At 47.4% G+C, this 142,767-nt stretch overlaps 2 protein-coding genes and 1 non-coding gene across 15 annotated transcripts; 2 read left to right on the top strand and 1 right to left on the bottom strand.

Moving 5' to 3' along the window:
- The first annotated feature begins 26,408 nt into the window (after positions 1–26,408).
- On the top strand, positions 26,409–26,480 carry TRNAA-AGC (transfer RNA alanine (anticodon AGC)). Its single transcript has one exon. It is a non-coding gene; the product is annotated as a tRNA-Ala (tRNA).
- Positions 26,481–47,309: 20,829 nt separating this feature from the next.
- EFR3A (EFR3 homolog A) lies at positions 47,310–112,278 on the top strand. Its single transcript, XM_077351475.1, has 24 exons — positions 47,310–47,485; positions 58,354–58,444; positions 65,617–65,693; positions 69,052–69,179; positions 71,195–71,345; positions 76,639–76,760; positions 81,305–81,454; positions 84,149–84,283; positions 85,480–85,558; positions 86,210–86,345; positions 89,920–90,084; positions 91,380–91,494; positions 93,717–93,768; positions 94,253–94,425; positions 95,281–95,356; positions 96,125–96,286; positions 97,797–97,928; positions 100,353–100,420; positions 101,529–101,656; positions 104,797–104,885; positions 106,686–106,734; positions 107,576–107,679; positions 108,210–108,259; positions 109,132–112,278. Exons 2-24 carry the CDS (start codon positions 58,432–58,434, stop codon positions 109,235–109,237), a joined length of 2,460 nt encoding a protein of 819 aa, XP_077207590.1. The 5' UTR covers positions 47,310–47,485; positions 58,354–58,431; the 3' UTR covers positions 109,238–112,278.
- Positions 112,279–115,833: 3,555 nt separating this feature from the next.
- Positions 115,834–141,245, bottom strand: OC90 (otoconin 90). 13 transcript variants are annotated; one of them, XM_077351476.1, is made up of 24 exons: positions 141,165–141,245; positions 139,644–139,709; positions 136,952–137,014; positions 135,629–135,688; positions 134,819–134,993; positions 133,288–133,400; positions 131,424–131,552; positions 130,684–130,725; positions 129,631–129,687; positions 128,852–128,902; positions 128,694–128,741; positions 127,422–127,475; positions 126,894–126,943; positions 126,337–126,391; positions 125,905–125,958; positions 125,595–125,648; positions 123,958–124,047; positions 123,785–123,835; positions 122,372–122,419; positions 121,322–121,444; positions 120,138–120,242; positions 119,004–119,178; positions 117,884–117,990; positions 115,834–116,342 (listed from the first exon to the last, which is right to left on the bottom strand). In XM_077351476.1, exons 2-24 carry the CDS (start codon positions 139,687–139,689, stop codon positions 116,041–116,043), a joined length of 2,052 nt encoding a protein of 683 aa, XP_077207591.1. In that variant the 5' UTR covers positions 139,690–139,709; positions 141,165–141,245; the 3' UTR covers positions 115,834–116,040. The 13 variants fall into 13 exon arrangements, with proteins under 13 accessions (XP_077207591.1, XP_077207594.1, XP_077207595.1 ...); XM_077351479.1 differs by having other exon boundaries at positions 125,905–125,955; XM_077351480.1 differs by having other exon boundaries at positions 127,422–127,472.
- Between the last annotated feature and the right edge of the window lie 1,522 nt (positions 141,246–142,767).

Here is a 142,767-nt window from a genome sequence, read left to right as displayed (position 1 = left end):
CTCCTTCCTCTATATGGCAGCCTTTTAAATACTTTAAGATCGTTATCAGATCCCCTCTCAGTCATCTCCCCTCCAGGCTAAACAGACCAAGCTCTCTAACCTTTCCTCATACGTCTTGGTCTCCAAGCCCCTCACCACCTTTGTTGCCCTCCTCTGGACATGCTCCAGTTTGTCTACATCCCTCTTCAGCATTGCCTGCGTTTTGCATGGAGTGACAGGCACAGATTTCCAAGAGGTAAAGTTGAGAGAGCCCTGATATTCCTGCTCAGGGAGCCCAAGGTCACCCAGCTGGCTGCATGTGGGGGAGTGCAGAATCGAACCTGGCTTGCCAGATTAGCAGTCCGCACTCCTAACCACTACACCAAACTGGCTTAACATTCCAAGCTCTCTCATAATAAGTCAGGACGGCAGTTTATCAAAGCCAGGATTGTGTCCTCTGGCAGGAGTTATCCAGAGTCTCGGACAAAGGTTTGTCACATCGCTCAGTGCCAGATTCTTTCATGCAGAGATGATACAGATTGAACCTGGGATCTTCAGCCTACCACCGAGCTGCACGTTCTCCCCAGAGTAATGTCCAAAGTAGGGAGCCATTGGGCTGGATGAGTCTCGTTCAGTCCCTGCACGGTGAAAAAACTTACTGGGAGCTTTGTCCTCAGTAGGTCTACTCAGAATCCAACTCAGGTCAAGTCAATAGGACTCAGCCGCAGGGAAATGATTTTAGGATTTTGAGCCAATTACCGTTTCTCAGCCTAATCTACCTGATTCTAAGGATCAAAGGAAGGAAAGGTGGGAGAGGTGTGGTACCCCAGCCTCCTTGTAAAAAGGGTGAGATTAAAAGGTGGTGGATCCTGTGAAAAACCATACAACATGCTGTATTATGCAAGATATGTCATGCGTACAATTTAGCAGAGTGAACTGAACATAATAGTTTGACTATTCTCTCTCTGTCTCTGTCTCTCTCTGTCTCCCTGTCTCTCTGTCTCTCTCTTTCTCCCCCACCCCTGTTCTATTTTGACAGAAAGTTGTTTGTCTTCTAAATGAAACTGCCTTATTCTTTTATGCAGCCTAGTGCTGCACACCTATTTGCGCATTGAAACTCTGCCAGCAGGGGCTCCTGGGAATTGTAGTCCATGAACATCTGGAGAACCACAGGTTGACTACCCCTGCCCTACCGGTTACCAAGATGCACCTGGCCAGCCTCCCCCCCCCCTCCCAAATCCCAGAGCTGGCAACCTGAAGAGCAGGAGAGTTATCTTAAAATAACCCATCTCTTACTAGGGGCATGTAGCTGAAAGGTGAGTGTTTGCTTTTCTGCCCTGAAAAGAAGCTTTCTCTGATCTTGAGTCTGAGCGTCTGCCTGCCTCCCCGCGGGCACTTCCCTTCTGAATGCCTCACCTTTCCAAATTCCCTTTCACCCCATCAGAGACCTGTCTCGCAACCGACAGCTGCCCTCTTGTCATGCTGTCACCTGGGCTGCCAGCCTCCACGGTCTCCTTTCCCTGCCTGCTTCTTCCACATCATTAACTGTGTACATTTCCGGCGCTCCGGAGCATGATCGGTTTCATTAACGACTCTTTCTCTCCCACCAACCCCACCGCCCCGCCTCGATGTGGCAATGTTAAAACGCAAGCTCTGCTAGGTACACTGAGCAGGAAAAACAGGAAGGAAGGAAGAACAGATGGCATCTGTAATGATGGTGATTATTCTCCCTGGGATGTGGCCCTGCGTGAAGCAGGGTGCGTGGTGGAGCAGGCTGGGTACAGAGAAGGTGCTCTGCCATGCTGGGACAGATCAATAGTCCACCTAGCCCAGCATCCTGTCTCACACAGTGGCCAACTGGTTCCTCTGGAGAGCCAACAACAGGCCAGAGAGGCCAAGGCCTTCATCAGAATATCAAAAGAGCCCTGCTGGATCAAGTCAGCATTCCCTCTAGTCCAGCACCCTTGTCTTTTTAAGAGAAGAAGAGCTGTTTTTTATTACCCTGTTTATAACACCGAAGGGAGCCCTAAACTCCTTTGTCTTCCTCTCCCCACAACAAATACCCTGTGAAGTAAAGAGCTGTGACAGAACTGCACAGTGAGGACAGTTCCAACAAGACTGTGAGTAGCCCAAGGTCACCCAGCTGGCTGCACGTGGAGGAGGCGTGGGGAATCCAACCTTCCACTCTTAACCACTGCACCGTGCTGGCTCTTAAGTCCGTGTCCGGGTCCTTGATGCCGCTAGTTGAGATTCACACAAGCACAAGGGATGTGTTTTTGTCTGCGTAATTTTTTTCTGCCAGCGCTGAATTCAACATGTCTTGGCAGAAAGTCTCAATTCCTGATCTCCTCGGACAGCGATGACCCCAGGTGTCCTTCCGCACAGGGGAATTGTCAAAGCCCATCAGAACAGATCCTTTGCTCCCCTTGTAAGAATGGAACGCTCGACAGGAACGGGCCGGAGAGAACCCCGTTCTACGCCCCCGTGAGGATGGGAGATTTCCTTTCCGGCCTTATCACTTACACCGAACATCCCTGCCACTCACATTTCTTTCCCTTGGCATCCTGCCCTGTCTGTGAGCCTGCACATCTCGTGTCAAATGTGGAATTCCCCAATAGAAATAATCCATTAGTAATCCCACAGGCCCTTTCACAAATCAAGGGCCGTCTCCTTTGATTTGTTCACGGGGCAAAGGGGGTCCAAAATAATTCTCATCATCCGCAATCAAAAAGCAGCAATTGAGATGGGACGTCCGTTCTTTGTTTCTGGACTTTAGGCTGACAAGCCCCAAAGTCACCACATCTGCCGAGTATCAACGAGGACGGCCATGAGTCACAGACTCACCCATGCCCACAACTGACAGGTCTCTTTGCAGACACCGAGCTAATGGAGAGGGTTTAAGGCAAGATGAATGAACAAATCCAGCATGGAGGAGGAGGAAGAAGAAGGAGAAGGAAAGTTGGTTCTTATATGCCACTTTTCTCTTCCTGAAGTAGTTGCAAAGTGGCTTACAATTGCCTCCCTTTTCCTCTCCCCACAACAGACACCCTGTGAGGGAGGTGAGGTTGAGAATGCCCTGAGATTACTGAAGAAGAGTTGGTTCTTATATGCCGCTTTTCTCTACTCGAAGGAGTCTCAAAGTGGCTTACCATCACTTTCCCTTCTCCCCACAACAGCCACCTTGGGAGGTGGGTCAGACTGAGAGAGCCCTGATATTATGCTCGACCAAAACAGGAAAAGAAGAACTGGTTCTTATATGGCGCTTTTCTCTACACTAAGGAGTCTCAAAGCGGCTTCCAGTCGCCTTTCCTTTCCTCTCCCCACAACAGACACAGAGAGGCCACAGGACTCGAATCCAGCTCCTCCTGATCCCTACAGATACCCTCTGAAACTGTCCCTGCAAGAGAAGCTGGACCACTGTGTGTAGAGACAGTCTCTCTCTCCACCAGAGTAAGTGTGATGTCAAAAATCCACCCTGGAGTCTGAATCTTGGGAGGAAAGACCACACAAGTTCCAGAACGGAAGTAAGCCCCATGCGGGTGGGTGATGAGTCACGATGTGGCGGAAAAGAGCAACAGCCAATAGAGATGTCTAAAATTAACCTGTATAGATTTGGTGTTTCTACAAGGCAGGCGATTGCTTTTCACAGCCGTAATTTCAGCCCCAATGAGTAGCCGTGCTCTCCATCGACGCCGTTACCCTTTGTAGAAGGCCAAGCAGAATAAATCCATAAGAATTAAAGCCAGATTGACAGTGAGAAGCTATTTTCGTTCGAGTAATTGAATTTGAGTGGATTGATCCCAGTGACATCTGGGGGGACAAAACCAGCTTAAATACAAATCCCCTTGCCATAAATCGCTTGTAGATCAGGCGGCTGGAAACCAGGGGATTCAGATATATCCGTTAAACAAAAAATATGAGATAGATACACCCTATACCGATTACGGTTTGGATTCTGCCACCCGAATCGAAAAGCAGAAATGTCTTTTAAAATGCACGGGAGTTATTTTTTGCAAAGGCGTTTGTTTTGTTGCACCATTCGTCCGTGCCGAACCAGACGACACCCACCGTGCAAAATAAACTCGCTCGTTTTCTAGAGGGAATTGGAGGAGAAGAGCGGATGCAATCAGCTCCCAAGGAATGATCAGATCCACAGAGACGGCAAGTAAACCGGTCCTTTCGTCTGGACATCCGCTTGATATGTTCGCTCTCCGGCGCTTTAAAAATTTACTTGTTGATTTCATTTGTTCATTTATTTCATTCACTCCAAGGAGGCAACCAGGGCCAAGATCATTTCAGTCCTCGCTCCGGCCTGGCAGAATGCCCTACCTGGGGAAATCAGGGCCCTGCGTGACCTAGGACAGCTCCGCAGGGCCTGCAAAATGGAGCTGTTCTGCCAGGCCTACAGCTGAAGCCGGAAATGATATTAAAACACCGGCATCCCTGCTTCAAATATCAGTCAAATTACCATCGAACAACAACTGTTAATGTATGTACCCCCTCCCTTCTCACGAGAGGGAGAAGGAGGCAGAGGAGAGGGACGAGAATGATCCGGGGCCTGGGGGCCAAGACCTAGGAGGAAAGGCTAAGGGGCTTGGGAACGTTCAGCCTGGAGAAGAGGAGGTAGAGAGGGGGTGGGTGGGATGGCTGTCTAGAACCAAACATTTGAGACCGAGCAAACTCACACTGAAGACATCACTCTCTGGCTGCAGGATGAAGTTTTAAGCAAAAGTCTTTATTTGGGAAGCCAGCATCCAGCGTCTGCACTTTGCACATGCTCACAGACAGAATCTTTGACAGAGACAACAGAGAATGGGGTGGCTGGCTTATATGCCTGGGCCGTGGGAAAGGGGCAATAAAGCTGCCTGGGGTGAGAACCAGGCATTCACACAGGAAAGTGGGATCAGAGGGTTTTTTGATATGGGAAGAGGCAAAAGCATTTCCAGCATGTGTTGTTTTGCCTAGCCAGGTAGGGAGATCAGCCTTGAAGGGAGATAGTGAGGAGCCTTGAAGTGGGATGAGCCTTTGAAATGCATAGCTGAGGGAGGGGTGATGCTCCTGAGCCCGACCGGGATGTCAGGGTAGAGTGGGAGTTCTGGGAGCAATGGGAAAACTGCAAACATGGAGAAAGGGGTGGGTGGGGCAGGAAACAGGGGTTTCGTGACACTTTCTCTGCTTAAATATTTGAAAGGTTGTCACTTGGAGGAGGGCAGGGAAAGGTTCTTGTTGGCAGCAAAGAATATGGCCCACAGTCATGGCTTTAATCTATGTTTTGAACGGTACCAGCTAGAAATCAGGGGGAAGCCATTCACAGCCTGGGCAATTCAGCAGTGGAATGGGCTGCCTACAGAGGTAGTGAGATCCTGCTCACTGGTGGTTTTCAAGCATCAACTGGACAGATATTTATCAAGGATGCTTTAGGCGGATCCTGCATTGACCAGGGGGTTGGACTAGATGGCCTGGATGGCCCCTCCCCACCCTATGAGTCTATGTCAACATGAGAAGTTAAAAGGTGCAGAACTGCGTAATAGTATGCAACTGATTGCAAACCCCATGCAGTAGTATAGATCACCATCCACAAGCATTGATGCAAGTAGCTTTTTGAAGTGTTTTCTACAGGGCTGCCTTGTTGTCTGCATAGAGAAGTCCCATAGAAAGATTCAGTTTTGTGTTTCAGAAAGCCAGGAGAACGGGATCCATCCTGACCTCTTCAGACATGATGGAATATACAAGACCCACAGAGTGCAAGATTGAGCGGAATATAGAGTAGGGGTGTCCAAACTGTGGCTCTCCAGATGTCCATGGACTACAATGCCCATGAGCCCCTGTCATCATGCTTGCAGTGGCTCATGGGAATTGTAGTGCATGGACATCTGGAGACCTACCGTTTGGCCACCCCTGAAGAGGGTCCTGAAGGGGACATTGGACAAGTGAATTTAGCATGCCTGGAACAAGAACTTCCTGATGATTTTCAAATTATCTCCTTCAGCATCCTGATTGGCCCAACAACAGCAAACTGCTCCTTTGAGTACTCATTTTCCCTGCTTGCCTCCAGAATAATAGAACAGAAGAATGACTGCAGAGAACATCTAGACAGTTAGGTCTGTTTCTTTCTCTTTCTATACGTCGTCGTTTCTCTTCCAAATAAAAAACATTTTGTCTTTTTAAGCGGCCTGGTGCTCGGCTCTCTCTGCATATCCGTACTCTGCCAACACATAGAGGAAGAGATACGAAGGCCAGAGGCCGTAAAGGGTGTGGTGCGTGATAGCCAGTACTTTAAGTGGAGCCCGCTTCTTGTGTTCATAATGCCAATCCGCCCCTGCTCGTTGTTCAATTTGGGGAGATGTTCATTAATTCACGCTCAATAAAAAGCACGGCTAAATAAGTATCCAAACTAATTGCCTGGTTTGTTTTTTAATCAGCTCCAATCAAATTGTATTCCACTTGTGTTGGAATTTTCCGTCCCTTTGTTGTTCGCAGAAGAGATTTAATAGAGGCATAAGAAAACAAGCCCAGATTCCTCGCCTCTCTACGTCGTCAATAATTCAGAAGCCAAATGTGTGTGTGTGTACGTGTGTGTGTGAGTGTGTGTGTGTGTGCATGCGCTTCTCCCTCTGACAAGAGGGGGAGATGGCAGCTCAGCCAGATTCCTCCACTGCTCCTAAAAGCCGGCCTGCCGAGTCGGCTATTTATATCCTCCCGATCACAGCAAAATAATGCAGTGAAACTTGTCCCTCTCCTTCCGACACCGTAAAAAACGGATGAGATGGGAGCCCGGTAAATTACTCAGAGTTGTAATTCAGTCCCGGGGATTCTAATGAGCTCGTCAATCAATCAGGGCTTGCAGGGCCCCGTCTGTGACATCATCTCTCCCCTTCCTATTGAATTATGTCAACTCTCACCTCGCAAATTAGCCTTCCTCTGAATAGACTTCTTTGTTAAGGATGCGGCTGGCCTTTGCGGGACAAGGGCTTCTTTTCCCTGCAGTTCTGGTCCATAGGAATAACGGTGAGCCGTCAAGGCACAACCAACTCAGGCCGACCCCCAGGATCATGGGGTTTTCAAGGAAGGAGATGGGCAGAGGTGATGTAATATAGCCCTCCTCTGCGTAGCAACCCTGGGCTAACTTGGTGGTCTCCCATCCAAGTGCGAAGCAGGGCTGATCCTGCTTAGCTTCCAAAATCTGTTAAGATTGGGTTAGCCGGGGCCGTCCAGATTATGGCTGATAAAAATAGAGATGGCCTTCCTCTGTGTAGCAACCCTCAACTTCCTTGTTCATCTCCCGCCCAAGGACTAAGCATGGCTGACTCTGCTTAGCAGCCAAGCTCTGACAAGACGAAGTTTGTTTGGGGTTCAATTGGGGTTTAAACACACACACACACACACCCCTTATAATAAAGGTCCAGTCAATATTTATGATCCACGCTGTGGGAGGTTGAAGGCTGACCTGCCTGTCTTTTCAGCTGATCTCCCTCCACTTCCAGGTTTGATCCAGCCTCCCTGCAGATTGTCTTAGCCTTTTCATGGAGATCTACGTGTCAGAACACATGCAGGCTCTTCTTTTGTGATCTAGTACCCAGGAAAGCAAGGGAAGCCTGTATAGCAGATATGCACATTTGAATGTCCACAAAGAGGCCTTCGTTCCCAGGGGCCTGCCCAAAGAGCTCCCAGGAGCCTGCCCAGGATAGAGAGAGAGCCAGATTCCAGTTACCCCCTCTGCTTCTTTCCAAACAAGCACAGATAGAGGCGCATCTTAGAGGCACATCAAAACAACGTAGCATCCAAAGAGACGCTCAGGTTGCTGGCATCCAAGCTGCAAAGAGAATTTTGAAGACTCCACCTGTGAATCTCCTCTCTGTTCCGGAATGTCCGATTGTTTTCTTTAATTCTCACATCCTTGGAGGGGTCGGGAAGAACCTCCCAAACAGGCCTTCCGTGCCCATGAAATTGCATCCGCGCCGCAGCAGAACAATAAAACAAATTACTTTCTTTGTGGACGAGGGATGATTAATTAAAGTCGTCTGAGTGAGTTTAATTCCTCTTGAGCCCGGGCTTCTAAATTTAGAGCGTGTAATTTTGGAAGTGCCACTTTTGAAGATTCAGAAGTAGTTTTTGCGGAAGGGTTTTTCTTTTTTTAGGGGGGTTACACTGCGAGGCAAGAAGATTTGCGTTTTAATTTTACTTTTCGCAATGAGCCCTGCCCAGAGATGCAAAACCCGTTTGGAGCAAGCAAAGGGATGGAATACGGGACAGCTGGGTGCGGGGTGGTCCGACTGCGATCCACGAACAAACTGCCAGAAGGCTAACAGCAATGCATGGTGAAATTATCTCGAAATCCAAATGTGTCACCCACCATGTGCTATAAATATCCCAGCAGTTTGAGAAACGAGGACATCAAAGCCTGTTTATTACTCACCAACTGTGAGAACGTACTAGTTATGAACCATGAAGGGACTTCTGATGTCTCCTGATGGCCAGTTGGAACACAGAATCCTACTGGGTTCAAGGGGGGGCAGGTGACAGTGGATGAGCGATAGTGTTGTGAGTGTCCTGCATAGTGCAGGGGGTTGGACTAGATGACCCAGGAGGCCCCTTCCAACTCTAGGATTCTTTGATTCCATAATTCAAAAGAAGTTCCTGACAGAGCAGAGTGGAACAGGCTTCCTCGGGAGGTGGTGGGTTCTCCATCTTTGGAGATTTTTAAACAGAGGCTAGATAGCCATCTGACGGAGAGGCTGATTCCGTGAAGGTTCAAGGGGGTGGCAGGGGACAGTGGATGAGCGAGAGGGATGTGAGTGTCCTGCATAGTGCAGGGGGTTGGACTCGATGACCCAGGAGGTCCCTTCCAACTCTAGAATTCTATGGGGGAGCCAATCCGCTCATTGGAACAGGTGCTTTTCATCAACTCACTTGTTACAAGGCACGAGACCAGGACACGGTGAGAAAGAGAACATAATCGCAGAAGGAGAGCCATCCTTAGGAAGGGATACAGAACACCAACAGCAAAGCAATGGAGGAAACCATAAAAAGAAGGGGGTGGGGAGGAAAGGTTGGATTTTTGAGGTCCATCCAGACCATGTGATGCCATCTGCCTTACAGAGGAAGAACATTAGTGAGATGGCAAACGTTTGTTTGCAGTGCAAATTTTCCAAGCGCTTTGTGAGCCCTCCCTCCCCCCCCCTTGCAACTGCAGAAAAATTAGATTTGACAAATGTTGCAAAGCACCATAAAAAGCTTCCAGAGCTTCCTGGGCTTGAAAACAGTTCCCAGGAGTCACAAAAAACACTTAAGAAGAAGGTGTTCCTAGCAACCTTCTAGCATCCCTAATAGTTAGGTTTGCCAACCTCCAGGTGAGGTCTGGAGCTCTGCTGTAATTACACCCGTGGACTGCAGACATCACAGAGCCATTCCCTTCCAAGTACTGACCCTGCTTAGCTGCAAATTTCTATTCACCCCAGCAAGTGACTTTCAAGGCAAGTGAGATGTAGAGGAAGGTTGTCATGGCCTTCTTCTGCAGAGCCTTCCTTGGTGGTCTCCCTTCCAAGCACTGACCCTGCTTAGCTGCAAACTTCTATTCACCCCAGCAAGGGGCTTCCAAGGCAAGTGAGATGTAGAGGAAGGTTGTCATGGCCTTCTTCTGCAGAGCCTTCCTTGGTGGTCTCCCTTCCAAGTACTGACCTGCTTAGCTGCAAACTTCTATTCACCCCAGCAAGGGGCTTTCAAGGCAAGTGAGATGTAGAGGAAGATTGTCATGGCCTTCTTCTGCAGAGCCTTCCTTGGTGGTCTCCCTTCCAAGTACTGACCCTGCTTAGCTGCAAACTTCTATTCACCCCAGCAAGGGACCTTCAAGGCAAGTGAGATGTAGAGGAAGGTTGTCATGGCCTTCTTCTGCAGAGCCTTCCTTGGTGGTCTCCCTTCCAAGTACTGACCCTGCTTAGCTGCAAACTTCTATTCACCCCAGCAAGGGACTTTCAAGGCAAGTGAGATGTAAAGGAAGGTTGTCATGGCCTTCTTCTACAGAGCCTTCCTTGGTGGTCTCCCTTCCAAGTACTGACCCTGCTTAGCTGCAAACTTCTATTCACCCCAGCAAGGGACTTTCAAGGCAAGTGAGATGTAGAGGAAGGTTGTCATGGCCTTCTTCTACAGAGCCTTCCTTGGTGGTCTCCCTTCCAAGTACTGACCCTGCTTAGCTGCAAACTTCTATTCACCCCAGCAAGGGGCTTTCAAGGCAAGTGAGATGTAGAGGAAGGTTGCCATGGCCTTCTTCTGCAGAGCCTTCCTTGGTGGTCTCCCTTCCAAGTACTGACCCTGCTTAGCTGCAAACTTCTATTCACCCCAGCAAGGGGCTTTCAAGGCAAGTGAGATGTAGAGGAAGATTGTCATGGCCTTCTTCTTCAGAGCCTTCCTTGGTGGTCTCCCTTCCAAGCACTGACCCTGCTTAGCCTCCCGGATCTCAAGAGAGCCAGCTGTGCCATGCCACCTTCAAGCCAGGAGGTGTCCAGAGGTGGTTTGCCATTCCCTGCCTCTGTGTCACAACCTTTTTATCCCTTGGAAATCTCCCACCCGAATACTAGCCAGAACTGACCTTGCTTAGGTTCCAAGATCTGGGAGAAGACTGGGCTTGCCCAGCCTCTCCAGGTCAGAGCTTCCCATAAACACAGGACGCTTCAAAAGAAAAGCACCTGCTTCCGTTGATAGATGAGTTATGACATTGCTCTGAGCATCAGCTAACCTGGGCAGCCCCTGGTCACTTAACCCTGCGTCATCTCTGCTGACTTTCCGGTGCACGCCTTAGGAAAAGCCAAGCGGCCTTTCTCTATCTCCTGACTTCAGATGCAGCTGCAGAGTGAAATGAAGCCTTTGGGGACTTGTCCGTAATGATGTGCGAATCTTCAGCATGACACATCTGCTCTGTACGGTCTTTTGGTATTCTCCACATTTCAGAACAAACAGACACACACACACTTGTATTCTAACATCTATTCACACCGTTCTAGGGCAGAGGGTTAGATCCGACTGGGGGAGATCACACTGACTTCAAAGGAGTTCCTTAAAGGGCACCTTGGCACAAAGGTGGGGAGACAGAAGCTGTTTTTTTTCAGTTCTAGGGGATGATTCATTCCCCCTCCCTTGTTTTCATCTTGCAAACAAGTTGGACTTCCACCTTTTCCCATCTGATCCACTGCACTCATGATTTGTGTTTTGTTGTTCCTGTAGCTCCTGAAGTCAAGGACTGCCAAGATCCTGTTCTCACGTTTCTTGTTCTCATGATCTTGCCAAGTTTAGCCTGGAGAGGAGGCGACTGAGAGAAGATCTGCTAACTATCTTCAAGTATTTAAAAGGCTGCCATGTAGAGGATGGAGCAGAGTTGTTCTCTCTTGCCCCAGAGGGATGGATCAGAACCGATAGGATGAAATGAATTATAAAAGAAATTCTATCTAAACATGTGGAAGAAGTTCCTGACGGTTAGAGCGGTTTTCTCAGTGGAACAGGCTTCCGCAGGAGGTGGTGGGTTCTCTATCTTTGGAGGTTTCTAAACAGAGGCTGGATCGCCATCTGACGGAGAGGCTGATTCTGTGAAGGCTCAAGGGGGTGGCAGGTGACAGTGGATGAGCGATTGGGATGTGAGTGTCCTGCATAGTGCAGGGGGTTGGACTAAATGACTCAGGAGGTACCTTCAACTCAACAGAGGCCTGACAAGGACTTGCCTATATTGATGAATAAATTGATTATGTAAAGAAGGAAGTTAAGACCAATGCTGGATCTGACCAGTGGACCATCTAGTCCAGCATCCTGTCTCACACAACAGTGGCTCCGGAAGACCAAAACAGAAGCAAGGCACTAGTGTTCACTGGACGCCTGCCTATGAGGGTTTAATTTCCCTTTAGTGACCATGGCTAGCAGCCATTGATGAATGTTCCCTCCAATAACGGCCTTTTGCACAGGTCTTGCAAACGGAGGGTTGTGTCTCCCTCCATGGAGTCAATCTGTCTCAAGTTGGGTCTACCTCTTTTCCTGATACCTTCAGATTTTCCCAGCAATAATGTCTTTTAAAAAGGTAAAGGTATCCCCTGTGCAAGCACCGAGTCATGTCTGACCCTTGGGGTGACGCCCTCCAGCGTTTTCATGGCAGACTCAATACGGTGTGGTTTGCCAGTGCCTTCCCCAGTCATTACCGTTTACCCCCTAGCAAGCAAGCTGGGTACTCGTTTCACCAACCTTGGAAGGATGGAAGGCTGAGTCAACCTTGAGCCAGCTGCTGGTATCGAACTCCCAGCCTCATGGGCAGAGCTTTCAGGCTGCATGTCTGCTGCCTTATGCTCATGGGCAAAGCTTTCAGACTGCTGCCTTACCACTCTGCGCCACAAGAGGCTCTAATAATGTCTTTACCAGAGAGTTTCGTCTTGTCATCATATGGACAAACTATGATCGTCTCAATGTAGTCATTTTAGCATCTAAGGACCGTTCAGGCTTGATTTGATTTAGAACCCACTGATTTGACTTTTCAGTGGTCCATGGGACCCATAGCACTCTTGTCCAATACCATATTTCAGATGTCTCAACCTTCATCCTTGGAGATAGATCAAGATGGGTAGCCATGTTAGTCTTTGTATAGCAGGAGGGGAAATAGCAAGGGTCCAGGAGCACCTTTAAAAAAATCTGCTCAGGTGTGTGTCCATCTGTCCTCAGAACTGGATGGATTTTGATTCTATACAGCTAAGTGTGGAACCCCCATAGAAATAGAGTGAAATGGGTAGCCATGTTTCTTTGTCTGTAGCAGTAGAAGAGAGCAAGAGTCCAGGAGCACTTTAACGATTAAAAAGGCAGGGAAGGAGCTTTCATGAGTCACCTCTCAGTTCTTCAGACACAGGGAGAATCTGTGTCCATCTGTCTTTACTACTGGATGGATTTCCATTCTGTACAGTTAAGTGTGGTGCCTCCATGGAAACAGACCAAGATGAGTAGCTGTATTAGATTATCTGTAGCAGCAGAAAAGGGCCAGGATCCAGAAGCACCTTGAAGACTATCAAAATTTGGGGCAGGGAAGGAGCTTTTGTGAGTCATTGCTTCCTTTTTGAGAAGAGTGATACATTCTCCAGCATGATCGATTCTCGTTGTATTGCCTGTCAATATTGCTGGGTGCCTCTAATATTACAGATGAGTAGAATTGCCAACTCAGGTTTGTGAAATGCTTGGAGATTTAGGAGGTAGAACCTGCAGGTGTTGCAGTTTGGGGAGGGAATAGTCCTACCTGGGATACAGCCCACCCTTTCACATGGTCATTTCCTCCATGGGAACTGATCTCTATCATTTGGAGATTGGTGGTAAATCCAGGAGACCTCCAGGCTCCACCTGGAGGCTGGCAACCTGAGGGGGGAGAGAGAACAAGTTCTTCCTAGCCACTTTCTGAACCCCATGACTCAGCCGCTCACATTTCTCCCCCCCCCCTGGCCAGGAAGCATGAGTCAGCAAATTTCTTCCCCAGTATATCCTTGAATGAGAAGTTTCTCTTCCAAGTGGATTCGACTCAACCCATTAATCATTTATCTGTAAGCGATGGACCATGACTATTGCTGAAAATTGGGGCGAGGGGGGCTTGCTTCTGACTGCGATACGCAGTGGCTCGACGAATCTGGCTGCAGCGTGGAAAAAAAAGTTTTCGAAAATATAAAAGAAAGGTTGATTCAGTCCAAACAACAGATAGATTTGTGCTGAATGGAATGTTACGCAACCCCAATTGGGCGACGGGGTGAAATGTCTATGCCCAGCGAGGTGGAAAATCCAAGAGAACCATTGCTCCTCGAAATAAATGAACGTACCACTGCCTACAGCAGACATCGTCAGCCGAAACCTGGTAATTCAAAGTCACTTAACGTGAATATCTGGATCAATCAGTGTGAGATTCTGCTCTCCGTGGAACAGCAAAGATCTGAGAAGCAGCAAAGATCTGATTAACTCTTGATTCTCAGGATTAGCAGTGGAAAAATCCATCCTTGCACGGCTCTTTTCAGGAGCCAGTGTAGGATGCTGGTTAAAGCTGGGCTACTTTGAGAAGTGGAAATGGCCCAGGAGTAAGCCAGGATGAGTGCTTCTTAAGAGCTAGCACAACAGGAGATACTCACTTCAGACATGACTGGTGGAAGTGACAATAGAGACTTGGGTCACCCATGGTGGCATTGCAGAACTGGTGAGATGACACCAGTCATCTCTTTACAGGACTTTCAAGCCCTATGAAGATAGGTTGAGAGACTTGGGAATGTTCAGCCTGGAGAAAAGGAGGCTGAGAGGGGACATGATAGCCCTCTTTAAGTATTTGAAAGGTTGTCACTTGGGATGCTGTTTCCGTTGGCTGCAGAGGAAAGGATGTTCAGTAATGGGTCTAAACTACAAGTACAACGTTATAGGCTAGATATCAGGGGGGAAAATGTCACAGTCAGAGTAGTTCAGCAGCAGAATAGGCTGCCTAAGGAGGTGGTGAGCTCCCCCTCACTGGCAGTCTTCAAGCAAAGGCTGGATACACACTTTTCTTGGATGCTTTAGGATGCTTTGGGCTGATCCTGCATATTGCACGGGGTTGGACTAGATGGCCTGTATGGCCCCTTCCAACTCTATGGTTCTATGATCCTGCATATTGCACGGGGTTCGACTAGATGGCCTATATGGCCCCTTCCAACTCTATGGTTCTATGATTCTATAGTCAGCAGAATGCAGCACTGTGGACAGCTCCTGTCCTCTGCTGATGCTGTCCGTGGTTCTGAAATAGAGGTGGTGATTTCAGTCTCCATCACAGAAGAGAGAACCCAATTCTCCTCAAAGTCACACACACTGCCCACAATGCCTTTTTGCCACTCTAGTGCTGCTAATTTCTCTTCCCTGCCTTTAGTGTTGAGAGCCAGCTTAGTTGTAGTGGTTAGGAACGCGGACTTCTAATCTGGTGAGCCGTGTTTCATTCCGCGCTCCCCCACATGCAGCCAGCTGGGTGACCTTGGGCTCACCATGGCACTGATGAAGCTGTTCTGACCGAGCAGGAATATCAAGGCTCTCTCAGCCTCACCCACCTCACAGGGTGTCTGTTGTGGGGAGAGGAAAGGCGATTGGAAGCTGGTTTGAGACTCCTTCTGGTAGAGAAAAGCGGCATATAAGAACCAACTTTTCTTCTTCTTCAGTAATAGCAGGGCTCTCTCAGCCTCATCTCCCTCACAGGGTGTCTGTTGTGGGGAGAGGAAAGGGAAGGCAACTGTAAGCCGCTTTGAGACTCCTTCTGGTACAGAAAAGCAGCAAAAAGGAACCAAATCTTCTTCTTCAGTAATATCAAGGCTTTCTCAGCTTAGAGGAATGGTCATTGGCAGACAGAAAGCCGGCCACACCACTGGCCACACTGCACTGCTCTGCAAAGAGGTACCAGCCCCAGGGACTGGCAGGGGCCAATGGAAGCCATTTGAATCCTTCTGTGTTCAACAGTTTATCTCTGAGCTGCACTCCTCTCCTATTCCCGACCATTTTAAGTAGCATGCCAAAACTGCTATGCAAACCCAAGGTCACCCAGCTGGCTGAATGTGGAGGAGCAGGGAATCAAACCCAGCAGATTAGAAGCCCGCACTCCTAACGACTAAACCAAGGAAAGGGTTCAGCAGCCAGGCTCAAGGGAGAACACTGGTTGAATATTGGAATGCACTGAATGCTTTTGACAGCAGGATCATTCATCTGTATTGCATGTCATGTGACAGCTCTGGATAACGTCTGCAAAAGACAAAAAGCAGATCTCTCATTTAAGGATACTTCAATAGTTCTTCGGACAGAAACCTTTAAACTAAAAGGCTCAGGCATGTGAAAGACTTCTGCCTGAAACTTTGAAGAGATGCTGCCAAATGGAGTAGAATTATAGAATCATTGAGTTGGAAGTGTCTGTAGAGGCCATCTAGCCCAACCCCCTCTTCCATGCAAAATCAGCCTAGCGCACGGGTGGCCATACTCTGCCTCTCCAGATGAAATGTAGACTACAATTACCACGAACCCCTGCTGCCATTGTAGTTGATGGACATCTGAAGAGCCAGTTTGGCTACCCCTAGCCTCGAGCATCCATGTTGTCTCTGTCCAGCTGCTGCTTGAAGATTGCCAGTGAAGGGGAGCTCCCCACTTCCCTAGGCAGCTGCTGAACTACTCTGACTGTAAAAAATCCAAAATCCTCATATCCAGCTGATACCTTTCAGCCTGTAGTCCTGTCGCAGCCCCACGCCGACAGCAGGATTACGGCGATATCCAGTGGTGACGGTTCCCCTTCTCACTGCTGCAGATAGATTGACCTGCTATACTTCCCAGATCGGCTTAGCGTGGTATTTTGCAGGAGATATTGAGAGGTGCGATTCGCAGCCAAGCATGACCGAAGGCCGAGCCCATGCCCTGGTCCATCTGAGCATCCTACCTGGGAACACCTGGGGAGACTAATTTGGCTGGTGCCGATAAGGCAGACCTGGGGGGGAAGGAATGCACGGAACAGCCCAGCAGGGATAGTAACAGGCGTGAGCAGTTGTAGATTGGAGCAGGGCGGGGGGAAATATATTTTTCAAGTTCAGAGAGCAATGCGGACAGGATTGGAGGGAGTCAGCCCAGAGACTGTTGGGGAGTTTTTGTTTTTTTGTTTTTTTTGTTTTTTAACAAAATAGAAAGGAAACAAAATAAGGGGTGATTTGCTCATCTCTCTTCACAGCTGGTATGCTTCAAAAGGAAAATAAAGGGGAAAGTTTCTGACCAAAAATGCTATGGACAGCCAACATTCTCTTCTCTGCAGGAAAGATCATTTCTCCAAAGGTTGAACAGAGAAATTTTGATTGCAAAATATTGATCCATCTAGGTTTGGGTGGAGGAAAAAGAAATGGGCCGTGTTTATTATCCTGATAAACATTTAACTGGAGGCTTCGGCACTAAAAAAAAAAACAATGGCTGAAACTGAAAATGGATTAGACCAGGGATCCATCTGGTCATCATATATCTTACAGTGGCCAAAACTTGCATCCACTTAGCAGCTGACCCCATCTTCCCATGGATTAGAACTAGGGATGTGAAAAATACACCAGTACTTTTCAGATTCAGACTGAATCCATTCTCTTCAATCCGAATCACTCGAATCATTAGTTCAGATTTGAAGATTCGAATCTGGCCAAATCGATTTGGGACCAGTATAGCCTAGGGTGCCATCAAAGTAAATGGGAAATCTTGCCTTTTTGTCTATTCCGTGGTCTGGGAGAGTGGGGGTTTCAGGTAGAGGTACCAAATTTGCAGCATAGCTGCAGAGCCTTTCCTCAAAAAACCACCCAGTTTTAAAAAGATTCGACATTGTTTCCAATGGTGAGGGGGAAAAAGAGATTTGGATAAGGCTGATTCCAGCCATTTAAAGTGCAGGGAAAGGTGATTCAGCTTAGATATGTTCCCCAAAATTTCCCAACTCAGTATTTGGGTATTATTTTGGCTTATCCAAATCGAATCACCCTTCCCTAGTTAGAAGTTGAGCCTCTTTGACCTTGCTTGCCTTCTGTGTTCATCTTTTATGGGACCTCAATTCTTCACTATCTTTCACCTGAGCTTGGAGATGTAGCAAGTTAACCTTTTTAAAAGGTTATTCTGTTAACAATAGCTTACATCCACCCACATGAATGTGTCGTGTCAGATGGGCTTCTGTTTTTGTAAGTAAAATTTCTGTCTCGTGTTACCACTGGAGTCAGATCATCTTTGTCATTTGTTTGAACATCTTTTTTGCCACTTAACTGGGAAACATGGAGGATCAGAGATACTGTATAAAGCTTCTGTACTTCCAAGTCATTTTTAAAGCCTAATAGAAGGTAGGGCTATGGCAGCTGCCCTGAGCTTGAAGGAGGAAGGATGAAATGAGAAATGCCCTTGATTGATGATGCCCTTGATTGGTGCACCTTGGCAGCACAGTGACCACCTCCACTAGGTTTCCTGGCCTTCACTGGCTTCTGGGGAAGATATCTCTTTCCCAAAATCAAACAACCAGCCCTGGATTTCTTTCACCTCATTGGAGCAGGAGCTGCTTTGGAAAATTCCAGGAGGGAGGCATCACCTTGACTCTACAGGAAGTGCCTACTCAGAAATAACTGCCTTCATCATATGGAGGAGAAGGAGGAGGAGGAGGAGGAGGAGGAGGAGGAGGAGGAGGAGGAGAAGGAGAAGGAGAAGGAGAAGGAGAAGGAGAAGGAGAAGGAGAAGGAGAAGGAGAAGGAGAAGGAGAAGGAGAAGGAGAAGGAGAAGGAGAAGGAGAAGGAGAAGGAGAAGGAGAAGGAGAAGGAGAAGAGCTGGATTTCAAATGTCGCTTTTCACTACCTGACGGAGTCTCATAGTGGCTTCCAATTGCCCTCCCTCCCTCTTCCCACAACAGACACTCTGTGAGGTAGGAGGGGCTGAGAGAGTTATGTGAGAACTGCTCGTTGAGAACAATTCTAAGAGAACTGCAACTAGTCCGAGGCTGCATGTGGAGGAGCAGGGAATCGAACCCAACCGCTTAGAGGCCACTGCTCTCTTAACCACTACACCATGCTGGCTCTCAAGGGCAAATGTGATCATTTGTATATGTTTGCCTCAATATGCACAACATGCCCGACTAGCATTGCCCAGGGTTTGGTGTTTCTTGGTGCGGCATTACCAAGGATTACCGAGAACTCCACATGTTGCTTTTGCACTATTGCAGAGCCTGGGCAAAAACCCAGGGACCCATGCACATTCTCCTTTGAAATTAGACCCCTAAATGACAGATGAAGAATATACATTTTTTAAAAAAATACGGAAAGACCAGAAAGACAATTGGTCTTTTCATTCTCTGGAGATGCAACCAGCTGCCAGAATAGGGGGTGCGTTTCTGCTTGCCAAAGCAGACCGAGAAGATGTTAGTTAACCTCCTCTCTGAATTTCAGCACAAAAGAGCCCTCCGCGGTGCGGTAATCTGAGAATGCCGTTGGCGTCGGACTGCCGACTGCTGAGCTGTTCAGAGGCACAGCTGGCACCAAGAGATGTTTCTGCCACAGCGACTTGCGGGCCATGTCTGTTCTCACCAGGCACTGTCTCCAAGCACCAGAGCTCCCAGTGGAGGTCATCTGGCCGGGTGAGATCTGAAGCGGAAGTACACCGAAAGGTGAACCACCAATGCCTGGAGACATCCTGCAAATGTGACTGAAGTCCAGACTACAGAGGAGGAGAAGGAGGAAGAGGAAGAAAAAGAGGGGAAGGAGGAAGAGGATAATGATAACGATGAAGAGGCAGAGAAAGAGGGATGTAGACCAACTGGAGCGTGTCCAGAGGAGGGCAACAAAGATGGTGACGGGTTTGGAGACCAAGACGTATGAAGAAAGGTTGGGGGAGCTTGGCATGTTTATCCTGGAGAGGGGACAGCTGAGAGGGGATCTGATAGCCATCTTCCAGTATTTAAAAGGCTGCCAAGTAAAGGATGGAGCAGAGATGTTCTCTCTTGACCCAGAGGGACAGACCAGAACCAATGGGATGAAATTAATTCAAAAGAAATTCCATCTAAACATCCGGAAGAAGTTCCTGACAGAGTGGTTTCTCAGTGGAACAGGCTTCCTCAGGAGGTGGTGGTTTCTCCATCTTTGGAAATTTGTAAACAAATGCTGGATAGCCATCTGACGGAGAGGCTTATTCTGTGAAGGTTCAAGGGGGTGGCAGGTTACACTTTCAGCAATAGGTTTGTGGATGTCCTGCATAGTGCAGGGGGTTGGACTAGATGATCCAGGAGGTACCTTCCAATTCTATGATTCTAGGATTCTCTAAGATGACACTCACTTTGGGAGGTGGCCTGTATGGGAATCTAATTTGGAGACCTGGGTATGATTCTCCTCCACATGTAACCAGCTTGGTAACCTTGGGCTAGTGCCATTTTCTTAGAGCTGTTTTTTTGGAGCTCTCTCATCCCCACCTCCCTCAGAGGATGTCTGTCAGGAGGAGAGAAAGGGAAGGTAACTGTAAGCCATTTTGGGAGCCCTGCAGGTAGTGAGAAGCAGGGTATAAAAACCCATTTCTCCTTCTTTGTTGAGGCAACCCATCTCATATTGAGTCTCTCTCTTTTCCTCCTGCCTCCAATGTTTCCTAGCATGATTGTCTTCCCTAGTGCCCCAAATCACCCCCATTGTTTGACACATTTCACCCAGGAATCTGAACAAAGGCATCATGAATCATCGATGCCCGGAGAGCCATTTAGCCAGCTCAGGGAGAAGGTGAGCGTATCTGTCAGCAGCATTCACATGTGCCAAAGTGCTAAGAAACATTTCTTTCGCAGCCTGCTGTTTATAGTTCGTGGTTCACACTTTGGCTTCCAAAAGCCCACGGCATCTCTAGCTGCATTTGTTAAAAGCTGCTTATAAATTAGACTCATCCCTTGGGGGAAGGAGATGTTTTAAGCATGTGGGCAACTATTCCTGTGACTGTGCTCTAATACAGAAATGCAACACACAGGGTGTTTATTGTGGGAAGAGGAAAGGGAAAGTGAATGGAATCCGCACTGAGACTCCTTTGGGTAGAGAAAAGAGGCATAGAAGAACTCTTCTTTTTCTTCAATAATCTCAGGGCTCTCTCAGTATCACCCACCTCACAGGGTGTCTGTTGTGGGGAGAGGAAAGGGAAGGTGATTGTAAGCCTCTTTGAGACTCCTTTGGATAGAAAAAAAGTGGAATATAAGAACCAAACCTCCTCCTCCTCCTCCTCCTTCATGTGAGGTTGTTGCAACTAACAGGATCTTCATCTTCTTTAAAGGGTATGTGGAATGCAGCTGCTCTTCTCCAGATGAGGCCGATGAACCCAGTATGCCTTCCAAGCCCCCTCCCCACTTTACTTGAATAAGTAAAGTGGAGAGGGGGCTTGGAAGGCATACTCGGTCAGACCCCCTCTCAAAGTGAAGACTGGGTGGAAGAACAATTGCCCATCTATCAGACTTCAGCACCAAGGACAGCTCCTAGGCCCAACTCCTTTGGCGGACGTTCTGATGCAAAGTTAGTAGTTATGATGAACAACCAGCAGATGTTTTAATAAAACTCTCATTACTTGCAGTGAATGATTACAGAGTCCAACTTGCAAATGAGCTGGCCTAATCTCTTTTTATTATCACGGCCATGGATCCTCATTTCTAACACCTGCCTGTAATTTACCCGCAATTCTCGTTGTTGTTGGGTTCCGTCAAGCCGTTTCCGACTCACGGTGACTTTGTGAGCAAAGGCCCATCATCAAACGCAGTCTGCAGTCATTTCTTTAAGGTTTTGAAAGGTCCGTCCACTTCTGTCTTTGAGCCTATCCATTCATTTCGACCTTTGTCTACCTCCTCTTCTGCTAAAAGCCGCCCCGAGTCTGCTTGTGGAGACAGGCAGCCTCTTATGAAACTTAATGAGATAGCCCTCTATAAGTATTTGAAAGGTTGTCACTTGGAGGAGGGCAGGATGCTGTTTCCGTTGGCTGCAGAGGAGAGGACACGCAGTAATGGGTTTAAGCTTCAAGTACAACGATATAGGCTAGATTTCAGGAAAAAAATTTTCACAGTCAAGAGTAGTTCAGCAGTGGAATAGGCTGCCTAAGGAGGTGGGGAGCTCCCCCTCACTGGCAGTCTTCAAGCAAAGGTTGGATACACACTTTTCTTGGATGCTTTAGGATGCTCAGGGCTGATCCTGCATTGAGCAGGGGGTTGGACTAGATGGCCTGTATGGCCCCTTCCAACTCTATGATTCTATCTGTAATCTCAAACTTTCTTTTCAATATCATCTGCACACAACTTGCATTTCTTTGTTGAAGTGCTTTTGAAGGGCTTAAGTGGCTAAGCTAGGCGAATTGCTACCAATGAGCAACAGGGCTACAATCAGTTTGTTAGAAAACTGGCAGAGTAAAAGGTAAAGGTAAAGGTATCCCCTGTGCAAGCACCGAGTCATGTCTGACCCTTGGGGTGACGCCCTCCAGCGTTTTCATGGCAGATTCAATACGGGGTGGCTTGCCAGTGCCTTCCCCAGTCATTTCCGCTTACCCCCCAGCAAGCTGGGTACTCATTTTACCGACCTTGGAAGGATGGAAGGCTGAGTCAACCTTGAGCCGGCTGCTGGGATTGAACTCCCAGCCTCATGGGCAAAGCTTTCAGATGGCTGCCTTACCACTCTGTGCCACAAGAGGCTCTTCGGTAGAGTAAAGGGGGAGAGCTTAATTATCCACATGGAATGTCTCAAGGTTAAAACCACTTCTGTTTTCACACTCAGAGAAGTCTCTGTAACATCATTAACTGGATCACTGAGAGTGGAATAATGTTAATACAGGTGCTGCCAACGTGAGCACAGAGATCAGAATCAGAAGTAAAGTTTATTAAAAGAAATAAATCCCAAATTTGAGGTAAGTGAGCAGCAAGTGGTTAGCAGAGTAGCAAGCAGTTGTCCTAAAATACGGCAGTAGATCCATATGGGTAGCCGTGTTTGTAGTGGTAGAAAAGAGCCAGAGTCCTTCTCAAAGATGAGCAAAATGTTTGGCAGGGAAGGAGCTTTTGAGAATCACTGCTCACTTCTTCAGGCAGAAAAGAGCCAGAATCCAGGAGCACCTTCAAGACTAACAAGATTTGTGCCAAGGAGAGAGCTTTTGTGAATCACTCCTCATTTCAACAAGATGGATAGCAGCAGAAAAGAGCAGAGTCCATGAGCACCTTAAAGATGAACAAAATTTGAGTCATGGGATGAATTATCATAGAATCACAGAATCCTACAGTTGGAAGGGACCTCCTGGGTCATCTAGTCCAACCCCCTGCACTCACACCCCAATCGCTCATCTACTGTCACCTGCCACCCCTTCAAGACTAACAGAATTTGTGGCAGGGGAAGAGTTGTCATGTGTTGTTACTCACTTCTTCAGATGGTAGCCATGTTGGTCTGTCTGTAGCAGTAGAAAACAGCAAGAGTCCAGGAGAACCTTAAGGACTAGCAACATTTGCAGCAGGGAAAGAGATTTTGTGAATCACTGATCTCTTGATCTATCTGAAGACGTGAGCAGCGTCACATGAAAACTCCTCCCCTGCCACAAATTCTGTTCGTCTTGAAGGTTCTCCTAGACTCCTGCTGTTTCCTACTTGAGGAAGTGAGCAGTGATCATCTGAATATCTGAAGAAGTGAATGGTGATTTACGAAACCTCCGACATTCTTATGAAATGACTGCCAATCACACGATCCTCCGGATTACACCAGCCTCCCCGTCTGGTTTTCCCTCCCCCTAATCTTTATGGGCCTCTTGTGGCGCAGGGTGGTAACGCAGCGACATGCTGTCTGAAACTCTGACCATGAGGCTGGGAGTTTGATCCCAGCAGCTGGCTCAAGGTTGACTCAGCCTTCCATCCTTCCGAGGTCGGTCAAATGAGTACCCAGCTTGCTGGGGGGGTAAACAGTAATGACTGGGGAAGGCACTGGCAAACCACCCCGTATTGAGTCTGCCATGAAAACGCTGGAGGGCGTCACCCCAAGGGTCAGACATGACTCGGTGCTCGCACAGGGGATACTTTTGCCTTAATCTTTTTGGATGCACTGCAGCTACAATCATCACCGGGAAGGGGGGGGGCAATGCAAAGAATCTCAAATTGCAGCCCTTATTAAAGCATTTCATCCGGCTGCACTTCAGAAGTCTTGCAATACAGTCATTAAAAAGCCAGGGACTCTTGGCTTCATGCTGGTGGTGGTTCATTTTCCCTTAAATGTGAGCCTGATGGAAATATTTGCAAATGAAGCCATTAAATGAACTTGAAGGGAGAAAACTTGGGACTTCCATAGGACGGAGATGGTGAGTTTCAGATCATCCCGTTCAGCTAATTGCGCATGGATCAAAGCATGGAGGCTTATCCCACCATAAGCGCGCATCAAGGAGTAACTATTAAGGAAACTGCTAATTGCAGATGAATAACGGAAAGGCCATGGCTAGGTGGCTGATTGCTGGCTTTGCATGCTGAAGATCCAAGGTTCGGTCGCTGGCTTCTCCCAGGGAAAGAACTCAAGCAGTGGGCAACGGATGAGCCTGAGCCTGGATGGCCCCTTCCCACTCTATGGTAAAGGTAAAGGTAAAGGTATCCCCTGTGCAAGCACCGAGTCATGCCTGACCCTTGGGGTGACGCCCTCTAGTCTACAATTCTAAGATGAGATTGGGAGTCTTTTTATTTCGTTCTTTTCTTCTTACTTTTTCTTTTGATCGTATTCGAAAATTTCTAAATATTTTTTTTACTGCAAAGGTAACCAGGAAATTACACCATGTATATTCTCCATTCCGGTAGATGTAAATATTGTCAGCTATTAAGCCTGCCTGAGTTAAGAACCACATCATGGATACTGTATTTTTCTTCCAGAAACAGCCTAATTTAGCATCCTAATCCTTTAGCTGAGTGTCCAAGCTCCACAGATGCTCCCTCCGTGGGGTTTTGCAGATGTAGGACTATGATGCTAAAACAGGCCAAGAGAAAACCTTGTGAACGGAAGGCCACCGGCTCCCTCTCATGGCTCCACAAGCTACAGCTGGATGTTTCTGTTTGGCCTTCAGCTCATCTATTTCGTCCCACCCCCACCCCAGATGGAAGTTCCTCAGGAAATATTTAATGCTGCCTCAATTTAAAAAGAAGGGGGGTCTGTTTGTTTGCCTCGGGGAACGTGAGGCGGGGCAGGGGTGGGGAGGGGAGATCAAGCTCAGCCAGCAAAGAGACAACACAACCACATCGAATGTGCTGAACCACACCAATCCTGCTCTGGAAAAAAAAAAGATGCCAGAGAAAATAGTGATGGCAGATGAATAAACATACTTGAAAAGGGGATGAGATAGATTCACCAGAGTTAGGCCTAACAGTAGTTACTGGTCTTGAGGGCTGAGGGGAGGCAACATTGGGGGAAGGCCTCTGCCTCTCTGCCCTGTTGTTGGTCATCCAGAGGAACTGGTTGGCCACTGGGTGAGACAGGACTCAATGGACCCCTGGTCTGATCCTGCAGGGCTCTTCTTGTATTCATAGGAAGATCTCAGGCCCTAAGCCCTGCTGTTGGCCCTCCAGAAGAGCTGTTTGGGCACTGTGTGAGATGGGATGTACGACTACGAATGTTCCAAGCAGGCTCTTCTGAGGTTCTTCTTCAAGAATAAACACCTTGAAAGGGGATTTAGATAGATTAATAGAGGACCATTTTTTCAGTGGTTAGTAGACATGGCGGCTGAAGGGAACCTCCACATTCAGAGGCACTAAGCCTCTGAATCCCAGAGCCAGGCAACATCAGGGGAAGACTTTGGCCTCACTGCCCTGTTATTGAACCTCCAGAGGAACTGGTTGGCCTCTGTGTGAAACAGGATGCTGAACTAGATAGGCCCCTGGCCTGATCCAGCAGTACTTAACTTAAGATTACCATGGACATCTGGAGGACCACAGGTTGACTACCCCTGCTCTAAGGAACTACTCTAATGGTCAGGAACTTCTTCCAGATGTTTAGCTGAAAATTCTTTTGAATTAGTTTCAATCTCTCAGTTCTGGTCCGACCCTTTGGGGCAATAGGAGGACCACAGGTTGACTACCCCTGCTCTAAACCATCCATTTTCTCCAGGGGAACCAATCTCTGCAGTCTGGTGCTGAGCTGTAATTCCTGGGGCTCCCCAGGTCCCACCTGGAAGCGGTCACTTGTCGCCCCAGTCTGATCCCGTCAAGAGGAAAGCTCATAGAGCCTCCAAGAAGGATTACTTTTTTGGACAAGAGCCCAGAGGTCCAAGGCAAACGCTGTGCCCAGCCCCCTTCCCCGCGCCATCCTGTTTCCTTTCCTTGCCCACCTATCCTCCTCCCTCCGAGTTGCCCGAAGAGAACACAGCATGGGCAGGTCTTAATGTGCGGTCGCGAGTGAAGCAGTAAGTGGCCTGCTGTCGGAAGAGAGAACGCCATTAGCTTGATAAAATATTTAGGCTCCGGTAAAGCGTCCCCATTAGCAGACTCCGGCTTCCTTTGTGCTTGGTAAAGCCGGTGCGGCTTCCCCCCTCTCCCCTTTGATTCTGCTTGAGAGGGGGGAGGCGGTCTTCGCCGAGCAAGCTGTGGCACTCTGTTCCAATCCCCGATTCGGGGTCCAATTAGAAGCAGCTGAGAAACAGAGTCATCTTGGAGGCAGAGGCGCATTTCCAAAAGCCTGGCTGGAGGAGTTTTGGCCGGAACTCCGGACGGGGTTCCCATTTAAGCTCCAGTGAAACAATGAGAAGCAGAGCTCAGTGGATGATGTCCTGATTTAATTAAGAGAAAGGGGAGACCTGACTCCGATGAGGCCTGACAGCTGAGTCATGCCAAGGTTCCATTCTGTCCAGCAGATTCTCTGCCCAGTCCTTCCTGGCCCTTCTGCAGGAGATCTTAAAGACCAATGCGACGATACAGGGGGATACAAACCCAGCCCAACGGTTTGGGAGGGGCTGTGGCTCAGGGGCAGAGCATCTGCTTAGCATGCAGGAGGTCCCAAGTTCGATCCCTGGCATCTCCAGTTAAAAGGACCAAGTAGGAGGTGATGTGGAAGACCCTCAAGAGCAGCTGACGGTCTGAGTAGACAATGCTGACTTGGTTGGGCTGAGTGTCAGATTCAGTAGATAGCGGCTTCATGAGTTCATGCATTCAATTCTGTTAGGTACCATGAAGGCAGAGAAAGAACAGTGATAAAAGCAAATTAAGCAAAATAATTCTATAGCTTTAAACGGCTTAAAATATACATTTTAATATACATGGGGAGTCAGCATATTTAAATGGTTTTTGACCAGAGAAGTAATAAAACACAAGATAGAAACAAATATAAGCCAGAGGGGGAAAAACAATTCCTTATCCACGAAACTAGACTAGAATAGGACTATCCCAACATGACAAATTTCACAGAGAAGTCTCTCTACCACAAGGAGATGCGTTTATAGGCTTTGCTATAACAGCCAACAACTCAGCGTTCTCATCCTTCAATAACGTTTTTACCGATTGGGCCATTTGAATCCATGTCATAGAAACACTGCAATTAGACTACTGCAATAGACTCTGCATAGGTCTGCCCTTGAAGGCAGCTTGGAGACTCCAGTTGGAACAAAGGAACAAGGTGGATCATGCATAGTACCTCCCACTCTGCATTCACTCTATTCGGAGTTTGGTTCACAGCACTGTCCATAGCTCTTGATGGACTTGAACCCTCATATTGGCAGAATCACCACCTGTCTTCTGCAACAAAAATCCATGCAGGGATGCCATTGGGAAAATGGAGCTACACACACAGGCACTTTGTGAATAGGTGAGGCTGAGAGAGTTCTGAGAGAAGTGTGACTGGCCCAAGGTCATGTATCAGACCTCATGTGTCTTAAAGTTGCTAACAATTGTTTTTCCTTCCTCTCCCCACAACAGGCACCTTGTGAGGTAGGTGTGGTGAGAGTTCTTAGAGAACTGTGACTGGCCCAGAGTCACCCAGAAGGCCTCAAGTGTCTCAAAGGGACTATCAATCATTTTCTCTTCCTCTCCCCACAACAGGCACTTCGTGAGGTAGGTGGGGCTGAGAGAGCTCTAAGAGAACTGTGACAGGTCTAAGATCATCCAGCAGGCCTCATATGTCTCCCTTATAATCACCTTCCCTCCTTTCTCCACAACAGGCCCCTTGTGAGGCATTTGGGGCTGAGAGAGTTCTGAGAGGACTGTGACTAGCCCAAGGTCATTCAGCTAACTGCATGTATCTCAAAATGGCTTACAATCACCTTCCCTTCCACTCTCCAGAAGGGGCCCTTTATGCGGTAGGTGGGGCTGAGAGGGCTCTGACAGAACTGCTCTGTTAAAGCAGCTCTAACAGGACTCTGACTAGCCCAATGTCGCCCAGCTGGCTGCATGGAGAGGAGGAGTGGGGAATCAAACCCAGCTCTCTGGAGTAGAATCCACTGCTCTTAACCACTACACCAAACTGGTTTTCCTAAGAGCCTCCATCAGTGGCTCAGGCCCACGGCCGTTGAGAGCTTCAAAGGTCAAGATCATATCTAGCATTGACCTGCCAGCCTGTTATCCTCTTGATAGATGGCCAATCCTTTCCGCTCCATTAAAGGAGCAAACAGAGCTCTAGACCAAACATTTCCACTCAGGAAACCATCTCTAGTGTTTAGTGCACTTCCTGCCACAATTAACAGTGTTTGTGCGTCTCTTTTCATGCGTCGCCTCAGCTTCTCTTGAGGAACAAACACCCCCTCATTCTTTCCTTTCTTTTTCTTTTTTTAAAGGATCACACTTTGGTAGAAATAGAATCATAGAACCATAGAGTTGGAAGGGGCCATACAGGCCATCTAGTCCAACCCCCTGCTCAACGCAGGATCAGCCCTAAGCATCCTAAAGCATCCAAGAAAAGTGTGCATCCAACCTTTGATTGAAGACTGCCAGTGAGGGGGAGCTCACCACCTCCTTAGGCAGCCTTTTCCACTGCTGAACTACTCTGACTGTGACATTTTTTTTCCTGATATCTAGCCTATATCATTGTGCTTGTAGTTTAAACCCATTACTGCATGTCCTCTCCTCTGCAGCCAACGGGAACAGCATCCTGCCCTCCTCCAAGTGACAACCTTTCAAATACTTAAAGAGGGCTATCATGTCCCCTCTCAACCTCCTTTTCTCCAGGCTGAACATTCCCAAGTCCCTCAACCTATCTTCATAGGGCTTGATCCCTTGGCCCCAGATCATCTTCGTCGCTCTCCTCTGTACCCTTTCAATTTTATCTACGTCCTTCTTGATACACGGCAACCGTTAATTAGGCCTGTCATGAAAATGGTACGAGGTTAATGACTTCCACAAATGGCAAAGAATAGACCGGCTGGCAGCGTGAAAGAAGGAGAGGAAGGCCCAGGGAGAGCTGATGAGAGGCAGAACCTGGCAGGGCCCCTTTGTGCAGGACGGGCAATGGCGAAGGTTACATAATGCCTGTAAATTTAGCACAAAAGCTTTTCTCGGTGAAGAGTCTATTGACAGGAACTCTCCAGGCCTCCGCGACTTTGTTTATCTTCCGACTGCAGACGCGGGGCCTCGGGCACCATCGCCACGGCTGGCATTGTGCTCCAGATGAGGGGGGAACAGAACCTGGCGCCAAACTGAAGTTCAAGGCACAACGTGAGCCGTCACACGCTACAGATACAATTACCGCACGCTGTTTGCGTCCCAGGAATCCGGGTATGCGACAGGGACAATTGGGTCCGGTGGTAATAAATCCAGCCGTTTAGCTTTTGATTCTGATCAGGGGATGGAAAATCTCACAAAGGGGGACTGGCATTTAAGATTTCTTCCCTGGCCTTCATTTTTGGCTATCGGGGACTGGGTTGAATTATCAGGCACTGCAGGACTTGAACCAGGAATTTTGCGGGTCAGGCACTGGTCCACCCCGGATTTGTGCTCCCGCTGCATAGGAGCTGGGACAACCAAGTTCCCAGTGCAGAAACTGTCCCGGGTCACACCCTCCTTAACCCATTCATTTAATTGGGCTTTGACAGGCACAACTTTGTTTAGGAATTCACTGTTCAGGTCCAGATAGCCCAAACCCAATCCACTAAATTCCTGGTTTCACCAGAAATTGCCAGCGCCTCATAGCCTTGGGGCTTCATGGACTAAACATCGAGACAAAACATTGCAAATGTGGTACATCCCAACTTGCTTCCAAGGGAGGGGAGGGGAGGGGGGAGACAACCCGCTTCTTGTAAAGATAACATGATACAGCCCAGGGAAATTATGAATTAATTGTTACAATTTCAGCATGCCAGAGATCTCCAGAGAATTTGTGTAATGGGTTGGCAGAAGATAAAAATAACAACAAAAGTCCTTGTTAAAAGGATGTTTTACTTTAAAAAAAAACATTTAAAGGGACATGTATAGTGAATAAGGAAAGCAGGTCTATGGAGGGAAATGGACACCCGTGCCCCACACACAGTGCTTGGGGTGAGTTTGGTCCAAGGCTGAGCATAGCTTTTGACCACACCCAAAGCAGCTCTGTCAGAACAGCTTTATCAGTGCTGTGGTGAGCCCAAGGTCACCCAGCTGGCTGCATGTGGAGGAGGAGCAGGGAATCAAACCTGGCTTGCCAGATTAGAAGTCCACACTCCTAACCACTACACCAAGCTGGCTCTCTAGCAGAGGAGAGAAGAAATTTTGCCAAGAGGCAAATCTCTGCTGAGAGAAGTTAGGGCTTCTGGAGCACAGTTACTTTAAGGGAAGCCTTGCAACTGGGAAGACTTTGAACTGACACCTTGGCCAATCAGGGAAGACTTCCTGCTGCAGGTTTTTTAAAATATATATATACCCTGCTTTTTACTCCCTGAAGGAGTCCCAAAGTGGCTTACAAGCACCTTTCCCTCCTTCTCCCCACAACAGACACCCTGTGAGGTAGGTAGGGGTGAGAGAGCTCCAAAAGAACTATTCAGCAAGAACAGCTCTAAGAGAACTGTGACTGGCCCAAGGTCACCCATCTGGCTTCATGAGGAGGAGTAGGGAATCAAACCTTGCTCTTCAGGTAAGAGGTCACCGCTCTTAACCACCACACTCTACTTGGCCCCACCCACTTTTTAAAAACACTTGATGAACACCAGAAAAGGCATCAGCAGGTGCCATTTTGGGGACTCCTTCTCTAACGCCTCCCCCCAAACCCTATTCAAGGAGGGATCAGTTATCCTAACTTCTTACCTCTTCCGCTCATTTTATGCCAAGTTCTTTCCCTGCACCTGTGTCTTTTCGCATTCATTTTGCTCCCTTCCCCCACCTGCTGTCTTTTTGTCCTCGGTGTTGTTATTTTTCTACTCACTTTCGAATGAGCTCGATGAAAGCTGCACCTTCCAACGTTACCGACTGTGTCGGGCCATCTGTTTAGCGAATTAGGGGAGGAATGTTCTGTCTTTCTTAATGGGCTGAGATGGCTGTTATGCTTGGGGAGGGTTCCCCCCCCCTTTCCTCGTTGCCCTGCCGATGACTCCCTCCCTCTCCCTCTCTTTTGGGCAACGGGGCCATCAAAAATGCCATTACGATCGTCGCATAGCTGAGCATCTTTCCCTGGCTGCTTCATGTTGTTTACAGCTACGGAGACGGGTTTTTCAGGCCGGTTTGTGCTTTGACCACGTCTCGCTTTTGGCAATTTCTCCAGTAAGATAGTTTTAAATGACATCTTGTCATCGCTTGGGCACCTGCGGAAGCAATGGGGAGAGAAATATATTTTCTTCCAGGGAAATAGACGAAATTATTTTGTGCTGTGTTGCATAAAAATAGGTAGGCCCTTGTCCTCTATGAATTTACAGTGTTACTGATGAACAGGGAAAAAACGAATAGTAAGAACAAGGCACAAGGGGGCCGAATTAGTAGAACAAGAAGAATTGTTTTTTATATCCCACTTTTCACTACCAGAAGGAGTCTCAAAGTATTGGGACTTTTGGACTTGGCTTGGTCCTGAGACCCTCCAGAGAAATAGAGCTGCAGAATAACAGAGCATTTTAAAGTATGCAGTTATTAGTTAACTTTGTCCAGGAAACACAGCACTTTGAGGCTTAAAAGAGGAATCTTTACAAGGCAAGATAATTTAAAAATATATATCACATTCATCTGCATCAGTCTCCTTACTGAAGCAAGAGTACAAAAAGAGTAGTTACAAAAGAAACACATTGCAAGCCTCTATGGCTGGGCTGCAAGCAAACTACATGCCCACACATCAGCAGATGGTGAGGGCAGAGAGTCTTAATGGAGGATTGTTTCCGATTTGCTAGTAGAAGAGCTTCTCTTCCAGAAAAAAGAGGAAGTGGGTGGTGGCCCCCCTTAAACAAAGGGATCTCTCCATTGCCATCCCAGAATGACCAGGAAGTCTCACTAGTGAGCACATAGGTGCAGTTTAGCAGCCTAACAACTTTACAACAGCCCTTCAAGGTTGACTTCATCAAATTACTTGCCGATTGCAATTCCAACAGAAAGCATCTTAGAATCGCCTTCTCTTCCTCTCCCCACAACAGACACTCTGTGAGGAAGGTGGCCTGAGAGAGTCCTGACAGAACTGTTATGTGAGAACAGCTCTAACAGGACTTTGACTAGCGCAAGGTCACCCAGATGGCTGTATGTGGAGGAGTGGGGAATCAAATCCAGCTCTCCGAACTGGAAGCCACTGCTCTTACCCACTATACCACATTGCTGTTGGTGACTATTTTGTATGTGTTTCTCTGGGATGAATTATTCACACTTGGTGTTGGGAACTCAAACTCTGAGGTTATAAAACTCAATTCCCCTCTGGTAATAAGTAATAAACCTTTCATGATAATCAATTTGCTGCAAAACAGGCCTAAAATCTGAAGTTCTAATGCACTCCTGGGATTTGTAACAGCCTATAAACTATTTTTCTTAATTAAAAAAAGCCCAATTCAAAGAATGCATTCTTCTGGATAGACAATTAGCAGTGTATGTACACTCCAGAATACAGAAGTAATTTAACATATAAATCCAGTTACAATACCTACTGCAGAGCGGAGCTGTAAGAGCAGAAACAAATTGCTAATTTCAGGTGTGTTTCAATGAAAACAGAGTCTGATGCTCATTTTATGCACTACATCCCTTCCCTATCATTTAATCCAAGAAAGGGTACCTCAGTAAGATCCTTTCTTCTTTAAAAGGCTAATCACAGGTTGCAAACAAGAAATAAAACACAAGTGGAGGAGGAAGGGTTAAAAATTCTCCATCTCATTCCTGCATGGCCCCAAGGCAAACTGAGGCGGCAGAAAGAAATCTTTGCTGGTTTCTAACTTCTGCAAAAGGTCAAACTGCAGGCGTCCACAGGCTCACTTGTAGACTAGCAATGATAGGATCGCCCATTGACAGGGTAGCCCATAATAGGCTGGCAAAGATATGGTCGTCTTTCTCATTGAGAAACCCCTGAAACGTTCTTCAGGCTTCGAGAGCCCCCAGAAATGGTATGATCCTGCAGAATGTGGATGGGAAACAGAGCAGTGCATACGCCCATCCAGGGCCCCTCCCCGTCCCCTCCCCTCCATCATTGGCCATTTTGGGAGGTGGTGGGTGAGTCAACATGACCATATATGGTCATAGAACCCAATAAATATTTATCATAGAATGATAGAGTTAGAAGGGGGCATACAGGCCATCTAGTCCAACCCCCTGCTCAACGCAGGATCAGCCCAAAGCAAATTTCAAATTTCAAAACAAATTTCAAAAATATATCAACAACTAATTATTTATTTATTTATTATATTTATATACCGCCCTCCCCGGAGGCTCAGGGCGGTTTACATAAGAACAAAGAACAATACATAAAACAGTCTATAAACATGTGAATAACCTTACAGTAATAATAACTAAGAGTTGTAACCGCATAACAATGTAACAGTATAAACAATATAAACAATACAACAGTGCAACAATACAAACAGGTCCAGAGCATATTGGTGGAATTCTGGGGGGGGGAGCAGGGGCCCTTCAGTCGCTGTTGATTACATCTGGTCTTAACTCAATTAACTCCCACCCATTCGGGAAACCCTTCCAGAGTTGTCAAGAAACCCCAGGGTTTCACAATATCTTGGCTGAGGAAGTCTGAGATACAGGAATTGAGATTTGGGTTATATATATGGTTGCCAACTCTGGGTTGGGAAACTCCTGCAGATATTTGGGGGGGGGGGCAAAATAAGGTTGAGAATGGCTGGGCTAGAGTATCAGACTAAGATATGGGAGACCCCAAGGGTAACTCTGATATTGGAGACCCCAAGGCTTAACTCTGAGCACCTGGCTTTCCTCACAGGGTTGTTGGGTGGCCCAGGAATGCTGCCCATTTGTTCTTGGGACAGAAAGCAGAATTAAATCCTCCCAGCTAGATTTCTCTCCATCAATTCCACAGGAATCTCACAGCACTGTAGAGATTAATCTCTCCCCCCCCCTCCCAGCATGAGGTTTTGTGGACGAGAATTCCCTTCTTCAGAAACCCCAAATGACTCTTCGCTGTGTAATCATTTTCAGTGATTAAAAAGATGGGGGAGGGGGACAATAGCAGCAGGATCAAAGAGCTCCCAGATTGCAGGCTGGGAATGTAATGAGGTCAAATTCCAATTTAATCAAGAATCATTCTGAGACCGTGTGGTGGATCAGCCAGGCACAGCCAACCTGGAAGAGGCAGGAAGCTCCGAGGAAGAGGCAGACGAAGGTCAGACGAAGGTTCATTCACAGCCAGCTACGGAGAGCCCGTTGCAAGAGGTCACTGCTTACCCCACCCTGGAGAGCCAGATGAGGTTCAAGCTGCTGATTTTGACCTTCAAGGCCATTTGAGGTCTGGCATATCTCAAAGACCATTTAACTCCCTATGCCCCTCACAGCAGGGGTAGTCAACCTGTGGTCCTCCAGATGTTCATGGACCACAATTCCCATGGGAATGTAGTCCATGAACATCTGGAGGACCACAGGTTGACTACCCCTGCCTCACAGTAATAGGTTGGTGATTCCCAGTGCATGCAAGGTAGGCCTGGCCTCAACCAGGGCCAGGGCCTTTTCAGTCCTGGCCCCTGCCTGGCGGATTGAGCTCCTGGAAGAGCCAAGGGCCCTGTTGGAGCTATCTCAGTTCCACAGGGCCTGCAAGACAGAGCTCTTCTGCCAGGCCTTTAGTTGAGGCCAGATTAAGGAAGAGCTGTGGTCCCTCCTCCAAACACCTACCTTGAGGCATGGAGCTGGGTTAGATCTGTTAAGCTAAATATGTAGTTTAGGAGAATTGGCATTTATTATTGCTATTTTACTGTTGTTTTGCGCATTCTGTTGTAAACCACCGCAAGCTGGCCAGCCTAAGAACCAAATCTAAATAATAATAACAACAACAAAACCACAACAACAACAATAATAATAAAGTGAAGGGTCACATCCTGACAGTGTAGAGGGGGACAGTGTCAGATTCCCATCAATTTACCCCAATAAGCAGACTCTTGATTAAAGAAATCTCTTTACTGAAGGGTTGAAATTAAAGGAAGCAACAACTCCAGCTAGCTTTATTGCTGCGTTGACTTTTAGCACTGACCTCGCTGCCACTGCTTTGGCCTGGCTTTTGTGACTCTCTCCTTGGACCAGATCTGGACTTTGACTTCTGAATCTGCCCTGAACTTGTGCTTATTACTGACTTCATGCTTGGCCCAGAATCTGGGCTACACTGGCATGGTGTAGCAGTTAAGAGCATCAGCGTCTAATCTGGCGAGCCAGGTTTGAGTCACTGCTCCTCCCCCATGTAGCCTGCTTAGTGACCTTAGGCTCATCACAACCCTGATAGTGCCGTTCTCACAGAGCAGTTCTGTCAGAATTCTCTCAGCCTCACCTCCCTCACGGGGTGTCTGTTGTGGGGAGAGGAAAGGAAGGCGATTGTAAGCTGCTTTGAGACTCCTTCGGACTCTTCTCCTTGTTGTAACTTTGCTTGCTGAGCTTGTTCCAGGACAGACCATTCCTTTGTCACACTAAGTTAATCAAAACCTGTACTGGGTGGAGAATGTTAAATTGACAGGTCTCTTTTTTTCTTCATGCAGTTGGCAACTTTGCTTGGAGTGGCCAAAGATGAGTGGGAAAGGAAGGGGGTCTGGGTTGGCTTGTATGCAGCTGTGCTTCCCTACCATATTCTTCAACATCATACCACTTTTGGAGTTTCTCGAAACCTGAAGAACGTGTCAAGGGTTTCTCAATGGCAAAAAAAGTTGAGAAAGGCTACATTAGACTAGGGAAACAGTCCATAATAAATCCTCTCCACATGCCACGTGGGTGGTTGTGAATGCTTCCCAGCTCTCCGCCGATCGGCACATTAATCCCCAATTTCGATGCGTAGCTGTGCATGCCTCCCCTACAATCCACTGTTATTTTGTTTAACCAGCACTTTGCAGGTAAACAACAATACCACTTAAGCCATTCTTGGCTCTAAGCGACGGGTGTTGACGTAAAAACTCCCCCTGGTCGAAAACAGGTCTGTCATTTATTTCACAAAAATGAGAGGTGGAAGGAGCCTTCGGAATGAAGCTGCATACTATTTTTTTGCGTGCCTCTCATAGAAGGGGAGTCATGGAAAAATAAAGGGGGGGGATGCCCAACAATCCTGCAAGAGGAGCTAGCTGTGAACAGGCCACTTGCGTATTTCCGCAATTATCTTTCCCAGAGCAACAGTTAGAAAGCGATTATGTATATTTTGGTATTTAAAGCTTATACTGTGTTGACTTTCAGGGTTGGGAGGAATGTTAAAGAATCATAACCAAATGCAGCGTGGGCTGGATCATGGATTTTGACTTTTTCCATAGTAGCGATAGGGCTCTGGTCTGCATTTTTAAAGGGTCGAGTTTTTCGTCCGTTTCCGCACTAAAATTTGCTTTTTCAGGAGCAATTCCAAGTTGCCCCCTCACTTGCCCTGCAGCAAAGAAATCTGCAGAAAACCGGATTTCATCTTTTCATGGGAGGTCTAACGGGGACTAATTCAGAGCTGCCCAATGTGGAAATACATGCCATTGGGTATCTCCCTGTACCCGCCATATTGAGTAGTTTGGACATCCTCAGCACCATGAAGAATGGTGGCTTCTAATATGGAGAGGTGGGTTTGATTCCCTGCTCTTCCACATGAAGCCAGCTGGGTGATTTTGAGCTAGTCACAGTCCTGTTAGTTCTGTTCTCACAGAGCCATTCTGTCAGGAATCTCTTAGCCCCACCTACCTCAAGGTGCTTGTTGTGGGGAGAGGAAAGAGAAGGCGATTGTTCCTGGTGCTCAGCTGATGTGGCCAGTACCCCATACCTGTTCCTCAGCACCAGATGGGAAAGAGCCCTTCAAAGCTCAGTGCAAGCATGGGATTCATCCATTTTTTGACTGGAAGGGAGTACTACTGACCCATAACAGCTCGCCACTCAGGTGAGGAAAGCCTTCTGAAGGTGTCACCCAGTAAACAATGAACATTGACAATTACCCATTCATAGACCACCTTTGTGCTGGCTCCATCCTTATGGACCGATCTACCAGAGGCTTTAAGGAAGAAGAAGAGCAGCTGACTTGCTGTACTCCATGTTTCGCTACTGGAAGGAGTCTCAAAGAGGCTTACCGTTGCCTTCCCTCCCTTGCCCCACAACAGGCACCCTGTGAAGTAGGTGAGGCTGAGAGAGCTCTGAGAGAACTGGGGCTGGCCCAAGGTCACCCAGCTGGCAGCATGGGGAGGAAAAGTGGGGAATCAAACCCGGCTCTCCAGATTAGAGGCCACCGCTCTTAACCACCACCACACAAGGGCTAGCCACATTTCTACCAAATGCCCGCCACATTTGTAGCAAATATTCTATGCAGAATTTGTAAAACAGAATCGTTCCGAAGGAATTGCTCGTAGGAGGAGCAAAAATACACTAGAATGATTCTACTCCGGAGGTGGCCTATACTAAGGATGAAGTCTTACTCATGCTGTTTGAAATGCTCCTTGGATAGATATGTTTGCATGCTTCCCCCACAATGTATTCCACAATTCTATCCCAACCACACTCTTTTGTCTTATTAGGAATGTTTGCAAACACTCCCTTTTCTTGTAATCTGCTCACTGATTGTCTGATGTAATCATGTTTTGTAATCTGCTTGGTGATTGACCGGAGGTTTTTAATCATCACGCTCGTAAGCCAACCTTGGGTCCCACTGAGGATAAAGGAACTTTTAGCAACAACAAAAACTCCACAGCTGGCACCAATATACACCTAGAACCTATCTTTGTTGATTGTCTTTGGTAAATTTAGACGTTAGTCTTGATCCATTATATTGCAGACATTCAGGTTTAATTTGGGATTGATGGCACATGAAGCTAAAAGGTTTTGGAGCTCTGGTTTGTACAGGATTGTACAATGGCAGGATAATGAATGAATGAAGGACCTCAAAGGTGACCTACAAATGCATACAATACATGTTACTTTCTCCTACCTTTGATTATTTATTGATCTGGACCCTGAAAGGAAGGTGCAAAGAGAAGTCTACAATGCAACTACAATTGTCTTGAACCAGGGCCTACAATTCTAGATAAAAAGTCCTGAGTCACAGTTTATAAGATAACAGCCTCTACTGGGACTTTTCTATTTTGATAGCACTTATTTTCTGTCTGGAGCGATGGTATTTGACAATCTATGTCTGCCTGACCATTGAAAAAAAGCTAATGGACCAAAATGCATTTGGTGGAGGTCGCTTGGACCTTGTTTGCTATTTCATGGTTTTGTACGTGAGGCTATTATATAACAATAAAAAACTTATGTAATAGGAAAAACATAAATAAAATAAAGCTTTATTTTTAACCCACCCTTTCAACGCTGCTCAGAGCACGTAACAATATTTTGAAAAAAACATCATCGGCAAAGTTAAAATAACATTAAAACCATAGCAATGCACATGACCCCAACTAACATTCCAAATTGGGGATTTAGTATCAGGAGTCGATCTTCTATTTTCTCCTAGTGGTGGGGAGGCTGGCATTTATTGAGGGATATCATTGAAATAAGTGTTAAGTCATGCTCTGAATTGAGGCCTTGTAGCGTTTTTACCTTTTTTGTAATAAATACATGTGTTTTTATATATTTAAGCATTTTAAATTATCCATTAAGTTTCCTTTAATCCCCGACGTCTAGACACTTCTTCAGGAGAGAGCCATAATTGGGTGGAAGGTTCCATTCTATATTTATATTTCTTCCAGACTGTTATTAAGTTTCTTCTTAAGTAATGATCCTTAAACTCATTCTGTATAGCATCTGTGTCATGCCAAATATATTAGCGCTGTGGGCTTGGTAGACACTGATGCAGTTCTTCAGTAACAATAGCTCTTAACACCAACCTGAATCACTGAACAAAAAACACAAGAACACATGACTTCCTGCCAAGGACTATGTTTGGCCCTTAATGGAGCCTTCTGATTAGGCCTTAATGTAGTCAGTTCATAGGTTCTAAACACTGGCCACATTGCAAATCCTGCCCTTTAGCAACCCACAAACAATGGTCTATATCCACATATACAACAGTGGTGGTAACAAAGCACTCTGCCAATGAGGGCCAATCAGTTCAAATTGATGCAGGAAATTCACTTCCTACCTGATAGGCCCTCCCTGGGTGGGGGTGCCACTAATTGGGAGAGGGCACTCTGCCAATGAAGACAAATCAGTTTGAATTGCTCTCTATCAACGAGGGCCAATCAGTTCAAATTGCATGCAGACAATTCCTACCTGATTGGCCCTCTCTGGGATTATGCCACTACTAGGGAGAAATCACTCTGGCAATGAGGATCAATCAGTTCAAATTGCATGCATTCATTCCCTACCTGATCTGCCCTCCCTTGGGAGTGCCACAAATAGGGAAATAGCACTCTGCCAATGTGGGCCAATCAGTTCAATGAGGGGCTTATCTGACCTGGATAGAAGAGTTGCTGGCATCTCTGCAAAGGCCCTGATGCTAGTAAGTTGACCCAACTTTAGCCTTTTCCCATCCGCCATCTCCTCCAGGCAAGGGAGGGAAGTCATCTGCTTCCTTTGCCTCCTGTGTTGGTCTCAGGTTTCAACTCTCTGCTGGAAGAAAGCACAGGTAAGCTTGTCAGGAAGGCAGAGAAAAATCAGTATTTCAAAAGCAGAATACAATGAGTGTCTTAACTCAGTCCAGTGAGTCAAGGTTTCCTTCATGCAGTCCAAGGGCATCAACAAAAGAAGCAATTCCCCAGCCTCGAGTTAATATAGGCTGTCAGCAACCTCTCAGTCCTCACTCTGTGATGACTCACAGTCTTCTACAGTCAGCTACTGTCTTGCTAATGTAGTGTGATGCCTTTTAGACTGGAGCTCTCTTCCAGCACATAGCTGGCATTGCTTAATTGCACCAGATGGGCTGACAAGGCAAGGAGCTGCAGCTGGAGGCTGGGCAGAGAGGAATGAGGAGCTCCTGCAACAACTTTGGAATCTAAGAACTGGTTTGTCTGCAACTCCTCTCCCTCCTATTGGTCTGAGCTCACTGCCTGTTAAACATCTGGCTGGGCTAAGCTCTCATCCAGCTGAGACTCGTGAAGCTGAGAGCCCGTGGGAAATGTGGGGGGATGGGAAGGAGACAGCCCCCCCCCACAACCTTCCCTTCCTGACCTTTTGAAGATGGGGGTATTGAGAGGAGGCACCCCCCCACACACAGCCTTCCCTGTTCAGCCTGCCCTTTGGAAGCTGGGGGTAAGTGGGAAGGAGGCAGCCCATCCCCCATGGCCTTCCCAAAGCAGCTTGGCCTTTGGGAGATGTGGGGGAGGGGTAGGAAGGAGGGATACCTCTTGTGGCCTTCCCTGCCTGGCCCACATTTTGGGATATGTGGGTATGGGTGAGGAGGCTGCCCCTCCCCACAGGCCAGCCTGCCTTTTGGGATATGGGGATGGGTGGGAAGGAGGTAGCCCCCCTGTGGCCTTCCCCACCCTGCCTGGCCTTTGGGATATGTGGGTGGGAATGAGATAGCACCACTGTGTCCTTCCCCACCCAGCCTGGTCTTTAGGAGATGTGGAGGAAGGGGCGGGAAGAAGGCAGCCCACCTTCCCCCTTGCAACCTTCCCAGCCCAGCCTTTGGAAGATGTATGGGGGGGGAGGTGGCAGCCCATATCTCCACGGCCTACCTGGCATGGCCTGTGGAAGAGGTGGGGTTTGAGGGGAAAGTCTCCAGGTATCAGAGCTGGCAACCTTACCTTCTCCAGCCTGGGAAATTGTTAGAAATATGGGGGCAGAACCCATGGAGGGGGAAATGCATGGAGTGATTTCACCGAAAACCAATGGCAGATCATCACATCTGTCCTCCGATGCTGCCATTTTGGCTAGGGGGATTGATCTCCATATTTGGGGCATTCGTTATAATTCCTGGAGCGCTCAAGGCCTCCTCTGTAGGTTGGCAACCCTATCCAGAGTTTTCGACCCAGTACTGAACTTGGAAATGCCTCCATAGCAGGACTCCAAGTTACGGGCTTGGAAAGACCCCCTACAAAGTTATCACGAGTCAAGGGAGAAGATAAGCAAGTTGCTAGAGCAAGTTCTCATTCAAGGTTAAAGCAGCTTCAAACATCCTGTCCACCTAGGCCACTTTCTTGGAGGTGACAAGACGACTGAGACATTCTTTGCGAAACTGAGTTCCGAGCTGTTTATTGTGACCAAGAGGTACACCTGGAAACTTCAAGATTGGAAGTCTATGGCTAAGAATGACTGGTTTGACTAAAGGTAAAGGTAATGGTATCCCCTGTGCAAGCACCGAGTCATGTCTGGCCCTTGGGGTGACGCCCTCTAGCATTTTCATGGCAGACTCAATACGGGGTGGTTTGCCAGTGCCTTCCCCAGTCATTACCGTTTACCCCCCCCCCCCCAGCAGCAAGCTGGGTACTCATTTTACCGACCTCGGAAGGATGGAAGGCTGAGTCAACCTTGAGCCGGCTGCTGGGATTGAACTCCCAGCCTCATGGGCAAAGCTTTCAGACTGCATGTCTGCTGCCTTACCACTCTGCACCACAAGAGGCTCATTAGTCTGGCTTGTCTAGGCCTCAGATATATACAGAGCCCCCCCCCCCCCCCGCACTTCCTAGCTTCATTCTCCTTTTTGGCCCTCTTTTCTTGTGCAGGGCTATTTGCTTTCCCCCAGTTTTTCGGTCACAGAGGAAATACTCCCATTTGCAGAAACGTATGCATTCTCCCCCCCCACCACCACACTGGTTTTAATCAATTTTTAACAAAACAGAACAGGAAATGGAAGAGAATAATTAGCTTCTATTTGGGGTGGTTGTTTCAATTGGGAATTCTGGCGTTCTGTTTTCAACGCCTAGTTGGAGGGAACGGCGGACTTGCTTCAGGTCAGCCTAAATCGAATATGCACAGCTCTGAAAGCTGTATCGAAGGAGAACAGGAAGCTTGGCTGATAAGAGATCTTCATTTCTAAACAGGAGGCGGGGAAATGGTACCGTGATTCAAAGACAGCCGGGTGTGTAAATTCCACCTGGCAGACCTTCTATGCTTAATTTACCATCAGCGATGCCTTGCCGTCAATGGCTGACATTATTCCAAATGTCATAAACTTTAGCTGCAAAAAAACCATCACAGCAACATAATCATGATTTGGTGCATAGTCAAAAAGGGTGCTTAAGCACCATTCCCAATTCAGAAAGTTTTATCACATGGAGGGAAAGAAGAAACATGCAGGAGGAGACTCAGATTTCATCTAAACCGGCCCTATAACTTTGTCTGCACACTTAGGAGCCAGAAAGAGCTAGAAGAAGACGAAGAAGGTGAGGAAGAAGAAGAGTTGTTTTTTATACCCTGCTTTTCACTGGCCAAAGGAATCTCAAAGCAGCTTAAAATCTCCTTCCCTTCCCTTGCTAGACGGGGAGCTCAACACAACTCTCTCAAACACTCTTCATAAGGCAGGGATTCTGACCCCTTCACCCGTGTCACCATTATCTGTTCTATTCTACTCTACTCTCCAAAGCATTTTCTGGAGTACGGAGATGAGCAGTAATTCCAGGGTCCCACCTGGAGGCTGCCAACCTTTTGTAGTTCCTCCCCTCCACAAACTCCCTCCCACACTTCCACCCCCCCCCCAAATCTCCAGGTCTTTCCCAATCAGAGCTAGCAACCCTACTATGTGAGTGAAGATACACCGTTAGAATGCACCATGTTAATTTTTTAAAGCCTCTTGTTAAAGACAGCGTCTGTTAGAAATGTTGAAGGATCGCCATTAGAGCGATGTGCGACTTTGTTCCCTGACGTTTTGGGGCAGCAGTTTTGGAGTTTCACTCATCACCATGCTTCAGTGCCCCCAGGCTCATAGAGTCCCCAGGCTCATAGAGTCCAGGGCCCTGGTCTAGGCTCTGAGAATCCCAAATTGAGATCTCTCTTGTGCCAGGAATCTGACTGGTCCAGTCATAGAATCCTAGAATCCTAGAGTTGGAAGGGGCCATGCAGGAGATCTAATGCGACCCCCTGTTCAATGCAGGATCATCCTGAAGCATCCATGAGACGTATCTGTCCAACTGCTGGTTGAAGACTGCCAGTGAGGGGGAGCTCGCCACCTCCTTAGGCAGCCTATTCCACTGCTGAACTAATCAGACTGTGATCCCCCCCCCCCCGGATATCTAGCCAGTACCGTTCTACATGGAGTTTATACCATTATTGCGGGTCCTCTCCTCTGCTGCCAATGGGAACCTTTCCCTGCCCTCCTCCAAGTGACAACCTTTCAGCTACTTCAAGAGAGCCATCCTGCCACCTCTCCAACCTCCTCTTCTCCAAGCTGAACATTCCCAAGTCCCTCAGACTTTCCCAGGCTCCAGATCATCCTCATCACTCTCCTCTGCACCCTCTCCATTTTGGACAGCATTGAATGATCCAACATGAGAGGGATTTACTCAATAAAGGAAGCCATGGCCCTCCATTTGTAAGACCCAAACAAAGCTGTTAACAAGTGGACATTTTGAAGGTCACCAGAAGACAGTAGAAAGTGCTGTCAAATTGCAGCCAACTTCTGGCAATCCTGTCGCCTTTCAAGGCCAGAGACCAGTGCAGGTGGTTTGCCATTGCCTGCCTCTGAGCAGCAACCCTTGTGGTCTTCCATCGAAATGCTAACTAGAGCCAACCCCACTTAGTTTTCAAGATCTGATAAGATCCGGCTAGTCGGGGCTATGAATTCATGGGGCTGTCGTGTAGGAAGCTATTCAACGTCACACACCACAAGGGCTGAGCAGGCATTGTGCGCTGACCAAGAATATTGTGGGAGGTGGTTCTTTCTTAAGTCATAAAGGTAAATTTATCCCCTGTGCAAGCACCGGGGCATGTGTGACCCTTGGGGTGACGCCCTCCAGCGTTTTCATGGCAGACTCAATACGGGGTGGTTTGCCAGTGCCTTCCCCAGTCATGACCGTTTACCCCCCAGCAAGCTGGGTACTCATTTTACCAACCTCGGAAGGATGGAAGGCTGAGTCAACCTTGAGCCGGCTGCTGGGATCGAACTCCCAGCCTCATGGGCAGAGCTTCAGACAGCATGTCAGCTGCCTTACCACCCTGCGCCACAAGACAGATGGCTATTCCCTAAGCCTCAACCTCCCTATCTGTAATATGGGTGTAATAGCTTGCCTATTGTTCAAAATATGATTGTACCAATGGGTACGAAAGGCTTTAAAGGCTCCTTTATCTTCTATCCATCCAAATTTTAAATTTGCTGTAATGTTTTTGACAGTTTGCTGCATTGGGCACCTTGAACTGGGAGAAAAGGTGGCATTAAAATAGTGTGGCTAAATATATCAATAGATAGGGGCTATGTTTAAACTAAACACTACAAGAAAAGTTGGTGCAAGGAGCTTGTGAATTGAATTATGAATCTCTCTGCTGGGCAGAGACACACTGGGCACCTAAAAAAGCGAGTGCTCTCTGCTGGTTATATAAGGTGACCGATTGTGGATTAGAAAACAGCTGGAGAATTTGGGGGCCAAGGCCTGGGGAGAGCAGGGATTTGGGAGAATTAGGACCTCAGTGGGGCGTCATGCCATAGAGCCGACTTTCCAAAGTAGCCATTTTCTCGGGGGGGGGCTGATCTGTCATTTCAAGATCACTTCTCATTCCAGATCTCCAGGCCTGACCAGGAGGTTGGCAACCCACCTCACAAAGAGGTTTGTGCAGGAGTTAATTTCATTGGCGTTTCAAGTTGCCTTCGATTTAATTTTCCTGTGACAGCTTAATGCGGCCGTTCCCACCAGGGTATTTTTAGAATGTCTCTGTGAGCCTCGTTTTCAGGAACTTGGAGCACAAAAGATTACAGGGATGACCTAAATAGAAAGCTCGGCCGCTGCGGACGCACTGAATAGCCCAACGGACCCTGGAAGGACAAGGCTCTCTGCAGAGATTGTGCGGGAATTCTTCTGTCTTAAATCGTTCTCTGTCTCCCGGCTCACTTCAATAACGGGCCTTGTTAACGGAGGCAGCTTCAGAGGCCCGCCGTCCTCCAACGCCCGGTTCTAGGAAGGCGAGGAAGAAAATGTAGAGCTATTTGCCTATATTAAGGTGACCAGATTGTCCCACTTTTGGAGGGACATCTGGGGGCACCTGGCAAATTGTACTCATGTTGAAATTTAAAATATATGTATTACAATACTATTTTTGCGTTTTGTGCGTTCTATGAAACTTTTTGTTGCTCCCTATAGACCAAATTTTAATCAAGAACCCCCCCCCCCCCAGTCAATGGTGTCCCGCTTTACCAGTCTTAAAATCTGGTCACCTTACCCTATATTGATCCCTGCACCGAGTTTATTCATAGAATCATAAAATCATAGAGTTGGAAGGGGCCACACAGGCCATCTAGTCCAACCCCCTGCTCAACGCAGCATCAGCCCAAAGCATCCTGAAGCATCCAAGAAAAGTGTGTATCCAACCTTACTTGAAGACTTAACCTAAATGAAAGTTTATCCCTGGAATCTGTTAAATCCATGGGTTCAGGAATACATAGATACTGGAACATTGGCAGCTCTTTATTGGTGTCAGAACAAAGTACAAGTAGTATCAAGACCGCACTGAAAAATCCCACAACAAACCCCTGAATGCACACACACACACACACACACACACACGACAATGAGATTGGTTGCACACAGGTTTGAACCGATTGGATCCTGGCTGGGGATCCTGGCTGTGGATTGGTTGAGACTGGGCTCACTTTGATGCTACTTTGGACCTCAAGCTTGGTCCTCCGTCGGATCGTTAACATGGCCATATGGGAGGTCCTCTAAATGCAAACAAAAAATGGAAGAGGGGAATTTGCAATACAAATGGACATCCAGACTGACATAACCACCAAAAACGTCCCCATAAAGAGGAGGTGGCCGTAGGTCTTGAATTAATTAGGTTGATGACTAATTGTAATTACTAATTTTAGAATTTTTAAACCTAAATTCATATCTGATTAACTGTGTATTTAAAACCTTCTGTGAGCCACCCTGAACCTCTGGGGAAGGTATAGATGAAAGAAAGAAGCAAAAATAAATCCAGTGCAAGAGAATTTATAATGCCACTTTATTCTGCACTAGCAGGACCTTATTTGGAATACAGGGTCCAGTTCTTGGATCCACAGTTCAAGAAGGATATTGGCACGTTGGAACGTGTTCAGAGACGTACCACTAGGATAACCAAGGGGTTGGGACCCATGCCTTACCAGGACAGACAGAGATAGTTGGATATGTGTAACTTCGAGAAGAGGGGGGCGAGGGTGATAGGATATATGAAAGTTAGGCATTTTGAAGAGGGAGCCAACTTGTCTACTGCAGCTTTAGAGACACGGACTAGGAGCAAGGGCTTCAGATTAGGGGACAGGTGGTCCTACTTGAATATTAGAAGAAGAGTTGGTTCTTATATGCCACTTTTCTCTACCCGAAGGAGTCTCAAAGTAGCTTACAGTTGCCTTCCGCTTTCCTCTCCCCACAACAGACACCCTGTGAGGTGGGTGAGGCTGGGAGAGCCCTGAGATTACTGAAGAAGAAGACGAGTTGGTTCTTATATGCCGCTTTTCTCTATCCAAAGGAGTCTCAAAGCGGCTTACAATTGCATTCTCTTTCTGATGGCGAAGACAGTCCGTGGATGTAGCCTCCTTCATTGGAAATCTTTAGGAAGAGATTGTGTGAGCATCTGCCAGGTGTGCAATTTTTAAGTTCCTGAGAAGATGGGGAGGGGGGGGGGTTGGAATGGATGGCCCCTGGTGGTCTCTCCCAACTCTGATATACCTGATTCTGATATACCTAAGTCAAGTCACAACCCAACTTAAACAACAAAGCGGCTTTAACCCTTATGTGTTACCCCCCCCACCCACCCCAGAAAGAAAAATCTCTCTCTGCAAGGCTTCCTTAGAACACAGGGTTGCCAAGCTCCTGGTGGCACCTGGAGATCTGCTGCAATTGGATTCGTTTTCCAGACAACCCAGTAGGTTCCCCTGGAGAAGGTGGCTGCTTTGAAGGGTGGACTCATGCATGATTAAATAACCTAAGGCAGGGGTAGTCAACCTGTGGTCCTCCAGATGTCCATGGACTACAATTCCCACGAGCCCCTTCCAGTGTTTGCTGGCAGGGGCTCATGGGAATTGCAGTCCATGGACATCTGGAGGACCACAGGTTGACTACCTCTGACCTAAGGGATCAAGCAGCTGCCCAGTCATCCTGCGTTGGACACCCTGGACCAGGAGTAGTCAACCTGCGAGCCTCCAGATGTCCATGGACTACAATTCCCATGAGCCCCTGCCAGCGACTGCTGGCAGGGGCTCGTGGGAATTGTAGTCCATGGACATCTGGAGGCCCGCAGGTTGACTACTCCTGCCCTGGAACAGGACAATCTTAAACAGTCCTGCCCCTCTTTCACACGCCTCTCTCCAAGCCAGAGGGAGCAAAACCGCGAAAGAACTACAACGCCCGTCATGCCCCGCGCGGCGTCGAAGCCTTTAATAGGGCAGTCCGGGCCCAAGATGGCGGCGGCCGAGGCTGCAAGCGGAGCAGAGCGGCGCAGGTGAGTGCGTGTGGACACGGCGCGGCCTCCCCCTGGATCCGGGCTGGGGCGTTGCTGCCGGGGCGGAGCGGCGGCTCGGGTTGCAGGAGAGAGGAGGGCCGAGCGGGACAGCCGCTGTCTTGCTCCGATCCCCTCTTTGCTGCCCGAATGCAAACGAGATTGGCTGCAGGAGGCGCTGGTTTTGGGGAATCCCGAATTTATTGCAGCCCATCACACGCAGTCGTTAAAATCCAGTCTCCAGTTGCTGGAGAGAGAAAGCCTTGTCGATGTATTTGCTGTTCTTGTTAATCCCCTCTTTTCTCCAGACTGCCCTCCTTTATTTTACTCTTACAAACAACCCTGTGAGGTAGGCTAGGCTGAGAGACCTTGACCGGCCCAAGATCACCCAGCAAGCTTCCTTGGCTGGGTGGGAATTTGGGTCCAGATGTTATTATTGTTTTTATTTAATCATCGGTGTTATTTCTCGTCCCCCTTACTGAGCTCGGGAAGAAGGGCAAGCAAGGGAGCATCCGCAGAATGGGAGTGATATGGATGCTATAAGACTTGCGCCCATGCTGGCCGAGCTGCGATGTTCCAGACCAAACTTGCAAGCTGATTTCAAGGGGCGACCCAATGTACAGTGCATTACAGTAGTCTAGCCTTGATGTTACTATGGTGGGGATCCAGGTGGTCAGGTCAGCTGTACCCAGATAAATTGGCAAGCCTTTTATTTTATTTTTTTGCATCTGCATTCACTTGCTTGTCCAGTAAGAAAACTGGAACCGGTATGACACCCCCCCCCCCAAGGCAGCGGTGGCCAACCTCTCCTGATGTCCATGGACTGTGGTTCACATGAGCCCTTACATGTGGAGAGGCTCCGTTTGGCCACTCCTGCCCTAAGGCTTTCAGCATTTTCACATGCAGTATATAGTGTACTTTCAATCCATTTTCCACATACTGTTTGTGGAATTCAACACGAGAATTAGGAAAACGCACAGCACTGCTTTATACTGAATTAGACCAACAAGGTCAGTCTACTCCCAACTGGTGAATCTCTCTGTGATCATTTCACAACACCTACTACCTGATCCTTTTGGATAGTCATGTGGGAGATTTGAACCTGCGACCTTCAGAATGCAAACTGAATGCCCTACTAGTGACCTACAGCATTGGTGGACAAAGCACCATGACTTTTTGACAGATCCTGCTTCCCCTCCCTCTCCTCACAACAGGTCCCTTGTGAGGTAGGTGAGGTTGAGAAAATTCTGGAAGAACTGGGGCTGGCCCAAGGTCACCCAGCAGGCTTCCTGTGAAGGAATGGAGAATCAATCCCAGTTCTCCAGATTATAGAGTCTGTCTGATTGCTTCAAGGGGTGGACCAGGGATTCCCAAGCAGGGGAACAGCTCTAAGAGAACTGTGAACTTGGCCCAAGGTCACCCATCTGCATGTGGAGGAGGACCAGGGAATCATACTGGCTCTCCAGATGATAGAGTCTGTCTGATTGCTTCAAGGGATGGACCAGGAGTTCCCAACCAGGAGAATAGCCCTAAGAGAACTGTGAACATGGCCCAAGGTCACCCATCTGCATGTGGAGGAGGACCAGGGAATCAAACCGGCTCTCCAGATTAGGGGCCACCATGCTTCACCACCACCCCAAGCTGGCTCTCTAAGTGCTGGCGTTTGAACTTGACAAGCAAAGGGTATACTCCAAAAGTTTGGTACCCCTACAGGTGTACACCATTTGGAGAAGACACTATTTACTCTGCGTGGTATGCGCTCTCAAGGTCCTCACGTGAGGGACGCCATTCCAACATCCCTATTGGGACATGCTTCATTGCTGGAGGGTAAACCAGAGAAGTCCTGTGGGTATCCATTTTGTGTCTACCACCGAACCATGGCTCTGTCCCTTAAAATGTACGAACTTATAAAGCTGTCTGAAGCCAAAGCAGACCACCGGTCCATCCGGATTGGTATGGCCCTCTCTCATTGGCCATGGCTAGAAGGAGACCTTTCCCAACCTCAGTAACCCTTCAGCAGAAGTGGCCAGAAATTGAAACAAGGACTCAGAGCATTTGCTCTTCTTCTAACCTGTGGTCTTTTTATCCATTTACATTGCCGACCCCATTTGACCTTGATTTCAGGTGTCCCGGGAGTAAAAAAACAACACAGACAGATAATTTTTTTTTTTTACGGCTCGGTATTAGCAGCAATCCCTTGGCGCCGTGTAAAAATATCCCTCTTTTGAGCTAGTTAAAATGTTTTGACAGATTTTTTAAAAAATAGAATTGAGAAAAACTTCAATAATAAATCACTCGCATAGTGTGGGCTGCAGAAAGCTGGTAGGTGACAGCTGTTGGCCAGAATCATCACTTAATATTACATTTTGGACTGGAAGCAGGGGGGGGATCTTTTGTTCTCTTCCCCCCCCCCCAACAGCATTATGTAACTGGAAAACTTTGTGGGCAGCGTATCGGCAATCTGTTGGTGCGGCTTAGAATCAATTTTCTGTTGACGTATTCTGCCGTTCGGGACTCTCTATTAGTCCAGTTGCTCTGATGTGTGGCCGTCTGTACTTCGTGACTCTGGAGGGGGAACCGGGAATGGGGGACTGGCCAAGGAGCCCAAGGATGCGCTGTCAGACTGACTCACCTGAAGAGGAAGGTTGTGGGGTGTATTGGGGAGGGTGGTGGAGTGGGGGCAGGATCTACGGGGGGGGGGATTAATGGGCATGAAAACTGCAGCTTTCCCGGTTTTAGCACCACTGGCCCCCCAAGTGTGCCGTTCTGGCATTCGGCAGATTATTAGCTGAAGTTCACATTTTTTCCAACCGATGTTGAACCTGGAATTGAGCGACAGATGCAAAGGTGGGCATGCCTCCTCTGTTTTTAATAGCTGCGAAGAGCAGAGAGTTTTGAGTGGTGCTACCTGTGGAGCTCTGTGGCTTGGCGCCAACTCCTTCCTCCTTACTAGTGTCATTGTAATTGTTTTACAAGAGGAACTTGTGGGAGGGGAAATCATACCCCCCTCCCCTTGCTCCAATTCTCCTTTCCCTCCCTTTTTCCTCACCCCCCCCTTTTTTGCTGGCTCTTTCTCTGCTTCCCCATCTGCTTCTGTGTTGTTTCTCTGCCCCCTCGCCACAGTTGCCACCCACTCCTCCGGCTGTGGTGGTCTTTGCCACAACATCGGGGGCTGTTTCGGTTGCTGCAGCAACCCAGTCGACTGGCCAGACTCTGGGTCTCATGCGCCTGTATTGCTCTTGAATGTTTTGAAGTCTTCTAACCCCCACACCACCATTTTTACAAGTTAGATTTCTCTTTTTCCTTTTTTTGCAAAGCTGGTCGGTCCCCCTCCCTCTGCATTTGCAGAACCCTAAGTCTTAGTCCTTGCATTTTAGATTAGTCCTTGCATTTAATTAGCAACGGGATATTCTTTGCTCAATTTCTAGTAGGTGGTATATCTCGTCACCAACCTAGTGAATCAACTTTCTGTTCTCTGTTATTTATTTATTTCGCGAATTATATGCCACCTCTCTCAGTTGCCCGCCTCGGGGCGGTTTACATAGGATAAAATTCAAGAAAGCAATGGTTAATCAGTAAAACCAGGTTAAAAGCTGTATAAAACCAACACTGCTGAACTTCTGAGGTCAGTTATAGCCTATTAGGAGGAGGATGGAGGGAAAAAATAGGTGGGGGGCAGGAGGGAGACCCGAGATTTGCTACAGGTGTTAGCCTGCAGGTGAGCTATAATTCCAGGGGATCCCCAGGTCCCACCTGGGGACTAGCATCCCTAGAAAAGTGAGAGATCCTAAATGCAAATGTGAACATTTTTGCCATGCCTTGACCTGTGGCTTGGTCAGATTTTTCTACCAGGCATGGTCCTCCTGGTACTAAGACTTGTCCATAGGTTCAGTTTCTGACTTTCCTATCAAAGAATGTTTGAAACCCAGAGCACAGTTTCAAATTTTTACCCATAAAAAACTGTTGCTCTTGTAAAGTTAGAGAACCGTACCTGTATTTGTTTCATATCACAGCACAGGTGAAAAGCATCCTGCTGTCAAATGAATGACTTTAGATGACTCAGCTTCTGGCCTCAAGGGAAGTTACCATGCTTTGGCTGCTGCCCCTTGGTAACATGAGGGTAAAATATTGCCCTACCTTTCCAGACTGTTGTAGTAGGCTTCCTGTTCTCCCATTTCCCATTGCCTGCCTCTCATCTGAACAGGAGGGGGGGGATAGTTGGCATCTTCTAAGCCAACCTTTTCCAACATTTTAAGTATGGAGGAGCCCTCTGAAATAATTTTTCAAACTTCAAGGAGCCCCGGAAGTGATGTCAGTTGGCCACACCCCTGCCATGCCCCCAGAAGTGACATCACTACCCACACCCTTAACCCTACTTTTGCTCCCTCCCCCAACCTTTACCACTACAATGGTGGCTCTGCCTCATGTAGGCTGGAAAGAAAAGTAGGAGCTGTGAAGACAGCCTGGATTCCCCCCACGCCATCCGACCTCAGAGCTCCCATGGACACCCTTCAGAACTGCAGACAGGAAATGCCAGTTCTAAGCTGCTATGTCACTTCCTGCCAAAACCAGAAATTGATGTAGGGTAGCTCTAGGAATCACTGTATACTGCATGGATTTAGCTCCCAAACTCCTCCCGTAGGTTATGAGGCATTGCCTGACAACTTTATGTTGTAACTAGGAAAATAGCCCGTTGCATCCAGGAATGCAACGGGCGCTAGCAGAGGGCCCTGATGGAGGAGCGGGCTTCATCCATACCTTGAGACGTGGCTGGCAGCTGTTGCTAGTCAGGCGGAGGTGGGCGTGCTGGCGCGTTATGCTGGAGGTGCACGGTGTGCTGACTCCTGGGGCGAGGGCAAGGCAGCCGGGCATCGAGGAGTGGGGCGTATAGGAAGGGAGGAAGGGCTTTGTGGGTGCTAAGGCCATATTACAGACTTAAAATGGCATATTAGTTGATCCCTGTCCTTTGGAGATATTGAAAACTGAGGACAGGCTGACGGATTGCTAACAGGATTCCCAGCACCTTCACTAAATTTCAGTTCCCAGGATTCTTTGGCGGGATACCATTTGAGTTTAACAAGCATAAAACTAATACAAGTTTGTAACCTAGACAAATACCCTAAATGTATTATTACCTCCCTCCCCCCAGTTTGTATAGAGCAGTGGTTCTCAACCTGGGAGTCCGTGACCCTTTTGGGGGTTGAATGACACTTTCACAGGGGTCACGGCAGGGCAAGCAGCTTGGCCTGGGGGGGCGGGGAGGGTGCCATCTACACATCAGCCTTGTGGGGTAGATCCAGATGGAGCGTTCATCTGTCTGGAGCAGTGGAAAAGAGCGAGATCAGCATGGTGGGGCAAGAGGCAGAAGTGAACTGAGAAACCCCAGAAAAAAAAACAACCAATTTATGTACAATCATGAACCATGGATCTTCACGCCATTGGTCAGTTTTCGTTTAATTCCTGTGAAAGAACCCTTGCCTAATTTTATGGTTGGGGTTGAGGAACTGTATTAAAGGAAGGTTTAGAGCAGGGGTAGTCAAACTGCGGCCCGCCAGATGTCCATGGACTACAATTCCCAGGGGCCCCTGCCAGCGAATGCTGGCAGGGGCTTCTGGGAATTGTAGTCCATGGACATCTGGCGGGCCGCAGTTTGACTACCCCTGGATTAGAGGATTGAATTTCTGCTCTGAAAAAGAGATGGTGCACGTCAGTTACCAAAGTTCATCTTTGCAAATGAAGACTTTTTACTTTCTCCTTTTGAGGTTTGCTTTTGATATACATTACTCCATGGTTCTCAATTATCAGTGAACAAATTCCGCCCTCTAGTTTCGTGCTTTGCTTTTGATATACATCAGCTCATGATTCTGAGTTATCACTGAACAGATTCTGCCTACTGGTTTTGTACATTCCTTTTGATATACATTTCCTCCCAATTTTGAATGATCTCCAAAGTGAACAGGTTTCACCTTCTGGTCTTGACATCCATTACCTCGCAATTGTGAATTATCGCTGAAGTGAACAAATGCTGCCTTCTAGTTTTGCACTTTGCCTTTGCTGTACATTATCTCACGATTCTGAATTATTGTCACACACAAAAAAAAACTGGTTTACATGTTTGATTTTGGATTCCTGCCTGTTAGATTCTGCAGTGAAATCCCCAAATCCAAACTTGTGGTGGTTGCCATGGAAATGGTGTCATAACACTTGCTATTTATATGAGGCCTGTACGCATCGGGTGCATGTTTTAGACTTGTCACATGCTTTCATAAAATTCTAAGACTTTAAATTTTTTTTTACCCTGCCATCATTTTGATGTGCTGTATGACTAAATATTTTCCTCAGGAACTGTTGCTGGGGAAATTGAGAGAGTCCTGTTTACCTTCACGGTAATTGCAGTCTGTCAGGTGTTCTGAAGAAACACAGTACCTGAAACCTTCTTCTGAGATATGTGAGGAGAAGACCTGGTTATTGTCCCCTGTGGACGAGAGAGAGATAACCCATACTGCACTTTCCTTTTTGTTTCCCCCAGGATTAGATCCCCCAGATCCATTTCAGAAGAACAATTGATTCTTATATGCCACTTTCTCTACCCGAAAGAGTCTCAAAGTGGCTTACAGTCACCTTCCCTTTCCTCTCCCCACAACAGACACCCTGTGAGGTAGATGAGAGAGCCCTGATATTCCTGCTCAGTCAGAACAGCTTTATCAGTGCTGTGGTGAGCCCAAGGTCACCCAGCTGGCTGCATGTGGGGGAAAGCGGAATCAAACCCGGCTCTCCAGAAGTCCGCACTCCTAACCACTACACCAAGCTGGCTCTCTCGGTTAGGGTAGTTGGTTCCCCACTAGCCACTGGCAGGAGATGGGAGTAGGGTTGCCAGACCCAGGTTGGGAAACTTCTCAAAAGCTTCTCAAAAACTTCTCAAAAGCTTGGAATGGAGTTTGGAAGGATGGGGTGCAGAGATGCTAGCCTCCAGGTGGGACCTGGGGATCCCCCAGAATTACCTTGCATCTCCAGACTCCAGAAATCAGTTCCCCTGGAGAGAATGGGTGATTTGGAGGGTGGGGGCTGTACATTGCTCCTCACTGGGGTCCATGGCCTCCTCAAATCCCCCCAAATCACCAGGAGGTTCCCAATCTGGATATGACAGCTGGATCCTCCTCCAGTGGTCAGGAAGGGCCTGGCAACCCTAATGCCATAGAGTGTGTTTGTTTGTTTGTTTGTTTGTTTGTTTGTTTGTTTGTTATATTTATATACCGCCCTCCCCGGAGGCTCAGGCCGGTTTACATTGAACTTATAAAAAATACATGGAACAATTTGCATTAATAATCAAACAGTAATATTAACAACAGTGGTTGTAACAATTAAATAATACAACAAATAAAGTTGTAACAGCACACAATACAATATAACAGCACAACAGTGCAACGGCACAGCAGGTCCAGAGCGCTCTGGTGGAGTTCTGGGAGGGGGGGGAGCAGGGGCCCTTCATTTGCTGTTGGTTGTGTCTGGTCTCAAGTGAATGCCTGGTGGACGAGCTCCTTTTTGCAGGCCCTGCGGAACTGTTTAAGTTCCGTCAGGGCCCTGATCTCCCAGAGCATCCCTTTTCTTCAAGGGAACTGATCTCTGTAGTCCGGACGATGAGCTGTAATTCCGGGAGATTCCTGGGTCCTGCCTGGAAGCTGGCATTTCTAATTTAGTAAAGGTTCATTTTTCCTCCCTCACAAGAAGCTGTAGGTCTTAAAATGCAAGAGGCTCAGATGTCTTATATGGCGGGACAGCTCCTTGTGCTAGAGATAAGCACCACTATGAAATCCAACCACTGGCCATTTTCAGACTTGCTCCAGACATGACAGAGTGTCAGATTAGGATCTGGGAAATCCAGGCTTGACTCCTCACTCTGCCATGGAAACTTGCTGGTGACCTTGGGCCAGTCGCATGCTGATTTTATGAATTTAGGCAGATTGTAAGTAAGTGAGTGGGCTTCTGTGCGAAAAGGTCCAAAATGAGAAGACCTTTTTGTTGTGATAGGAAGGTGTTGGTGTAAATCAGTGAAGGAGAAGAGGGGATGGGGAAACTCAGATTATTATCCTGCCCCACCCCCCAGACTTCCTCTATACTCTTTCAGAACGGAGAAAACAGAAGACACCACTGAACGCTCCTTTTGGTGAACAAGAACAGACTGATAGCCAGCCCAGTGTGCTGGTATTACTCTGTTCACCAAGCAGAGGAGATCAGTTTGTATGTCTTTGACATCTCCAGGTCCTACCTGGACATTGGCAACTAGCAATGTGTGGCAGTCAAATGTAGCTGGGGATGGGGTGGGTCTATGACATTAATTCTGGTGGCACAGGAAAAGACGGAAAGACGTGGCAGCATCACTTCCTGTGATGTGGGTGTTGCCTGGTGATGTCACTTCCGGAAGCATGGCAGGAAGGTGTAGCCCGCTGACATCATTTCCAGGGTTCCTTGAAGTCTGAAGAATATTTCAGGGGATCCTTCATGGTCAAAAGGCTGAAAAAGGCTACTCTGTAGTCACAGAACGTGCTCCAGGACAGTCATATATTACCTTTGCTTCACTTGTAGCCTCACACCAGAACCAAAATCAGCTTAGTTACGGCAACTGGAGGGCGAGATGGAGGGTGAGATGGGCTGGGTGTGGGTGGGGAGCTAAGGAAGTGCCTGGACATTACAAGGCAACCTCATTTAGCTTCTGAGACTTGAGGTGGCCCTTGCAGGTCAGGTCCGCCATGACTGGGCCCTGAATAGTAACATGAAGCATCCTTTGAGGAAAATGATGGTCAAAGCCCCCTATGTGTGGGAGGGAACTGCTGAAGCTGCCTAGAGCTGGCTCCTCACATCTCCAGTCCGTATAACAGGAAATATCCCTCATCGTTGCCCTGTGTCTGCTGAATGCGGTGCTATTTGAGATCAGTTTTTACGGTGGGTTTACACGAGCTGAAAAGGTTGCTCTTTTCAACTGCCCGCCTGCCTAATTTAGCTTTAGATCCGAAAGTCAACCTGATTCCTTCTTCACAAGAGCATAATTGGCTTGAGCTATGAATAAGCTCCCCGGACTCATTCCTCGCCCCTCCCGGTTTCCTTCGTGCAGCCTCCCATCGGCTTCCAATTGTTAATGATAATACTTACGGCAGGAAGAGCCTCCTTCTCCAATTGGAGGCTCTTTGAAGAGTTAGCAATTAGCAGAGCTTTAATTCTATGTGTAAGCGAAGCAAATTTGCGTCCCGGTAGGCCTACCCAAATAAGAGGTCTTCTGATGTTATAATCAACGTGTGTGTGTGTTGTGGAAGGAAATGATTTGACCTGCTCTTTCCAATGTGACATCTGAAGAACTTCTTGCACTTCCTCGGGTGGGGTGATGTGTGAGTTTTCCCTGCCACAAAGAGGAACAGTTTTCATTTTGGGGATCTCCTTCCACTGTTTCTCCTTTCCCCCGGTCCTTATAGGGCCTAGCTTAATTTATGGGACTCAAATATTAGTTGGGAGTGTGGGAATTGACCCCTTACCTCAGGAACTGGATAGGTGCAACCAAAAAAGGCACAGCCCTTCCAGAGCTGTTGATGTGAGACACACCACTTCCTGCCTCTTCTCACAAACATTCCCTTTGGGGTTTTTTGCCATCCAGTCACATCTGCCTTACAGCATCCTCATTGGGGTTACAAGGCGAGAGAATTTTGGAGGTGGGTTGCCATTGCCTGCTGCCGTGTTGCACCCCTCGTCTTCCTTGGTGGTCTCCCATCCATGCACTCACCAAGGCCGATCCTGCTTAGCGTTTGAGATCTGGTAGGACTGGGCTAGCCTGGGCTACCCAGAACAGGGCAAGCACCCTACCCACTGTAATAATGGGCATTTCATTAGCATCTCAGTAGTCCTGACATGTTTTCAGCGCTGGGGAGAGGCTGTAGCTCTGTTTTGAGTGTGGAATGTTCCAGGTTAGTTCCCTGGCATCTCCAGTAAAAAGAATCAGCCATTAATGATGCCAAAGACCTCTGCCTTAAACCCTGCATAGGGGAGATTGCTCACTGAATATTAGTCATAAGATATATATGGAACATGAGCCTCTTGTGGTGTAGGGTGGTAAGGCAGCCAACATGCTGTCTGAAGATCTGACCATGAGGCTGGGAGTTTGACCCCAGCATCCGGCTCAAGCTTGACTCAGCTTTCCATCCTTCCGAGGTTGGTAAAATGAGTACCCAGCTTGCTGGGGTGTAAAACGGTAATGACTGGGGAAGGGAATGGCAAACCACCCTGTATTGAGTCTGCCATGAAAACGCTGGAGGGCGCCCCCCCAAGGGTCAGACATGACTCAGTGTTTGCACAGGGGATACCTTTACCTTTATATATGCAACACTCTGTCTGAGGCAGTGATGCTCTGTAGTGCTCCTGATAGCACCTGTGTTTTGGTTACTGTGTGACAACGAGTATTGAACTGGATTGGCCATTGACCTTATCCAACATGGCTTCTCTTATGTTCTTATGTCTGGAGCAGGGATGCTCTGTATTCTTGGTGCTTGGGAGGCAACAGTGAACTTCTGGCCCATCTGGTGAACTTTTGGCCACTGTGTGACATAGAATATTGTTTTGGATGAACCTTTCACCTGATCCCATGTGGCCTCTTTTATGTTCTTATGTGACTAGTCTGAGTAGATAACCATGACCTAGATGGACCAAGGAACCTTCTCACTTAACTGGTCTACTCTTGATTTGAACACTGTATTCCGGTTGAGGTGAGTTGTGGGCATCCTGCACCTCAAGATATGCTCGAAGATTACAAGAAATGGGCATTGTGCTTGTGGATTCTGGAATATCAAAATTAATTAACGTATTCATTTGATTTGTTCTTCTCTTTATAGATTGGGCTTTGCCCCTGGGGTTGCCCACTGATCCTCACTTTAACTTCAGGGGAAGTGTTTTCCAGTGGTCTGGAAGTCATGGTCCGGAAAGGTAAACAGAAGACAATTATATATATATAATCGCATGGCTGGTACTGCAGAACGTGAATGAGAAGGTTGCATTGAGTGAATATTTGCATTTTGTCAGTCCACTGAACAAAACCACTGCAAGTTAATTGAGCAGGGGATCCTTTTGCAAATAACTGACTAGCAGTGCAATCCTAAACAGCGTCAGATCCTTCCCAAGCCCATGGATTTCAGTGGAATTTAGGAGGGTGTAACCCTGTTTAGGCCCACAGTACAAGTATATAGGTTCATTGTGGTACAGGTGCCTTTTTGTGATACTAAAGGAAGCAGGAGAACATGCTGTTTCATAGTCCTGTGCGGGTGATCTTATTAATGTTAATTATGGGGCTGGAAAGAGCCTCTTGTGGTGCAGAGTGGTAAGGCAGCAGACATGCAGTCTGAAAGCTCTGCCCATGAGGCTGGGAGTTCAATCCCAGCAGCCGGCTCAAGGTTGACTCAGCCTTCCATCCTTCCGAGGTTGGTAAAATGAGTACCCAGCTGCTTGCTGGGGGGTAAACAGCAATGACTGGGGAAGGCACTGGCAAACCACCCCGTATTGAGTCTGCCATGAAAACGCTGGAGGGCATCACCCCAAGGGTCACACATGACCTGGTACTTGCACAGGGGATACCTTTACCTTTTTATGGGAGTGGATCCTATGAATCTATTCTGTTATTGGCCGAATCTTCCTTGGCAATAAGGCAATACCACAGCGAGGCTCCACCCTGCATTAACTCTGCACAGGATCAAACCCTGTATTTTTGTTCTGTTCAGTTTGGTCTTCACAGCCACTGAATGAGATTCAGAGTCTGATATGAATGACAGCTCTCGATACAAGATGTACCTATGGAATGGGCTCATAGGTGTGGCACTGTAGCTCTGTGGTTCACATGTAGAATGTCCCAAGTCCAATCCCTGAAAGGGATGTGAAATTCAGATATCTCCAGTCTGAAAAATATTATGGGTTTCACCCCCAGATATATTCAGTTATCCAAATGGTGTCTGGGTTTCTCCAGGGCACCAGAAAATGGGTCCCCCCCCCCCCAAAAAAAATCCCAAAAGTATTCAACTGTAGTCATGAATATTGAGAGCTAACATTTTAATATTCCCTTCGCTGTCCTGTCCCTCCGTCCGTCCCCTCTCCCCCACCTCCTGGAGTCTGTCTTCCTAGGCTTGGTATTGGCTTGCTGTGTTGATTTTGCTTTGATTCTGTTCTTTTAAATTGGTGTTTCTGGACTTGAAACATTGTATTCTTTACCCGGGTTGGTTTGTGACAAGCTTGTGGTGGATTCTCCGGCTTGACATTGCCTTTGATTACTGGATTGCACAGATTCTCTGATTTTACATTTCATGAAGATATATTCAGGAGGGTCACCATGTTGGTTTGAAGCAAGGGGATAAAGTTTGAGTCCAGGGGCATTTTTAAGACCAATAATAATTCTTGGTACCAGTGTGCTCATAATTCAGCTTTGTTGGCCTTAAAGGTGCCACTGAACTCAAATTATTTTTTATATATATTTGTTAGGCTTGCAACAGTATTCCCATTCTGTTTGGCTTGGACAGTTCTCTGGTTGGATGTCGGATTGATTTGCCTTGTTAGATTTCCACATTGTCCTGCGCTTAAGCTAGCATTCCCTTGTTTTGCATTGGTGCTTCCGGCTTGTAGGTTCTTTGGGTTTGTAGGTTCAGGGATTGCCTTGTGTCTCTGACTATTCTTTGTCTTGAAGAAAGGATGGCATTCTCCTATCCCATAACCAGCCATGGGGATGAGTATGGATACCTTGCTTAGGGCCCAATAACATTGGACCTTTTGATCCAATTCACATGAAATTTGGGTGTGATTAAAGGTCAGGCACCAGCAGCACCAGAGCCATTTTGGTCAAAACGCCAGCCCCTCTCAGACAGATCCCATCTCCTTGGCATCCAAAAGGTCCCGGGTTCGATCCCCAGCATTTCCGGTGAACAGGCCCAAGCAGTAGATTATGTGGCAGACCTGGATGTAAGACCCTGAAGAACTGCTGCCAATCTGAATACAGAATAATGGAGCCATAATGACCCCCACCCAATAATTTGGATCTGAATACCTAAACAGGTACTTGGGCCTTGAAGTACTGGCAACACTGCTATATTTCGGCTCTTTGATATCTGGATCTGAAAAATACCAATCCACCCCCCCCCCCCCCGAGGTGCACATTCCTAATCCCTGGCATCTCCAGTGTTTATATTCTATATTTTTAGAATTTATGAAAGGTTTCATATGTAAATTTTAAAATAGAATTACATATTTTTTAATTGCTGCCCTGAGCCCTTGGGAAAGGACAGGCTGGAACATCGATAAATCTACTTTATGTGTATGTATGCATGGGTCTAGAGCCTCTTGTGGCGCAGAATGGTAAGGCAGCAGACGTGCAGTCTGAAAGCTCTGCCCACGAGGCTGGGAGTTCAATCCCAGCAGCCGGCTCAAGGTTGACTCAGCCTTCCATCCTTCCGAGGTTGGTAAAATGAGGACCCAGCTTGCTGGGGGGTAAACGGTCATGACTGGGGAAGGCACTGGCAAACCACCCCGTATTGAGTCTGCCATGAAAACGCTGGAGGGCGTCACCCCAAGGGTCAGACATGACTCGGTGCTTGCACAGGGGATACCTTTACCTTTACCTTATGTGTGGGTCTAGCTATGATGGAGGAGTGCCTGCCCTAATTCTAGTGGTAGAGTGCTCTCTTGAAGTATTTGAAAGGTGGTCAGAAGAGTTCAGGGAGCAGTTCTAGTTGGCAACAGAGGACAGAACCTTCAGTAATGGGTTTTAACTATGCATAGAACAATATCAGCTAGATATGGGGGGGGAGGGGGATTCACAGAGTAGTTCAGCAGTGGAATCGCCTGCCTAAGGAGGTGGTGAGCTCCCACTCATTGGCGGTCTTCGAGCAGCAGGGGGTTGAACTAGATGGCCTTTCCGTCCCTTTCCAACTCTATGAATCTATGAAAGCTGGAGGAGGGCCAGTTATACTGGGGATTTTTGTTAAAAAGCTAATTTTCCGAACCTCAATGACAGTTTTTGCCATTCAGTCCTCCCCATGTCTAAGATGGCATATTTGAACCTTGCCCTCAGAATCCTCTTTGCCCCTTCCAGCGGCATGCTGGCTCCTATGTCATGCCCAACCCCAATCCCATACAAAGAAAGGGAAACTTCTAAAGCCTTGTGCTCAAAGGCAGTAGTCCCCAACCTGCGGTCGGCGGCCCGGTACCGGTCCGCAAAGGCCAGGGCGCCGGGCTGCAGTTCCCTCTCACCGCCCCCCCCCGCTGTAAAAAACTTCCCCGGGCCGCAAGCTTGTGGCCCGGGAAGCTTCTTACTGCAGGAGGGGGGGAGAGGGAATCAGGGCCGCGCCGCGCATCGCACATGTGTGGCCCGGCCGCGCATGCACGCTGCACGGGCGGGGCAGTCGCCCCGCCGGTCCCCAGCCGGAAAAAGGTTGGGGACCACTGCTCAAAGGTACTGCTCAGAGCTTAGAGATAGAGTATAAGTTTATAAGCAAGCATGGACATTTGGAACTCTTCGTTCTTCAGCCCCGGGCAAACCTCTGCACAAAGATACACGCTGTTCCAGACTCAGCTTGCTTCTGTGGATTGTTGCTGGGAACAGAGCAAGAAAGAAGAGGGGAGGGAAGCCTTTTTTTTAAAAAAAGAAAAGAAAACAGACTAACTGTTGAGATGGAAATATTATGCCAAAAGTGAGAAGAGGGAACACAAACTGGTCTGTTATTCTGTTAAACTGAAAAGTGCATTTAACAGGGGAGAGGGGGAGAATCCCCCTCAGAAGATCAAAAGGTGTTTGGAATACCTTGAAAGGGAGGGGGAGGGGGAAGCAGCCTTTCAAATAGTTCTCAGTGCCCAGTTTGGGTAGGGGATAGACCCCCCCCTCCCCATTCCCATTGTGGCCACCACTCAGCGTGGTGGTGAAAGGAAGATGTTTGTAACAACTGTCCTGTCTGTGGTATCATCTGGTAAAAAAAAAACAACAACAACAACTCCAGAAGGGACATAAGGTAGCTCTAGCAATTGTCACAAAAAATACCATGGTTTTGCTATAGAGTTTCTGACAATTCCTAGAGCTACTTGTGTCAGTTTCATTGACATGATGTCAGAGCAGATGTTGCGCTACCCCGCATATCCCCATCTTGACAGACACTGTTTACCTTCAACTCATAGCTTATGTAATGTGTGTTAATCCATTCTGAAGGCAGGAAGGGAGGGGGAGGGTCTTGAAAATGCCCAAACAGCAGAGTGAATCTTTGATGCTAGAGCCTTGCTTGTGAGGGGTTGGTATAAACATTGAGAAATAAAAACAATTAAAAAATAAATTAAAATGAGCATGCATGTGCCGATTATGCTTGCAGGAAATGAACGTGATGATGCATTGGCATAATAAGTGGGAGAGAGATGTGGGCTACTAGGGGTAAAATTCATGGTGAGTCCAACCCTGTGAATTGTTACAATTTTGTGCTCATTATTAACCTACTGTTGCTTGGCTTTGATTTTTCAGTCATTAAACTTTTACTGGTGCTAGGTCCGTGTAAACTGGAAGTGAATATTCTAAACCAAATTCTATTATTTAGAATATTAACTTCCATTTTTTCCCCCTGTTTACTTTAAGCCGAGGGTGATACACAAGTCCTGTTAAATAGGCTATTAGCTTTGGCGATTAAAAACATTGTCGTACTCAATCAAAAATCCTTTCTTCCTAAATACATGTAAACGTTTCCAGTTGAGTGAACCATTTGGTCAAAAGAGGAACGAGGGTCTAATGACCAAAAACGATAAAAACAAATGAGGTATTTATTTATTTTTTTTTAAACAATCTCTGCAGCCATTTAAAAGGGGGGGGAGTTTTTCATCTGTGAAATATTTGCCTTTTTATGGGTTTATGAAGCACAACAAGGGCTATGGCATGTCTGGTTTTTACGTTGAAGGATTAGATGGCCATTATAGATAGCATAATTGTTATGAGTCTTCCCTGGAGTGTGCTGGTACCCATGTGGATGGATGTTTTGAGAGTCCATAATGTTAATCGGCCTGAGCCAATAACCTTGGCATTACCTTGCCCAGAGCTCCAGCTGCCTTAATTAAAGCCATCATAGATCGCTTGTGAAATTTCATGATTGTATAATCTGGCAACAGTGATGAAATGCAGTCTTCGAACGAATCCCTTTAATTGTCAGCTTAATCTATGGCTAGCTGTAGAATTGGCTGCCTTGGGAGCTGGTAAACTCCCCCTCCAAGAAGATTTGTCAGCCATCCTTCAGGCCAGGGGTGGTCATATTGTGGCTCTCCAGATGTCCATGGTCTACAATTACCATGAGTTCCTGCCAAGGGAGAGGCACAGTTTGGTGACACGTGCTTTAGGCTGATCCTGCATTGAGCAGGACTAGATGGCCTGAGCAGCTCGTTCCAACTCTATGGTTCTGTCTGCTTTCTATATTATCTTGAATGACAAAATTTCAGTAGCCAATCTTCTCGGGTGTCTTTTTGCCACCCTCCCAGACACCTCCAAACTGTTTATCTAAGAGCAGTTCCCATTGGCCCCATGTCTCCAGCTGGGAGGTTGCGTAATGGAGCTGATAGAGTGAGAAGGGCACAGGGAGCTTTCTCCAGGCCAGGCAAAAGGGTGAGGAACCGATGGGGTGACTGTGTCTCAGGACTCATGTGTAAGGTGTCCAACTCTGGACATTTCTGGAGATTTTGGCCATAAGTCTAGGAAAGAAGTAGTTTGGGAAGGCTTTCTCAGATACAAGTCATGCCAGATTAACCTTATCTTTTTTTTTGAGAAAGTTACTACCTTGGTAGATCAGGGGAATGCTTGAGATATAGCCTAATTTTATTAATTTAGGCAGATTGTGCATGGGTGGGCAGGCAGAGATGTGCCAGTGTTAGTCTCTTGTAGCCCTTCCTTGCATATTCAGGGAATTGCTGATTGCCACTGTGGGATGGTAGGTGAATTTCTTCCAGGCCAGGCTGGATTCAGGAGATTTTTGGTGGGGTAGATCACTTGAGCATGAAATTGGGTGCACTGTTTGTGGGCAGGTAGTTATGAGTTCCTTCACTGTGAAAGGTTTTGGATTAGATGACCCTGGAGGTCCCTTCCAACTCTATGATTCTATGATTCTATCAGCTGGGTATCTGTGGGAACCCTGTGACATCCCATTGCTGCTGAGCTCCTTCTCAACCTCAAATTCTGCTCTCCCTGAGCATCGCCCACAAATCTCTAGGATTTTCCAAAGCTGGCTCTGGCAACCCTAAATGAGGCTTCTGTGCTTGGTTTGTGGAACTCATTGGCACATGATTTTTTGGCTTAACTTGGCTGAGAATTTCAGGGCTTTGAGGGCACATGACCCTGGATGCGTCCCAAGCTGCTTGGCATGCTCCATGCGTGGTCACTTCTGCATCAGGCTAGAAGGGCCTTGTTTGTTTCATCCAAAGAAGATTTTGCGTAGGCAGTCTGGGAAAGCCGCCAAAATATAGCAATTGCGTAGGCAGCCTGCCCATCTGGGCACGCCCACCCTGGTTCACATGCTTAATTTTGGTACATTGAGCTGGTGTTAGAAGCACAGGAACAAGGCCAAGAAAGGAAGGCGGCCTCTATAAGTCACTCTTCGTGCCTTTAATTAATACTTATTGATAATAAATTAATAATCAGACACTTATTAATTAAATAATTAATAAATAATTTGGCCTGGGCTACAAAAGGTTCAAACAAGAATTCAGCTTGCACTACGAAAAATACGAAGTTCAAGGAATTCGGTCTGGATAACCGAACTTTCGTAATCCAGGCCGAATTCTTTGAACTTCTTACTTTTCATAGTCCAGGCTGAGTTCTTTGTTTGTTTAACATTCATTTCATATTTAATATTTAGTCAGCCATGCGGAATGCTTTGTGATTAATACTTTTTGTTGCCCAGGTCAAATTTGTGTGCAAACTTCATACCTTTTGTAGGCCGGGCCAAATTCTTTTTGCTTCAACGACCCACTTTTTTGCAGTTTCATAGAATCATAGAATGATGGAGTTGGAAGGGATCTCCAGGGTCATCTAGTCCCACCCCCTGCAGACCTTCCTGTCCTTCTCATTGCTCGTCTGTCTTCTCTATTGTCCCTGTCCTCTTCTCCAGGAGTCTGCTGTTGCTGTGCTGCTTTGCGTCCTCGTTACAAACGTCTGGTGGATAACATCTTCCCTGAAGACCCCAAAGTAAGTGATATCATTTATAACCTAGATGTGCCAGGAATGTTCATAATTCCCAAGGAAGAAAAGAGAAAAAAGGGAGAGTTTTGTAGATTGCGGCTTTAAACATTAATTTGAAGCAGCAGTTTTAGAGGTTAAGAGAGTGTCCTTTTTGAAATATTGGTCTAGGCAGAGGGAGTCCCGAGTTCAAATCCCCACTCTAGCTTGGAATTTTGCTAGGTGACCTTGGGCCAGTCATATACTCTCAACATAACCTACCTCACAGGGCTATTGTAAGGATAAAAACAGAGGACGTACACCGCTTTATGCTTCTTGGATACAGATAGATAGCTGAGGCATTTCATTTGTCCCACAATCCTATCGCCTGGTTGGTTTCTCCTGTAGAAATATTGGAATTACAATTCCTAATGTGCCCAGTCAATTTATTTATTTATTTATTAGATTTAAAAAAACATATTTCCCTCCCATACGGCTCAGAGCGGTTTACGTATAAAGTCAAGGGGTGATCCATGGATAGTCTCCCATTCTTCCCAGAAGTGGAAATGTTATCATTAGCTTTTCTAAACACTGGTCATTAATTGGAGGGATGTTCCCTGGTGCAAAAGGTATTATAGATGAGTCTCCTCTGTTGATCCTTCCATTTTAATCTCACCATGATTTCAAGGAGCTCAGGGTAACGTACCTGCTTCTCCTAAGAGATAAAGGCCACTTCCAGATCACCCAGTGGATTTCACGGCCGAATGAGGATTCGAACCCCGGTCTCCTGTGGTCCTGTGCAGACGACCCCTTCATGCATGGACTCACCTCGTTTTGCCTCATGATGCGTTAACTCAGGGTTTCCTGGGAAACATTCTTCAGGCTTCAAGAAAGCCCAGATGTAGCATGATCATGCAGAATATGGTTGGGAAGCCCAGCTGTGCAAACACCCAACTGGGTCCCCTCCTCTTCCCACCTCCTCCAGGCCCACCGTTGGCCATTTTGGGAGGGAGGTTGACATGACCACATATGGTCATTTCACCCAGTAAATTATTAGCCATTAAATATATATATATATATATATATATATATATATATATATATATATATATATATATATATATATATATATATATTAAAAATTAATTAACTCCCACCCATTTTGGAACTCTTCTGGGACTGTCAAAAAACCCTGCCTTAGCTGATGGCCACCCCATGTGTATCCTTGCCCCACCTAGACCCCTGTGGTTGCCAGACTTGTCAACTCTAAGCATCGTCCTTGTTTTTTTCGTGATTTGACTACTTCTGATGGAGAGCAAACTCCTTCCAAAGTCTCAGATGTTGCAAACTATTATCCCTTTGCCTATCCATGATGACTAATGGTTCAGAAGCCTTCCGTCACTTTCTCATTTCACCCTATGCAGTATTGTGGTTTTAATTAATTTTTTCCTCATCTTCCAGAAGCAGTCTTTCAATTTTTTTTTAAATTCATTGGAAGTATCTGTTATCAGCCGTGCTAATTTGCATCTCCTGCCTTTGCACAATTTAATTCTGCCCTGCGGGAACCTGAATTTTTTTTTCCCTTTTTAATGAATGCTTAGTTTTCTGTTGCAAACGAAGTCGAGCAATCAAACGCCTTGCAAAACGTGGGTTCCAGATGTATACCTTTAATTTTCCTCTTGTAACAATACATTAGTTCTCCATCCGTCATGCAGGTGTCCATGGGTCAGCTCTGGAGAGAACAGGCTTGGGAGGGATATGAAAAGTTGGGACCTTAACGCTTGCAGATAATTCTGTTTGCTTATTTAGATCTTTTTACCCCACTTGTCTTCCCAACAGGGACACAAAGGGGCTTACAACATTGTTTTCCCCTTCTCCATTTTATCTTTGCAACTGTCTGTGAGACAGGTAGGCTGAGAGAGGACGTGAGGGGCCCAAAATCACTCAGCAATTTTCCATGGCAGAGTGGGGATTCGAACACGAGTCCCCCAGGTTCTGAGGGAGGAAAGTGTTGTCAAGTTACAGCCAGCAAGGGTGGCCAAACTGTGGCTCTCCAGATGTCCGTGGACTACAATTCCCATGAGCCCCTGCCAGCAGGCGGTGATGGGGGCTCATGGGATTTGTAGTACATGGACATCTGGAGAGCCACAGTTTGGCCAAACCAGCTGTAGGAGTTTAAAGGCAAGGGACAAACAGAGGTGTATTGCCATTGTCTCCCTCTGCATAGAAACCCTGAATTTTCTCAATATTTTTTATGGATGTATGGATTTATTTATTATTTAGACTTATTACCCGCCAGTCCCGAAACTGGCCCATGGCAGAGTACAATCTGTCCGTATAAAACCCTATAAAACCCCATTAGAACACTCTAGGACCTAAAACCACAATAGAGTCAAAATCCCAAGAAGACATGGCAGTATTCAATGCCCTATCCCCCGCCCCCAATAACATCTAACTTGTATACCACCACTCTCAAAGACTCGCAGCGGTTTACAATAAAAGAGTAAAACAACCCATAAAAACCCCAGTGTATTAAAAGTTGGACTAGATAGGCTGTATGGCCTCTTCCAATGCTATGATTCTATTATTTTCTTTCAGTACCTTGTCATTCCTCCCCCCCCCAGCATTCTTTTAGCCCCCTGTATGCCATAGGCAAAGGGTTAGAATAGCCTTTCTCAACTGTTGTTAACCATTGAGAAGCCCCTGGAACATTCTTCAGGCTTCGTGGAACCCCAGAAGTGGCGCAATCATGTGGAATATGGTTGGGAAGTTTAGGTGTGGACATACCTACCCGGGGCGCTTCCCCGTCCCACCCCCTCCAGGCCCATCATTGGCCATTTGGGGAGGGGGAGGGTGGATAGACAGCCCCACTTACCTCACAGGGTGTCTGTTGTGGGGAGAGGAAAGGGAAGGTGAATGTAAGCCACTTTGAGACTCCTTTGGGAAGAGAAAAGCAGCATAGAAGAGCCAACTCTTCTTCTTCTTCAGTAATATCAGGGCTCTCTCAGCCTCACCTCCCTCACAGGGTGTCTGTTGTGGGGAGAGGAAAGGGAAGGCGAATGTAAGCTGCTTTGAGACTCCTTCGGGTGGAGAAAAGCGGCATATAAGAACCAACTCTTCTTCTTCAGTAATATCAGGGCTCTCTCAGCCTCACCTCCCTCACAGGGTGTCTGTTTTGGGGAGAGGAAAGGGAAGGCAACTATCAAGCAGAGCAGACAGTCTTGACTTTGATGGCCCAGAGGTCAGATGCAGTATACGGCAGCTTCATGCGGTGTTTTCATTGTCTGTGACAATGTTGCTGAGTTATATCTAGCGGCCACAGCAGAAGTGTCAGAGCGCTGATCGTCAATTAAAAAGAAACTCAATTGCTGACTTTTAAAACAATCAGGATGGACTTGTTAAAGCCGACATGGAGAAGCTGACGTTCTACGCTGTTTCGGCCCCGGAGAAACTTGATCGGATTGGCGCTTACTTAGCCGACCGACTGAGCCGGGACGTCGTCAGGCATCGTTATGGGTAAGGCTGCTTCTCCGATGCCATCTTGAAAACTGTTTGTAATCTCCCTGCCACAGAGATTAGTGGAAAGAAAAGTTATTCATATCCCAGAGCTTTTCCTTGTTCTCATTTTACTCTCTGCTAAGTTTCTGGTTCTCCAGGTAAGGTGGCTTTCCCGCATGTGTTTTGCTTCCTCTACTAGTCAATCTGATATTACACAGGTTTATTTCCCTTATCTCCCCTTGTAGATTTACTACAAGTATATGCTGGAAATAAATCTGTATGGGAGGGGTGGCCAGACTTTGGCTCTCCTGATGCCCACAGACTACAATTCCCATGAGCCCCTGCCAGCATGGCCAATTGGCAGGGGCTTGTGGGAATTGTGATTATCTTTCATTGTATCGGGGTAATTAAACTGAGTCATTTTCCTCTGAAGTCTGGTAGTATACTTGGTGACCCCACGGCGCCCAAAGGTTTGAACTGGTTTGTGGCCTGATACATTCCATATGAGCCTCTTGTGGTGCAGAGTGGTAAGGCAGCAGTCATGCAGTCTGAAAGCTCTGCCCATGAGGCTGGGAGTTCAATCCCAGCAGCCGGCTCAAGGTTGACTCAGCCTTCCATCCTTCTGAGGTCAGTAAAATGAGTACCCAGCTTGCTGGGGGGTAAATGGTAATGACTGGGGAAGTCACTGGGAAACCACCCCATATTGAGTCTGCCATGAAAACGCTAGAGGGCGTCACCCCAAGGGTCAGACATGACTCGGTGCTTGCACAGGGGATACCTTTACCTTTACCTTTTTTACATTCCACATTCCATGTTTTTTAGTCCGGTGAAGCTCTAGGTGAGTTCTGCATGAAAATGTATTTATCAGAATTTATGATACAGCAGCAACAGAATGAGGTTTTTTTTCCCCTGTACAAATAGGTCACATAAGCCTGCCTTGTCAGTATGATAACCAGGCATGCTTTGACAAACTGACAGGCCTTGAATTTTGGACGAAGACATTACGGTTCTGTTGGCGAGGTCTGTTATCTGGAAGCTTCCTTATGGCTGATTCCGTACAATTGACTTCAGGGAGAAAATATATCAGTGGATGCAGAGGGGAAAACAGAAACTGGATATGGTCTCTACCTCACCGTGTTAGTAGGGTTTAAGGAACTGATTTGGAAAATCAGTTGTGGATGGAGGATGGACGCCATAACATTGGGTTCCACTGAGGTCTCCATCCATCCCAATCCTGTCCATTCTCAGCTTTACCCCCAAAGTCTCCAGGTCTTTCCCTACCCAGAGCTGGCAACCCTACACTTTTGTAACTGGTCTTCTGTCTTCTCCAGAGAACAGGGATCAGTGGTTGTGCTTCTGAAGAAGGTGGAGGGACGGGCCTTCAGGTAGTTCTAGTTACACTCTTGGACATGATGGACTGGCTCCAGAGTCAGAAGTCTTTCTGGTGTCCCAGGATGCTCTTCCCTGGTTTAGTGGCCCTTCACATCTGCCAGCCGCTCATTAATGATATGGGCTACATAATGGTCTAGATCAGCAACTTGGTCAAAGTTTGTAGGGGAGGAGCTGGGGCTCAGTGGTAGAACATCTGCTTGGTATTCAGGAAGTCCCAAGTTCAATCCTCAGAATCCCCAGTTGAAAGGACCAGGCAATAGGTGATGTGAAAGACCTCAGCCTGACACCCAGGAAGGTCGCTACCAGTCTGAATAGACAATACCAAGTTTGTGGGACCTCTGCCTGAGACCCTGGAAAGCCATGAAGGGGGGCCATAGCTCAGTGGAAGAACATCTGCTTGGCATGCAGAAGGTCACAGGTTCAATCCCAAGGATCTCCAGGTTCAATCCCCAGAATCTCCAGTAGGTGATTTGAAAGACCTCCATCTGAGACCCTCGAGTCTGCCAGTGTGAGTCTGATACTGACCTTGATGGACCAATGAAATGACTCCATATAAGGCAGCTTCATGAGTTCATTTATGTCCAGCTCTCTTGGTAGGGACAAACCAGTGACTTTTGTGGTCTTGATTGCCCATGGCTCAGGTATGTTTTAATCGCTATGGAGGCACTGGACCAGCTTTTGATGGCTTGCCATTCTCAGAGCATCAAACCCTTTGTCGAAAGCTTCCTTCACATGGTGGCCAAACTGCTGGAGTCCGGGGAACCAAAGCTACAGGTTCTGGGAACCAATTCGGTAAGTAATCTTAACTTTAATTAAACTCCGGTTTAAACGGACGGAAATTGAAGCCTCCAGTAATGACTCTTAGTTCTCAGAAGCCACGTGTGACATTTTGTGTTGAAGTGTCCTTTGGAAAGAAAATTACTAGAGCTTCCAGGACTGCAAGTTTATAAACTCGTTAACAGAATAGTTAGCCGTCCTGGTGCCTCTACAAGAGGTAGGAGTGCGGTCGGTGGAACTTTAGAGCTGAATTGCAGTGAACCAGCATAACAAAGGAAGGGGGGGGGAATGATTTATTTATTTTTGAATTTGTACCCCACCTCTCTTGACAATGTTGCCTCAAGGCAGCTTACAGAATCCTTACCATTGTTCTCCCTAATACTTGGGAAAGGCCCCTGTGGGCGGAGCGTTGTCCGGGACAAATCCAGTGTCCGGACTGCACTTCCTCCTGCATGGGCCAATCAGGCTGCACACAGCAAAGCTGGGTGCGACCAGATTGGGCCAGCCTCTGGAGCACCCGCCTCCAGAAGTGGCAGCGAGCAGTGCAGCCAGAGGATGCCTCTCCTCCGCTTCCCTCCCTTGGCTGCCAGATGAAATCGGTCTTTAACTTGTTGGTTCTTAATGAACTTGTTGGTTCTTAATTGGTTCTTAACTACTGAAACATTCTTCAGGCTTCAAGAACCCCCAGAATAGTGTGATGGTGCAGGATCAGGTTGGGAAGCAGAGCTGTCTACATGCCCACCTGCGGCCCCTCTCCTTCCCACCCCCTTTAAGCCCATCATTGGTGGCGGCAGACCAATATGAAAATATATGGCCATAGCTCAGTGGAAGAGCATCTGCTTGGCATGCAGAAGGTCACAGGTTCAATCCCAAACATCTCCCTGGTTCAATCCCCAGAACTGTTTAATGTTTAAAGACAGCTTAGTTCTTCAGTGTGGTGTACTGCTTAAGAGTGGCAGCCTCTAATCTGGAGAGCCGGGTTTGATTCCCTCCTCTTCCACATGCAGAAAGCTTGGGCTTGTCACAGCCCTGCTGTTCTGACCAAGCAGGCCTGTCAGGTCTCTCTCAGCCTCCCCTCCCTCACAGGGTGTCTGTTGTGGGGAGAGGAAAGGAAGGTGATTGTAAGCTGCTTTGAGACTCCTTTGGGCAGTGAAAAGTGGGGTATAAAAAACAACTTTTCTTCTTCTTCATGAGCGTCTCATTCATGTTCACTTACAGATAGCCATTGGGTTTTCCTATTCCTGATATATTTCTCTGTGTGATGGTATACATTTTTCTATGTAGCCATGTATGTTTTGGGAAACAGGTTTTTCAACCATTTTTCACTGGCAGTGGATAGTTGTTTTTTCCCCCTCTTTAATGCTGCAGAGTGTTTTTTTGTTGTTGTTGGTTGTTACTTTGAGAGACTGATTTTTTTGTTTAGTGTGTGTACAGGGCTACTGTGCCTTAGATTGCATGTGTGTTACACTGCCAGCTTTCCATGTCATATAGAAGTAGCTTCAATTTCTGCTGGCCATGTCAGTTGTTCAGCCATCAAGCAATGTCATGGGATCTTTATGCATCTACCAGTAAAAGAAGTACATGGTATGCAGTGACAGACATATGGCTCAGGAGGGAAAGTGCCCTGAGAATTCTGTTATCACTTAGTGAAGTCTAGACATCTTATTTACGAACAAATGTGCCACTTTGTTGAATGCCAACTACAGTGAGAAATATATTTGGACTTGTACATAGTGGCAGAAAGTGCTGTCAAGGCCCAGCTGACTGATGACAAACGTGTAGGGCTGGGGTGGCCAACCTGTGGATCTCCAGATGTCCATGGACTACAGTACCCATGACCCCCTGCCAGCAGTTCTCCAGAACAGGGGCTGCTGCTCTTAACCGTACTATCGTGGTGTAGTGGGTAAGAGCAGCAGCTTCTAATCTGTCAAGCCAGATTGGATTCCCTGCTCCCCCACATGCAGCCAGCTGGGTGACCTTGGGCTCACCACAAGACTGAGAAAGCTGTTCTGATCTAGCAGTAATCTCAGGGCTCTCTCAGCCTCACCCAACTCACAAGGTGTCTATTGTGGAGAGGGAAAGGGAAGGCGAATGTAAGCCGCTTTGAGACTCCTTCGGGCAGAGAAAAGCGGCATATAAGAACCAACTCTTCTTCTTCTTCAATAATATCAGGGCTCTCTCAGCCTCTCCTCCCTCACAGGGTGTCTGTTGTAGGGAGAGGAAAGGGAAGGTGATTGTCAGCCACTTTGAGACTCCTTTGGGTAGAGAAAAGTGGCATATAAGAACCAACTCTTCTTCTTCTTCAGTAATATCAGGGCTCTCTCAGCCTCACCTCCCTCACAGGGTGTCTGTTGTGGGGAGAGGAAAGGGAAGGTGATTGTCAGCCACTTTGAGACTCCTTTGGGTAGAGAAAAGTGGCATATAAGAACCAACTCTTTTTCTTCTTCAATAATATCAGGGCTCTCTCAGCCTCACCTCCCTCACAGGGTGTCTGTTGTGGGGAGAGGAAAGGGAAGGTGATTGTCAGCCACTTTGAGACTCCTTTGGGTAGATAAAAGCGGCATATAAGAACCAACTCTTCTTCTTCTTCAGTAATATCAGGGCTCTCTCAGCCTCACCTCCCTCAAAGGGTGTCTGTTGTAGGGAGAGGAAAGGGAAGGCAATTGTAAGCTCCTTTGAGATTCCTTCGGGTAGAGAAAAGTGGCAAATAAGGTAGAGGCAAGTGGCAAATAAGAATCAACTCTTCTTCCTCCTCTAGCTTCTACGTCGGGGCAGGGGTGGGGGAGTCTTCCTTTTCCCTCAACGATTTCTGCTTCATAATATCCTTACCAAACAGGCCTGATTACCTGTTATTTCCAACGGAATCGGAATGATTTTTTTCCACCGGAGGAGCGGGGACGGGCTGGCAGCCTTCCTTGTTCGGTTCTATAAACAGAATATTCTCCTCCACAGCACTTACTCATTTTCAGTCCTGCATATAAGCAATAGTTGACCTTTCCTTTCCTCAAGCTGGCAGGAGTTATTTGTCAGAAAATAACTTTAAAAAATACCCAACTATTTCTCATCACCTTACGAGCAAAATAGAGGGGCCAGGCTTTTACCATAGCTCGATCAACATCCACCTACGAGGCCAGAGAGATTCACCTGCCGGATTCCAGCCAGTCATTCCTGATCCAACCTAGCAGAGGCTCACGGTCATAGAATCCTAGAACCATAGAGTTGGAAGGGGCCACACAGGCCATCTAGTCCAACCCCCTGCTCATTGAATCCTAGAATCATAGAGTTGGAAGGGGCCACACAGGCCATCTAGTCCAACCCCCTGCTCATTGAATCCTAGAATCATAGAATCATAGAGTTGGAAGGGGCCACACATGCCATATAGTCCAACCCCCTGCTCATTGAATCCTAGAATGCTAGAATCATAGAGTTGGAAGCGGCCACACAGGCCATCTAGTCCAACCCCCTGTTCATTGAATCCTAGGATCCTAGAATCATAGAGTTGGAAGGGGTCACACAGGCCATCTAGTCCAACCCCCTGCTCATTGAATGCTAGAATCCTAGAATCATAGTGTTGGAAGGGGCCATACAGGCCATCTAGTCCAACCCCCTGCTCATTGAATCCTAGAATCCTAGAATCATAGAGTTGGAAGGGGCCATACAGGCCATCTAGTCCAACCCCCTGCTCATTGAATCCTAGAATCCTAGAATCATAGAGTTGGAAGGGGCCACACATGCCATCTAGTCCAACCCCCTGCTCATTGAATCCTAGAATGCTAGAATCATAGAGTTGGAAGCGGCCACACAGGCCATCTAGTCCAACCCCCTGTTCATTGAATCCTAGGATCCTAGAATCATAGAGTTGGAAGGGGTCACACAGGCCATCTAGTCCAACCCCCTGCTCATTGAATGCTAGAATCCTAGAATCATAGTGTTGGAAGGGGCCATACAGGCCATCTAGTCCAACCCCCTGCTCATTGAATCCTAGAATCCTAGAATCATAGAGTTGGAAGGGGCCATACAGGCCATCTAGTCCAACCCCCTGCTCAATGCAGGATCAGCCCTAAGCATCCTAAAGCATCCAAGAAAAGTGCGTATCCAACCTGTGCTTGAAGACTGCCAGTGAAGACTCCCAGGGTTACAAACAGAGACATCCGGCCCAGGTGAAAGGAAGGCACTATCCTCTCTCCTCTCGCTTCCCGAGAATTAAACAATGCACAATGATTATTGTGCTCCTGGGACCAGATGTAATCGGTTTTGGGTGAGGTGCAACTAGAAGAAGAGTAGCTTTTTATACCCGGCTTTTCTCTACCCAAAGGAGTCTCAAAAAGTGACTTACAGTCATCTTCCCTTCCCCTCCCCAGAAGACACCCTGTGAGGGAGGTGAGGCTGCGAGAGCTCTCAGAGAACTGCTCTGTGAGAACAGCCCTAATAGGACTGTGACTGGCCCAAGGTCACCCAGCTTTCTGCATGTGGAAGAGCAGGGAATCGAACCTACAGCTCTTAACCACTACACTAAGCTGTCTCTCAACCCATAAACCTAAATCTAACCCACAATCCCCTTCAGAAATATTTTATTCTGTTTTCCCACAGTGCAGTCATTGGTGGGGAGGGGGGTGGGTAGAGAGCTTAGTTGAAGTTCAGGAAATGGTGCCAACAGTGTGAGAATGTGATGTTTTGTGATTGGAATGCCAGGTCCACATTGGTCTTAAAAGCACCTTTGGAATTTTGAGAAGGGGAAGCTGTGGCCGCCATTTCAAGATGGCCACAGGACCCAGGGCCAATCACAAAATGGCCGCCATGGGGTCATATGACCAATCACAAAACACTAGGGGGTTTCAAAGGAAGCAGCATCCAGTGATGAAGACAGCTCTTTCTGAAAGGGGATGCCTTGTGGGCATAAAACTGATGCTCTTCTGAAGGTGCAGGAGACCCACCCGTGTGTGCCATGGGGAGCCACCCTGAGGGATCAAGCTTTTTGATGTGGAGTGGCCAAACTGTCGCTTCCCAGATCTTCATGGACTAGAACAGGGGTAGTCAAACTGCGGCCCTCCAGATGTCCATGGACTACAATTCCCAGGAGCCCCTGCCAGCGAATGCTGGCAGGGGCTTCTGGGAATTGTAGTCCATGGACATCTGGAGGGCCGCAGTTTGACTACCCCTGGACTAGAGTTACCCTGAGCCCGCTAGCCTGGCCCATTGGCAGGGGCTCCTGGGAATTGTAGTCCATGAGAGCCTCAGTTGGGCCACCCCGGCTTTAGATGGTTGTGGCAGACGATACACTAATCTGTCTCCCTCCCCGTTTCCCCAGTTTGTTAAATTTGCGAACATTGAGGAAGACACGCCTTCGTACCACAGGCGCTACGACTTCTTCGTCTCTCGATTCAGCGCGATGTGCCACGCCCACCATGAAGATCCTGAGGTGCAGACAGAGTAAGTAACATCACATTTGGAAGGAAATTCTGTTGAGATCATCTTTTCTTTCTTTGGCCTTTCTAATCCTACCTTTCCTCCAAAGAGTTTAGGTGGTATTATTCCCAGTAGGAGCTTCCCCAGAGGAGGGCAACAAAGATGGTGAGGGGTTTGGAGAATAAGATGTATGAAGAAATCTTGGGGGAGCTTGGTCTGTTTAGCCCGGAGAGGAGACGACTGAGAGGGGATCTGATAACCATCTTCAAATATTTAAAAGGCTGCCATGTAGAGGATGGAGCAGAATTGTTCTCTCTTGCCCTAGAGGGACAGACCAGAACAAATGGGATGAAATTAATTCAAAAGAAATTCCATCTAAACATCCGGAAGAAGTTCCTGACAGTTAGAGTGGTTTCTCAGTGGAACAGGCTTCCTCGGGAGGTGGTGGCTTCTCCGTCTTTGGAGATTTTTAAACACAGGCTGGATAGCCATCTGATGGAGAAGCTGATTCTCTGAAGGCAAAGGGGTGGCAGGTTACAGTAGATGAGCGTTAGGGATGTGAGTGTCCTGCATAGTGCAGGGGGTTGGACTAGATGACCCATGAGATCCCTTCCAACTCTATGATTCTAGGAAGCTTCATGAAACCTTGATTGAGAAAGCCTGGTCTATTGAGAGCATTTTTTCTATGAGCATCACCTTTTATATAACTGTATTATTATCATACAAGAGCCTCTTGTGGCGCAGAGTGGTAAGGCAGCCGTCTGAAAGCTTTGCCCATAAGGCTGGGAGTTCAATCCCAGCAGCCGGCTCAAGGTTGACTCAGCCTTCCATCCTTCCGAGGTCGGTAAAATGAGTACCCAGCTTGCTGGGGGGGTAAACGGTCATGACTGGGGAAGGCACTGGCAAACCACCCCGTATTGAGTCTGCCATGAAAACACTAGAGGGCGTCACCCCAGGGTCAGACATGACTCGGTGCTTGCACAGGGGTTACCTTTACCTTTACCTTTATTATTATCATTGTGGACCTCATTGATTCATGTATATTAGATCGTTGTGGTTTAATTATTAGATATTTCTGTCATCCTTCCCAACCATGCCTATATTTACTCTCAGTACCCCCTGGAGCGTGACCAACCTGAGATAACGCCCCCCCCCCCCCCATTCACTTCTCTGTTTTATCATGACAATTAGCTGGCTGGCTACATAAACCCACAGAAAAACAAGGAACCCAGCCAAGGCAATATTCTTATTTTGACAATATACTACTGGATTCTATTTTAGTTTCTAGATAATTTCCATTTTCAGTATCTTTTCTTCAGTGGCCGAGTCCGCCAATATAAGATTGTTGTAACAATAGTATGGAAAGTTAGTCAGTGTGGAAAACTCCTATAGTATTTCCTTATATTAGTATTTTAATAATATCAGTAGGCCATCGGCTCAAAGGTATTGGGGAACATTAGTCAAAGACCATTCCCCAACTCCTATATTTACTCTAAGTACTCCCTGGAGCGTGGCCAATCTGACATAACCCCCCCCCCCAAAAAAAAATTCACTTTTCCGTTTTGTCATGGCAATTAGCCGGCTGGCTACATGTACCCAGCAGGTTTCATCTCACGCCCTCCATTGTGCCTCTCCGGTTCTCTTCTGCTAAAATGGAGCCCGAAACGGCCTTCTGAGGATTAAGAAACCAAAGCGTTCACCTCGGGCTCTTTCCTCCCTGTCTCTTCCGCACCATGCTGGTAATGTGAGGTAAGATAAACGTTGTCCTGCCGAAGGCATAAACATAAACGGCCTGAGTCTTCAAAAGGAAAACAATCTGTAACCGTGTTCCTTGATAAAACTAAATAAATAATCCTGCGTTTTGTGACAATGGTCCCCTGGTAGGGATTTCATGGGCTGCAGCTTGGAAAGTTCTAGAAGGCCCTGAGAGATTGGAGGTACTTTTTCCTCCCTCCCTCCCTTCTCCATGCGCTTAGCTGCAGGGTCCGCTGCTCTGTCCCCCTCCCTTTGCAACCGAGCGCATTGTGCCTCCCATGCGGGCCTCCTGTCTGAACCGCTGTGTTTCCTCATAACCATTCATCTCGTCTGCAGCCTCTTTTCCCAAAATAAACCGGCGCAGGTCAGATGTTACTCAGGGGCATTTTTAATCTCCGCAGCTAGAATGTCGGGTGTCGCTTCAGAAGGATGGCGCTGAGGCAGCTGGTTATTTATTCCGATTACCATGCTTTCAGCCCAAAACGTGGAAAAATAAAGATCTATTACCGTTCATCTGAAATTTTGCATTAGCTTGGGACTTATTTATTTATCAGGCGGCTTGTGTGTTATGCAGCCAGGAGATCTTAGGGCAAGAGGCATTTGGAGATGGTTTGCCATTTCCTGTCCCTGAGTCATGACCCTGATGTCCTTGGAGGTCACCTTTCTGAGAGCTAGCCAGGGTTCACCCTGCTTAGAATCCTAGAATCATAGAGTTGGAAGGGACCTCCTGGGTCATCTAGTCCAACCCCCTGCACTGTGCAGGACACTCACCATCCTATTGCTCATCCACTGTGTCCTGCCACCCCCTTGAAACCTTCACAGAATCAGCCTCTCTGTCAGATGGCTGTCCAGCCTCTGTTTTAAAATCTCCAAAGATGGAGAATCCACCACCTCCAGAGGAAGCCTGTTCCACTGAGAAACCGCTCTGTCAGGAACTGTTAGCTTCTGAGATCTGATAGAATTGGGCTTTCTGGGGCTATTCAGGTCTAGGGGAGGGTAGAGTTTGAGTAGCGGAAGGCCCTCAGTGGGGATGGGATGCTCTAGAGTCCTCCCTCCGCCTCCAGAGGGGAGGGGTGCTCTCAAAGCTGGACCTGGGCCTGAGGTTAGGGTTCCCTGGTTGCTTCCTGTCTTCCCTCTGGTGGCCCCATCAATGGGTTACTGGAGAGTTTTCAGCTAAGCTGCATCTTGGCATCTTGGGAGAGCCCCTGGCTGCTTCCTCACAAGCCTTATCATTGAGATGCTGCAGAATCATTAGCCGGATCCGGCTCCAGGCAGGATGGAGGAGTCCCTGGTTGCTTCCTGTCTTCCCTCTGGTGGCCCCATCAATGGGTTACTGGAGAGTTTTCAGCTAAGCTGCATCTTGGCATCTTGGGAGAGCCCCTGGCTGCTTCCTCACAAGCCTTATCATTGAGATGCTGCAGAATCATTAGCCGGATCCGGCTCCAGGCAGGATGGAGGAGTCCCTGGTTGCTTCCTGTCTTCTGCTGGTGCCAGGTGGGATGCTGGAGAGGAGAAGTTCTCAGCCAAGCTGCATCCTGACCTGATAGGAGAACACCTGACTGCTTCCTGTCCACTTTCCCACAAGCCTTATCATTAAGATGTTGCAGAATGGTTAGTCAGACCTGGCCCTAGGCATGATGGAGGGGTGCCTGGTTACTTCCAGTCTTCCTTCTGTTTGTGCCGTGGGATGCTGGAGAGGGAGAATTCCCAGCTCAGCTGCATCCTGGCCTGGAAGGAGAGCACCTGAATGCTTCCTGTCTGCTTTCTCAAAGCCCTATTCTTGAGATGCCGCAGGTAAAGACGGGTTAGCCAGCTTTGGCTCGAGGCATGATGGAGGGGTGCCTGGATGCTTTCTGCCTTCTCTCCAGTGGACTTATTGATGGAAGCATGATGACGCAGGAGGTTGTCTATGCTCAGACGGGGAGCTGGCTGTTTCTTTACTCTTTTCTTCCCTCCGAGGCTTGCAGACTCATTATCCGCTGCTCAGAGTCACCTGCGGAATAGAGTGAATTCTGTGGACACTTTGCCTTTGGGAGGACAAATGCCCCAAAGCCAGTTAAGGAATCTTTCTGCCTGCCCGTTGCCTCTGTGTATACAAACCAGTGAATCGCAAAAGAGCTCTCTTTCAAACTCACAGTAAATGTGTGTTGTGAACCTCAATAAGGAGACAAGACTGCGATTAAAACTGCGTACTTGAGCTGGAGAAGAATTATGGTCTAGACCCAAAGGTTCCCCACCCCCCAAAAAATTGCTCATCAGTGTCAGAAGACAGAATTTTGCATTGGCTTGATTATAGACTAGCTGCCACTCACTGGTCTTTATCTCCCTCTGGTGACATGGAAACGGTATTTTTTGGCATGCGAACTTAAATAACTAAAATAATGCTTGGAATATTTTTCCTAACTCACCTGCAAGAATGAGTAGGGGGAAGGGGTGTCACAGAAAGGGCCAGACTGCCATGTCTGTTCGCATTCATTCATTCATTCATTCATTCATTCATTCATTCATTCATTCATTCATTCATTCATTGCGGAAACCCTCACCCACCCATCCCCACTACCGGAGGGGCGAGGAAGGAGGTCAAGATGATTCAGTTTACTACTCACACCCAGAGAGTTCATTCTCTACCCTGCCATGAAGCACAGTGGCTGATCTGGGGCCGCCTAGACATGGTCTACCTCACAGAGTCGTTGTGTGGACAGAACACCATGGGAGAGAAAGCCACGTACACTTCCCTGAGGCCCTTGGAGGAAACAGACAGAACAAAGGGCCAGATTCCTTTTGTCACAGCCTTTGTTGCAAACTCCTTTTAGGATCCGAATAGCTGGGATCCGGGGGATCCAGGGCGTGGTGCGCAAAACGGTGAACGACGAACTGCAGGCCACGATTTGGGAACCACAGCACATGGACAAGATCGTGCCCTCCTTGCTCTTTAACATGCAGAGGACTGAAGACGTCGACAGGTACCTGTGGGACAGATCTCTTGGGATCACAGCTGCTTTCCAAGTGACGGATTGGTTCACCTAGAGCAGGGGTAGTCAACCTGTGGCCCTCCAGATTTTCATGGACTACAATTCCCATGAGCCCCTGCCAGCGAACGCTGGCAGGGGCTCATGGGAATTGCAGTCCATGAACATCTGGAGGGCCACAGGTTGACTACCCCTGACCTGGAGAAAGCTTTGGAAGGTGGAGTCTGTAGACTTCCCAACCCTACTCATGATGCTTGTAAACGGGGTGTTGAAATGCTGAAAACAAACCAAAATATATCTGAATGATTAGACCCCCTTTGGTTTGTTCTGTATTTCTCTGGCACAAGAAGCTTTTCTGCTAGGGTTGCCGGGAGCCTGGGGCGGACTTCAGAATAGTGCAATGCCATAGAGGTGTAAGAACATACGAGAAGCCATGTTGGATCAGGCCAGTGGCCCATCCAGTCCAGCACTCTGTCTCGCACAGTGGCCCATCAGGACGCCAACCAGTGGGGCCAGAACTCCAGAAGCCCTCCTACTTTTGACCCTCAACCACCAAGAATGCCAATCATCACTGTCCCAGACCCAAGTGTTCCATCTACACCTTGTGGCTAATAGCTATGATGGACCTCTGCCCCGTATGCCTATCCAGTCCCCTCTTGGAGCTGTCTACACTTATGGCCACCACCACGTCCGGCAGCAGGGAATTCCCTGTATTAATTACCCTCCAAAGCAGCCCATTTCCCTAAGCGAACTGATCTCTGTCATCCGGAGGTGAGTTGTAGTATTATGAATTTTCCAGTCCCCATTGAGACGTTGTCATACCTACCCCAGCCTTTGTTGTTCTGGTCCAAGGCAACCCTGTTTTCCACCCAAAGGAAAGCATTCAGGTTGGAGGAAACACACAACCTTATAGACGGGATCTACAGTATACAACTCAATGCTACCCCTTTGAAACTTCCAGCCTGTGATGCAGATAATACTGGGCTCTCAAAAAGACTCACTGCCTTTGCAGTGAACCCACCAGGTTCACATAGGGCATAAACCCAGAAGGCAGTATCTGTGGGCTTTTATGCACAGCAACTGGTAAGTTTCTCATGTGCTTTGCATTTTGGTGTTTTGTGACTCTCTGCATATGGGGGCCGTGTGGTGAACGGCTCCGTGAAGAGTGGGAGTCAGAAGTGGCAGATGGTTCCAACAGATGGCCTCAGAGTTATCTCTCAGAGAAAGGGGTTCCCGCAGCCCCCTTAGCGAGCGGGGAAGAGCGTGCTCCCATCTTACGGGGGAATAAACATTTGCAGCTCGTTATAATGCCTTGCTGTAATTGAATAACTTTCGCAGCATTAGTCATAAGTGAACAGCTTAAATTTATTTATTTATAAATTCATGCATGCCATGTTTTATGAGCCTCTTGTGGCGCAGAGTGGTAAGGCAGCAGACATGCAGTCTGAACACTCTGCCCATGAGGCTGGGAGTTCGACCCCAGCAGCTGGCTCAAGGTTGACTCAGCCTTCCATCCTTCCGAGGTCAGTGAAATGAGTACCCAGCTTGCTGGGGGGAAAACGGTAATGACTGGGGAAGGGAATGGCAAACCACCCTGAAAACGCTGGAGGGCGTCACCCCAAGGGTCAGACTTGTCTCGGTGCTTGCACAGGGGTACCTTTACCTTTTACCTTTATGCCATGTTTAGGACACCCCTCTCCAACTACGGACTCAGGGCGGCTAACATCATTAAAACCGTATACAAATTTTCCTAAAATGATTTAAAACCATTTACATATTTCCTTTAAAAATTCCCGATAAAATAAGACTACTTCGTCACAGCCTCGATTCAAGTGCAATTTGAGCAAATGGCCCTTTAAAGGAAAGAAAGTGAAAAAAAAGTAATGGTTTTTGTCTTTCCTGGGCTCTGGGTGGGTGGGCGGTTTGAGGTGGAGGGATCAAACTTGCAGCGTGGTTGAAGGAGCCTCTCCTCAAAAGAACCCCTGACATGCAAAAAGATTGGACTGGGGGTTCAGTTCTAAGGGCACCCAAAGAGGGCGGGCCCATCCAATCTCTGTTATTTCCTCTGATGAGGAAAAAACCCCCACATATTCTCTGATCTGTTCTCATCATAGGAAATAATGGAGGTCCAATAGGGCTACCCTCTTTGAGTGCCCCTAGAATTCGACCTCCTGGTCCAATCGATTTGCAAAATGGGGGTTCTTTTGAGGCAAAGCTCCTGCAATAACATGGCAAGTTTGGTGGCTCTACCTCAAACTGCCCCCCCCAAGAGCCCAGGAAAGACAAACTTTGACGTTTAAACAGCTGCTTGCTCGAACTGCCAAATTGCGCCGAATTGTGATTCGAGCAAAGTTGATTCGGCCATTTAAACGTATTGCGAAATGGTGATTCGGACCATATTTGGCCCATTTGGGTACTTTTCAGCTGGATCGAATCACACATGTCCAATAGAATCTAGTTTAATTGCTGCAGGTGGGAAGTTATTTTACCTTTCAGTTTCTCCCACAGTAGGAGCATGGCCAAGTGATTGGGTGTGATTTCGTTGGATTCCACCCACACCCTAGTGTGGCCAGTTGTTATTTGATTGTGTTGCGGATGGGAGGAAGCAGAAACCAAAGTCCTGCCGTTGAAATATAGCAGCCGGTAGCTGATTGAATGATTGAGCTGTGACCAGTGCCTTTATTTCAGTCGAGCCTGCCCACCATCTTCCTTGGGGGGAGAAAAAGAAGAGAACCCATCTGTTCTGGCTGAGAGCTGTTTCCGTGAACTGCTGGGCCGGGCGACCTACGGCAACATGAACCATGCTGTCCGACCAGTTTTTGCGTAAGTAAAAGACCTGGGGGGGGGGGGGACAGGATGGAAATCACTTCATTGTCTGTACTACCTTGAATTCGAGATTGCAGAGAAGCAACAAGCAGGCATCCCTTCTGAAGGCTATGGAAACACTCTGCCTTCTCAGGAGGTTCTTAATTTCCCCCATTGTTGTTGTTGTTATGTGCTAAGTCGTGTCCGACCCATCGCGACCCCATGGACAATGATCGTCCAGGCCTTCCTGTCCTCTACCATTCCCCGGAATCCGTTTAAGCTTGCACCGACTGCTTCAGTGACTCCATCCAGCACCCTCATTCTATGTCGTCCCCTTCTTCTTTTGCCCTCGATTGCTCCCAGCATTAGGCTCTTCTCCAGGGAGTCCTTCCTTCTCATGAGGTGGCCAAAGTATTTGAGTTTCATCTTCAGGATCTGGCCTTCTAAGGAGCAGTCAGGGCTGATCTCCTCTAGGACTGACCGGTTTGTTCGCCTTGCAGTCCAAGGGACTCGCAAGAGTCTTCTCCAGCACCAGAGTTCAAAAGCCTCAATTCTTTGACGCTCGGCCTTCCTTATGGTCCAACTTTCGCAGCCATACATTGCAACTGGGAAGACCATCGCCTTGACTAAACGCACTTTTTCCCCCATTACTCGTTTTTAATCTGGGGAGAATAGATGGCCCCCTTGCATAAGTATTTATGTAGAGTTCTGAGTTTGGAGATTGGAGGGCGGGGCCTGAGAAAGGTCGAATTGTGGAAGGGCAGGCGAGTCATCAGGCATGTGATGCCCTGAAACAATGAAATCCCTTTTTTTGCCACTTACGATATCATTAATTAAGTTTGACCTTTGTCAAGAGAAAGAAAAAGAAATCCTGCATGCAATCCATTCCTTTGCATGTGCTTGAGTTAATACATTTAAGAACAAAAAAGGAACTCATATTGCTTCTCTTGGTTGAATGTTCTAGAAACCTGTCTCCCCTATATATAAGGGAACATTTGTTGAGTATAGGTAATTCACTCTATGCTTAGGCCTTTTTTAGCCTAGTTCATTGCACACGCAACCAACTTACAGCAGGGGGCCCTGGAATCTTAGAGGAGCTCTCTACAGGCCAAGGCCAATAAAAAATTGTGAATGGTTGGTTTAGATTATCATCTTTCTAACAATAATTACAAAAGAAGTCCTTAGAGGGAACTGACTTTTTCATTTTTTATCAGGCATTTAGACCAACATAGACTCTGGGATCCCAATGAATTTGCTGTCTTCTGCTTCAGAATCATCATGTATTCTATACAGGTATGTTTCATGTTCTGTCAGGCACAGGGTCTTCTCTGTTGTGGCACCTCAACTTCAGAACGTCTCTTTCATCTGCTTCTGGGCCTCTTCTGCATGATGGATAAGCTGATGAAAACTCACTAAATACATCGTTGTTTTTCTGATCTCTGCACAGAAGAGTTAATTTACTCCATGCTCTGCATGGTGAACTGCCTCTTCAGTGCTTTAAGCGTCTTTTAAGCGTTGTTTTTGAAAGAGGCTTTTCACTGATTCGTTTATCTCTGCCCGCCTGCCTGAGACGCTCTATTAGTCATGCAGAGAGGCTCACTTCTTATGCAGAATAGTGACTGCATTAGAGAACAAAGTGGAGTTGGCAAAACTGCAGGGGGCAGGGCTATGAACTGTTTCATGCAGAGAGCACTGCAATGTAGTTTTTCAACAGACTATATTCAATGCAGAACAACGATTGTAATATAATAAAGCGGTCTAAACTGGTTGTTTTTTAAACTGTTTTATTTGGCTCCGTGCAGAATACCTCCTGATGGTTTCAGGTACCTGCAGATGCAAATAGCCAAGAAACGTCCATTGACTAATTCACAGAGCAGGAGTAGGTGTTCAGCTTGCAAGTGGGAAGAGGCTTCAATAACAGACAACTTCTCTTTTCATTTCCAGGCACAGTATTCGCATCATGTGATACAGGAAATCCTGGCACACCTCGACGCTTGCAGGAGGGATTTCCCACGGGTCCGGGCAGGCATCATCCAGGCCCTCTTACAAGCTGTGGCCATTGCAGCCAAGGGTACCATAGGTGAGCATCGTGAAATTAAAGACTCCGACATGCAGGGTTTCTCAGTGGCAGCTGCTGGGCTTGTGCAGGTGTCCATCTCTCTTTTGTCTGTAGCCTTTCCTGCCCAGGTGTAAAATCAAATCGGAGAGGCTGCATGATGTACTGATTAGAATCCAGGACACAAGCTTCTGTGAGTCAAAGCTCACTTTGTCAGATCCAGCAAAGTGATCTTTGACTCATAAAAGTGTATAGCCTGGGAAATGATGGTTTTTAAGATGGTACTGGACTCTAATCTTATTTTGCAACTTCCAATTCACATGGCTACCCAGATGAAGAAGAGTTGATTCCTATATGCCGCTTTTGTCTACCCGAAGGAGTCTCAAAGGGGCTTACAGTCACCTTCCCTTTCCTCTCCCCACAACAGACACCCTGTGAGGTGGGTGAGGCTGAGAGAGCCCTGGTATTGCTGAAGAAGAAGAAGAGTTGGTTCTTAGATGCCGCTTTTCTCTACCCGAAGGAGTCTCAAAGCAGCTTCCATTCGCCTTCCCTTTCCTCTCCCCACAACAGACACCCTGTGAGGTGGGTGAGGCTGAGAGAGCCCTGATATCACTGCTCGGTCAGAACAGCTTTATCAGTACTATGGCGAGCCCAAGACCACCCAACTGCCTGCGTTTGGAGGAGGAGTGGGAAAGCAAACCTGGCTCGGCAGATTAGAAGTCAGTGCTCCTAACCACTACACCAAGCTGATGAAATGGAGTGCAAGAGCTTGTGAACAGGAATGAGCAATAGACGGTAATATTTTGGAGAACCACGGAGAACAATGCATAATGTGCAGAGAAAAAAACCTAGCTTAAGTTTTTCACATCCCTCATTGAAAGCTCTGACAGAATGCTGAGCTAGTAAATACTGACTGGCAAAGATTTTTCAGGGTTTGGGTTTTGTTTTTTTTTAATGAAGTTCAAAAACCTTTGAAGCCCTAGCGAAAGGGCTGGATGATAAATGGTTCATTGCAACACAGGAAATAATTGGCAGAGGGAGAGAGCCAAGAGCTGAGCGTACACATCAGAGGCTGAACGTGGTGTGTGGGAGGACAAAAAGGTCTGCTTTGGCTGCTGTTTCCCCAAAAACTGTCTCCTCGCTTTGGAAACTCCAACAGAAACCTGAAGCTGAAAGGGGGAGGATTCCATTAGGAAAGGACATTGATCGATGAAACACAGAGTATTTGAGGATAGCGTTTTAGAAAACAGAAGATAGACGGCTTTGCTCTTCAACAGCAGTAACCCCAGAATCACAGAATCATAGAGTTGGAAGGGGCCATCCAAGCATCCAAGAAAAGTGTGTATCCAACCTTTGCTTGAAGACTGCCAGTGAGGGGGAGCTCACCACCTCCTTAGGCAGCCTATTCCACTGCTGAACTACTCTGACTGTGGAAATTTAATCATAGAATCATAGAGTTGGAAGGGGCCATACAGGCCATCTAGTCATAGAATCATAGAATCATAGAGTTGGAAGGGGCCATACAGGCCATCTAGTCCAACCCCCTGCTCAACGCAGGATCAGCCCAAAGCATCCTAAAGCATCCAAGAAAAGTGTGTATCCAACCTTTGCTTGAAGACTGCCAGTGAGGGGGAGCTCACCACCTCCTTAGGCAGCCTATTCCACTGCTGAACTACTCTGACTGTGAACATTTTTTTCCAGATATCTAGCCTATATCGTTGTACTTGTAGTTTAAACCCATTACTGCTCGTCCTTCTCCCCCCCCCCCCCAAATAAACCCGATTGGCTAAGCAAGCGGCAACACTGGAATCTAAATGAACCTACAGTCCAGCAACATCCTGGGACCCATTTCCCATGGCTGCTCATCTGTGTGGTTGCCAGCTTCCAGGTGGGGTCTGGAGGTCTCCTGGGATTTCAGCAGATGTCCAGGAGAAGACTGACTGCGTTGCATGGGGAACTCCGTGGCATTATACCCTGCCTTCCCCAGTCTTCACCCCCAAACCATAGAGTTGTAGGGACTTCCTGGGTCATCTAGTCCAACCCCCTGCACCATGCAGTACACCCACAACCCTATCACTCATCCGCTGTCACCTGCCACCCCATTGAATCTGTAGGTGTTTCCCTGTTTGGAGCTGGCAGTCCTACACACCACCAGTTTATATAATAGTTGAATGGAAGGAGCCACATAGGTGGGGTTGTAAGAAATGTGGTTCTTTCCCATCCAGTCCTTTCACGGTGGAAGAGCAATTCTAGTTGGGCTCCATGTTTTGAACAGAGAAGAGCTGCCACTCCTCTCCCTCCAGTTTCTCCAGTCTTGTGTTCCACATAGGAAAACGCAGTTGCCAGGTGAATGTTGCCACCATCTGATTTTCATCCTCTCCTTCCTCTGGGAAGGCAGTGCCCAAGATTCTGCCTTCCCCATTACTTCCATTCAGCAGTCCACCTAAGTGGATTTGCAAGGCTGCAAGGTACTGACTTGACTAAAGTCACTGGCAAGGGGTCATGGGAATTGTAGTCCACGGACATCTGGAGAGCCACAATCTGGCCACCCCTGCCTCAGAAGACGGGTTCGTCCTTTGATCCTAATTACAAGAGGGCAGGATGCTGTTTCTGTTGGCTGCAGAGGAGAGGACACGCAGTAATGGGTTTAAACTTCAAGTACAACGATATAGGCTAGATATCAGGAAAAAGATTTTCACAGTCAGAGTAGTTCAGCAGTGGAATAGGCTGCCTAAGGAGGTGGTGAGCTCCCCCTCACTGGCAGTCTTCAAGTAAAGGCTGGATACACACGTTTCTTGGATGCTTTAGGATGCTTTGGGCTAATCCTGTGTTGAGCAGGGGGTTGGACTAGATGGCCTGTAAGGCCCCTTCCAACTCTATGATTCTATGAAGACCCTTTTCCTTATCTTCCCAAGGTCTCCCAAAGAGACCTTGTCTCTTTGGACCAGCAGGTTTTTGAGTCATCGGCCAATTTATATTACGACTTGTATTGAGGTTGTGGAAGAAACACTACTTAGATTTATTGTGCTTAAAAGAAGAGAGGACTTGCCACCGGGGAAAAGATAATAGAAAACGGAGTTTACCTGGAAACCGTTCTGGCTGACATCCTTGGGATGAAATAAACTAAAAGTAAACTCAAGAAAGGACATTGCTTAAAAACATTCTTTATTATTGTTTAGAGCCTCTTGTGGCGCAGAGTGGTAAGGCAGCCAACATGCAGTCTGGAGCTCTGCCCATGAGGCTGGGAGTTCGATCCCATCAGCCGGCTCAAGGTTGACTCAGCCTTCCATCCTTCCGAGGTCGGTAAAATGAGTCCCCAGCTTGCTTGCTGGGGGGTAAACGGTAATGACTGGGGAAGGCACTGGCAAACCACCCCGTATTGAGTCTGCCATGAAAATGCTAGAGGGCGTCACCCCAAGGGTCAGACATGACTCAGTGCTTGCACAGGGGATACCTTTACCTTTACCTTATTATTGTTTACTGCCACAAGGATAGGTCTTTTCTTCTGGGCTTGAGTTATCTGAGACTGTCCTGTGTTTATCCTGTTTAAGCTCCATTTGCCACAAGTCATAGCCAGTGTTTTTCGGTTTCCCGGCAGGCCCAACCGTGTTGGAGGTTTTCAACACCTTGCTGAAGCACCTCCGTTTCAGTGTCGACTTTGAATTAAGCGACCGGCGTAGCTCGGCCGGCAGCGTCTGCTTCACCGCAACCACCAAGGACAACGACGAGAGGATCGTCCAGAATGCCATCATCCAAACCATCGGTGAGTGATTTTGAGAAGTGATGGGGGGAGAAAATACCGAGGAGGGCAACCCAGGTGATGAGGGACTTGGGACACTTTTCCCATGAGGAAAAGCTGAAGAGTTTGGGACTTTTCAGTCCGGAAAACAGACAACTAAAGGGAGGACCTGACAGAGGTTTATGCATGGGATGGAGAGAGTTGACTGTCCCACTCTCAAAATACTAGCACTTGAGGGCATCCAAGGAAGCTGATGGGCAGTCAATTCAGAACAGACAAGAGGAAATACTACTTTACAATGAGAGGGATTGAAATGTAGAATTCGCTGCCATAGAATCATAGAATGATAGAGTTGGAAGGGACCTCCTGGGTCATCTAGTCCAGGGGTAGTCAACCTGTGGTCCTCCAGATGTGCATGGACTACAATTCCCACGAGCCCCTGCCAGCATTTGCTGGCAGGGGCTCATGGGAATTGCAGTTCATGGACATCTGGAGGACTACAGGTTGACTACCCCTGATCTAGTCCAACCTTCTGCAACCCATTAGACTTGTGAGTGTCCTGCATAGTGCAGGGGGTTGGACCAGATGACCCAAGAGGTCCCTTCCAACTCTGTCATTCTATGATTCTAACCCTATCGCTCATCCACTGTAACCTGCCACCCCCTTGAACTTTCACAGAATCAGCCTCTCTGTCAGATGGCTCTCCAGCCGCTGTTTAAACATTTCCAAAGATGGAGAACCCACCACCTCCCGAGGAAGCCTGTTCCACTGAGGAACCACTCTGACTGTCAGGAACTTTGTCCGGATGTTAATTCCAGAAGATATAGTGATGGCCACAGGAATATAAAGCTTTAAAAGGGGGTAGTTTTGTGGAGGACAAGTCTATCAGTGGCTACTAGCCCTGGTGACTGAGGGAAACTCAGACTCTGAATCCCAAAGGCAGGAGGCCACCTCAGGGGAAGGCCCTGGCCTCTGTCCTGTTGTTGGCCACAGTAGGACAGCAAAAGGCCAGGGTGGGGGCATTGCACAATGTGTGGTGATCATGCAACGGACCAGAAATCACAGTGCAAGGAAGCCCTGTGTGATAAATTCATGCATAATCAAAAGATTTTACAAAAATATTGTCTTCAGCATTTTAGAATTTTTAGTAACAGTGCACATTGATACCTAAAAGAAAGGACCTCACAATTACAAACATCCTGGAAGAATTCTTCATCATATTCAAACAGTCTTTTGAGCTCAGAAGAACATCTCTGCTCCTAGATGCATAGGAATGATTCCCTATTTTTTGCACATTTTTCTCCCTTTTTTTCACACAGGGTTTTTTGGAAGCAATCTTCCGGATTACCAGCGGTCGGAGATCATGATGTTCATTATGGGGAAAGTACCTGTTCTAGGGGCACCTTCGCATACCCTGGAGGCCAACCAGCTGGGGTTTGTTCAGATTACCCTGTATTTCGAGCTCTTGATGGAGAAGGAGGGGAAGGAGAGACTGTGTGTGTTTGTTAAAATTTGGCTGATATCATTGTAGTGTCCTTCTATTTTAAATATATATATATTATTTACAGTTGGTGACCATTGTAGTCCTCTAGATCAGGGGTAGTCAACCTGTGGTCCTCCAGATGTTCATGAACTACAATTCCCATGAGCCCCTGCCAGCAAACGCTGGCAGGGGCTCATGGGATTTGTAGTCCATGAACATCTGGAGGACCACAGGTTGACTACCAGTGCTCTACCAGATCACCTGGCTCCTGGCCACATTGATTTGCTTCCCCCTTAATTCATGAGGGAACCATCCATCCACGGAAGAGGCCTAACCAACTTCTGCTGTTTGTAAAAATTGCAGTTCTGTCGACTTTGAGGAAAACCCTGTTGATTTAAGGCTTGATTGATCGTGTGGGTTTCAGAAAGGCCTCCCTTCTCCCTTCCTCAGCAGGACTGCATTGATGGCGCCTCTTATAAACCGGCTGAATAATTCAGAATTGTTCTGTGCTAATTGGGCTCCAGAGCAAGAGACAGAGCTGTGCCGAGGAAAATTGCAGTGAATTAATTCAGATTAATTTTGTTGTACGTGTACAAAATGAACCTAGCAAGGAAGAGTACCAGGCAGGCGGAGAGACTGCTAGACTTTGACAAATGCAAGTAGATCAAGAGTGATATTTTTAATTTTTTTCCCCACGGGACTAGATCTTACTTTGCTCTGGTGCTGAAGGAATGGTAGGATCATTTTCAGGTACAGCCTCAAATGATTTATTACCACATTTTCCTTTTTTAAAACTTGTATGCCAGAGTAGCAAAATGAAGCCTCCACATTCAGTGGCAGCATATCTCCAAATGCCAAGCATTGGTGTCAACAGGAGCCAGCTTGATGCTTTAATGTCCTGCTTCCTAAGAAGGGCTGTCCCCTGTTAGAACCAGGATGCAAGACTAAGTAGATCCTCAGTCCAGTCCTGCAGAGATGGCTTTTACGCCATATTTCTGAGACGGAAGGATGAAAAATATAATTTCTTCTTTTTATACTTAAAAAGTGGACTGTGTGCAGTTCAAAGTCTCAGCTATATCAATATTTATCATCCATGTATTAGAAAATGTATATTTCATCTATCCAGAGATTTGCATGCGCCAAATGGGTTGGGTTGGCCAGCCAATGGCTGGCGGCAAAATCATGGGAGTGCCTGGGATGTCAGCGATATCACCAACATTGCTAGATCACGAGCCCAGAATCAAAGGAATGTCTAGGAATATCTAAATATTAGGAATATCCGGCCTATTCTCCATCAGCTGCAATGGCTACCAGTTGAATTCCGGATCAGACTAAAGGTCCTGGTAATTACCTTCAAGGCCATACGCGGTCAGGGCCCAGTGTACCTGAGGGACCGCCTCCCCTCCTATGCCCCCAAAAGAGCTCTACGCTCTACTGCCTCCAATCAGCTAAGGATCCCTGGCCCTAAAGAAGTCCGTCTGGTCTCGACCAGGGCCAGAGCATTCTCTGTTCTGGCCCCTACCTGGTGGAACGAGCTCCCAGAGGAGATCAGGGCCCTGACGGAGCTTAAACAGTTCCACAGGGCCTGCAAAAAGGAGCTCCTCCACCAGGCATTTGGCCGAGACCAGATGTAATCTACAGCGACCAAGGGCCCCTGTTCCCCCCCCCCTCAGAATTAAATCAATAAGCCACCCCCCTCAGAATCCCATCAACAAGCCTTGGACCTGTTTGTATTATGATTGTTTATTGTTATACTGTGTTGTGTTTGGTTGCAATTGTTGGTTATTGATGTACATGTTCTACAGACTGTTTTATGTATGGTTCTCTGTTATAATGTAAACCGCCCTGAGCCTCTGGGGAGGGCGGTATAGAAGTATGATAAATAAATAATAAATAAATAAATAAAAACTCTGTAATAAATCCATAGAGTTTGCATCAATTCCTAGAGATACCCATATACCACTTCCTGTTTTTTTTTTGCCAGAAGTAATATAGCAACAGATGTGAAGTGGTTTTTTTCTTGCTGCAGTGGGCAATGGGTTTTATGCTTTCTGTTCTGAGACTTCATATCCAGAAAGAATACTCTTTTTTTTGCATTATCACCCAGTTAATTAAAATGGAAATTAAGAGAAATATCCATTCACCCTTTGTAATTTCTCCCCTTTGTTTTTAGTGATTTGGGGACCAGGCGGTTCCAGATTATGCTGCTGAGATCATTACTTATGGTAAGGCTTCTAGTATAGAAGACATGAATGGAGTTTTTCCTAGGGAGAGGAGGTTGTCTGGCATGTTCCACAGCTCGAACCAGCAATTGTTAGAAGAAGAAGAGTCTCAAAAGTGGCTAACATTCGCCTTCCCTTTCTTCTCCCCACAACAGACACCCTGTGAGGGAGGTGAGGCTGAGAGAGCCCTGATATTCCTCCTTGGTCACAACCCAAGGTCCTCCAGAAGAAGAGTTGGTTCTTATATGCCACTTTTCTCTGGATTAACTCTTTTTTAATGATAACTCTTGATTCATTTCTGGACACACAGAGGGAGATATTTGGTTGTGGGATGTGGCTAAAAGATTTCTTGGGTTAGCTGCTTTAGACCAGGGATGGCCAACTTGTGGCTCTCCAGATGCCCATGGACTACAGTTACCATGAGCCCCTGCCAGGATGTGCACACAGTTTGGCCACTCCTTTAGACCTCTTTTCTGGTACCCACCAGGTGACTACTGGATACAGTGCCAAGACCATTTCTGCTGCTCTGCCCGCTCCTTTCCTGGATCCTTTGCTGTCTCCTTCACTCATGGATGACTGCGAACTACGACAACTGGTCTTGGAAATCCTTCATAACCTTATTGACCGGCACGACAACCGAGCAAAGCTCCGTGGGATCAGGTTAGCTATTAAGTTTCATGGGGCCGCATTAAATGCAAATAATCATTTGACTTTCGGAGACTTTCGGAGTCTTTGTAAGAGGTGGAATGCCTTTCCAAAGGAGAGACCAAGCGAAATCCAGAGCAAGAAAAAAAAAATGCCCATAAAACCTTTTACGTGTCCAACCCCCTTAATAAACTTTTGTTAAATAGTAATAATAATAAACTTTATTCTTCTAGCCTGCCCTTCCCGTAAGGCTCAGGGTGGGTTTCATCAATAATAAACCATTAAATTTAAAACCACGACTTACATTTTTTTAAATTCCATCTAACCCATTCTTCTGCTCCTTAGTAATATTGCACCTCGAGGGCGTTGTGCATTTTTCTTATTAGGAGGGCGCTCTTGTTAAAGTAATTATTAAAGTAGTTATTAAGGCTTGCTGCATTGTATTGTGTCAACAAGACGAGCAAAATGACAAGAAGTGCTGGAAGATTCCATCTTCCAGCGGCATCACCCCGAATTCTGAGCAGCTTGCTCCCGGTTTAATTAAACTTGTAATTATATTTTTGTTTTGTCCAAGACGTTTTTGTGTGCAGCGTCGAATGAATATTGTTGTACCTGGTTGCAATTACTTACAGTACCCTCAGTTTAAAAAAAAAAAATGTTTTAAAACCCTTCTGTCATTGTTGAACGTGGGTGGTAATTAAAATGGAAATCGTTTCCAGAATGCCTGAATAGATTAAGCACATTTCGCCGTGCGCTTCCCACGTCTGTGAAGTCGGCAGTTTACAAATTATCGTTATTAAAGTTGTGGCGGTGGGGTTTTTTTTTCTTCCTTTTTTAAATAAAGTAACAGCCCACTCTGTCTCTGCCTAGGATAATACCCGACGTTTCGGATCTCAAGATAAAGCGAGACAAAATCTCAAAGCAAGACGTGAGCTTCATGAAGAAGGTGACAGCATCATGTACCGGCCTATGTACAAGATATTAGGAGCAAACGTCCTAATGCTTTCCCTTAGTTTCTCTCAGGGCCAGAGTCAGGTTCTCGGTCACCGGTCCAAGACTTTACTGGCCTTTTCTTTCTGCTAGAACACGCCCCCCCCCCCCGCAGCCTTTTTGAGCCTGCAAATATTTTTGGAGTTCTGACCCAGTGTGGTGGGCCCAGCCGCAAATGGCTGCCATGGGAGGCGGAGCCAACAACAAAATGGCTGCCGCAGCTTCCCTTCTATCACACAGTGGCTGTGTGCCACGTTGGCTGTTTTTTAAGTCTAGACAGCCAAAAACCCACCAGGCCACCCCCACTTTCTAGAACTTTTGGTCGGCCCCAGGAAAGGCGTTGTGGGCACCATCACTCCCCTGGGGAACCCCTGTGCTGGAATCTATAGAGACCCAATAAACATCCCACATCATCAAGGTATGCAGAATGGTCCCTAGTTAGTATTTGAATGTGGGACACCCCAAGGAAGTCCAGGATTGCTACACAGAGGCAAGTAATGACAAACCAGCTCTGAACATCTCTTGCCTTGGAAAAAAAGTCCATAGGGTACGTTACCTCCACCACCTGTCTTGCATACCTTAAGTTAAAGATAATCTCTATAACATTTAGAACGTATCTTTCCTCACAGGCTCCAGTGACCCGTTTCCATGTTAACCTCGTTGCCTCCTATGTTTAAATGGTCCACAAGTCTGAGACAGGTTTCCTCTTTTCTACTCTTTTCAGCATGGGCAGCAGCTGTACAGACACGTCTACCTGGGCTGCAAAGAAGAAGACAACGTTGAGAAGAACTTTGAACTCTTGTACACCACCCTGGCCCTCATTACCATCGAACTAGCCAATGAGGAAGTGGTCACTGACCTCGTCCGATTGGCCATAGCGTTGCAGGTAAGGATCTGAAGGCCCCCCTGCAGGTGTTTGTGAACAAAATCCGTATTGCAGAGATTCTAATCTGGCAGTCAGAGCTTCCTGGAACCGTTACCCATCTCCATATTTACTGTGCCTGCTCGGATGTCAGTGGCCGGTCCATAATTTTACATTTTGGGGACCTTGCCTGTCTTCTTTTTTTTTACGTTTGAGTCCGTCAATCAAGGTGGCTTATATCAAAACAGAGCTAAGCCCCAATGTTGAAAGTAGAAAACTGAGCAAGAATAAAAACCTCAGAATGACCCTACCAATCCACAATCTCCACCTTGCATGAGTCAAAACTCGACGGCATCCGTTTAAAAGTTCCCTTCAAAGTATCACAGGGCCACCCAGAGGATGTAAATACCACTGACTCCACAGGCTTCCTCGGGAGGTGGTGGGTTCTCCATCTTTGGAAATATTTAAGCAGAGGCTGGATAGCCATCTGACGGAGAGGCTGATTCTGTGAAGGCTCAAGGGGGTGGCAGGTGACAGTGGATGAGCGATTGGGATGTGAGTGTCCTGCATAGTGCAGGGGGTTGGACTAGATGACCCAGGAGGTCCCTTAAACTCTATGATTCTATGATTCTATGAGAAAGCATAGAGCCTCACTGAAGAATGCATGAAGAGAATCACTCAGAATGTTGCAATCATTGTTTGGAGTCCCTTGATGTGTTTCCAATGCTATCCTCAGGGTGAAGGCAGACCTGATCATAATGCTGGAATTATCATGGGTTAGCAGAGTGCTCAAGGCTGACCATGCAGCAGAGCCCATGTGCTGGCCTGTGTGTGCTGAAAAGAAGCAAAATCACAAACGGGGCCCCTTAATCTTTGCTAACCAGTATGGGTCCTTTTTTACAAAAGTTCAAGGCTATGGTATTCCCAGTTGCAATGTATGGCTGCGAAAGTTGGACCATAAGGAAGGCCAAGCATCAAAGAATTGAGGCTTTTGAACTCTGGTGCTGGAGAAGACTCTTGCGAGTCCCTTGGACTGCAAGGCGAACAAACCGGTCAGTCCTGGAGGAGATCAGCCCTGACTGCTCTTTAGAAGGCCAGATCCCGAAGAGGAAACTCAAATACTTTGGCCACCTCATGAGAAGGAAGGACTCCCTGGAGAAGAGCCTAATGCTGGGAGCGATTGAGGGCAAAAGAAGAAGGGGACGACAGAGAATGAGGCGGCTGGATGGAGTCACTGAAGCATTCGGTGCAAACTTAAATGGACTCCGGAGAATGGTGGAGGACAGGAAGGCCTGGAGGATCATTGTCCATGGGGTTGCGATGGGTCGGACACAACTTTGCACATAACAACAACAACGAGTCCTTTAGTGTCACGAACCCCATTTCTACACAGATGGGATTCTCATCTAACTAGGATAGATAGAGACGAAGGAGGCAGGTCTTCAGATATTCTTAGGTCCTTCGTGATTCCACCCGTTGGCAGATTCAGGATCACAAACAAATGACTCGGTTCTCTTTCTGCTTTGCTTGGCAGGATCTCGCGCTCCTTAACGAAGACAACCTGCCCCTCTTCCATCGTTGCAGTGTGATGGCGGTGGTGGCAGCGTACCTCAACTTCCTGAGCCAGATGCTTGCCATTCCTGCTTTCTGCCAGCATGTTAGTAAGGTACCGTCACCTCCTCAGAATCTTCCGTGGGCCAAGGTAGTGCCTGCCGCTGCCCTTGGGCTAAAGCAAAATCCAACGCGAATGCTCAAGGTGGGGGCACAGGTGGCGGTGATCAAATGTTTCGAGAAGAGACAACTTTGTAAAAGAATTACAGGACATCTTTGCAACACCTCAATTTACCATTCTTTGTGGGGGGAGGAGGGGGGGTTACCAATGCAGAGGAATGCAGGAGTGTCCCCGAATGAATTCTTATGCTGGGTGACCCTATTGGGTTGAACTTTGCAGTGTTCTGTTAATGCGCATGTGTGCATCTGTAATACAGAGAAGTGGGGGATGCGGGGAGGACCAAGTGGGCAGAGCTTGATGCTGCAGTTCCAGGATTAATGTCAGATGCTTCTATTAACATGGGAGAAGAATGGGAAGGCGACTGTAAGCTGCTTTGAGCCTCCTTCAGGTAGGGAAAAGCGGCATATAAGAACCAACTCTTCTTCTTCTTCTGCATTTCTGCATTTGCAAATCTATAGAGGAGAGGTCCCCACCGTGTGCCAGTGGGTGCCATGGCACCTGCCAGCACCTTTCCTGGCGATCACCAAGGGGCTTTTTGCACGGCTTCAAAATCGCACAATGGTTGCTAATTGGAAACGCTATTGATTTGCCTTAACGCACAACGTCGTAGACAATCTGCAACACTCCTGAAACCTATCAGCAAAAAGCGCTTCCTTGTAGCGCTTTCAGGGGAATCCCAAAAAGTGGATTCACCCTCTGGAAAGCGCTACACTCTTGCAAACAATCTGTAACACTAGCGATAAAGACCTGTGCGTTACCATTGTTGCGGTTTCTTCAAAGTCCCTCCTCCTGAGCCTGTCCTCCAAACTTCCGGCGAAGCGATCGCCATTTTTTTTCCTCCGAGCGAGCGGGGATAAACGCACCAGCGAGCCTCTTTCTGTTTAGAGGCTTCCCTGGCTTCAGTCCTTTACCTTTAGTCACTAAGCACAAACCACATAAAAGCCCGTTTGCTGAAATAAAGTCCCTTTATTTTTTATACATTAATTCAGCCGAAAATCGGGCCCGTGAGAGGGGGGGGGGGTTTATCACTCGAGGCAGCGTGGCAACGATCATACGATCAAACGACAGCTCACATTAGGCAGCTGGATGGGTCTCTCCGTTGCAATGAATCTACCTAGATTCGTTGCTATGGGTCTGTTTTTTTTTTTAAAACCTTTCTTAAAGGGAAAGGAAGAGCCTCTTGTGGCGCAGAGTGGTAAGGCAGCCGTCTGAAAACTTTGCTCATGAGGCTGGGAGTTCAATCCCAGCAGCCGGCTCAAGGTTGACTCAGCCTTCCATCCTTCCGAGGTCGGTAAAATGAGTACCCATCTTGCTGGGGGGTAAACGGTCATGACTGGGGAAGGCACTGGCAAACCACCCCGTATTGAGTCTGCCAAGAAAACGCTGGAGGGCGTCACCCCAAGGGTCAGACATGACTCGGTGCTTGCACAGGGGATACCCTTACCTTTAAAGGGAAAGGGGCTGTTTGGGAGCATGCTAACGGCTGCCCATTGGCTGCTTGACGGCCAGGGGCGGGACGAGCTTGGCAATAGCGCTTCCTTTCTAGCGATTTCTGCCGAGACCGGAAGCCTGTGGGAAACGCTAAAAAACGCAACTGGATTCCACTACAAAGGCAGGTATGCATAACGACGAATTCCACTATTTTAAATGGCGATTTTTCATTCCGCAAACAATTTGCAACAAAGATCCCCGTGCGTAAAGGCCCCAAGTGTTTTAAGGAAGGAGGTGGGGCCAGATGGAACTTTTGTCCAGCAAGGCTTCTAATTGGCCCCTGGAGATTGCATTGGCTGTGCAGAGAGCCACTGTGCAGGTTCAGTGTAGCAGACTCTGAGCTGGAGAATTGTGCTTGATTCCCGACTCCTCTTCTGCATTCAGCCAGCTGGGTGACCTTGGGCTAATTATAGTCAGAGCTGTTCTCATAGAACAGTTCTCTCAGAGAGCTCTCAGCCCAACCTGCCTCACAAGGTGCCTGTTGTGGAGAGAGGAAGGGAAGGCGATTGTAGGCCGATTTGAGACTCCTCGAGGTAGAAAGAAGCCTTTTATGCCTGGCTCTGCCCCCTGTTGCAGCCATTTTGCATCTGTGCCCACTGCAAAGGTGCCTGCAGGCTCAGAAAGGTTGGAGGACCCGCTGCTACAGACATTTGGACATGAGATATCCATGGCTGACTCTGTGAATGCTCAAGGGGGTGGCAGGTGACAGTGGATGAGCGAGAGGGTTGTGAATGTCCTGCATAGTGCAGTGGGTTGGACTAGATGACCCAGGAGGTCCCTTCCAACTCTAGGATTCTATGAGATGCAGAACAGAAACACAGGCATGTGCTTTATTCAGATCCCCTTGGCTTTCTGCTTGCTTTGCAGGTCATCGAAACCCGGACATTAGAAGCACCGTATTTTTTACCGGACGCCATTTTCAGAGAGAAGGGCAGGTAGGCAGCTTCTTTAAATTAGCCGTGGCAAAAGTGCTTGTGCTCCAACGCAGACAACGAGGTCTGGATGACAAGTCGGCTTGGCATCTGGATCTAACGGTTCGGATCCAGGAAGGCATAACCTAGGCGGCTTTTCCGAGTAGACGGTTCCCGTATCCCCCTTCCCCCCTCCCACCCTCCTAGGCTGCTCCTAGGAGTCAAGGAGCCTTTGAAACTGAGTTTGGTACAGGGCAGACGATTGCAGTTCCAGGTGGAATTGGCAGAAGGTTACTCCTTTGAAGCTTCCCCAAGTTCTCCAAAGACCAGAGTAAGGGCTTGTCCAAGGGTGGAGGGACACTTCTGCCAATCCCTCCTGCTGGCTATAGTTCCATTCTGCTCCTGCCCATTTATGGAGAGCTCCGCAGGTGAGTTTCAAGACAAAGAGATGCAAAGGTGAGCCTTTGCTGAGCCTTTCTTGGTGGTCTCTCTTCCACGTCAGCACACAGGAATGCATGAAGCCGGCTTATACAGAATCAAACCATTGATCCATCATAGTCAGAGGTGGCCAAACTGTGACTCTTCAGATGTCATGGACTACAATTACCATGGTGCTGGCAGGAACTCGTGATAATTGTAGCCCGTGGACTTCTGGAGAGCCGCATTTGGGTCACTCCTTTATTCAGACTGGCAGGGGATCTCCGGGGTCTCATCTGTTACCTGAGCCTTTTACCTGGAGACGTCAGGGATTGAACCAGGGACCTTCTGCAGGCTAAGCATGCTGGCAGGGGCTCATGGATTCATTGCCCTACTTACGGGACCCCCCTGATTGTCCATCATGCTGGATTAGATGGGCCGTTGGTCTGATCCACTGCAATTGTTCTTATCTTTCCGTTTTACACCACATTGGGATTTTGGAGCTGGGAAACTAAAACGGGCCTTAAAGAACCCTCAAAATCAGTTGAATAAAACACGCAGCGGTGGGTGTGAAAAGCAAATGCCGTTTCCCCAGTTCAATGTATCCTTAGTAGCCTACGTTTCTAAATATGCGGCAGTGGGATTTGGTTATTTATGCGCTGGTCAGGAACGCTCCACGGCTGATCTATTAACAACGGCTCCGTATGTCTTCCAGCCTCCCCAAGTCGCTTGAGAAAGAAGAAACCAACTTGTTTTTCCTGACCAACCAGATGGCCGAATCCCTGGGCGGCAGTGGCTACTGTGTGGAGAGGTTGTCGGTGCCGTATGTCCCTCTCGTGACCGGTGAGCCTTTGACCTTTCACAGGTTGCCGTACCCCGTTAAAGGACATGATGCTGAATCACGAAACACAATGAGCACGGGCATTGTACCTGCAGGGGCATCTCCTGAGAGGTAGATGGAGCTAATTCTCTTCATAGCGAGAGCCAGCTTGGTTATTATCCAGAGAGCCGGGTTCGATTCCCCACTCCTCCATATGAAGCCAGCTTGGTGGCTCTGGGCCAGTGACAGTTCTCGCAGAGCTCTCTCAGCCACACTGGGTGTCAGTTGTGGGGGAAAGGATGGGAAAGGTGCTTGTAAGCCTCTTTTTGAAATGCAGGAGGCCTGCTGGGTAACCCGGGGCCAGTCACAGTTCTGTCAGAGCTCTCTCTCTCTGAGCTTTCTCACCTTCACAGGTGAAGGGAAAGGTGTTTGTAAGCTGTTCTGAGACTCCATCAGCTTGTAAAAGGTGTGGTACAAAAAACAGCTCTTTTTCCTCTTCATCATATTTTGATTGTCCGCTACCACACTGGGTTGCTAAAATATTTCCGGTCTATTTTCTCACCAGGGTGATAAGCTTGTGTCACTGAGGGCGATAGTCATGTATGAGGGAAAAGCTGAATTTCCAGCATATAAGAAAGCTAGCATCTCAGGGAGATGGCTTGATGAATGCTAAAAACTGTCACAGAAAACTTTTGCATACACCGGGTCTGATCACCCAGAGTACCTACTGATAGAGTCGGGTGACCTTGGCCTGGTCAAAGTCCTATTAGAACTGTTCTCACAGAGCAGTTCTATCAGAGCTCTCTCTTCCCCATCACAGGGTTTCTGTAGTGGGGAGAAGAAGGGAGGGCGGTTGTACACCACTTTGAGACTCCCTCGGAAAGAAGGAAAGCGGTGTATAAAGAAAGAAAAGTGGCGTATAAAAACCAACTCTTCTTCAACATTTGGAATCTGTGGGATTTTATTTCCACCTGCCCCACACCTCCTCAGTTCTCTTGATTTATCGATTCAGGTCCCTGGCCTCGGATGCTGTTTTTCTACAAAAAACATGTTCCAAGATAGCTCCCAAAAGAAAACATAAGTTTAAAATCAATTGCAAAAGCCTAGATATCCTGTTGGATAACCGCTGGGAGAAGCTATGGCTCAGTGGTAGAGTATCTGCTTGGTATGCAGGAGGTCCCCAGTTCAATCCCTGGCAGCATCTCCAGTGGAAAGGAAGGACCAGGCAGACCAGGTGATCTGAAAGACCTCTGCCTGAGACCCTGGGGAGCTTCTGCCAGTCTGAATAGACATTACTCGCTTGGATGGACCAAGGGCCTGATTCAGTTTGACACTTCACATGACAGGTACCCCATCCCAGTTCTTAGATAGTGCAGCTCCTGTCAAGTCCACATGGCTATTCCTGGGTCAGCGGCAGGTTGACAGTTCAGCTTGCTGGATAAAAACATTCAGGGCAGGCAGATGGAAGAACCTGGTTTTCTGCCAGTAGAAATCAAATTCTGGCTATCTAGTTAACTGCATCTCAGGCGACAGGTATCCTCTTGAGATCTTGCAGCGGTCCTGCCAGTCAGGCTAGGTAGAAAATCAGCTCGATATATGCACATGATTGGAAGCGATCCTTGAGCATTATGCTTGCCTCTAAATCTGGCATATCAGCTGCTGTTTGCATAGATGGACCCAGTTGAAGCTTCATACCCTCAGCCAAGTTCACTTCCGGTGTATCCAAAAAGGCTGGGAAGAAACCAGAGAGTGTCTTCAACTCATACATGTTGGGCACTTCGAATCCCTTGGGCTCAAAAGCCACAGATGTGCCACTCTGCACGGTCAGACTCCTTTGAACCGTGCAAGACATGCGGCCAAGCAGCTGCCATGCATGAAACGAACAAAAGCCAGGATACCCACTTGGGGACCCACAGCCCTTAAGATCCTGGCCAGAATCTTTTCAAACTCCCCCCCCCCTTTTTTTTCTAATTAATAACTGGGTCCTCCTGGATAAAGCGTTTTTATCTCTTTCCACCCTTTGACAATTTAGCTCTGTTTCGAAACGGCAGAAAGCCTCTTAAACGCAGGCGCAAGTCGAAAGGTAAATTTTGAGCCATGGCTGCTTCTCTCCGTTGTCGCTTTCCCCTGTAGGCGGCTGAATAAGCAGTAGGCTCCTAGCTAGCAAGCAAACAGTGTCGTGTGGTCCGGATTTCATTTCCCGCTGCGCTTCTTGGCCACACCACTGTAGCTGTATTCCTTGTTATCTTCAGCCTATTCTTGCTGCTTGCCTTGAACTCTTCCTACAACTCCTGCAGCTTCTGCTCCTGTCCTTACTGCTAGTAGAGTGCTAGGCAATGCAAGGGGTCAATGCCATTCCTCCGTGGAGGGTTAATGGGTTAATGGTAGGGTTGCCAGGTTCCTCCTGGTCACCAGCAAGGGATGGGGTGGGGTAGGGTTGCCAGCTCCAATTGGGAAACATGTAGAGGCGTGGACAAAATAGAGAGGGGGCAGAGGAGAGCGATGAGGATGATCCAGGGCCTGGGAACCTAGGAGGAAAGGCTGAGGAACTTGGGAAGGTTCAGCCTGGAGAAGAGGAGGCTGAGAGGGGACAGGATGGCTCTCTTGAAGTACTTGAAGGGTTGACCCTTGAAGGAGCGTAGGGAGAGGTTCAGAGGATAGGAACTGCAGCCAGCTGGGTGACCTTGGGCTCATCACAGCACTGATAAAGCTGTTCTGATGGAGCAGCAATATCAGGGCTCTCTCAGCCTCACCTCCCTCACAGGGTGTCTGTTGTGAGGAGAGGAAAGGGAAGGTGACTGTAAGCTGCTTTGAGACTCCTTCGGGTAGAGAAAAGCGGCATATAAGAACAGCAGCTTACTTTCACCTTCCCTTTCCTCTCCCCAATGGTACCAGCTCGATATTAGGAAAAAGATACTTCACCGTCAGAATAGTTCAGCAGTGGAATGGGATGCCTCAGGAAGCAGTGAGCTCCCCTGCACTGGCAGTCCTTAAGCAGTGGCCGGACAGCTAAAAGAAATCTGGAAACTGATGTTGTCCCAAATGTAGCAAAAGGCATCAGTCACACTTGTCTCTGGTACAGCATCTCCTGAAACCTTGCCTCCACTTCAGTTTTGATGAACAGGGACAAAAGAATAACGTGGCCCCTGTTCTCTTTGTTCAGATGAGGATCGACTGTCCCGGAGGAGAAGCCTGGTGGATACTTTATCGATCCAGGTAGACATTCTACCTGGCTGCAACCTGCAAGAAAAGGTATCTATAACATCTCTGTTAATGGGAAAATGATTTCTATGGCTTTCTTTTAAAGTTGGTGTTTAATTCAGGTTTTCAGTCTTGTGTCTTTGAGTAAAATTGTTTCCCGATCCACCTGGCTGCTAAGGAGCTCAATGGTATCCAACCATTCTGTTTAGCCAAGCCTTCTTCCAAGGGAAGAGGCTCTCCAAGCTACTCCCACTGAAGAAATGCTCCTTAAGCCAGGGGTAGTCAACCTGTGGTCCTCCAGATGTTGGACTACAATTCCCATGAACATCGGGAGGACCACAGGTTGACTACCCCTGCCTTAAGCGATATTCATTCATTCATTCATTCATTCATTCATTCATTCATTCATCCAAATTTATTATACTTCTATATTGCCCTCCCGTAAGCCTCAGGGCAGTTTACATAAAACACAGGGGATTACATTATAACCATAATAACAATAATCATAACAGTACCTGTAAGAACCAGTATTGATCAACCATAGCATAACAATTAGCAATGCAATAGAACTTTTCAAACGGGAGGGGTCAGTTGTGCTCAGGATATGGAGGCTGTCCATGATGCATGTTGCAGAGCCCTTGCGAACTATAGGGATGAGAGGATGTTCACAATTTTGTTTCTTTTACGTTTCTATTTTTTTTAATTTCTGAAAAATACCGTGATGTCATTGCACCAATGTGATGCTCTCAGTTTCAACCCAAACACTGTGACTTTACAGTTTTGGGTGAATCCTAGAGCATCGAGGCCGGTGCAATGACATCATTTTGGGGAGGGACTGCCAGAAGGGATGTTGTGCGTTCGTGTGATGTCAAGAGGACTGTCCCCCCACTCCTCAGACTCTCTATGAGCATCACCTGACAGCCCTGTTGTCCATTAGGGTTGCCAGCTCTGGGGTGGGAGATATCATAGAATCCTAGAGTTGGAAGGGACCTCCTGGGTCATCTAGTCCAGGGGTAGTCAACCTGTGGTCCTCCAGATGTTCATGGACTACATTTCCCATGAGCCCCTGCCAGCAAATGCTGGCAGGGGCTCATGGGAATTGTAGTCCATGGGCATCTGGAGGACCACAGGTTGACTGCCCCTGATCTAGTCCACCCCCCTGCACTATGCAGGACACTCACAACCCTATTGCTCACCCACTGTAACCTGCCACCCCCTTTAACCTTCACAGAATCTTGGGGGTGGAGCTAGGAGATGGTGGGATTTGGGTCAGGGAGGTGCCTCTGTGGACCCCACCCTCCAAAGCAGCCATTTTCTCCAGGGGAACTGATCTATGTCACCTGGTGATGAGCTGTAATGCCAGGGGATCTTCAGGTGCAACTGGCATACCTGTTGTCCTGCATGAACCGAGAGTCTGTCCCCAAATGAATTCTGATTCCTAACTATTAATTGGATCCCAGCATTGAAACTTTACGACGGACCTCCAGAAAGTTCCGCTTTCTTGCCCTGTAAGGAAGTGCCACTGTTGGTGAAACAGGCCTGTGGGATTCAGTTTTTGGTCTGCCGCTGAAAAACACAGTGGAAACCATAAGGTTTCAGAAGCAGGCCTTTTGGAGCTAACAGCTGTCCACAGACCAGTCCTCCAAATTTTCCTTCAAGGACGCACGGAAAAGCCTGCATGGAGCCAGACTTACCCTTGGAAATCTATTGAACTGAATGTTGTTTTTTTAAGAAATCACGATTAAAGATTGGTCTAGAAGACCCTTCTCTGTCATCAGTGAGCCCCTCGAGATGGATTGCGGATGCTTTTGACTCTGGTTGCTGCAACCTCTTCAGCTTTATGTTTTTTAGGTGAACAGCACTGAAGAGATCACCTTTGAAACACTGAAGAAGGCTATAGGTAAGGCTTGAACACTTCCTGTAGCTCAGGAGCAGCTTACAAATTTCCGTGTAACGGGGAAAAAATGATAGAAGAAAAAGAGTTGGTTTTATACCCTGCTTTTCAGTACCCAGAAGCATCTCAAAGCAGCTTACAATTGCCTTCCCAAGTAGTCACTCTGTGAGGTAGGTGAGGCTGAGTGAGCTCTGATAGGACTGCTCTGTGAGAACAACGCTATCAGAACTGTGACTAGCCCAAGGTCACCCAACTGGATCCATGTGGAGGAGTAGAGATTCAAACCCAGCTTGCCAGATTAGAAGCTGCCACTGTTAGCCACTACACCAATCTGGCTACACCACTACACCAAATTCCAACTAGCAATCGGATAGCTATTCAGGGGTAAAGCATTCCTGTGGGGTTTTTTTTTAATCTCTTGCTACTTTGGTAAAGAGCCTCTTGTGGTGCAGAGTGGTAAGGCAGCAGACATGCAGTCTGAAAGCTCTGCCCATGACGCTGGTAGTTCAATCCCAGCAGCCGGCTCAAGGTTGACTCAGCCTTCCATCCTTCCGAGGTCGGTAAAATGAGTACCCAGCTTGCTGGTGGGTAAACGGTAATGACTGGGGAAGGCACTGGCAAACCACCCCGTATTGAGTCTGCCAAGAAAACGCTAGAGGGCGTCACCCCAAGGGTCAGACATGACTCAGTGCCTGCACAGGGGATACCTTTACCTTTACCTTACTTTGGTAAAGGGAGGAAAGGGCTTTGGTTCCACTTTGCTTTGCCCTCTTCTGGCTCCTGTCGCTCTTCACCTGGTTGCTCTTATTAAGTGGCTTTCCTGATTTTTGTCACTCTCTTCCCATAGACAGCAATGGGCTGGAAGAACAAGAGAAGGAGAAGCGGAGGCTGGTGATAGAAAAGTTCCAGAAGGCTCCTTTTGAGGAAATTGCTGCTCAGTGTGAAAACAAAGTGAGAAACTGGACGGCGAGCTGCAATCTACTTGTTAACCCAAACTGAATGTTTCGCCAAGGAATTCTGCAAAAGGGGTTTACTTAAGCCAGGCTTTCTTAACAGGACCTGATTCAAATGGGTAGCACAATACAATCAGAGTCCAGTAGCACCTTTAAGACCAACAAAGATTTATTCAGGGTGTGAGCTTTTGAGTGCAAGCTACTGGACGTCGATTTTATTCAACAGGAACCGTTGAAGGTCCTGGAGGACCCTGATCTCACCAGGAACAGCGTTCCACCAGGGCCAAAAAAAGCCCTGGCCCTGGTTGGGGCCAGTCTTGCCTCTTTGGGGCTGGGGATCCTCAGTAGATTTTGATTACTTAACGCTCTTTGGGGGTCATCTGGGAAGAGGCAGTCCTGCAAAACCAAGCACAATAGAAGTCAATGCCAGTGGAACAAATTTAACTATTGTTCAGCCTTAAACGTCCAGAAGGGAGTCTGTTTGGTTATTCAGCACCCCTGACACGTTTTCATCTTTCCATTTTGCAGGCCAACCTTCTTCACGACAGGCTGGCGCAGATATTGGAGCGAACCGTTCGGTAAGCCTTTGAGGACAAAAGAGTTATTGAGAAAAATAAGTCCAGCTTCGTAGGTTGCTGGGATTTCTTAAAGTTCTGTTCGTGCTCAGTAGGAAGCAAGACGCATTAAAATCAGCAGGGCTGACCCTGAAATATTTTTGGGCCTTCAAGGAACTCCCGAGACTGGTTTGGAAATGACGTCAATTGGCCACACCTCCCTGCCCCGCCCAAGGAAAACAGAGGTGAGGGGAGAAAGGAGGCAGTCTGGGTCAGGAGGGGGCATCCAAGCTTCACCCCCTTCCCCAAGCGCCATAAGCATGTGAGAACACCCCCCCCCCAGGTCAATGGAAGCATCCAATTCCTCCCTTTCACACAATGCCAGGAATAACTTGTGACTGAGTCCATTTAGGCAGGATAGAGGGGAAAGGCTGGGGAGCACCTGGGGAGGATTCACAGAGCCCCAAGGCTCCAGGGAGCCCTGGGTCCATTCTGCACACGTCGGATAATGCACATTCAAGGTGCTTTTGCAGCTGGATTTCCCCATGCAGCACAGGATAACCTGCTTCTAAAGTGCATTGAAAGTGCAGTATCCAGTGTGTGCAGAATGGGCCCTGGTTGGGAATCCCTGCTCTAGGGTGACACAATTCAGTTCCTAGGAAGGCCAAGCTTGGTTTTTACCGTTGTCTATTCTGGACTGTGAGAGAGCGTCTCCAACATCCTCTTGGGGCTGAACGATGCAGAAGATGAAACGTGAGTAGCAAGTTCGTCTGACGTTGTTGGGTTCCTCCAGAGCCCAGTTTTGAAAGCCGCTTCAAAAACCCAAAATAAATAGAAGTACAAGCGTGTGGCGAATCTGAGAAACAGCATCCCAGTTTGTTTCTCCTCTTCTCTAGGCCTCCTCCCAGCCCCTCCGGAAACACAGCCATTTCCGCCGGACATGTCCACTACCCATCCATCCCGGTCTACGAGATGAAGTTCCCGGATCTTTGCGTTTACTGAATGTCGTCTGTGGTCGTCAGAAAGGATTTCCAGTTCCTTAATTTATTATTTTATTTTACACCCCAAATTCACACGCATTTCTATCATTTTGGTGTTGGCCAGTTTTGAGTATTGTATTTTAGTGTATTGTTTGTTTTAGACACGGTGTGTATGTATATATTTTTAAAATCATGATCTTTTCGTTACCTGTTGACTATGTATGTGTTTCAAAATATTTCCCCCCCCCCTTATGTATACGTACAGAGCACCGGTGGCTCTTTGTTCATGGGGATTGATGCTCCTATGGAATGCGCGGGGTGAGTTTTTCTCTTAATGACTTGAAATCTGCAGCCAAATCCACCCTACAGCTGCATGCAGACAGGAAGCTTAACTATGGCTAAGTTAAAATGTGCCCCAAACTTGGCTTGTTACTAAGCTCTTTTCACACTCTCTCCTCCTCACCCGGGAGAATAGTAGTTAGAAACTCACACCAGCAGTGGGATCGTAAAACTGGAATTGAGTACAGGTTTAGATCTCAATGATTGTACATCGTGGTCTGATTACCATAAAGTACCCAATGACTCCTAGAGCTGCCGCCATCACTGCTGAGTTTTCTTCTAAGGTGATGTCACCGTGCTCCTGATACCATTAAGTTTTTACATTTTCAATCGCGTAATTCTTTTATTTTTCCCCTGCTGCCACTTAGAGTAGCTGTGGGAACTTGGGGCAGCCCTAACAGAATGCGTCCTTCTCAAAAACCAGAGTTCAGAGGGGAGGCGGAGCCATGGCACTTGGATAGCTCGATTACTTCGAGCTCCTGTTCCACTGAGGGTCAATCACTGCTGTGATTGACAGAATCGGGTTTTGGGTACGCTAACCCAACCATAAATCTTCTCAGGAATTCCTTGTGAATCTCTGGGGCCTCTCTGTTCCGCAGGGAAATTAATCTCCCACTGGAACGTAAGCTCAGTGTGCACAGGGTCCAGCAAGCGCCGTCCGCCATCTTAAAATCTTTTTTCCTTTTCTTCTTTTTTCAACTCTGCAATCTACAAAGCTTATTTTAATCTTCCAAGATAATTGGACACCTCCCAGCAAGACCTTCAACTCACTACAACTCCGGAGCGAAAACATCTGGCAGACATCAGATCGAGCCTACAAACAGTGAGTGGGGTTTCCCTCGGCACCTTCTTCCCTGGAATGAACTCTCGGCGTGGAGAGTTGCTCTCGCTAATCCAAACAAGCCAGAGTGACAGGATTTATTACCACTGAGGGGGTGAAGCAGCCAAATTCCAAGATATTGAGTCATTAATCAACGCAGAGATGCAAGTGCTTTTCCGCTTCTCCGTCTATACTTTCCCCCCCGTTTCTGGCTCTGCTTGATGCCACCTCATCATGAGGCAGGCTAATTTTCTTTTCTAAGCGAAGAAGGACTTAAATCAACTCAAACTAATAAGTATTATATCTGTTTTTGGTCTTCGAAGATAAGAGAGATTAGAGCCGTGGAATCTCGCGAGAACTAAGCTCTAGAAACATTCCTTTAATTCAAAACAGACTGTTGCTTTCGTTAGGACTCTGTAGGACCTCTACTGGCTATCTGCAAAATTGCAAATATATTTTGGAAACAACATATGCATAATTGATTAACAAAATTCCAAACCTGGAACATGTTTTCGTTTAAAAAATTTGCATATCTTCTAGATAAACAAACACAAGACCTGAAAGAATCTCTAAATGGTTCACTTAAAAATATGCTCATGGAGTTTAAAGGCATTAAGGAAGAAGTCTCTAACAGGAATGATGAACCAATGGTAGTGGCTGATGATAGCTTTAAACAAGATGGAAAATTACCAGCAGAAGAGGAATCTGAAATTATGGAGATGGAAAAGGGGATGTCAGAGTCTTGCAGCTCAGATAAGGACACCCTACCTGAGAAGATATATAGCCACTCCAAAGCAACAATACACAAGAAAGACATATGGATCTGCGGTGAAAGCAATCGATTGAAAGGAGCTTCATGGAAAAACATCTGTACTGATATTGGAGTCCAGGAGGTACAACTGCTTCAAGATTTATCGATGTATACTTCGAGGGAAAGACTACAACTGTACTTTCCCAGCCAAAGACCAATAGGACAGAACATTAGTCAACGGGAGCTACAAGACGTAATAAGCCTCGAAATGAGACCTCCTTAAGAAGCTTGGGGAATGGAAATGCAACACAGTGGTCGAAATTCCTTTCCTCTTTTACCTCCTGTATGTAGCCATATAGGCAATATAACTAGTTAAGAAGTTAATCTGGGGTCTAAGATCTTTTAAGTAAGCTGAATCTGTATTATTAAACCTAATTTCGCACTGCCTACTAGCTCAAAATCAAAGCATAACTAAAAGGAGACACCTAATGGAATGGGCTTATATTATAGTGTGGGGTTTTAGATTTCCTATGATAGCTGAATTTGAATTATCTAGCATATCTCTGTAGTGACTTTCAGCCTAAATTTAATGCATAACTAAAAGAAGGTTTTTAACTGAGGAGGTGTAAATATAACTAACGAAAAATCTATTTTATTAATTAATGAAGACTCCATTTTATTATTTCTGGTATTAACAATGTATACTTATACATATTTGTTTCTCTTCTTTCTGTACAATTAAGCAGGCTTATTCTTTTTTTTCCTTTTTCCCTTTTTCTAGTGAAAATGTGGAGGGCTCTAGGACTACGTTAAGTATAAACTGTTTATGATTGTTAAAACTATCAGAAACTATGCAAACAAATGTTGAAATGATGGTAACAAGGTAGACTTCTCTTTTTAAATGTGGTGCAAACGTGAAAAAGTCTATAAAAAGTCTATAAGCTTTGGGTAAAAGTCCATAATATTGTAGCCAGTTTATAATCTTAAATGGAGAGAAGAGGGTTTTTAAGATTGAAACAGGGAACCAAAATGTTTTTCCACAGTGCTTCCTAACCCACATACAGAGCTTCTTCTTCTATGCGACGACGGCAGAAAAACTAGAATTGGCCAAGAAATGGAAAACGTAAGAACTACCCTCGACAGAAGACTGGGTGAATAAACTAGCTGATCTTACCAAGATAGTCAAACTGACACTAAGAGGTCTTTCAAGAACAATGGGGCCCTTACCTGAACTATTTACAAAAGGGATTAAAAATGGGGAACCAAGTGTATCAAATGAAGAGTATAGCTCTCCTTTTCTGTATTAACAATGTAGATTGCATGTATCTTACTGTCTTCAACTCTTCAATTCTGGAAAATAAAATAAAAACTTTCTATAAAAAAAAAAAAAAAAAACCAGAGTTCAGAGCATATTCTATGGGCTTCGAATGCCTTCTCAGTGGGGAGCTCAGCACTTGTAGGGGACGCTGTTCAGTTTTTATTATGCCCCACGAGCCATTCTCTTCTCCTCCATGTGATTGTGAGGAGCTCCTTCCCCACTACTGCTGCCTGTAAGAAGCCCCCCACCCTACCCCGCCCTCTATACCGAGAACTGGCTGGCTGTCACAGTGCTTTGATTGAGGGGCTCCCACCGGAAGCTTGGAAATGTGCAGTATTTTTCCACCTCTAAAGGAATATAGTTTCGTACAGATGGTGATTTTAAATACTCAGAGTATTTTGATAAGGTCAATTTTTAGACTGTTAAGGGGAAAGGAAGTTATATATTTGATAAAGGAAGGTACCCAGTAAAAGCATGTGGATCATTATTTAATACAAGCTGAATGGTGAAATAGGGCAGGGGTGGCCAAATGGCGGCTCTCCGAGTGTCCATGGACTACAATTCCCATGACCCCCTGCCAGCTGGCAGGGGGTCATGGGAATTGTAGTCCATGGACACCCGGAGAGCCACCGTTTGTCCTCTCCTGAAATAGGGGGAGCAGGAGGGTATACAGCGTGAAATCCTTCTGTGCCGTTGAGTGTTTGACGAACCCGTATGAATGTTGAAATCTTTTTTATTTATTTAATGTTATGTTAATTGTAGTTTCTAAGTCCATGCGTTGCATCAGAGTCAATAACTGAGCGAAATTTCACAGGATCCTATATCTGGTAGAAACCCATTCACTGTACAAAGAACGCTTTTAGTGCTACCGCCAAAGTGTCATTGATTTGAATTGGAGAATTGGGAGCAACATACTCTTTGTGGGTTATAGAGCGCTGTAAACCGAATGGAGGAATTGTAGCCCAGTCATTTTAACTTGGCACGTTCGAAAACTACCATCAAAGTATAGTGGGTATTTCTTGTTGAAATATGCAAGATCTGTAGTATGCAGGATTCACCATCATATAAAAAGAATGTCCTGCAGGGGGCATCAGAGGAGACGTGTATTTTGCATAGTAGGATCAGGAACTTCCTGGTATATTTCAAATATTCTCTTCCTGTGTCCTGATTGGCTCAGTAGGAGACTTCCTGCTTTTTTGAGCACACTTCCTCCCTGCTTGCCTCCAGAACCAACTAACAGAATATCCAGCCTCTGCAGGCTCTACTCCCAATTTCTTAAGGTTTTTCCCAATCTGGAGCCGGCAGTCCTAGTTGCCAACCTGCAGGTGGGGATTGGAGATCTCTTGGAATTACACTGGCTCTCCAGATGGCAAAGATCAGTTCCCCTGGAGAAGTTCTCCTGCTTCTGAAGGTGGAGACTACAGTCTCCTGCACCTGTTGAACTCCCTCCCTTCCCCAAGCTGTGCCCCGAAATCTCCATGAATTTCCCAAGCTTGAGTTGGCAACCCTCTTCTTGGTCTTGTGGAAGCTGCATTAGACATGGCAATTAACCAAGCGCTGAAATCATGATATTACTCACCTTGGGGCAATTATGCATTTATCAGCAAGATAGAAATGGACATAGCTGCACTTACTAATCATCACAAAACTAGCTTAGGTTGGAAGATTTTGGATTTTGCAGTGAGGTCTTTAAAGGGGTGAATTATTGCTTTAAGCTTTCCAACCTGGAAACAGAGAGCTTCAGATGAGCTTCTTGTGCAAGTACCAGCTTTATACTGACCCTCCCATTCATACCACACCCTCTTCTAAAAAATATCATTCTTCAAAGTCCACAGAATCACCCGGAACAGAACCTAACCTAGAGCAAGGGTGGTGGAGAGGAGAAGGGTTGGCAATTGTAAGCCACTTTGAGAGTCCTTCGAGTAGTGAAAAGCAGGGTATAAAAAAAAACAGCTCTTCTTCTTCCACTTCTCTTCCTGAGTTGTGTTTAAAAACAGCACAGGGAATTCTCTGGGACTTCCTCAAATATCAAGGAGATGATTTCCTCTCATGAGATTTCCACCACCATTTTGGTTGCGTTGGTTGAGCTCCTGTGTGAAGGATTCTCACAAGAGTTTCGGGGACTCTCCTGCTGATTAAAAGAGTCTGGGGGGGGGCAAACTAAAGAGAGAAAAGGGGTTACCCCTTCTTGCTCTTGAACAGGGGCTGTAGTCATCTCAGTGGGAGGTGGACACTGGGGTGGCCAACAGCAAGGGGGACAGGAGGTTACTGACCCCCCAAATCTGATGCCCGAGGCCCCTGCCTTAAAGGGACTCATTGGAGAGTCAGCCCCGCTAGGAACGTTTCCTTTCCTGTGGGCCCGGCCCTTCCATCTCTTGCTGCTCCTACAATCCCCAGGGCTAGAGGTGTCTGTACCTCTGTAGCTTTTCTCCTTCAGTGATCCCTCACTTTCTAGCTCTCTGAGAAATTTGCTGTCACATAACTTGAATAACACCGTTGTTCCCATGCTGTGCAAATGGCCGGTCATCCAAGATTTTTTTTTAAGATGGTTAGTTTTGTCTCTTTGGCAGTCACGTTTTCTTGGCTTTACCTAATGAACTTCTTTTGTTTTGCAAAAGGTAGAAACACGCTTTGTGTAATTGTCTGTATTGAAACAAATAAAGACCAAAGGAAATTATAACACTTGTTGCTGATGTCTTCCTCATTAGTTTGTGGCTGCATGAACAAGGAGAACAAGGGTGGTTTTCTTGGCCTGGGCTGAGAGAGCTCTATGAGAACTGCTCTGTAAGAACAGCTCTGAGAGAACGGTGAGTGGCCCAAGGTCACCCAGCCAGCTGCATGGGGAAGAGCGGGGAAGCAACTCCGGTTCTCCAGATTCCCTTCTTGAGCCCCAAGTGATGGTGCTAAGCAAGGAGCAGGAGATGAAAATCTCCCAACCTGCAGAGGGTAACTTTATGTATTGGGCTTTGAGGGGGGGCAGAAATGCACTGTATAAGCCAGAATTTATATACAGAGAGAGCGGGGGGGGGGATTAAAATTGTAGAATTTGCTGTCAGAGTGGCCACAGAAATAAACAGGTTCAAAAGGGGATTACTGGCCAGGGTGACTAAAAGGAACTTCCACATTCAGAAGCAGTCAACCTGTGAATCTCAAACCAGGAGGCTACACCAAGGCCTTTACGCCCCATCCAGAAGAACCTTTGGCCACTGTGCGAGACAGGGTGCAGGATGGGATAGACCACTGGTCTGATCCAGCAGGGGCTCTCCTTATGTTTGTGTGTGTGTGTGTGTGTGTGTGTGTGTGTGTGTGTGTGAACAAAGTTTCCTGTTATCTATTTGCCATGGTACCTATGACATGCTATGCCCCTTAACTCCCCCCCCCCACCTTCACTTACAAAAGCTGGTTTTCTGAACAATGGTTTCTAATGCAACCGACACTTTTTTTGGTTTTACTGACATTCAAAAGCACCCTGTACAATTGCACACCAGTTTTGACCACCTGGAAAAAATGGCCTTCGGGAAAGGTAAGCAAGGTAAGAGAGCCTCCGGTGCAGGTTGCCTGTCGGGATCACCTTGGCCTTTTGGAACAGGAACTCCGTTATCTCCCCTGCAGTGGCACCACTCTGCGGCTTGGCCCTGGGCGATGCGCGGCTCGCCTCTCCCTTCTCAAAACGCTCTCTGCTTCCCCTTCCTCCTCGCTGCTGCTCTCCTCCTCGCTGGAGGTTCTGGCCCCGATCGCGTCGCTGCTGGAGGGCCCCCGGCGACAAAGGAGACTGTCCTCTTGGCAGGTTTGCTTGTTGGGGAACATCAGGCTCTCGTTGTAGGGGGCCGTGGCCATGCACTCGGCAGCTGCCTTGTCACAGGAACAAAGGAGCTTTTCACACATCGTCCAGCCGATGCCTTCAGGGGGAAGAAACGATGGGTGTTATTGGTTAAAGGAGGACTGGGGTTTACAAGTATCCCTGCAGTCACGAAAGGGTTAAGCTGGAGTTTCGGTAAACTAGCTTGGTGTAGTGGTTAAGACTGGCCGACTCTAATCTGGCAAGTTGGGTTTGGTTCCCCACTCCTCCTCATGCAGCCAGGTGGGCTAGTAGGACTGTGGGCTAGTTACAGTCCTGTTAGAGCTGTTTTCACAGCAGTTCTAACAGAGCTCTCTGCACCCGCTCTTTCTCACAGGGTGTCTGTTGTGGGGAGATGAAGGGAAGCCAGTTGTCAGCGGCTTTGCAACTTCCTTGAGTAGTGAAAAGCAGGGTATAAAAAACAACTACTTGTTGTTGTTGTTGTTGTTGTTGTTGTTGTCATTATTATTAATTCCCTGCCACTTCCGCATCAGCTCATGGCAGGTTACAAAGTCTTACAAACCCCCTAGTAAAAGCCCCATTAAAAGCTAATATATATATACATTCCAACTTAGGGCCAATTAGGTGTAGATTCATCCCTACCAAAAAAGAGGTTTTATTCTTAATGGGGTGACCTGTCCTGGCGGTGTTGTGTAAGAGGTTTAGCCTAGACCAGGAACAGGGATGTTGGCTCTATCCTCAGGGACCTGCAACTCCCATTGGCCGGCACACAGGATCCAGCTTGCTATTGGTTCTCCTTAGGGCTCTGCTTAGGGCCAATCACAGGCTTTGGCGGGGACCTCTCAATTCTATATAAGTTCAGATGGCGGGCTGTTGGGTCATTCAGTGGTGTGCGATCAACAAAGAGCTGATGTTTTGCCACGAAAGCAACTCGCCGCCTTATCGAGCCCGCTATTACAGCTCATCTCCCGGTGGTGGCAATCAGTTCCCCTGGAGAAAATCCTAGAATCCTAGAATCAGAGAGTTGGAAGGGACCTCCTGGGTCATCTACTCCAACCCCCTGCACGATGCAGGACACCCACAACCCTGTCTCTCATCCACTGTCACCTGCCACCCCCTTGAACCTTCACGAAATCAGCCTCTCCGTCAGAAGGCTATCCAGCCTGCTTAAAAATCTCCAAAGATGGAGAACCCACCACCAACCGAGGAAGCCTGTTCCACTGAGGAACCGCTCTAACTGTCAGGAACTTCTTCCGGATGTTTAGACGGAATTTCTTTTGAATTGATTTCATCCCATTGGTTCTGGTCCGTCCCTCTGGGTGCTTCGGAGGGTGGACTCTGGTATTAAACCCAACTCGGGTCCTTCCCTTCTCCCAAACCTTGGCTTCTCGAGGCTCCACCCCTAAATCACCCAGAATTCCCCAACTCAGAATGGGGGGGCCCTAAATGTTTCCACCATCCAAACTGGGAGCTTCCAGAGCAGCTTTTAGGATTTAAAGAGAGGGGGAAAGAGTGTTTGTGTGTGTCTGTGGGGGGGGGATATCCCTTTGCTGCATTGCTCAGTTCCTCTCTAGGTGTGGCTATTCATTTCAGGAGACATTTTAAAAGGCCACAAGAGTTCGCTCGCTCCTCCCGGCTTACACTTGGGTGAATGATCAAAACAGAGGACTTCGGCTCTTGAATTCCTGTCTGGATGGCAGCCCAGTTTCTTCAGCTGCTCCACGCAGCAGTGATGGGAGAAACAGCACCTTCGGGGGAAAAGGCAAACAGCCAAGCTGTTCATCGTTGTTAAAATAGCCTTGTTTCCCTAAAGCGCAGCAGTCTTTGCAGGTTCCCCCCCCCCTAAAACTAATTTGCACCTCTATAAATAGCGTGCTTTAGTTAAAACAACAACTGCAATGATATTAAAACCTTTTTTTCTCTTTTTTCTGCTGTCCAGTCACAGAGGTCTTATGCCCATTGGCTTTTCAAGGCAAGAGAGTTTCTGAGGTGGCTTATCATTGCCTGAGCTTCTTGTGACTCAGAGTGGTAAGGCAGCAGACATGCTGTCTGACGGTGTCTGTCCATGAGGTTGGGAGTTCGATCCCAGCAGCTGGCTCAAGGTAAATAAAAGGAACTAGGTAACACTAGGGTGGAGTCTACATGGGGCTTTTTACCCACTCCCAGCTCGAATAAATCCCTGCCATCTACACTGAATTCGATTTCCATTTTGATTTGGGGCGCTTTACATTTTCTCTTTGCAGCACGCATGATTGATCCGGAGTGACCCTACCTTTCCCTTGCGATATTCAGAAGTAGATATCAGCCTCGATATTTGAAAAAACTGCCATCAGTAACTGTGCATATTTCTGCTTTTTGCAAATTAACTCCCTTCTCTGTGCCTGGTAGCAAAGCAGTCTTCCCTGATTGGCTGGAGCATCAGTTCAAAGACTTCCTGGTTCCCAGTTGCAAGGCTTGTCTTAAAGTGACTGCACTCCAGAAGCCCTAACTTCTCTCAGCAGAGATTTACCTCTTGTTATTTCCCTCTTCTCTGCTGTTTCCAATCCTCTCCTCCCCCTTGTTCAAGAAAAGAAAGAGACTCCTGCTGTGCTTGACACCCCTCCCTCTCTGAGCTTCCCCAATCAAGTGCAGAACACTTTCTGTTTCAATTGGAGGGGAAATAGAGGAAGACCCGATTTCAAATCGATCTGAATTCAGCAGGATCCACAACAGAAAAAACAAAGTAAGTGCAAAATCCGCCTAGGAATAATAATCTTTCAACCTGTCCAGATCATCCATAGGTTGGCCTTTTCCTTCCTGGCCACAATAGCAACCATATAATTCAAAGTCTTCCGGGCACCGGTCCGTTAAGCAGTAGAGCATCTCGCCCAGCTGGGCCATCTCCCTCTTGACTTGGCCGTTGTCTCGCACTTGAAGGAAGCTGAAACGGTCACACACTGCAGAAAGAGGGAGGAAGAAGCATCACGTCATTTGAATCCATGGGGGTCTCTCCTCGCCGTGCTCAAGAACAGTGTTTGAACCTGCTGTGACAAAGGAAACATCTTTCCTGATGTGCTGAGACCAGGGCTGAACTGGCCCTTGGAACGACCAGGGCAGTTGACAAGAGGGCCAATCAGATGGAGGCCAGGAACTAGTGGAACCAACCATGGTTAAGCACGAGGGCTGTGAGCCCGCTGAACTTGGGCTCAGCCAACTGTAGGCTACTACATAAGCTCCATTCATCGATGCCTGTGGAGCAACACCTGGGTTTTTTCCAAGCTTAGAAGGCCACGGAGCACAGAGAACCTTTTGGACCTCTGAAGAAAGTTGTGCACCAATGTTTTAAATCAGTGTAATGGGTGCAGCCACAAAATGGCTGCCGCAGGAGGCAGAGAAAGTCACAAAAGGGCTGCTGCAGATTGCCCTCCATGATTCGGTGAAGATCTTTGCACTGTGGAGGCAGCTACTGTTGAAGCCATGTTTCTTTTAAAAACAGCAAATCGAATCTTCAGTGGCCAATTAGTAGCTTTGCTGGGCAAAAGACCCAACTGGCCCTACCCAACTTGATGGTTTCTAGAAAAAATAATGGTGGGAACCATGTCTGAGACCCCGGCTCTAAATCAACTGGAAGTAGAACAGAAGGGTTGACTCTCTTCCTTCCCCCTAAATTCACTAAGGCAGGGGTAGTCAACCTGTGGTCCTCCAGATGTTCATGGACTACAATTCCCATGAGCCCCTGCCAGCAAATGCAATGGCTCATGGGAATTGTAGTCCATTGACATCTGGAGGACGACAGGTTGACTACCCCTGCACTAAGGCACATTCCAAATTATGACTCGAACCACATCTGTCTCAAGCTCCTTATCCACATCTATTTTCGATAACGTGATTTTTTACAGGGAGAGAGAGACCGCACCTTTCCCAAAAGCATCCTCGGGTTCCAGTGTCTCTGCTGGAGCCAGGGTGGAATAAGTCATGCTTTCCTCTCCGGCGTCTGCTATCTTGAAAAGATTGCCCGTTGCTGCAAAGCAAAGAAAATGTTTATTCGGAGCGTGTCGTGAAATCCTGACCCGTGGTTTCCGTAACCCTTTGAAGTTGCTTTATTTCTTTATGCTCCGGGATCTCCCGCTGAGCTGTGACAACTCCCTGGGTCCTCTCAGCAGTCCCCCTCCCATCTCCTCCTTGCATTTAAAAGGCTCATCCCACAGTCCTTCCCTTCTCTCCTCGCCCAAGGCTAGCCTCACCAGCAGTGCAGCCCAGGCATCCAGATGGGCTGTTTTGGCACCTTCTAGATCAGAGAGCAATATTGCCTTTTTCTATGTGAGTCCTTGTTCCCACCAAAATGCTATCTCTACGTCCCCCCCCCCTCCCCAATCCAAGGTATATATTCTCTGCAAGCCCCTTTCCTGGCATCTCTGTCAAGATTCCTGTCTAAGAGATTATTCAGTGCTAATTCTCCAAGACCTTACCAGAAATATTAAGTGGAAAAGATAAGAAAGTGTTTTTTTGTGTTACTGTCTGTCTATCTCTCTCTATATATATGCACTCCCTGATCAATAAATAGGTACAGATTCAGGTATTTGTATCTCTCCGTGACTGCTACATCCCTTTTGTTTTCCCCTTATAACAAGGGTAGTCAAACTGCGGCCCTCCAGATGTCCATGGACTACAATTCCCACGAGCCCCTGCCAGCATTCGCTGGCAGGGGCTCGTGGGAATTGTAGTCCATGGACATCTGGAGGGCCGCAGTTCGACTACCCCTGCCTTATAGACTAAGGAAATGTATTCCACCATGAAATGTTGTGAGCCAGAACTCCCTCGATGAAGTGTTCTCCCAACAGAGACCAGAAACCTGACTTGCAAAAATTACTGTGAGACACTGCGCCCTGCCATCCCTTCTCCACTAGCTGTACGGAGGGGCAAAGGGGACAAATTAAAAACAAAATGGTGGGCCATATTGGAAGAGAGATATCTAAGTTCCTTGAAGTGACACTGTATTAGAGAACTTTTATCTAAAGGATTAATACTGACATGGCTTCCTTTTGGAATGAAGCCGCCTTCATTCCGAAAGGAATCTGAGTAAATATCAGTTCTGCTCACCTTTGCCTGTTGTTCTCCCAAGAAACTCTGGAGTTGGCTCCACCTCAGGTGCTATGGAATTCAGATTTGGTGGTAGAGCAGTGGTGGTGACTCCCTCTGGGAGGAAGACTTTTTCGGCCAGTCCTGAAAACACATAGGCGATGAAATACCCGGCGGTAGACTCAACTTAAGGGTTGGGTTCAGCCATCTTTCCCAGACTCTCCCCTATTCTACGGGACTTGTTCACGCTGGCCTTGTGATCTCTAGCACAGCTTTCTAAGGTGGTCAAAGGGTGGTCCCCTTTTTCACCTGTAGAAAGGCTGGTTGGATCCAATTCAAGAACTATTTCCCCCCAATAACATGAATGTCTGGATTTTTTTTTAATTACAGGCAGCTATTTTAACCATAGATTTCACCAGACATCTGTAACTGATGTACAATAGAATTTCCCTTACTGATCAGTTTGTTGATAGAGCATATGAAGCTAGTATGAGATCACAGCTCACCCAAGACAGGTTTTTTCATCATCATCATCATCAATAATAATAATATTAGTATTATATTTATTAGCTGCCCCTCTCTGCACCCAGATTGTCCAATGTCCAACAGCCAGGAGAAGCAGGAGGAGGAGCAGGCCAGCTGGAGGACTGTCGGCGCAGTCTGCCAGACCGCACTGAGTCGGCGGCCGGGCGAAGTAGCCAATGGGGAGGCGCGCTTTGCTCCCCATTGGCTGCTGGCCCTGGATGGGCACTTCACGGCTCCTGATTGGCCACTCCCAGTATTTATCCCGGACAGGGCCCGCCCTAACTCCCCGACAGCCCTTACTGATTTATTTAGTCCGCGGCACCCCGTGGGGTGCCGCGGGACTGTTTAAAGATAATAAAAGAAACTCATAAAAGATAATTAAGTGTATCTCTAAGTGCTTTTCTGTTTGTTTGTTTTTTCCTCCCAAGGAACCATGGTCCATCTCTGTATACCTGGTTTTAGAAAGCAAAACTCCCATATCAACAACCAGACCTCTTTTTGGATCCTTGGATCCGTCACTTTGATTCCTTTACTTTGCTAACTTACCACTTGGCATCGACTCCTCGTACGCAGCAAATACGCCTCCCGGGACTTCTGCAGGAACGGACAGAAAGCAGAGAGCAGGGGTTAGCAAAGAAATAAAACAAGCTCTCTTTTTTGCGATCTGTTTCAGGAGGGGAGAAAATCCAAATGCATTGCCTTTCTAGGGGTAGTCAACCTGTGGTCCTCCAGATGTTCATGGACTACAATTCCCATGAGCCCCTGCCAGCAAACGGTGGTGGGGGCTCATGGGAGTTGTAGTCCATGGACATCTGGAGGACCATAGGTTGACTACCCCTGCTTTACACAATTCAAATTCCTCCTATTTACAGACCATGGAAACTGAGGCCCAAATTATATGTACCTCGTCCAAAGCAACAGAACGTTCCTACTTAGTGTAGTGGCTAAGAGCAGCAGATACTAAACTGGTGGGTATGATTCCCCGCCCCTCCACATGCCACCAGCTGAGTGACCTTGCACTCATCACAGTCCTGATAGTTCTGTTCTCCCAGAACAGTAACACCAGGGGTCTCTCAGCCAGCCCCACCTACCTCATAGGGACCTGTTGTGAGGAAAGGAAGGGAAGGGAATTGTAAGCCACTTTAAGGCTCCTTCAGGTAGTGAAAAGTGGGATATAAGAACCACGTCTTCTTCTACTTTGATGTCCCCTTTGATCTATCATTCCATTCATGTTGGGTAGTGCACTTTTAATGCGTGTCCATGCACTTTGGAAATCGGATCTTCCTGTTTCATACAAGAAAACCCCACTGCACAAGCATGTTGAAAGTGCTTCATCCAACATGTGTGGAATGGGCCGCCAGGCTCTGAGTTGCCTCTCAAGAAAAAGCTCCGCAGTTCTCTTCCTAGTATAGCTGGTTTTGTGACCGCCAGGGAAATTGGGGTGATTGCAACATAACTTGGATTTGCTCTGAGCAGGGTGTGCGATGATCCTTCAACACTATGCTGCTGGGTGAAAACAGAAGACCTTCAGGCCTTGCTGGTGGGCTTCATGGAAGCTTCTTGTGGACCACTGTGGACAACCCGGGCTAGTTAGACTTGTGGTCTGGTCAAGCAAGGCTCTTCTTGCATTCTTCTTGGGTCACCTTTGAGGATGATGTGAAATTCAGAGAAGGCACCCTAGACACCTGTACCCCAAACCCTGATGTTCCATGATGTCTGATCTGGCTTAGCATTGCCTTCTGTGCCCACCTTTGGTGGTCACCTTCAACTGAGATTCAAGACGGCTTCTGAAACCTCCTTTGTCCCACCCAGATCTCATCTATTTCCTGAGGGTCTCTTCTCAACAGGACCCCTTTTGACTCACTGGACACTCACAATGGTCTGATGCTACCTTCTCAACCTGACCCCCTTTAGCTCTTAGAAGTCTGACAGGGCCTTCCTGACGATGACGGTCTTTACCTCCTGCTGCAGGGGTGTTCAGCAACATGTCCATGGACTCTGGGGGAAGATCTGTTGAAGACAAGAGAAACTATGCTGCCTTACACTTTGCAAATTGTTTAGAAAATGGAACATATGCAATCATGCTTCGGCTTGTGATGTTGCCTTATCCAAAGAAGTTGAGACTGACGTACAAGAAGAGACAGAAGGATCAGTTTGGGACACATCTTTAGCTCCTGCTTCAGGAGTCTTCAGCAACTGATCACCGGACTCGGGAGGGACATCTAGTCAAAACAAAAATGAAATGATGCAAAAAGATTTAGAAAACAAATAAATTGTGTGTGTGGGGGGGGGTAGAGTGCAGTTTGTGCTTTTGCTTACAGTGCCTTCAAAAGGGGATAAGGCTAGGGTTCCCATGGATTTCTCCGTGAACCTGTTTGGCTGATGAATTCACCTTGTTTGACCCTCACATTCAGACTGTGAGTTGGTCAGGGTATCTTGGATAGCAGCAAGCAACTTGAACAGCCACTGAGCATGTTTACAGATGATAATGGTCAGAAGCTGGCTCACAGCTGAGTGGAGAAATCAGCTGGGGGAAGGGGGTGGGGAGACTTACCAGCAGTAAGGGAGGCCTAACCTGGAATTGGCGTCATTGCATATTCATCAGTATAGGTCCATTCTGCTGTTTGGGCAAAAACTCCATGGTAGAAGCCACTTTTACTATAGAGGTTGGGCCCAAATACCAGAACGTCTCTTTGCTGACAGTGATGCAATGACATTACTTCCAGTAAACCTAACTCCCCTTCAGCAGCAGGGGTTGGGGGATCCCCCACCCCCAGTGGGGGGCTGGCAAATCTAGCTAGGTCTTGAGTTCTTATCCACCCCGCTCCCTGAGTGACATGGTGAAGGTGTAAAATCATGCTCTTCCCATCCATCTAAGCGAGTTAGGTACGGAAAGAAGCAGCAGGTTTAATGTCTGCATTGCAAAAAGAAGAGAAAGATCTCATTTGTGGGCAGGGACAGAATTCATACTTCTAATATGTACATTGCAAGGGGAAGGGGAAAGATGCAACACGCCTGAGTTTCCCATTAAAGAAGAAAAAGAGCTGGGTTTTTGTACCCCACTTTTTATGACCTGAAGGAGTCTATCGCTTACCCTTCCTCTCCCCACAACAGACACCCTGTGAGGTAGGTGAAGCTGAGAGAGATCTGAGAAAACGGTGATTGTCCCATGGTCAACCAACTGGCTGAAGAGTGGGAAATTAAACCCAGTTCTACTGCTTAGAGCACGGTTAGTCAACCTGTGGTCCTCTAGATGTCCATGGACTACAATTCCCGTGAGCCCCTGCCAGCAAACGCTGGCAGGGGCTCATGGGAATTGTAGCCCATGGACATCTGGAGGACCACAGGTTGACTAACCCTGGCTTAGAGGTCATTGCTCTTAACCACTACACCAGGGGTGGCCAAACTGTGGCTCTCCAGATGTCCATGGACTACAAAACCCATAAGCCCCTGCCACCTCTGTATTATACCAAGCTGGCTCTCTCCCCTTCTTGCTGCCTTCAAGCTGACAATTTGGGCCCAGACAAGAGAAATCGCCAGAGCTTCTGATCAGCCATGCCCATCAATACATTGCATCTCAGCAAGTCTAATTTCCAGGATGAGCTAGAAAAACCTGACTTCCAGCTGATCAGCTGAGAAGGGGTTTTGGGTGGCTACAAGCTGCGCATTTCTGCAAATGCACATGCAGAGGTCATGGACATCTGGACAGGCCACTGATTTATTGGCTACCCAATGACAAGCAGGAATTGAGTTTGGGATGCATATTTACCTCTTGCCTCAGGGTTCCTCAGCATTGGGTCACCGGACTCTGAGGGGACATCTCCTGAAGACAAAAAAATGGAACAAGACTGCAAGACCTGTACGAAGGTTTAGAAAGTGATTTGAGGAAAAGCATAAGGTAGGTGAGGCCAAGAGAGCCCTGATATCACTGCCCGGTCAGAACAGCTTTATCAGTGCCGTGGTGAGCCCAAGGTCATCCAGCTGGCTGCATGTGGGGGAGCGGGGAATCAAACCTGGCATGCCAGATTAGAACTTGCCACTCTTAACCACATCAAGCTCAGCTTGGGACTCATCTTTACCTCTTGCTTCCGGGGTCCTCAGCACTGGGTCACCATACTCTAAAGGGACATCTGCTGAAGACAAAAAATGAAACGAGATTGCAAGACCTGCAAGAAGGTTTAGAAAGTGATCCGAGGTAAAGCATAATTTATGTATTTGCTTATGTTTGATAGAAGAAAAGGGCTATTAATAACACACTTTTCACTATCGAGAGACACAAACCAGCTAAAAATTGCCTTCCGTTCCCCTCCCCACAACAGACACCCTGTAAGGGAGGTGAGGCTGAGAGAGCGCTGATATCACTGCCTGGTCAGAACAGCTTTATCAGTGCCGTGGCGAGCCCAAGGTCACCCAGCTGGTTGCATGTGGAGGAGCGGGGAATCAAACCCAGCTCAACAGATTAGAATCTGCCACTTAACCACATCAAGCTGAGCTTTGGGACACATCTTTACCTCTTGCTTCTGGGGTCCTCAGCACTGGGTCACCAGACTCTGAAGGAACATCTGCCGAGGACAAAAAATGAAATGAGACTGCAAGACCTGCAAGAAGGTTTAGAAAGTGAGCCAAGGAAAAGCATAATTTATGTTATTTGCTTATGCTTGCTAGAAGAAAAGTGCTATTCACCCCACTTTTCTCTACCAGGAGTCTCAAACCAGCTTAACATTGCCTTCCCTTCCTCTCCCCACAACAGACACCCTGTGAGGGAAGTGAGGCTGAGAGAGCCCTGAGATTACTGAAGAAGAAGAAGAGTTGGTTCTTATATGTTGCTTTTCTCTACCTTGAAAACGGCTTACAGTCACCTTCCCTTTCCTCTCCCCACAACAGACCCCCTGTGAGGTGGGTGAGGCTGAGAGAGCGCTGATATTACTACTTGGTCAGAACAGCTTTCTCAGTGCTGTGGCAAGGTCAAGGTCACCCAGCAGGCTGAATGTGGAGAAGTGGGGAATCAAACCCGCCTGCCAGATTAGAAGCTGCCACTCTTAACCACATGAAGCCGAGCATCTTTACCTCCTGCTTCTGGGATCCTCAGCATCGGGTCACCCGACTCCGAAGGGACATCTGCCAAAGACAAAAAATGAAACGAGACTGCAAGAACTGCAAGAAGGTTTAGAAGGTAAATTGAGGGAAAGCATAATTCATGCTTTTGCTTATTTTTTTCAGAAGAAGAGAAGAGCTATTTTAATACCCCGTTTATCACTACCTGAAGGAGTCCCAAACCAATTAACAAACACCTTTCCCTTCCTCTCCTTGCAACTGACACCTCCTTAGGAAGGTGGTCTGAGAAAGCTCTAAGAGAACTGCTCTGTGAGAACAGCTCTAACAGGACTGTGACTGATCCAAGGTCACCCAGCTGAGTGCATGTGGAGTGGGGGGGGGGAATCAAACCCGGCTCTCCTGATTAGAGGCCACCAATTTTAAGCTGGTTCTCTCTCAGCCCCACCAGAAGGAGCCAGAGGCTAAGGGTAATACTGATTGGATGGTGTAGAATAATGGACGTAGCAGTTGATAGAAGTATCAGCCTAGGATATATCTTTACCTCCTTGTTCAGGGTTCTGCAGCAACAGGTTAATGGATCCTGGAAGACCATCTGCTGAAAACAGACAACAGAAGCCATTGACTAGTCATATTGGACTGAGCGACTGGCCTGAATCTATTTCACTCATTTTTAACACCAAACTTGAAGCATAGCTGTGGGAGTCTTTCCCCAAAAGAGCTCCCAAGCTTCCAAAAGATTGGATCAGGGGGTCCAATTCGACAGTCAACTAAAAAGGGTGCCCCATTCGAATTCTGTTGTTTCCTTTGGTGAGGGAGAAGATTCTCTGTTACTGTCTTTTTTCATTGCCATTGGGAATAATGGGGGTTGAATAGGGACAACCTCTTTGAGTGCCTGTAGAATTGGAGCCCCCAGGCCAATCGTTTTGATACTTGGGAGTTCTTTTGAGGAGAGGCTCCTGCAGCTATGCTGCAAATTTGGTGCCTCTTCCTCAAATCTCTGCCCACCCGCCCCCACCCCCTAGACCAGGGGTAGTCAAACTGCGGCCCTCCAGATGTCCATGGACTACAATTCCCAGGAGCCCCTGCCAGCAAACGCTGGCAGGGGCTCCTGGGAATTGTAGTCCATGGACATCTGGAGGGCCGCAGTTTGACTACCCCTGCCCTAGACCATGGAATAGAAAGAAAAGGGAAATGTTATTCCCTTTAAACTGCACACTGCCTGATCTCCCCATGGCTGTATTGCACACAATTAAGTTTGCCAGTGCGGCAAAGGATCATTCAGGCAGTTCAATTTATGGGGAAGTGCGATTCAGACCGGATTTGTTAGAAAAGTCTCCGACTCAATATTGATTCGGGAACTTTTGGGACTATCCGAAATGAATTGCACAGGCCTACTATGGAGCGCTTTGCGGTGTAGAACCAGCTCTGCCCCTGCATACCAGAATGCCTGCATCATACACTTTTGTGTAGCACAAACCTTGAACATGTTTAAAAAGGTAAAGGTATCCCCTGTGCAAGCACCGAGTCATGTCTGACCCTTGGGGTGACGCCCCCCAGCATTTTCATGGCAGACTCAATACGGGGTGGTTTGCCAGTGCCTTCCCCAGTCATTACCATTTACCCCCCAGCAGCAAGCTGGGTACTCATTTTACCGACCTCGGAAGGATGGAAGGCTGAGTCAACCTTGAGCCGGCTGCTGGGATCGAACTCCCATCCTCATGGTCAGAGCTCCAGACAGCATGTCGGCTGCTTTACCACCCTGCACCACAAGAGGCCCTTGAGCATGTTTACAACGCCTAAAAATGTCACAGACCTCCTCTGAAGACATCCAGGCCTCCATCCCTCAGCAGGTCTGGCACAACTGTTCAAAAGAGAAAGAAATCCACTAGCAAGGGATGTAAAAAAAACAAGGACCCTGATAAAAGTGACACAAGTAATTGCACCATCTTATTAAGGCTGAGAAGCACTTACATGCTGCCCTAGGAGTTCTTAGGATCGTACCATCGGTGGGTAGTGGAATTGCTAGAAGAACATACATAACAAACCAGGGTATGCCTGTGAGACTATGCAGACTTTAGGATCCCACAGGATTATTTTGGTCAAGTCAATACTCCCACATTTGGAATAATGTATTTGCCAAGGGATGCCTCCTGGGTATTCTCAAAGTATACCGTAGGGGTTGTGCAACCACCCCCTACCAGTGGGTGGTGCTGTTGCACGCCTGAGAGTCTGGGCTGACTGTTCAAAGTCAGACTCCCAACCTGCTTCACAATGTGCCTGCTCAGGTCCTCATGGGAAGCCACATATGACACTAGTGTAAGGTGACCAGATTGTCCCACTTTTGGACGGACACCTGGGGGGTACCTGGCAGATTGTACTTATGTTGAAATTAAAAATATATATATTACAATACTATGTTCTATGCGTTCTATGAAACTTTTTGTTGCTCCATATAGACCACATTTTTAATCAAGACCCGCCCCCCCCGTCAATGGTGTCCCACTTTACCAATGTTGAGTGAGCTGTGTGAGCTGTGGGATATTAGTTCCTCAGTTCCCACAGAAGTGATGTCATTCCACACCTGATGCTGGCAGCTTTGAAAGTTTTGTTCCTGCTGCTGCTCAGAGCAGCCACCACCAATGGGGGATTAAAGCAGTCAGCCTGGCAACTCTATAACATTTGACCCGCTGTCCCGCTTTCGCTTTGGCCCTAGCTGTCGTGAACAAAAACAGTAGAGCTTATGTACTTACCCTCAGCCATAGCAACAGTGGTCAACAGCAAATTTTCAGTCTCCTGTTGCTGCAGCTCTGCAAAAACAAATTCCGGAAGGTAGTCAAGTTGATCTGCTGTTGACAAAATACCGTCATCTTCGAGGCAATGCAAATACTACCAAATTAAATTTCCATGGAAGTCCCAGTAAATTTGGAAGTCTTTAAGACAGAGTTGGAAGGGGCCATCCAGCCCACCTCGTCCAACCCCCAGCTCAATGCAGGATCAGCCTGAAGCATCCATGAGAAGTCACAGAATCATAGAGTTGGAAGGGACCTCCTGGGTCATCTAGTCCAACCCCCTGCACTATACAGGACACTCACAACCCTCTCGCTCATCCACTGTCACCTGCGACTCCCTAAGTCCCTGTCCAGCCGCTGCTTGAAGACCACCAGTGAGGGGGAGCTCTTCACCTCCTTAGACAGCCCGTCCCACTGCTGAACTGTGGAATTTCGGCCCCCCTCCCAATATCAAGCTGGTACCATTCTACACGTGGCTTAAACCCATTTACTGAGGGCCTTATACTCTATTTATCCTCTAGCTTTGGGTTCCCCTTGGAGAGAAAGGTGGGATGTAAAAACAAAACAAAACATGGCAGTCTTCAAGCAGTGGCTGAACAGATCCTTATCCAGGATGCTATGGTTGATCTTGGGCTGAGCAGGGGGTCGGACTAGATGGCTTCTATGGCCCCTCCCAACTCCAGGATTCTATGATAACAAACCAAAGAAACAAAACGGAGTACCACCATGAAGCTTCACGCCAGTGACTGCATCTGGGGGCTGTCAACCTTTTCACCAGCCCTGCTCCCTGTCACTTTAACACCCGGCGTCTACGAGATCGACCAAAAGTGAAAGCAAAATTAGCAGCTGCCATGTAAGTTAGAGCAGGGGTAGTCACCTGCGGCCCTCCAGATGTTCATGGACTACAATTCCCATGAGCCCCTGCCAGCATTTGCTGGCAGGGGCTCATGGGAATTGTAGTCCATGAACATCTGGAGGACCGCAGGTCGACTGCCCCTGAGTTAGAGGACTTACCTGCTGCGAAAACAGTAGTCCGACTTTTCTCAGTAGCCATTTCTGAAAGAGGATAAATATAATTTAAAAAAAAAAGATGTTAAGGCACGTGAACAATATTGCAGAAGGAGGAATCAAAGGTGCGTCGGATCAAAGGGAGGAGGAATCAAAGCTGCATCGGACAGCTACGTCGTCCCTTTCAAAGGGAACTGTGAGCTTATGCACAGTGGCACGTCCATCCACGCTGTAGGTACGATCCTGATGCAAGTGCTTCAGAGAGCTCTTTGAGCAGGATCCTGGACTAGATGAACTCAAGTTCCTAGGGAGAACTCAGCTTCGCGCCTCTCGCCGCGTCAGGCCGGGAGCAACTGCGAGCCACGCTGTGCGCGGCTCGCAGTTGCTGGGGCTGGGAATCAGAGGGACCAATCGGCAGGCGCGAAGCGCCTGCCGATTGATCCCTCCGATTGTCTGTCATGAGGAAGGGTCCTATCCGGACCCTTCCTCATCCCGGACACATCCCGCCCCAGGAGGGCTTACTGTTTTATTTAGTCCGTGGCCCCCGCGGCGCCACGGGCGGTGTACAGATATCTCTTTGCAGTAATTTTGCATTAATTTTGTAGCTCTGTATCCGGCTCAACGGCAGTAAACCTGCTCATGTCAGAGGAGAAATGATCCCTCAAAATTCATCGGAAAGCAATGGGGACACCTCCAGAGATCCAGGCACTGGGTTTCATCCCCCCCACACCTTTTTGGAGCCTCACCTGTAGCCAGAGAGTGACAGAAGGAAACATCGAAGTTGTGCAAGGAAGAGTTAATGCGAGCATGCACGAAGCACTCAATAGCCGCTTTGTCGCAACTGCAAAGAATTCGTTCGCAGGTATCTTCGGACTCTGGAGACGAAAAGGGAGAGGGGGGAAAAATTAAAGGGCTACGTACAAAGTCCTATTGAGGTATCTGTTTCCACCATCTGCCTCCTCTCCATCAGGTTTTGACCCGGACAAGGACATTTCATTGGGTAACTAGCAGAGTGCAAATGGGGCTCCCGACACTATTCAGCCGGCCTGGAACGAGTTCAAGAGCCGGAGCCTTTCCTGGGAAGAGCGGTTGCAGTTCTAAATGCAGTTGCTTTGCACACACAAACACACACAAAAAGCAACGTCTTCATTAAATTCCCCGCTTGTGCAGAGACGCTTCAGAATCCCGATACAGGCAGGGGCTTTCTGGAAATCACAGGGCAAGAATGGATTGTGCCTCGGAGTGTATCAACTGCTGGTTTCCTGAATCTAAAACAGAAGCCCTCTGTCCCTTAGGCTAATCGCTAGGCTTTGCAGCTCTGCTTTGCAGGCCCTGGAAATTTGGGGATGAAGACTGGGGTGGGCGGGATTTGGGAAAGGGGGGGGGGGACTCAGCGAAGTACAGTGTTGTGAAATTCAGCCTCCAAAGCAGCCATGCTCTCAAGGGGAACAGATGCCTGCCAACTGAAAATGAATTACAATTTTGGGAAAACCTAGGCCTTACTTCTAGGGAGGGCTCCCCAACAGACAATGTGTATTTCAGCATGAGCTTCCAACAGGCAGAACTTCCGCTGAAGCTATTGGAAGATGCAAGATCTGTAGTGCGCCTGTCCATGTGAAACGACTGTGAAAACTAACTGGGCATCAGCATCTGCCTGTTTGTTTGCCTCCAGTCATTTGGGATTTCGATTTGGAAGGTAGCAAAGCCAGCTGTCAATGCAAGGTCATTTGTAAAAGGGGGGGAAGCAGGCGTGAGAAAATATGAGCCCACAGTGTGGTGCTGCAGCAAATAAGGCAAAGGCAGTCTTGGGCTGTATCAACAGAGGTATCACATCAAAATCACAAGTCGTCGTAGTTCCACTGCATGCTGCATCTGTCAGCCCCCACCTGGGTACTGTGTGCAGGTCTGGAGGCCTCACTTCAAAAAGGACGTGGACAATCAACCTCAGGACAATCTCAACAGGAAAAAAAAGTCAAGAACCCCCTGAAACCTTCTTCAGGCTTCGAGAAACCCCAGAAGTCATGTGATCATGTGGAATATGGTTGGAAAGCAGAGCTATGTACATGTTCAACCATGGCCCCTCCCCTTCCCGCCCTTCTAGGCCTATCATTGGCTGTTTTGGGAGGAAGGACAGGTCAACGTGTCCCTATATGGTCACATCACCCAATAAACGTTTAACAGATTTTTAAAGTATTTAAAAATTAATTGACTTTAAAGTATTAAAAATTAATTTCCATTCAGGAAATCCTTCCAGGGCCCTCAAGAAGTCCCGAGGTTTAACAAAACCCTGGTTGAGAAAGCCTGGCTTACTATAAGAACAAAACACTAAATAACCCCAGGAAAGAAGCAGAGGGTATTATTCACATCTTTATGATAAAACCTGAATAAGGGAGTGTGCAACATCAGCATCTCAAAAGAAACCCAAACGAATATAATAACATGGTAAAGCTATACCACACAAAAACACCATTAAAAAGCCATAAAATCAACAGGAATCAAATCAGGGTTTGGAAAAAAGGCAGCGAAACCCAATAAAATCTCACAATCCTGTCCTATTGTTTCACAATCAAGGAATATGCTCCCAGCACCGTTCCTGTTTCTCAGTCTTACCACAGGTGAGGTTTTTGGTGAGGCAGCTGAAGTCCACCGTGATCTTGGAAGGGTCCCACCCGCAATCTTCCTCCGTTGCCTCTTCGTAACACTTGCGGTGTTGGAAGCAGCAGCTTATTTAGGGAGGGAAAAGCCAACCAATCAATAAACTGACATTGATCCTGCGTTGAGCAGGGGGTTGGACTAGATGGCCTGTATGGCCCCTTCCAACTCTATGATTCTATGATTCTATGAAGCTTTTCAGACCTTTGTATGAGACTGGAATTAACTTCATAATCTGCTTTCAGTGCCCAAGATGCAGCCTTAGGGGAGACTGTTCAGAGCACGTTCTCTGTTTTTTAGAGGGCCTGTTTCTCTCCTGACGAAATGTGAGGATTTTCGTTAGACCAAAAGTAAACTCTTATTTTAGTAAAAGTTTCGTTTATTGGGCCAAGCAAGTACACTCATTCAAGGCATTGACAGAACTGGGGTTTGGGGTATAGATCTTTGCATATATCTTCCCCTGGTATTCCCTAACCCCATGGGAAGTCCCTACAAATGACAGGCTTTTACAGCCATAACATTCTGATAAGGACCCAGACTTCAAGGCACCAGGGGGAGGCAGGGAAATTGGAATGCAAAGGGGGAAAGGGAAAGCTCCATAAACCATACATTACAGGCAAGCTGCTCTAAGTACTACAAGGCCAAATTCAGGCACGTAGCCACAAACAACCTCTTAAATCATGGCAGAACCATGAGGATTCTGATAGTTTCCCTCTTTCAGTTTTAGGGAATAGGAATGCAAAATTTCCAGGATGGTGGTGGAGTTAATGTGACTCTTTTCCGTTCTGTTCTCATTAATGTAACAGATTCCTTCTTCTTAAATTCATCCCAGCCAATCAGGGATCCTGTAACTTATATAATGACATCACAGTGCCATTTACAGCGTCATATTTGTCGATCTTCCCCATCTCGGTAGGCAAACAAAGTGGGTTTCTAGCAAAGGAAACTTCTTCAGAGCTTGCCTCTTGAGTTGTCCTAGCCAATCAGGAATCACACAATACCCCTGAGGCTGTGCCATAGGCAAATGAAGCTTATCCAGAAAAGTGCTTCCCGAATAGGCCAGTACTTTTCTCTCCGTTCGGAGGAATTCCTGATGAACCACCTTCGACACTTCACAGAAAAGTGTCCTCGTATTTTTGTAACTAACTAGCATTAGTGATGAGGCCTTAAGATATGAAAGCTGGGTTTCTCAAAGGCTCAGATACAACATTGTAAGGATTCAGCACAGAAACCAGGTGAATTTCAATGCACAAGTGGGTGCCAATGCTAACATATATGTCGTAAGCATCCACAGCTAGCTATCACATATAACTCTGAACAGACCACAAGCTGTGCATCTTGATTGTTCAATAAGATCAGGCACATGCTCTCCTAGTGGGAGGCGTGAAAGGCAGGATCTCTGCCTGAGCTTGGTACTTCTTGACCGTGCTCCCTGATAGATCTCCTGTTAATGAAACGTACAGCACATCCTTGCCTCTCCTGAACTTACCTGTCCGCCTCATCCACAGGCAGCCCCTCCATTTCGTATCGACAGGCGCAGCCATAGTCCTCGAAATCTCTCGGGCAGAGGCCCGTCACACACTTCAGTTTGCTCACAAAGGTGAGGAGGGCTGGGAAATTGGTGAAGATGGACTGGAGCCAGGTGAAGTGGGAACCCAAACAGTCTACAAGGGCAGGAACGCAGAAGAAGCAGCGGTCAAGCTCAAGGAGATTTGCAGAGCTTCGAGGTCAGAGCTCCTAAGCAAAGTTTTGACAACAACAGCCATGGCAGCATCATGTTGGGTTCTTCTCTCCTTACGTTCACCCCTTGATTTATGTGAAAGTATTGGGATGTTTGGTTTATACAGCCGGGTTCTGCCCAGTCATGGAAGCATGATACCGAGCATAGTCAATAAATCTCCCAAGAAGTATATTGCAAAAAAAAGGTAAACTTACATTTATTCAAGTAGACCCAGTTCACAGTCAGGTTGCAGTCGAAAGAAGAGAAAGAACCCTAAACAAAAGAATACTTCCCCTATCTGTAATGGCCAGCTTTGGCCAGCATCATGTGTGTGGGAGGATGAGGGCGCTGAACAACCGTAAAATTGTTCTGTCCTTTAATTGACCGATCTGTTCTAACCGAAAGAACTTGTGCTCAGCTTGCTACAAATTTAGGCCCTGAAAGGCAGGGTTATATATCAAATAAGTGAACGAGGACTGTCCATGTTTCAAAGCAAGATCCACACTCTCGCGCATGTACAAATCCCAAGATTTCTCCCCTACGAACAAAACCACAGGGGGGGGGGATTAAGTCACTTACCAAAAAAGAATGCGACCCCTTCCACGTTGGCAAAGGCCCCGTTGAAGAATGTCATATTATCTGCATGGATATTTTAAAGGTTCAAAGAAAATAAAATGTCATGCAAGGTTAAAGGTCCCTGGTCAAATCCTGGTTAAGATAAAGGTAAAGGTATCCCCTGTGCAAGCACCGAGTCATGTCTGACACTTGGGGTGATGCCCTCTAGCGTTTTCATGGCAGACTCAATATGGGGTGGTTTGCCAGTGCCTTCCCCAGTCATTACCATTAAAGGTCATGGTTAAATCCTGGTTACCTTTAGTTAAATAATCTCGAGAAGCCTGGTCTGTCTGAGACCCATTCATTCATTCATTCATTCATTCATTCATTCATTCATTCATTCATTCATTCATATTTTTTATACGGCCCTTCCATACAGCTCTGGGCGGCTGACATCAAACATCATGAGGAAATGACATGGAACATCACAACAAATATAACAATCTTAACATAACATATAACGGATCAACTAGGCTATTTCAACAGAACATTGTTCAACAAAGATAGCAACTTTAACGGAACCCTTAGGCAGGTCATATTTAGTCATGCAAGGGGAGTTGTCAGTGGATGACCAGTGGATGTTGTTGGGTCGGTCGGCCTCAAGCAGTCACTAATCAGAATGGACAATACTGAGATATATGAACTGGCAAGGCAAGGGGGGATTTATCAGGAGCAGGGGGAGGGACAGGGGATGCCATGGGTCATGTGGCTACATCAGTTCCGGAAAGCACTGGAAGTGATGTCATCACGGTGTGAAGTCATGGCAACGCTGGCCAGCTGCTTGGTGGCAGGGGATGTGGTCTGGCAGTGAGGGAATCCCCTGCCTCCACAGTGGGCCTGGCGACCCGAATATGAACCCATGGACAACTGCCAAGGTTGTGCTTTGGCTCAGAGTTTGACCACCTGCTCAGCATGCAGAAGGTCCCAAGTTCAATTCCCGGCATCTCCAGTTAAAAAGGACCAGGTGGGAGGTGATGGGAAAGACCTCTGCCTGGGACCCTGGAGAGCAGTCTGGTGCATGCCCCTAGACACAATGATGGAGATGCCTGATTTAATCCGCACACACTGGATAATGCACTTTCAATGCATTTGATAACGCACATCGGATACTGCACTTTAGAAGCAGATTTCCCTGCTTGGCGCAAGAAAACCCAGCGGCAAAAGCACATTGAAAGTGCCTTATCCAATGTGTGCAGGCAGATAGGCCGATGGGATGGCTCCGTATAAGACGGCTTCCTCTGTATATTTCACAACGTTTGTCATGCTGGACAGATGTGAGAAGCTTACGCAGGTTTCCTTCCGGTGCGTTGGGGAGATCCATCAGGCCCTCGGGCAGCTGTCCTTGCCCACCTTTATCGCCGGAAGGAAAACACATGGAAAGAAGCAAACGAGAAAATCAGGAAATTGCTTGAAATCATCAGATAATACAATTGACCAGGTCAGAGGGTGGCAAAATCAATTGAAATGCATCAGATGGAAAATGTCCATTGAGCAGACAATAGCCCCCTTATTTCTGGCTGCCAGGGAAATCTGATGTGTGTCAAAAGGGACTTTTCCTCTGATATACAGAAGCTCATCTCTTGAATAAAACTGTGCTGGTCTTAAAGGTGCCCCTGGACTCTAAATTTGTTCTGCCGCTTCAAACCGACACGGCTTCCCGCTTGAATCATGAGTACAGCCATCACAGAACTTCTACTTTTATTATATTTTATTAGAGATTATAAAAAGAAAATTCTAGGAACTTATTTCAATATATGTTCAGAAGACAGGCATCAGCCGGCTCATATTAAAACCCAAGAATCCTCTTCTGCTCAGTTCTCTTCCCAACAGATTCCTTCTCACCGAATTTGTCAGCCCTTTGCTTCCATGCAAATAGCTTTAGGATCAGGTTGGCAGGATCAAATTAAAAGCGGCCCCCTTCTCCGAAACGTGAACAGCGTACAGAGAGCGTCCAAAGGGAGCCCAATTATTTGCACGCGAATAGATACGAATTTCGTATTTTTTGTTCTGAATTCAGGGAGGGATAAAACCCCAGAACAGCCAAGCTTTACGCACGGTAAGATCTGAAGAACGCTGCTCAATAACTCGAAGGAGAAAGAATGATAATGTGGGCGCGCTTTTAATCAAATCCTTCGGAGAAGCTTTGATGCACAGATGAAAATTCGCTCGGCGGAAGGATGTATAAGGAGCCATGAAAGAAAAGGCAGCTGGGCGGCATATTCGGAATGGTAAGAACTGCTGGCCTAATTCACAAGGACTTATCGAGGCAAGATTTCCGGTTTACTATAAGGAAAACAAAGTTGGGCTCCTGCAAGGAGTGGTCGTTTCCTTGAAAGGAACGATAACCTTTTTCTTGAGCAAGGGTTTCATGTTTATGCGACCTGGGGCAATGAGTTGCTGGATGGAAGTTGGGCCCGAACAGAGCTGTCAAAGTTCTGCAGAGCCTGCAAAATGGCCCTCTTCTGCCAGGCCTATGGCTGAAACTAGGGCGGTCTGAAGATTTGGGGGCCTCCTTCCGCCTCTGCTTTCTCAGCTATTTTGATGTCAGCTCCAGTCTGGGGTAGCTAATGGAGCTCGCAAAGGGGGTGGGGGGTGGGGCTTTTAAATTGCAACTGTAATTTGATTTGGGTCACTGTTATTATTGAATGTTTTATTGTTGTGAATCACCCCGAGCCCAGATGGGGAGAGGCGGTCTAGAAATTGAATTATGGTTATGATTATTAGAACAAACAGACTTCCTGGGTAGAATCAAGCCCAGGCGGCTGAAATACAAAGCAAAGAGACATTGGGTTGCTCTGGGCTTGCCAGTCTCCCAGTCAAAAACAAAAAATCGCATTAGCCAAACGGTGGAAAGAAACGGTGATGCCCAGACATCTCCCAGGATGACAAGTGAGTTCTGAGCTACAGAGATTAGTCCATCTGGAGAAATTGGCACTTTGGGGAGGTGGGTTCTTTGCCACTGAGGTCTCCGAACACAGCTCTCCCCATGCTCCACCCCCAATTCTCCATGAATTTTCTAACCCATAGTTGGTAACTCTAGGTTGCACCCAGACCAAAGTATCAGGCTGCAGAACAGAACTTCCTTGCCTCCCCCTCCCCAAGCAGAACACTTATTGATTGGTGGACACAGTGTCTGTGTGTGTGTGTGGGGGGGGCTTCTGGGGTTCTGGTCCTGCTGGTGGACCTCCTGGTGGCCCCTGGGTTTTGGACACTGTGTGACACAGAGTGTTGGACTAGATGGACCATTGGCCCAATCCAGCAGGACTTTCTTTATATCTTTATGTTCATTGATCTACCCAGAATGCCGCTCTTGGAAATTAGGGCCCTCGAGGAATGAACTCAGGGCATCCAATAAAGCTGATGGGCAGTAGGTTCGGGGTGGGCAAAGGGAAATACTACTTTACACAGAGAGTGATGTAGTGATGGCCACAGGCGTAAACACCTTTAAAAGGGGATTCATGGAGGACAAATTGGTTAATCCCTATCAGCCTTGCTGACAGAGGGGAGCCTCCACATTCAGAAGCACTAACCTTCTGAATCCCAGAGCCAGGAGCCAACATCAGGGGAAGGCCTTGGTCTCTGTACTCTGTTGTTGGCCCTCCAGAAGACTTGGCTGGCCACTATGTAAGAGAGGATGCTGGACTAGATGGACCCTCCCTGGTCTGATCTAGCAGGGTTCTTCTGAGGACTTCAGCATCTATGCCTTGTTGTTGAGGAACTAATTGGCTACTGTGTGAGACAGGATGCTATACTAGTTGAAGCTCTCTTCATCAGATACGGCAATGTTGATTCTCAAAAGTTAGTATCCTAAACTTGTTGGTCTCTATAGTGTTCTGGTCTGGGATCTAGCTGGTTGACTTCTAACCAACACAGCCACCCTCTGAATCCTATACAGACCTAGTGCAATCTCGGTCCATTGATTCAAACAACTTATTGGGTGGATGATGTTGGGAGGAGCATAAAATGTATTTCCACTTACCGCTGTGGGACACCATCAACATATTCACCAGCAGAATGATCAGCATTGTTTTGAAGAAATTGTTGCCTAGTGAATCAAGTAAAATGTTAGGTAGGGTGGGCTTTTCATGTAAGGGAACTAAACATTGCTGACCCTGGAGGAATGAAGGTGGAGACTGGGGGCAACTTTTAGACCAGCACAGTTTGATTCTGGGTATAAGCTTTGGTGTACACAATGGAGCACACTTCACCAATGGCAACTACGTCTGTTTTAATGTATCTGAGGAAGTGAGCATGCACACAAAAGCACATGCCCAGAATGAAACTTTGTTGGTCTTAAAGGTGCCCCCAGACTCAACCACTGTTCCTCTGAGCAAAGTGCATTATAAAATGATATCGATGAAGGAGAAGAGTTGGTTCTTATATGCTGCTTTTCTCTACCTGAAGGAGTCTCCAAGCGGCTTACAGTCGCCTTCCCTTTCCTCTCCCCACAACAGACACCCTGTGAAGTGGGTGAGGCTGAGAGAGCCCTGATATTCCTGCTTGGTCAGAACAGCTTTATCAGGGCTGTGGTGAGGCCAAGGTCACCCAGCTGGCTGCATGTGGGGAAGCGGGGAATCAAGCCCAGCTCGCCATATTAGAAGCCCCCCCCCCAATCACTACACCAAACTGGCACAGGAAAATCCGGCCGCAGAAGCGCATTAAAAGCACATTACCCAATTTGCCCAAAATGGGCAACATGGTAAAATCCAGTTGCAAAGTGCATTGGAAGTGGATTGGAAGTGCATTATTTAGTGTGTGTGTGTGGAAGTGCCCCCAGTCTTTTGGCCTCCATTGTCCAATCTCTTTTCAAGTGTTGCATCTTAGCCCCCATTCTGGCCCTTCGACCTTGGAGGCCAGCCCCATGAATACTAAACAAACCAATGACCTTCTGAGTATGCAGATGGTCATGTCTCCCACCATGTTGGAGGACTTCATCAGGTGCACAGGGAGAGCCCCAGAAAAGCCAGGGAACATGGCACATGAAATATTGTGGCACTCACTGCAGGAGGCCAAATGCTGCCACCCACCCACCCCTCCACCCCCATTGCCTTTGCAAAGTAACCAGGGAATGCTGCTAGCCATAGGCATAGATGGGAGGTACTGAAAGAAAAGAAGAGCTGGTTTTATACCCCACTTTTCGCTACTCAAAGCAGTCCCAAAATGGTTTTCAATCGCCTTCCCTTCCTCTCCCCACAACAGATATCCTGGGAAGTAGGTGAGGCTGGGAGAGCTCTGAGAGAACTGTGCATGGCTCAAGGTCACCCAGCAGGTTTCAAAGTCTACCTCACCAGTCACCCCGGGTGGCAAGTGAGGCTAAGAGAGCTCTGGGAGAACTGTGAGTGGCCCCAGTTCACCCAGCTGGCTGCATACGGATGAGTGAGGAACCAAACCAGGCTCTCCAGATTAGAGGCTGGCACTCTGAACCACTACACCAAGGTAGCCCCGATGAAGGAGCTGGCTGAATTCCATCCAGTCTTAAAGCACAGGCAAAAGAACTTACCTTGGGGCGTGGGCCTTGAAAACACAGGAAAGGGATGGCCAAAATGGGCTTTAAGAAGGTTTGGACTTTAGCATTTATACTCCCTTCGCCGTCCTCCCCCCACCCCTGTCCTTGCCCATGTGATTTCTTTCCTCTTCAACCCCTATTTCAACTTTTCTCAATCAGCCCTTTCATAAAGTTTCGGCAGGGCACAATGCCCCCTCCGTGGGGGCTTAGCAATATAGATCATTTCTATACCTGGAGCTATATTAAACGGGCCTGTTTCTCCCGGGGACTGCGAGAGAACGTAATAACACGGGCTCCGTTGTAATTAAACAGACAATTGTCTCTCTGTTACCATCTCCAGCGCGGTCACGTGACACATGCATTAAGAACTTAATAAGAGGCAGCGTTCCGTGTTGAGAGACGGCTGGAAATTTAGACCGCTGGACGGGGCCTGGCTTCATCGGGCGTTGAAAAGCAACCCGTGCTGGAAAGCTTCAAAGGACAAGGCAGTCTTCGGTCCATTGGGGTACCGGTCATGCGGTGACCCTGCTTCTAATAATGGAGAGGGAAAAACGGGGGGCCTTTCGGTGTTCTGCAAGTCACCTGACCCAACGGCGGAAGCGTCCTCTTTTTCATTTGTCAGGCCTGCATTGCGTTGGCAGGTTTTGAAGGTGCAAAGGAGGAGCTGAGCATCATTTGCTTAAAGAATAAATAGCTTTGTTGAGAAAAGAAGGGATTGTGTAAAGAAGAGAGGATGGAGATAGTCCTAACAGTCTAACCGACTGTTGATCTGGAGGGAATCAGGGAGGAAGTGTGCCCAAGGGAGCAGGAAGGCTCCCATTGAGCCAATCAGGGCACAGGGAAAGTGTATGCTGTTCTCACTGCCTCCAGTTTCCCTTTGCAACAGGCCTGCATCGTGGGCTATCCAAAGAAAAAGGGACTGGTCCAAGACCACCCAGGAATCTTCAGGCTATGGATTTGAACACAGGACTCTTGTTAAGCCTAACCTATTAACCTCTCCATCCTGCTGGTTGTCCTTCTGGCTCAGTCTTTCAGCCAGACAACTGTCTACATCAGCAACTGCTACCCTTTGAATGTCAAAGTCTGAAGGTGGCAAACTTCTGCTAGCAGCAAGAAGAAAATTTTAGAAGACTCAAAAGATGTTTTCCTAGCCTCTCCCAGGCGGGGGAGTGTGCAACTATCCACATATTTATTTATTCCTGTATTTATATCCTGTCCTTCCTCAGGGGCTCAGGGTGGTTTACATATAATTGAAATATAAATTAATATAAATATCCTAGTTAAAATCTAAGCTATTATTGTGGGTTATAAAATCCAGAATTAAAACTAGAACTGATTTGCCTAGGCCATTTCCTGTTCCGAGAGGAGGAGAAAGGGTGCCGGATAATAATTAATTCAATGTAATTAGGTGATTAGGTAGGGGGGTCAGCAGAATTTCTGGTGTCAGATTTCGAGGCTTCAGCCACAGGCCCAGCGGAAAAGCTCTTTCTTACAAGCCCTGCGGAACTGTCCAAGGTCCTGCAGGGCTCTGATGTTACCAGGAGGAGCGTTCCACTAGGCCGGGGCCAGGGCAGAAAAGGCCCTGGCCCTGGTTGAG

Source organism: Paroedura picta, chromosome 9, assembly GCF_049243985.1.
Source record: "Paroedura picta isolate Pp20150507F chromosome 9, Ppicta_v3.0, whole genome shotgun sequence".
Classification (NCBI taxonomy): Eukaryota; Metazoa; Chordata; class Lepidosauria; order Squamata; family Gekkonidae; genus Paroedura; species Paroedura picta.
The sequence above is the reverse complement of the archived record's forward strand: the minus strand, read 5'-3'. Positions and strand labels throughout refer to the sequence as shown.

What these genes read in the sequence shown, in the direction of transcription:
- EFR3A (XM_077351475.1), top strand. An exon ending in AGGTTCTGGGAACCAATTCG is followed by an intron (nt 71,346 to 76,638) that starts GTAAGTAATCTT and finishes CCGTTTCCCCAG; the next exon opens with TTTGTTAAATTTGCGAACAT. An exon ending in GATTGGCCATAGCGTTGCAG is followed by an intron (nt 96,287 to 97,796) that starts GTAAGGATCTGA and finishes TTTGCTTGGCAG; the next exon opens with GATCTCGCGCTCCTTAACGA.
- OC90 (XM_077351476.1), bottom strand. Translation starts at nt 139,689, where the DNA reads ATGCTGATCATTCTGCTGGTGAATATGTTGATGGTGTCCCACAGCG. An exon ending in CGCACCGGAAGGAAACCTGC is followed by an intron (nt 135,689 to 136,951) that starts GTAAGCTTCTCA and finishes ATATCCATGCAG; the next exon opens with ATAATATGACATTCTTCAAC. An exon ending in CCTGTGGATGAGGCGGACAG is followed by an intron (nt 133,401 to 134,818) that starts GTAAGTTCAGGA and finishes TCCCTAAATAAG; the next exon opens with CTGCTGCTTCCAACACCGCA.